The 140646-nt window shown below is 56.7% G+C and overlaps 1 protein-coding gene across 1 annotated transcript; it reads left to right on the top strand.

Annotated features, from left to right (window-relative positions):
- The first annotated feature begins 34080 nt into the window (after positions 1–34080).
- Positions 34081–120538, top strand: RASA3 (RAS p21 protein activator 3). Its single transcript, XM_082602662.1, has 24 exons — positions 34081–34218; positions 69022–69139; positions 80756–80859; positions 89565–89659; positions 96287–96363; positions 99623–99703; positions 100030–100102; positions 100740–100816; positions 101586–101690; positions 102913–103069; positions 103365–103513; positions 104059–104173; positions 104830–104904; positions 105524–105647; positions 105977–106083; positions 106864–106941; positions 108528–108605; positions 109065–109138; positions 109941–110047; positions 110431–110513; positions 114178–114386; positions 114520–114623; positions 118186–118369; positions 120335–120538. The coding sequence occupies exons 1-24, from the start codon at positions 34164–34166 to the stop codon at positions 120408–120410; spliced, it is 2505 nt and encodes an 834-aa protein (XP_082458788.1). The 5' UTR covers positions 34081–34163; the 3' UTR covers positions 120411–120538.
- Positions 120539–140646: the final 20108 nt, after the last annotated feature.

The following is a 140646-nucleotide window of genomic DNA, read 5'->3' as shown; positions in this document are numbered from 1 at the left end:
TGCTACTGGGGGTGTGAGCCACTGAAAACCTCTGGAAAGCAGTTTGTATCAAGTGTAAAGAATAGGAAAAGCTTTTGATATTACAAACTGGTGTTTTTTAAGCAATAAATTTGGGGGAAATGAACTTATATCTCAGACTTACACAATGTACAAAAATTCCATATTTATTAAATTCTATATTAATTAAAGATTTAAAGTGAATCAAGAAAACGATGAAAGAATTAAGGGAAAATACAAGAGAATATTTTCCCAATCTTAGCTTGAGAGAGCCCTTTCTCTGTATGGCACAAGAACCAGATGCCATAAGGGAAAATAGTGACAGATTTGACGACCTAAAAATAAACTAGGTGAAATGATAAATAATAACGTGGGAAAAATATTTGTGACATTGATAATAGGAAACAGTAAATACTAACAATACATATTAAAAACTAAAATAGACACACCAGTAGGAAATTGATCAAAGGTATGAACAGACAGTTGATCCATAGAAGAAATCAGAAGGAAAAGAGTGTGAGGAAACGGATATTTCAGGTGAAGCCATTGCATGTAGACGGCAAATTGCTGGACCCTTTTCAAGGGCAGTTTGGCAGCACCGAAAAATTAAATGTGCATACCTTTGGATTGAACAATTTCACTTCTAGGAATATAAGTTGCAGAAATAATATGTGTAAAGATCCATATGGGCTAGGATGATTATCATAGTTTCATGTGGAAGAGTGAAAAACTGGAAACAACCTAAATTTCTATAGTTAGGGGGCTGATTAAATAAATTAGGGCACATCTGAAAACAAATACTTTGTAACTGCTAAAAAGGAATGGAAAAGATCTTTATATACTGACATGAAACTATTTCCATGGTATGTTATTGAATGAAATGAGCAACTTACAGAAAACTGTGTAGAATGTGATCCCATTTTTGTTTAAACAAGCGAATCTATGTAAGGAGAAAAGTCAGAGCTCACAAAAAAGTTGGTGACAGTGATCACTGCCAGGGGGTCCAGACCAAGAGAAGCCCGCCTCTTACACACTTTGTACTGTTTTATATTTTATTTTTTACAATAAACAAATATTAGTTTTATAATTAAAAATAAAGATTTGTAACGAATTGTTCAATTTTTCTTTTTTTTTTTTTTTTTTTTTTGCTGTACGCGGGCCTCTCACTGCTGTGGCCTCTCCCGTTGCGGAGCACAGGCTCCGGACACACAGGCTCCGCGGCCATGGCTCGCGGGCCCAGCCGCTCCGCGGCATGTGGGATCTTCCGGGATCGGGGCACGAACCCGTGTCCCCTGCATCGGCAGGCGGACTCTCAACCACTGCGCCACCAGGGAAGCCCCAATTTTTCAATGTAATTTGCAAACTAGGTTTTCTGAATGCCTTAGCACCTCGTTTTATTGTACTCCACAGACATTGCGTTTTTTTACAAATTGAAGGTTTGGGGCAACCCTGCATCAAGCAAGTCCATTGGCTCCATTTTTCCAACAGCATTTGCTCACTTTGTGTCTCTGTGTCACATTTTGGTAATTCTCGCAATATTTCCAACTTTGTCATTATTATCATATCTGTTAGGTGATCTCTGATGTTACTACCATGACTCACTGAAGGCTTAGGTGATGGTTAGAATTTTCTAGCAATAAGTGTTTTTTATTAAGGAATGTACTTTTTAAAGACAGGATGCTACTGCACACTTAATAGACTACAGTATAGTGGAAACATAACTTTTAGATGTGCTGGGAAACCAAGAAATTGGGTCCGTCTTGGGGTGAGTGCTGGGCACCGAGTGTTTATTCAAACTTTGATGTCTCTGCATTGTTCCCTGTGATGGACTAGATTTCAAGGGAAAACAAGTCCCCGAAACATAACGGCTATGTATACAGATTGGGGGGGGTGGGGCGTGAGTGAAGATTTTACAGCTCTTCAGTTTGATTCATCGGGACATTCATAAACAGGATAATTAATGACAAAATTAAAGTATCTTTTTTTTTCATTCGGAATTATTGTTTTTCCAGCAACAAGGACAAGATGAAGAGAGAGAGTTTAGAGTTTAAATTATCTGCCACACATGTTCAGATTATTTTCTTTGCCTTTCTGGACACAGTGTGTGACTGCTATTTCAGGATTATCATATAATTTCCCACTGAGGTTTATGCAGACTATCCTACTCAGAAAGGTTTTCACCAAATCTTTCCTCTACGACCTATAATCAATCAGCTGAGCTCATTTTTATCTCCTTATCATCTTTTTCAGTGAGGAAATAGTAGATGCATTCATGAGTTGAGTCATTGTTCTGTGTCTTCTGTTATTAGGATATGACCACTTGGCATACGCTTGCTGACAATAGAATAAAATACCCTAAAGTAGCAAAGAATCAGTAAGTCCATATGTTTGATGAATCCGATGAAGGGAATGGAAGTCTCAGACAGCTATGGGTTGGAAAGAAGAAGGAACGCGCGGTACCTCTCAGGCGGCGGGTCCGCCCCTTCCAGGGTGCCTGGTGACAGTGTCCTGGCTCTGAGCTCGATAGGCTGGCCCTGAGTTTGTGGTCCTTTCCAGAATGATTCTGTTTTCTCTCTGCACTCTACGAAGCTCTTGTTCTCCTTTCTCCCTGTTTAGACTCCAAAGAACAGCGCTGATGTTGAACCATGCAGAGGGTTAAAGCCTGTGACAGAGTCCTCAGTTCAAGAGAATGAGCCGAGTGCCGTCTGGGCAGGAAGGGCTCCCAGGGCGGGAGTGTCCCCCTCGTTCCTTTGTTTCACAAACATTTGGAAGCCCACCCCTCTCTAGGTGCCTGGTTGGGAGGTGCTGGGCTTTGGAGATGAACAAACGTAGCCCTGAACTCGGGGACCTTGTGGCCCCGCTGGGGAGGTGACGTGTAGAGGAGAATATGCAGACGGTGGTGTTGATGCACTGGGGGCCGAGGCGGGGGACACTCAGAGCCTCCTGAGGGCAGTGGGAGGAGGCGGTGACCAGGGCAAGTGATGCTGGGACAGAGCCTGAAGGCAGAGCAGTTGTCACAGGCCAGACGGAGAGGAAGGATGTTTCAGGTGGCCTGGCATGTCTGGAGAGGTGAGCAGGAGGTCAACAGAGCCAGGCCTTTGGGTACACGTAGTTCAAGGAGTTCTGACTTGTCCTGAAGGCAGTGGCGAGCCATCAATGGTTTTAAATCACACTCACACGTGCATTAGAAAGATGGCTGGAGAGAGGGCGGAGGAGGAACAAGAGTGACACTGGAGGGGGCACCGACTGGGAGCCCACTGCCGCAGTCCAGGTGACAATACGAGGGCCAGAGTCAGGCAGCTGCATCCGGATGGGGGGCTGCCCGAGAGGAGGAACCAGGAACAGCTGGCCCTGGCTGGCTGTGGGAAGGCAGAGGAGAGGGGGTGAGGGCTGCATAGGTCCTGGGACAGGGTGACTGGCTGAACACGGGGAGAGTTGCCGAAGTAGGGAGTGATAGTGGGGTGCTACCCGCACCACCGTCAGAACGTTTACTGAGTACCGTCCTAAATACTTCAGACACACCGTTCCACTGACGACAGATGCCATCCACTGCTGTATGTACCACCAGAAAGAAAACCTCTGCCAGCAAAACCATGCCGTGCTCTGTAAGACGTATTCCATCTCCAGAGCTGTTACAGAGAGAGAGAGAGAGAGAGAGAGAGAGAGAGTGTGTGTGTGTGTAGGGGGCACGAGTGTGTCTTAGAATCTATGAAATGTGATGATCTCACTCAACCCTTAGAGGCAGGCAGTATCATTATCCCTGCTGAGGTGGAAGACGTGTCCAGAGTCGCAGAGCGACTTGGTGGTGGAGCTGCAGCACATGCCCCAGTGGGTCTGAGTCGTGTGGAACGTCGAGATGGAGTCACCTGTTCAGCTGAAGTTGTGGGTGTGAAAGGATGGGCAGCTTGGAGTGGCACTGACGTGGAGGCAGAAAGGGCACCGCTGCGTGGGGAGGTTAGGGAGACTGGAGGGCACATCCGGGCAGACGAAGATGATGAGGCAGAAAGGAGCTGTAAGATGGGAGAAAGAGTTGGAGCTGGCAGGGAGAGGGCACTGGTGTCAAATTGACATGTTTGTAGGTGGAAAACAATGAAAAATCAGCAATTTCATTCAACACACACAGAGTAGAGCTGAAAAGAGTCTGCATGAAAATTCGTGCGTAAAGACGTCCGTTTCCGCATCACTTATGACAGTGGAAAGTCTCAATTAATCTAGTGGCCTAATAAGAAGGAACTGATTGAGCAAATAAATGATGCCATTGTATTAGAACATGGGACAAGCCCACTAACTAATGTTCAAGAAAACACTTTACAGGCTACAGGTTATAAAAGGATTGAGCACTTCTGAAAAGAGCCGCCTTCATTACAATAATCATGGTCACTACATTAAAGGACTCTGATGGAGCCAGTGAGCACAGTCTGGGGTGTGTAGGGTGCAGGGCACAGAGGTTATTTACCTTGGAAAGAGGGGCTTTTAGGATTCGCGACTGTCTCTAAGCATTTGCAGGGCGATTTTAAAGACCGTGGCGGCCTGCCGGTCTCCACGTCCACAGAGAACTCTGCTTTGGGTAAAAACTCGGGGTTCTTAGAAGGCAGCAGCGGCGCCCTGGCTGGGAGTGTAACGAGCAGAAGCAGGATGCAGGACACGGGAGTACATGACCTTCTGCGCTCTTCCCAGATCCTGGGCCCAGGCGTCTGCCAGCAGAAAAATGAAACCCTATCCTGGAAAACCTCCTGGAAATGGAACTTTTGAGAACCGCCTGGCACAGGCCCTGGGGCACGGCCACTCCGCCAGGAAGCTGTGCTCCCCCACTTTCTAGCTGCCGCCCCGCCGCGTTCTGTGGCCGCTGGGCCTCAGTTTCCTCATCTGTAAATCAGGAACGCAGTAGCCTCTCCGTCTCTGGGTCACTGTGAGGATTAAAGAGTGCCGGCTTTAACAGGCTCATAGGGGCCCGTGTGGACTGGCAGCCCCTAGCCACAAGAGCTATTGCTCGGGTCCCGGTTGTGCTGTAGGTGGGGAACCAGCCCAGGTCTGGGTGAAACCTCGATTCACAGGCGGTCTGCAGTTCTCTCTGGAGAGGGCAGAGGCGCCTGGCTCTGGCTCGTGGGCAGAACCTGCTCGCCCTGCGCCCAGGCTCCAGGTCCACCCGGCTCTGGTGCCGCCTGTGGATGGGGGCCCCTGATCTCCTGTGCACGCAGGCGTCTCTGCCACAGGTCTGCAGCCCAGTCCTCATGCTGCAGGACCCCCTCCGCAGCAGCAGACGGTTGTCCCTGTCGATGACGGGCAGCCGGCCCTCCTCCAGCTGTGCAGACCCACGGGAGCTGTGCCTGGGCCACCCTGTGCACAGGTCTATCTGGAGGATCCCTTCAGCCCCACCCTTCCTGGGGTTTAGGCTGCGTCCTCACGCGCCAGCCAGCGCTGCCGCAGCAGCTTCCTGTGTGACGCCGTGGGCTCCTGTGTCTCTGAACTGGGACCCATTAGGATGGGGCCAAACTTCACATGCTCGGAGTGGAAGTAACAGTGAGGATGATGTGAGTCTTCGTGAAATTAGGTCATCCTCAAAAACTCTGGGCTGTGTCAGTGAAGTATAAAGGAAATCACTTTATATATATATATATATTTTTTTTTTTCTTTTTTTTTTTTTGCGGTACGCGGGCCTCTCACTGTTGTGGCCTCTCCCGTTGCGGAGCACAGGCTCCGGACGCGCAGGCCCAGCGGCCATGGCTCACGGGCCCAGCCGCTCCGCGGCATGTGGGATCCTCCCGGACCGGGGCACGAACCCGTGTCCCCTGCATCGGCAGGCGGACTCTCAACCACTGCGCCACCAGGGAAGCCCTCACTTTATATTTTAAGAGATAGATTTTATACTGTCCAGAAGAAGAGATTTGAGGCCAGAGGAATCAAAAGTCCTCTTGCTCTAGAGTTTAAATTGATTGATCTGTTGGTTTGCTTCTCTTTTGTCCTGCCCAGTTAGGCTGGCACCTGGCAGGCACATAAAGAGCACACGGCATTTTGCTTCTGGAGGCATGACCGTCAGTATTACCATGTGATTCTTACTCTCCTCAGATGGCTTAAACTTCAAGAAATAAATATTCTGAGGTGGGCACAAAATGGTCTGGTTTAAAGGAACGACGCTAATTAATTACTCTAGATCTGCACTGAATAAATTGCCACGCCTCCTGTTCCTGGGTTCCTGCCAGGTCAGCAGGGAGACTAGAGAAGATTTCTGGTGCAGTTACCACCCCTCCTTTCCAGATGAGACAGGCTTAATTGGTTGCTTAGAGGCATTTTATTTTTGATACGTGACTTGTTTCTTCCTTACGAGAAACCTGCCTTTTTCCTTTTCCTGGGTTTTAAGCTGACATCTTCGGTGTCATGTTAGTTAGCCGTTACAGTAACTGGAGTAGAACTGAAGGTTACCTCGAGCTTCCCGAGTTTCAGGCACAGGTGTCCACCGGCGGCCGGGCCTCCTGCACCTGTGCCGAGCAGGCGGTGTGGCCCAGGCACACTCTTACCAGGCAATTCACCTAGCTTTGATCGGGCAGCTCCTTGGCTGCAGGCACTGGGAACGTGTATAGATCGTCATTCATGGCACCAGAGATTTCAAGTTGGCCTGGGCAGAAAGTGCTGAATGAGGCTCAGGACTTGATTCAGAGCCCGAGCATCCCCTGGAGGCAACCAGGCAGCCCTCGGAAATGAGCGTACATGGTCATTTTCAAGTAGGTGCATGTGGAGGGAGATCTCATAAAGCATAACTGCCAGCTGACTTTCTGCTCTGCACTCTGTTGCCAAAGGGCTTTGAGACAGTGAATTATGTCCCTGAATCCATCTGACTCTAATTTCTGAGCCTCTGGCAGTATTTTCAGAATGAGCACCTTAGCCATCGATTAAGTGCAAAATGATCCATGCAGAGTTTCCTATCAGAAAATGTACAAATAAGGGAAGAATTTATATTGTAAAATGTGACGGACTAAATGCACAAGGGCTGTACATATTATTACTTCCAATAAGAAGGAACCCCCATATTCTAGACACTTGCTCACAAATCACCAGATGCTGATCTGGAAGCAGCAGCTCCCCCAGCTGCGTCTGTCCAACGTGACGGCTGAGCACCAGGCACCTGGGACCCAAACCCACAGAGCTGAGTGGTGAAGGAACAGGCACGTGCGCAGAGAGCCAGGAGCTGGCCGGAGGGTTTGGCTACCATGCTCAGGAACCAGCATTTGTGTCCTGAAGTAAGGGGGCCCCTGGAGAGCAGAGGCAAGGGAGAGGTCCTCTGCCGCTGCGTGCGGAGGGGGACAAGGCCTCACGCAGGCGCGGTCACCCAGGGCCGTGGGGACCAGGGGAGGTGAGACAGGCTCGGGGCGCGAGCCTGCTGGGGTGGGGGGAGGGGGAGGGGAGGGGTGGAGACGGCCCCAGGCTTACGTTAAGGAAACATCAATAGCAATTTCTGTTTTATTATTTATTGTTCTATCTTTGGCATGAATGGGTGTTGAGGTTCCGGGGCTGAGGCCTTGCTGAGACGCGGGGCTGGGGGAGGGGTCTGAACCTGCAGGTGCTGTGGGCACAGCACTCCTATAAGCTGCACCAAAGTCCCTTCCATCCCCAGGGGTTCTTGGCCAAGCAGGGAGGAGGTCCTCTGAAGAGCCGACCCCACGCTGATATGGAAGCAGAACCGGGGAGACATCAGGGGGTGAACCCTTCCCCACCGACGGCTCTCTGCCGAGTGCGCACGACGTGCTCTGGGTGACAGGACCAGACCACCGTCCTCCCAGCCTGGGGGACACAAACAAGAGAACCGAGCGAACGCTTTCCATCCACTACGCAGTGACGCGAAGCAGGAGAACAAGACGCAGAGTGAGAGGCCGTGTGCCGGTCCTTGTTCTCAGGGAGCCAGCGGGGAAGGTTCCAGAACCGGAGGTCGCAGGGAGGGCGGTGAGCCCAGGACGTGGCCAAGAGGCCCCACGGGGCTCCCATGGGGACACGGGTGCAGGGCCGCGTGAGGGGGCCCTGGGCCAGCCTTGCACCCAGGCGCACAGCACCCCGGGAGGAGCAGGAATCTTGGGTTCACTCCTGGGGGGCCCCTCCAGATCATCCCAGGGCACCCCGGTTCCCAGAACGGCCGCTTCTTCAGAGCATTTCTCAGCCTTGACAGCCAGCCAGCACCCTGCACTTGGATGGCTCTGCGAGGTCTCGGGGGCAGAAGACCGCCGGGCTGCTCGGGACCACAGAGCCACCTTCTCGAACGAGCTCCAAGTTTGCATCAGGTAAGTGGAAAGAATAACATGTGTCCCAACAGAGACAAAAGTCAGCTCGTCGTCCCCACTGGGGTGTGCTGTTTGGATAAGGGAAAGGGTCCCTGGGATCTCTTTGCCTTTTGGGTCATTTAGGAAAAGTTAAGTACTTTATAAACGTGCCACGTTTGAGAACGGATGGTCCTAAAACATAGCATTTGAAAACCAACCGTAGTCTGTTTAATGGAATTTTTATTGTATGGCAACATATGTGACCAATCTTTTAAGGAAATGTCATTTCAACTATTCCATCTCTGAAAAGAAAATTCGCCTTTGGCTTCCAGGGGAGCCCTGGCATCCGGGGTCCTGCTCTGCGCACCTGCTCCCTACTTTTCTCCTGAGATCCAGGTAGGCTTTCTCCCATGTGCCCTAAAGGCAGCCCCTGCCATGGGGAAGAGTCAGCCGGGGGGCTCTGGGCATCTCCCACAGCAGAGAGGAGCCCCCGGCCGTGCAGCCCTGGAGGGACTGTGTTTGCTGGGTCACATGACCATCATCATGGCTTCCAAGCTCGGGGGGAGGGCAAGAGAGCAGAGGGTGGCCTGTGCACTTGGCAGGAGCAGCTGAATGTCCTTCCCTCCAGTAGGCATTTTCTCAGAGATGCCATTTTGAGGAGCACCCCTCACCACCGCACACTCACGAATAAGGTAAAGAATTTCTCCCCCAGCTAACCGCTCCCCACCCCATCTTTTCCTCCTCTCCTCCCCCACATTATCCTCCCCTTCCTTAGCCCCTCCCTCTTCTGTCTTTGAATTTGATAATAATTTGGACAACTCCAAATATTTTTATTTGCAGCTTAGGTGGCAGATCTTCATCAAATTTTTTTGTTTGTTTTTATTTTTGGCTGCGTTGGGTCTTCGTTGCTGTGCACAGGCTTTTTCTAGTTGCGGTGAGCGGGGGCTACTCCTTGTTGCGGTGCGCGGGCTTCTCACTGCGGTGGCTTCTCTTGTTGCGGAGCACGGGCTCTAGACGCGCAGGTTTCAGTAGTTGTGGCTCGCGGGCTTAGCTACTCTGCGGCATGTGGGATCTTCCCGCACCAGGGAGCGAACCCATGTCCCCTGCATTGGCAGGCGGATTCTTAACCACTGCGCCACTAGGGAAGCCCCTTCGTTAAACTTTTTGGCAATGGACTTGAAGATTAGCCATAGAAAGCTTTAGCCGTTTTAGGCCATTCCTCTCTCCCTGGCTTTTTTCTGGTCGGGATGGGTTTTCCGTGAGACAAATGAAGTAAAGTGATGATAGCATATCTGTTGAGTCATTCATCTTTGTCAAAATCATGTGCATCATTTTGGAGATGACATGATTAGAGGAATTGGTTAATGACAAAGTAGCAGTATCGTTTTCAGAATTCTGGTCTTCATTACATTACAGAATCCATTACAAAAACTTTGCAGTGTGGAATTCGTGAATGGGAGCTCACTGTTCAGCTATGTGTAAGTAAAGTGTTGAAAAGGGGCATTTTATGAGGAATCGAGTTCTGCATATTAACACGACTCAGTGGCTGTCAGTCTGAGAGGGAATTAGCCAAGCTTAAGTTGAATCAGACTTGGGAAAAGCAAGATGAAAATAAAATCTGAATATGACTCTCCCGTGTCCTGCTCCAGGCACCTGAGCTACAACGTACTTAGCTGGTTCTAATGATCTTCGAAATTTTGGTAGAAGAATTTGCAGGTTGGTAAAAGTGTTGATAGGCTGAAAGTTAAAAAGTTATCTGAGTAGAATAAATTATTAAAAGAACTAATTTATTTTAGTTCAGGATTGTTCACAAGTATTAACTTTAGAAAACTATGCACATACAGTAGAAGATAGATGTAAGAATTACTGCCTAAAAAATACAGTCGGCACTTTAAGACGTAGGCTTCATTAAGATTTCTTAGCCTATAAAACCTGCACGTCACAGTCAGAGGAATTCTGTTAAAATAGTTAATTGTCTTTACCCAGTTATAGTCATTGATCAAGCCCAATATCTGCCATTAATGATGATGGAAAATGGGACTGATGTTGGTCACTGAGTCCCCAGCTGGGAATCTGAGACTTTTTGTTCAACCACGGGTCTGGGTCCACATAACTCTTGTCCTTCATTTCCTGAAGCCCGTTGGCCTCACAGGCTGAGAGATTTTTGACAACCTCAGCGTCCTGCCAGGTGCCTGGGGGTGGAGGCCACTCTGTCCAGTTTGCTCGAGGTCATGTGGACAGCCTGGGGATTGAGGACAAAGCAGAAACTGGACAGGGTAAAGGATGTTTGAGGGCTTTTGAATACGTGGTTTTGCTGCACACCACAGCAAATACTGGATGCGCCCGTCCAGCTGTGTGCTGACCGTCCACCTGGGCTTGCTCTCGACTGACCAGCAACTCGATTCACGTTTGCTGTTTGATTTGACTTGAAGGCGGGACCCAGGGCAGAGGACCTGGAAAAGGTAGATGTGCCCCCATGAACCAGAAAGGTCACCATCAAGCTACCTGGCCTGGCTCCCATGTGCCTGCCCACCCAGGCTCGAGCTAAGGTTTAGTTTTCAACAAGATCAGACAGAAAAGTCAGTTAGCCAGGAGCTCCTTGGGGTTTGTCCTGAGGAAAGACTCTGAAACACTGACAAGGATTTACACACATCAAAGAATTACTCATAAAAGTGGAAGAAGGCCTGGAGTTTAATTAGTAGCAAGAGACCATGTTAGCTTCCACTGATGTTCTTTTTCTGTCCAAGACCCAATCCGTGATACCACTTTGCATTTTGTGAACTTTTAAGCAGAGAATTGTTTTTATATGGTCCTAGGTTTGAACGTTTAATATTATACAGTTTCTACTTATGCTCTGCTGAAAATAAACACCAAAGCCTGATTTCAATTTGATTTTTCATATGACACCTGTGTGTTCGGCTCAGTCTTAATCAGTGTTTTGGCCCAATATTGACCTGAAAATTGAGTTTATTAATAATGCCTTGAAATGTTACCAAGTGATGCCATGACTGCGTGAAGCCCTTGCACGTGATTGGTTATGATGTGTACACGGGTCAAGCATTTGTGACATAATAAGTGCTCATTAAGTCCTTAACAGTCATAATTCTTTGCTTGGGTCCTATGACTATAACTGGTTTTTCTGTTCCTTTACCTCCCACAGGGGCAGTGAGAGTGACACAGAGCAACGGGCTTCATTCTTATTTCACAGGACAGACTAGTTTAAGGACAATCTCAAATTGCCTCAGACTCATTCACTTTTGGAGGGAAACTGGCCCACAGATGTTTGTTCTCAGAAATGATGAGGTGCCCCCAGTGGCCACTGATGAGTGCGGGTCACTGGGAGGCCGTGGTGAAGACACCGGGCTCCTACATCCAGTAAGGGGTTGCCTGTCCTCCCAGCACCGAGAACACCTGAAAACATGGATAGCGTCTTAAATGCACCAAGGAGCTGACTTAGGGGTCAGGAGTTTCGAGGCTACAGTCAAAGAAACCAGAGTCCTGAGACACGGGGAGCTCTTTCTGGGGGCACTCACGGTCCCCAAAATTGGGGTCTCTGCAAGTGAGAGACATGAGGAGCCCAATAGGAGACCACGGCTGCACCTTTGGGAAAAGGTGAATCAGAAACAATCTCCAGGACTTCCCTGGTGGCACAGTGGTTAAGAATCCGCCTGCCAGTGCAGGGGACACGGGTTCAATCCCTGGTCCAGGAAGATCCCACATGCCACAGAGCAACTAAGCCCGTGCGCCACAACTACTGAGCCTGCAAGCCACAACTACTGAAGCCCCGCGCCCTAGAGCCCATGCTTCGCAACAAGAGAAGCCACCACAATGAGAAGCCCGCGCACCGCAACAAAGAGTAGCCCCCGCTCGCCACAATTAGAGAAACCCCGTGCGCAACAACAAAGACCCAATGCAGCCAAAGAAGAAAAAAAGAAAGAAATAATCTCCAAAAGCAGCTGCCAGGTTCCTGCAGAGCAGGCCAGTGAGGGGGAGACCCTGCAGCCCAGCTCGAGTGCCTGGCAGCCAAACACCCTCACCTGGGGCACTGGCTGAAACAGCCCTGGACGGAGACATCCCAAGATGCCGAGAAAAAGCCATGGCCTCCCTCCAAGGCCCCGAACTTTCCCAGTGTCTCCAGGGCACGACCGTCTTACAAAGTGAAGCAATGTGAGTAGAACCAGCAGAAACCTCAGAACCAACTCCCAGAGATGACAGCTACCGAAATCATGAGACGATTATAGGACAACGGCACTTACTGCGTTTTAAGGGGAAAAAAGCCGAAATTGGAAATATCTGCAGGATACAGGAAACCACAAAACTTTTCAATACAGGAGGACCATTTACAAAATTTGCACAATTTGACCATATGCTGAGCTATAAAAATATCTCCACAAGTTTCAAAGGACCACGATCATACAGATAACATTAAAGTGAGATTGAGCTAAGAATTAGCGACAGAGATAGCTAGGAATCGCGTGTATTTGGATGAGCTCTAAGGTCAGGAACAGGGATGTTCCTGTGACCTTCGTGTGCTTTTAGGATAAACTGGATGTATTTGTTGGGTGTTTTGAAACCAAGGAATTTTAGTTGCCAGTAATTAGTGATGTTGGGCTTATTTGTAGCCTCAGTTATGCAACCACTTCTCAAGAATGTTAGTCCCAGAAAGATTCACTTAGGTCTGTTAACCCCACTCTGAAGATGGTCTTAGGGAGTTAATCCAGAAAAAAAGAAAAGCTAATATATACACAGACGACGAACTTCAGTGTCTCTAATTTTACTGCTAGCGGAGTGATGCGCCTGCAGTGTCCTCTGTGGGGGAAGGTCACCTGTGCACATCACATGATGGGATATAGTGCAGCCGTACTACTATGATTACAAAGATTGTAAACCCACTAAAGCAGACAGAAAATTGTTCCTCTTCCAGCGCATAGGAGTCAGGAGTGCTCACAGAGCCCAGAGGACGTCCTGGAAAGGTTGATTTGTTATAGGTGGGAATGAAGCGAGTCTTGATATTTAAAATGGATCTATCATATCGGTGTGAGTATTTAAAACACCTACTTGGGGTGCAGAGTGGGCCCTGATGACACCATCTGCAGCCCACCCAGCTCCCTAACCCCTGCTGTCGTCCACTGAGCCTGGAGAGTTCCAACCGCGGCCCCCCCCACCCACGACAGAGCCTCTGGCGAAGCACACAGAATCCCCGGGGCCTCCCATCTGAACAGGGCCTCCCTGGGGTCTCCTGTTTGCTGGTCATGCAGCCTCCCACTGCTTTCAGGGCGTTTGGCTGCCCCGGGCCCTGTAGCGGGGAGCCCACATATGGAGGAAGAACCAAACATGGAGAAGTTTTCAGGCCACAGAGCATTCCCGGGAAGAGTGTCTGGGAGGATTTGAGGGGCACCCTCCCTTCTGTACCTTCCTCCCTCTTCCAAGCCAGGCTGAGTGAGAGTGGATTTGAATTTTCAGGCAACTGAGAAACCAGGCAAAGAAGTGACGCTGTGAACGGCTCCCAGTGGGCTCCTCCAAGGCCAGGCCGGGTGCCCGGGTCTGCACCAGCACCCAGTCCTGCAGGGCCTCTACCCCGGTTCACTTTTCCATCTGGCTCGAGAAGACAGTGAGGCCTTCCGGGCTTTTGTGCAGCTAGATAATTTTGTCACCAGTTATGGGTCCCACGGTGTGGCCTTTGGCAAAGCCCTGCCTCTGCAGGGCAGGGATGCGGATGCCGGCGGGACCTGCAGAGTCAGCAGAGCATCTGGTCCCCGGAGGACCCATAGGACCACCTGCCGGGAGGCCCCGGGAGAGCCCTTGACCCACCGGCGGCCGCAGACACTGTCTCAGTAGCCCTGAAGTTCGGGCTCTGCAGGGGCACAGGCTGAACAGGACGTGGGTGTTCTGGGCCCAAGGGCTGCGTCCAGGGGACCCTCCAGATGCTCGTAAGCTCTTCGGGAACCCAGGGAAGGAGCGGGCCCCAGGTCTCAATCCCGCTGTCCCTTGCTGCCATTTTAATGTGGATGCCACTGTACGATAAGAAACCATTTCCTCCCTCATGGAAACAAGGAGACAAGGAAGCAGTTCACCAGTGGTCTTGGCAGCACATGGAGGAAAAGGAGAAAATTCACCTGGAGAGAAAACTGCACCCCCTCCACTGAGAAGAAAAAGGAGATGTGAGAAGAGCGCCGCTCACCCACGCTGTAACGAAGGGCCTCGGCCTCCGTGGGGGAAAGCAGTTCTGGGGGCACTTGCTGCCCCGTCCACATCTCTGTGCGGCCACCGCTGGGGGGGCGGCTGGCTTGGCACACTATCAGGGGACCGGGGGGAGGCCGCACCTCAGTGCAGCTGGCGAAGCCGGTTTAAGCAGTTATGTGTACGGTCTCCCTCCTTTCACACTCTCCCCTATGGTCATCATCTCATTAACAGTGAGTGGGTGAGTTCTTAAAGCTTGTTTCTTCCAGGACAAAATTGAGTTTAAATGCCAGAAAAGTGTCTTCTTGTCCTCTTGTCCTTGGGCCAGAGGCACTCTTGAGCTACTTCATTTTTAAAAATGGAAGTGATTTCTGTCAAAATGGCACCAGATCCACTTTGCAGTAATAACAAGTGTTCCAACCTTACACAGTAGGCCCGGCTCCAGTGGAGATAGAGCTGGGCCCAGGGGCTCTGACTCTTGGTCCAGTGATGTTTCCCTCTGCCTAGACCTCGGTGTCTGTCGTGTCTTGGTGAAATAAGCCAGATGTTTCACTGGTGATAACTTACCTTCTTCTACAGGCATCACAGTAGCTATCTTGGTGTCAAGGACATACAAGTTAGAAGGTCTGACCAGGTCTTTCGTTGAAGATGAGCTGTTGCTTTCCTTGAGGCCATGATGTGCAGGCGAAGTGTTTTCACTCTGCAGTGTCACTGACAGTGGCCTGGAAAGGGGAGGGTAGGGGCTGGGCTGTGGTTTCCCCCGCTCCTTCCCCTGGTTCACCAGCTGCCACAAGCTGTTTCCTCTGCTGTGTGAGCTTCCAGGGCCCTTTCAATCAGGTCCCTGACCTTGAGTCTCCATGGAGACCACACCAATTAAAATTTCCAAAATCTGACTTGCTCACTGCCAAACCCAAAGATTCCTGTCCCACCCCTGACCTCACCTTGCTTCTCTCCCACGTGCTTCTGTACCACTGGTCCCTCTGCAGGAAAAATGCAAGTTTACCCTGAAGCTAAAGAAGCTGAAGTCCAGAGCCTACACTGCACCCCCAAGACCCCAACCCCAAGGCCTTGGGAAGAGGCTAGTCATTTTCTCTTTGTAACTTTAACCCCTTTTCTTTTGGTAGACAAGCCCCCCCTCCCAATGTCAAATCATATCGGCTTCAGGATCTGCCCCAACCTTTTCCTTCTCTGCAAAATGCTTCCTGTTCCCGTGTTCTCTGCTGGGTAGACGTCTCCTGAGGTGGCCCCTGAGCCACCAGAGGGTGTGAGGCTGAGAGGGCAGGACCCCGAGAGCCTTCCAAACCCAAGCAGAGCAACTCTTCCTGAACACACTTAAATATGTTGGTTCTGTGCTTTTGTTGGAAGAAAATGTCCTGAAACTCATAGGAACTATGAAAAACTAAGTAATCCACAGCTGGAATATTAAGTGTTAAAGCTAATAACTAGTATGTGTGACATGTGATATTTTGCCCATAAACAAGGAATAGTAATTTGCTGTGATGTCTAATTTTAAAAGATGTCAGTGAATTGGGCAATGAATCAGCACAATTCTTGCCAATTCAGTGGAGCTGCTGAGGTGAAACATGCAGGTAAGTAGAAGACACAGTCAGTAGATACTGTTTTCCCCTCTCTGTCCTCGAGTATAGGGATTTGGCCTATTAGTGAAGCCAGAAGATTTTTACCCAGGCCACCCTAACAGAGATGGCACAGGGAGGGTGGACGGGGCCTGCGACATCCTGCAGGGCGTCCCGGAGAGCGTGACGGATCTTCTGGGAGCTCCACACAGACCACTTCACAACGGCGTGGGCAGAGCCCTTGCACGTACCCCACAGGTATGTTAGGCCCCCCTCTCTGAGCCTGGCCTTTACTAGAAAACCGATTCACCCAAAAGGTCGACAATGCAACAGTGACAGAGCAGCGTCTGAGGACCACAAGTGTCCAAGCGCTTCAGCACAAGCGGAACCATAATGACCAGACAACAGGACAAAGGAAAGACGAGCAAGGGTCCTATTGTGTTGAAGACGAATCAGCAACAGAGGTGATTTTAAGAAGATGATAACCTGCTGCCGAGTGCTGTTTTCAGGGAAAGACTAGAGACAGTAACTACCCCGTCTCAGCACTTCTCGAGCTCCTGGAAGGGTGACAGGTCAGTTTCGTTCCACATCGGGGGTTGTGAAGTAGCAGGACGCCCCCAGACACCTGGGCCTCCCCTCCCCCGCCCCCAGGCCTCACCAGCGGGGAAGGAGACACACAGCAGGGAGGAGCAGCAAGGAGGCGGCCGGCTGGGAGGGCGGGAGGGCCGCGAGGCAGGGAGGGGCCGTGGAGGCTGCTCTCACCCATGGGAGGGGCCCTGGGCCCGAGGTGTGGGCGTCACCGGGCGTGGTTTTGTGCACAAGCTCCCCGCGCGCCTGCCCCCTGACCCCCAGCCTCTCCGCTCGCCCGTGGGGCAGACACCAGAGGGCCCTCCTTCAAAGACCTGGGTTGGGCTGCAGCTTCTAGCCGTGTCTGTGGCCCCCGAGTGAAGGCTTCCTTATTCCGGTTTGGGTTGGGATATGTTGGGGGTGGGGGAGGGGGGTGGCCCGCCTACTGCCCAGCTGACTCCTTGCCCATCTAACCAAATAAAGCAGCAAAACCCATCTGTGGACACAACCCCAGCTAACGTCTCCACTCTGAGGACCCAGGGGAACCCACAGCTGCACTTCAGGAGCAGCCTGATTCTTAGCCTAGAGCCTTCCAGAAGAAAGTCAGCACAGAGGAGAGACATGAATCTCCACAGAGACGCTGACCTTGGAGCAGACAGCTAAGTAGAAAACAAAAGAGAATTAAAAGTCGAATTATTGTCCTCAGAAACGTTCCAGAAAATATTGCATGTCCATAACGTAAGAACAGGATGCTGTTTTCGAACAGGCAGAGAACAGGAAAGAAATTAAAAAATGACTGCTGGACTTAAATCCAGGGAAGAGCTGGCGGCCAGGATGGAGCTCAAATGTGGAGAGATGGGGAAACACGCAAGGAGAGTAAGGGCCATCGATGATCAGCCTGGGAGTGATATGTCAGACTACTAGGGTGTCAGAGAGAAAAAAGAAGGGTGAGTACTCACTAGTACGTAACAGAGAAAACTTCCCAAGCAGGAAGAAGCCGTGGCTAAGGAGACTGACCCCACGGAGGCTGAGGACGTCAGGAGCAGGACGGGCTATCCAGGCCCGGCCCGAGGGGATCTGGGGATACCGGACCCGTCAACGCCAGTTCACAGGACACGAGCAATCAAGCCGCACAGGGTGAAACGGCAGAGGGGAGATGATGTCCACCCCCTCTTCTGGGACCAAAAATACACACAGAAAAGGAGAAGAAGAAACACATTCCACCTCCAGTGAAACAAGGAGCCAGCCGAGAGCCTGAACTACGCGGACCGGAGAGACGCGAGGGGCAGGAGACTGCAGGCCACGAAGCTTCGGAGTCATCGCCAGGCCCCCAGCGAGGAACAGAGCATGGGCGTCAGGCTCGCGGCGCGAAAAAGAAGCGGTTAGAGCCGCCAGAGCAGGCCTCGCGCCTCGCGCCTGCCAGCGGGCTGGGGGATCACCTGGGCCCAGCCCTGGTCTGGGGGGAGTGGTGCCAGCTGGACGGGCCCCACCCCCAATGGAGCCCCCTGTAAATAGCTGATCCAGGGAGGACTTGCTACGCAAAGGTGAGTCATCATCAGAAAGGAACCAGCACAGGACCTGTGCAAAGACACGGTGAGAATAAAACACACAAAATAAAGGGAAAAGAGCAAGCAAAACACAGCAGAAGGAGCAGAAAAAATGGCCATGAAGCGGGTGAAAACTGAGCAGACCCCCCTTCAGGAACAAAAAGATTGCCCTTCCAAATGAGAACACGCAGCAAATGAAAGGCACAGAGTGAATTTTCTTAAGGAGAATTAATTATAACCAGAAACTATAACAAGAAACATGATGACAAAACTAAGACTAACCATGTCCTTGATATCAACAAATGTCCTTCATTGAGCTCAGCTCGCCTTTTAGAAGAGGACCATCCGGTCGGATCACAAAGCAGGAAGCTTCCTAAAGCAGAGGGAGTCAGAGGGTTTGCAATGAGAGGACGGGCAGAGACGTGCCAGGCAAGTGATCCTGAGAAAAACATCAGAACGGGGCTGCATATTGTTTTAACTAGACAAGGTAAAGAATCGAAGATAGCCACAAAAAGTATCCAAGGAGAAAGAATCATGGTGGTGGGTAGTGCTAGTCCATAAATAGACCAATTAACAAATTAGAAAAACCAGAAATACACTCAAGTTTATACAAGAATCTACTGGTAAAAATGGCATTTCAAATAATCAGGGAAAGGATTAGTCCTCATGTGGTCCTGAGACAACTAAATAGCCATCTGAAAAATTAACTTCAATCCACACCAAAATAAATTCTAGATAAATCAAAATTTAACTGGAGAAAATGAAAGCATGAAAGTAGAAAATGAAAATATGAATGACTTTTAAAATAATATGAGAGGGGAATTTCTTTCTGAAGTATGATAAAGATTAATAAAAATAATTTTTAAAATAAAATAAAAATATCAATAAATTTTATTACATAAAAATAAAATATATCTTCAACAAAACACAAGCCAAAGACAAAAATGGCAACCTATAAGCATAAACAAAAGGTTAACTGCTTTAACAAATGAGGATACCAACAAATCAATACAAAAGACCACAGACCCAATAGAAAAGTGAGCAATAACCATGAACAGACATTTCACAGCAAAAGAAATGCATTGGCCTTAAAACTGTGAAAAGATTCATGACCCCAAGAAACAAAAACAAACGTTACAAGGAGTGTGGGGTGGGGTCTGCTGTGGTCCTGTTTGGGCATGTGGCTGAGTGCATCTGTGCCCCCGTTCTTCAAAGCATTTTTACACCTCTTCAGAGCCAGCTGTGCCTTCTTTGGAGTATCCTTATATATGGCAAATCTTTGTCATTGAAGGTAAATGTGAATTTTCTTTTTCAACACAGACCACAGTCATTTGGAATCATGATTTTAAATGAAGCGAGTGATGAGGACAGGGCAGTAGCGCTTCCCAGAGCTGAAGGTGCCTCCCAGGTGTTACGGGAGATGCTGTGGCAGCTACGGCTCTGGGCTGTGCCACTGGACGGGTCCAACCGCAGCCTGCGGCTTACTCACAAGAGCACCTGGGACAGTCCCTTCGTGCCCCCAGGCCCCGGTTTCCTCCCCTGCAAGATGGGGTAACAGTGGTTTGGAGTCACGGGGTGACTACAGGGTGGCCGCTGTCTCAGTTTGCCCAGGCTGAGGGGTGGCCTTGGACACTAGATGGGGGCTGTGCTGGGGGACTGTCTGATCGGCCCCAAGGAACTAGAACTGGACGTGCCTCTCAGCACGGATTTGGAGGGCACTCTGCTGGTGAGCCTCTCCTTTCTCACAAGTTGCTTTGAAAGACAATTCAGAAGCCATCAAGTTTTTGCTAAGAGATTGTGGCAAACTGCTTAAGGGTTTGTGTCTGAGCACAGGTGGTCCCTTTCCATGTTGCTTCTCGGCTTGGCCAGGTGACTTGGTTCGACTGATGGGACACAAGCAGATGCTTGAAACGTGCATGGATCTTGGGGTTTGCCACTTGTGCTGTGGGGAACCCCTTGGTACCGAGTTAGCAAGCCCACTTTGCTGGCCTGAGCACGAGTGACCAAATGGTGGGGCTGGCCCTGCACTGGTGAGTGAAGCCCTCCTAGGCCACCAGCCTGACCACCAGGAGAACTGCCCACCAACCCCAGAACAAGAGAGCGATGCCACTTTAAGCCACAAGGTGTGTGGCGGTTGTTTTATAACCGGCAGAGAGATGTTGTTAAAAAAGTTAGTGGTTGAAGCTAAAGCTGCTTAGTGCATAAAATGAAGATGTGGAAATGAGTCTACGCATGGACATTGGAAAGAACATAACACTTTATAAAGTGCAGAGCTGAGACCTAAAGAAGTGAAGTATATAAAATACGTCTTTAGTTTAGATGCACAATGGTCTCTGAAAGGTTTTTTACCCCTGTTTGAATGGTTACCTCTTTCAAAGTTCCTCTTTGTAAGACAAAATTTCTTGTAAACAAATCCAGATTAGGTGTTGGGGCTTGTTCTATCTTCCTGGTGCATTTATATCTCAGGAGAATGTCTGCCATGAACACAACAGCGTTCTGGACCATTCACTGGTACTGGAGGTAGAACTCCATCACTGGGGTGGGTGCTTAGGTCAGGGTCCCAAGGTGCCATCCCAGCTTTGCCCCAGGATGCTCCAGTTTTAAAACTGAAGTCCCATGTCCTGAGAGCCCCCTTTGTCCCTGGCAGACTGGGACTGCTGGTCATACCTTTCCAGAAACAACAGTGAAGAATCCTTTGGGATCTGACAGAAATGCCAATTCTGGGCCTGCCTTGGACCTGCTGAGTCAGAACCTCAGGCCGTGCTGATGCAGCTAAGGGTTGTGCGCTGGCTCCAGGAGGGGCTGGGGTCCAAGCTCGTCTGGCAGGGGCCCAGGGAGGGCTGGAGTTTAACAGAAGCACCTCAGGAACCCAGTGGCTGGGCAAGCCGGCAGACCTGTGGTCTGACCACCAGCTCTCAGCCATAACCTGCCAAGCCTCAGGAAGCTGGGTTTTCCCAGCTGGCTCCAGGCCACCTTCCAGGCTTCCTTTTCACGTGGGGGACATTGTCAATGTTTCCAGCAGGTGGCACGTGCTAATCACCCTGTCAGAAATCTGAGTAAACCCAGTGATTGACTTGGTTGCTGAAACATCAGGTGTCTCTATTTGCAAAGCATGCGCAGTCAGTCATGCCATCGGCAGTGATGAAGAGAAACGTATAATTGGCATAATTAGCACTGCAGCACGGTCGTGTGTAATTACAAAGAACACTCTCTTCGGCTCTGGTCAGACTGAAACTGGTAAGCACAGATTTCTGAGGAAAAAGGATAAAGGATGATATTCTGAAATTCAGCCGGTTTACTCAACCACATTTTAGCTTTTACTCTGCTTTGTAGGTGATGTGCCAATGTTGCCCAGTCCTGGTAAAAATCTATGGGGTGCCTTCACCAGGACACAGAAGAAAGTAAGATGGTTTAGTGATGAGTGTGGCCAAAATGCAATGTCTTTTATATTTCTTAAGGAGGAAATTTGAGACAAAGTAAAGAGAGTAGCTCTATAAATTTTTGTAGTATTCCCATTACTTCACAGTTGGCTTAAAATAACAAACACATAGTGTAGGTTATTTCTGTTACCTGAGAAATCGCCCCACATCACAGCGACCTCCGGTGAGTGACCTCCACGAGTGTGACTGCCTACCGTCTTGGCGTTGGAATCTCCTGCAGTGGCAGCCGAGGACGTGATCAGGGGGCTGCTCTGAGCAGGACGTGAGCTGCGAGCAGCAGAGCCGATGCGACGCGATACCTGAGCTCCCAGCCCTGCCACGGCCGGTGCAGGAAACTTGGCAGGTCCCAGTAGCCCGTCGGGGCCACAGTGGAGACGTAGCTGAGAACCGCAGGGACACGTGTGCACAGAACCTCGGCTGCCCTCATCACTGGCCAGATTTTGGGAGAAAAGTTAGCTTTGAGATCAGCAGTGACGTGGGCCTCTCTGAGTTTTGAATAGAGAGTCTTGTAACTTAACCAGGGATTAAGCATTTCAGCACAGTGTTGAGTAGGTAAATATGGCTGGTGATCCTTGACGCTCTGGGTTGAGCTGGGCTTTGCTAACTAGCTCTGAAAGTCTCAAACAGAAATCAAGCCGTTAAGGGCATTGTGAACGTGGTTGGGAGTTTTTAAAAAATCTGTTAGTACAGGGCTTCCCTGGTGGCGCAGTGCTTGAGAGTCCGCCTGCCGATGCAGGGGACATGGGTTCGTGCCCCGGTCCGGGAGGATCCCACATGCCGTGGAGCGGCTGGGCCCGTGAGCCATGGCCGCTGAGCCTGAGCGTCCGGAGCCTGTGCTCCGCAACAGGAGAGGCCACAACAGTGAGAGGCCCGTGTACCGAAAAAAAAAAAAAAAAAAAAAAATCTGTTAGTACAAAAGCCTTTGAATATCTAAGTCCATCTTAGGAGAGTCTCATACTGGTAATTACACAATGATGCCTATCTATATATAGTTTAGATGTTGGCATTTAGTTTAGAGCACACACACACACAAAAGAAAACAAAGATGAAACAGAAGTACAAGATCCTCTCCAAAAAGAACCAAATACAGCCCTTTTGAATAAGAATTTCAAAATACCATGCAACCATCTTTTTTGTATTTCTGGTTATTTTATGGGGAGACTGAGACACAGATGAAGCTAACATACGCCAGCAGCTGAGGATAGAGCCAGGAATGGCATGTCAATGCCAGATTCTCATATTGAGCTGGAGCAGTTGTTTCTGCTTACTTTTCTCAGTTTTGGCTTAACCCCACTTAAGAGTTAAAGAAATTAAATCTGTATGTGTTTCCGGCTCTGGGACTTCTCAGTTGCTTTTTTAAACTCAGCATTGAGGGCTAGAAAGGAATTTGGGGAAATCCGCCAGTGAGGTGCTCTGGTTTGCTTAGCGGTCCAGAGATCGTGCTGGGGGTTTCCCATCTCGACACCTGATGGGACCCACCAAACCTTAACTCCTGGCTCCTTGGGGGTCAGACAGCTGCTAAATCAGAAAACATCCTCAATTACAGCAACAGAGATGATGATGCCACACATCTTAATTCTCATTTTGATCCACCGTTTAAATTCTCTTTGGGCCGAGTACCACACGTGTGGATGGAGGTCACACCGGGGTGCAGGCCACGCACACAGTGGGAGACCTGCTCGCAGGCTTCTGGGGCCACGGAGGCTAGGGCAGCAATGCTTCTTGTCTCCCTGGCAGGAAGCCCTCCTCCAGGGAGCAGGAAGGAAGTGACTGGAGGGCCGTGAGTCACCGACTCTGGCTGAGAATCCTCCGGTGAGGGCATGCGAAACGTTCAGGCCCTGATTAGCTCTGTAGGCCGGACAGCCGCGAGCATCCCTGAGTTTCAGCCCCTCCCGTCTTCAGAGGTACACTCACCACGGTTCAGAGACTGAATGCCTGACATAAACATATGGGGGCAGATTAACTGACGCCTGGGGATGCGGCCTGGCCCTGTTACCCCTGGGACATCACCTTTAAAATAAATACGCGGGTCTCAGGAGGGGCCTCGGTGTCACTATGGTAGACTTTTTTTTTTTTTTAGGTAAGAAGTAGATTTATTTAGAGAGAAACACACTCCACAGACAGAGTGTGGGCCATCTCAGAAGGTGAGAGCGGCCTGTGGTAGACTTTTAAAAGTAAATTTCTATTTCACTGGCTTAGAAATTTGGGATGAATTAGAGCATGGCCACTGTGACCCAGCTTGCACAGGGATAAACATCTTTTCCTTGCCTCGCAGCAAGAAAGCGACCCTCAGGAACCTGACAGCTGCTGCCGCTCTGTGCAGACCCCAGGCCGGCAGCCTCCGTCGAGTCTCAGGCCCTGTGTGATCATGCACTGCTCTGGCGACCGACCTCCGGCTCTTCCGTCCAGCAGACTCATACATTTACGTTCTGAGTCCCGTCCACTGTGTGAGCCGGAATTACAAAGACAATTCAACTGGGAGCCATGAGGCTTCCTGCTACCCTGGCCCCCAAACCTGGCACCTCAGCCTGAAGGCCCCGTCTATCCCGGGGCTCCTCCAGGGGCCTCTCCCTCTTTCTGCTTCAGGAAGCTGCTCTACATGATGGGGGTGGGCAGGGACAGTGAAGGCGGGACCTTTGGGGACCTTTGGGTGGTTGGGGTCCAGGGTCATGATCTCGTCAGGGGCACACGGCGTTTGCTGCTTTCTTTGTCCAGAGGAAAAGAGGCCCCGCTAACTGCATCTGTTCTTAATTAAAGCTGAAAAGGGCGGGGGGAGAGTCGTGGTGGGAGAGTGAAATCGTGGCCTCACTCACCTCATCCCCTTCCAACGCGCAGAGCCCAGTTTCGCCGTCCATGCCAGGGAAACCCTCAGGCCGCAGTGCGCGCTCCACTGGCATGGTGCAGGGGTCCGGCTGTCCAGGACCTTGTGAAAATACAGGCGCTCAGGGACAGGACTGCTGGAGATGGGAGGGGGCACGCGTGGGCTCTCAGGTTTCCCGTAGCACACTGCTCGTACAGCAACCGGCAGCGGACACGCAGAGGAGTGCTCTGGGCGCTGGAGTTGGACGGAGTGCGTAAGCAACACACAGCCACGTGCAGCTCCTGCCATGTGCCGTCCTGAGGGGCGGCTTGGAGGACGACCCTCCGGAAGGCTGGGCATCCTCACTCGTCACTGGCCTCTCCCCACGCCTCCTCCGCCAGGTGGCTTGACAGGGACAGTGAGGACGCCCCCCGAGTCAGCAGGACGGCAGGAAGCCAGGGCCCACACCTCCCCGAAGCTGGTGCCCGGTCTCCACAGCAGGATTGTGGGCGTGACAGCACTGCACCCCCAGCTCAAACACCAGCTAGTCGTGGGCGCCGGGCCCTCCCACACCCCTGTCAGTCCCTTCACATAAAACAGAGCTGGGCAGGCGAGGGTAGCTGCCTGGAATAGGGCGTTTCAAACGGTGGGTCATGGCCAGCGACGGGCAGGTAAGAGCTCAACAGCTGCCGGGGAGCGGGGAGAGGGGTGCGTGCAGGGCTTGTCCGTTTCCATGGCATCAACCCTCCGCCGGAAGAGACAAAAAGGGCCCATCATATGCGGTGTCTCCACCGTGTAACAGCCAGTGAGGACTTCAAGAGCAGGGCTTTGTACAGTTTTATGAACTTAGAAAGCTTATATAATGTAATTTACAATGATGGTTCTGTTTAACAACAGCCGGCAGAAGTCCCGAAGACGCAGCGCTTGACCTCGTGAGCCGCTGCCTCCAGGCCACCCGTGGCTCACGGACTCACTGAGGGTCCTGAAAGCAGTTTCAAGATGACGTAAACCAGACGAGGTTAAGTGAAGCTGGGATAGAATATGAACTTTTAGAGCAGATTATATCCAGTCAGGATGTCAAGCGCCTGTGTGTGTCAGGTCGTGACCTAAAGTGTATTTACTTTTGTGGGTCTTTTAACAAGAAGTGTGAGCAGTTCTGGAATCGGGACTCCAGCTGCCTTTCTGTCCAGCTTCAGAGTGACCGTCAGGAGGGTCGCGCCCATGACCTGCTGTCTGAGGGAGATGCCCCGAGAGCTTGAGGAGACGGACTCTGCAAAAGGACACCCTGGAGGGGAAAGAAGGCAGCAGAGCCGGGTTTGTCCTCCGGCCCCTGAGCCGCTGGCGCCAGTCGCTGTCCTAGGTGTGGACGGGGACCCACACATCACCGTCTCATGACACCAAGGGCAAGGTGAGCGGTCGTGCAGGGACCCCTCCCGGGGCGCTGGGTCTCAGACTCCCCGCCGGAGGGGACCTGGGTCCTGCGGGGCCGCAGCAGGAGCACAGGAGGGAACAGTGAGCGCTCGTCTACCACCGTCTTGTCCTTTTCAAAAAAATTATTTGTTATTTTGAGGTCATTGTAGGTTCACGTGCAAGTATAAGGCGTAGGACAGAGATCCCACATCGCCGTCCCCAAGGCCTCGTGTGGTGACGTCTTGCGTGACCGTGGTGACTGCACAGATCTCAGCGGGAGCTGGGAGAGATACAGCCCGCTGCCCGCTTGGGGTGCACCAGGGCACAAGCACACGCGCATGTGTGTGTGTAGATCTGTGTGATTCTGTCACACGGGCATACGCGTGTGGCCACCACCACTGTCAGGGCACAGAATGCGTCCACCCCACAGGGTCCCTCCTGCTGCCTTGTTAGGTCCGCAGCCGTCGCCTCCCCCTTCCCTGGGCCCTGACCCCCACTGTCCCTTCCCCGTCTCTGCAGTTTGTCATTCTAAGAAAGTTGTGTAGGGAGTTCCTGGTGGCCTAGTGGTTAGGATTCCAGACTCTCACTGCCAGGGCCAAGGTTCAATCCCCGGTCGGGGAACTGAGATCCCGCAAGCCTCGCGGCCAAAGAAAAGAAGAAAGAAAAGAAGTTGTGTAAGTGGCATCACGCGTGAGCGCGGCAGGCTCTCCTCCACCTCGAGGTCGCCGGGGTTACTGCGTCAGTCATCTATTCCTTTCTGTTGCAGAGCAGAGTCGGCTTCGGCTCCTACCTGTGGAAGGGTGGGTGGAGGTTGCCTCTGGTTTGCAGCGTCAGTGAACAGTGTGGTTTTGTGAGCGTCCTGTCTTTTGAAGGAGACTTTCTTCCTCCAGGCGGAGGGTCTGGGGAGAGGGTAAAGCCTCCCTCTGCACTGGTTACAGGCTCATCGGGGGCGGGCGGGGGGGTGCTGACTCCTGGGAGGAGGTGGAGGCCTGGAGGGACCTGCGGGGACCGCATCCCAAGGTCCCAGGGCAGAGCCACCGTCTGCCCACCCCCCAGCATCTCCCAGGCCCAGCGCCGGTGCTGCAGGACAGCCAGTGTCTCCTGGGCGCTGGTGGGGAGGGGCGAGGGGAAAGCATCCCGCCCTAACCCTGGGGCTGATGCAACTGCCAAGCAGGCCTGGGTGCTGCACCCCGCACAGCAGCACACGGGCCCCACGGCAGCCGGGTGGGTGGGCACTGCTGCTGGCCCATTTCACAGACCAAGAAACTTAGGGACAATCAGCGGGGAAGAGTTCTGTTCACCTCAAACCATCTGGAAGGAAGAGAGGTAATTTAACTGGGGTGTCGTGGGCTACGTCTGTAGTAAAAGCAGGGTCAGCCCGTCACTTTCACACTCAAAGTTGATTGCCACGTGTTCACACCCCCAGGTGCTGTGCTTGTGCAGTCTGGCCAGCTGCCACCGTCCACTCCCTCCTGTGCCACCCGTGGCCCTGAAGCTGGGAGTGATGGCCACACAGCTCCTGTGAAGGGGTGAGGGGCAGTCCCGGCCGCGCCGTCCCGAGGCAGCTCCCCCATCCCCAGAGTCGGTACAACCTCAGAAATGGGCTTTCCCACCATCACAAAGCAATTATACTCCAATAAAGACGTTAAAAAAAAAAAAAAAAAAAAAAGACAGACATGGGCTTTCCATTCTTGCTCAGTGCTGCCACTGTGTTCATAGCTTTGAGACCACGTCAGCTTCTGGGGTTGTCTCCTCTGCTTATTTCCCCGCACCATTCCAGGTGGAACTACCTGCAGGCCGTGGGGTGGACAGTGACTTCCTGCTCTTCCCACGGGATCTCGCGGCTTCTGGACATGTGCCCCGTGCTCAGGAAATGAATCGCTAAACAAGAGTACATACTCATTCAAACACCTTGTACGGCCACTGTACAAGATTGTCTATAAATATTAATAAAACCTTGAAGCAAATACAATATAATGGTGGGCACACAGGTATCATTTTGCTCTTTTCCAGTTTCTTTACTATTACGTTGCATCTCCCAACCTAATGTTTCACAAAAGCAGCAGCTCCTACTGGCCATTGATAAAATCTCTGTTGCGTGGTTGTAACAACCTGCCAAGCAGTTTGCCACCATGGCTGCCTTTGTCGCTGGGTCTCTGGAGCCTGCCTCCCTGGACAGGAAGTGTCTGTGGTCAGAGCTCCTGGGTTTTCTCCTTTGCAGCTTGTGTTGTGATCCTGTTGTGAGGAGTGAGTGGCAGCAAAGCCCCGTCTCCCGTGGTGTGGTCAGTTACCTCCTCCGCTCCTTTTAGCTTCTGGGATCCTTTGATGGAGATTGTAGAAGAAAAAACGCACACCATCCGTCCATAGCTAAGAAGGCAAGACTTGGAGCCTAGTTAATTGCTGATTTCAGGGGTGTCTTCAAGGAGCTGCTTGATATTTGGCTAATTATGGTCAAAAATAACAAGTTAAACTTTACTATGATAAAAACGTAGATATTTTGAGCAATTGTTCTTCATAATAAGCGATCAAGGCATTATACAAGTGTCTTCAACAGGTAAGTCCATTAGGTACCTGGGGTTATATTTTACTATTAACTCAAACTGACGGGTATACTGATATTGATCAATGCCATCCCACACCAGCTGTCAGGGTTTCTGTTAGTGAGGCTGGGCCAGGCATGGGCTGGGCCAGTGATCCCTACATCTCGTTGGCTTTACACAACAGGAGCCATTTCTCACGTTTGTTCATCAAGACGGTTCCAGGGCAGCTGCCTCTCCACAGGGACTCAGGGGTCCACTTAGCTCTGAATTTTTTTTTGTTGTTGTTGTTTTTTGCGGTACGCGGGCCTCTCACTGCTGTGGCCTCTCCCGTTGCGGAGCACAGGCTCCGGAACCGCAGGCTCAGCGGCCAAGGCTCACGGGCCCAGTCGCTCCGCGGCATGTGGGATCCTCCCGGACCGGGGCACGAACCCGCGTCCCCTGCATCGGCAGGCGGACTCTCAACCACTGCGCCACCAGGGAAGCCCTAGCTCTGAATTTTAAAGCGATGCCTCCCAGCTGCCATCGATGGAGAAGAGAGAGACGAAGCTACACGGTGGCTTTTCCCGGCTTCCAACCAGATGCGCTCGCTTCCTAGGCACCCGGTCCCTCGGCGAGCTGCCAGGAGCGAGGCGGCATGGCCCCTGCTCCCCCCGCCCCCCGGCCGGTCCCAGGAGGAGCTGCCGGTGCTGGCAGTGGCTCTGGCGCCGCCTCCTTGTAGGCGGGCCCCCTTTCCACCAGCAGCACAGAACACCTGGGCTTCGAGCATCCAATGGGAACTTCAGCGCAGGCGTCTCCCCTCTATGGCTTTTCTCCCCATTGTGGCCCAAACGACAAATATTGGAGAAAGATTATTTGAGGGTGTTATTACTCCTTTCTCTGGATTCTCCAAATGCTTTCTCTCCTAGACTATCAGGTCACCAGAGCCACATCCCTTGACTCCTAAGGGCCTGAGTAAACTGTCAGAGAATTAGGACTGAACATTACGTTCCCAACATTTCCATGTGACAGTAGGAGAAACCACTACCTTCTTTCCACGAATATCAGTTGGACTTTTACTATGTGCCAGGCAGTGCTGTGAGCAGAGCAGCAAAGTTCAGTCCTCTGAGATGGAAAAATCCTTCCCGGACTTGTTGAATATCTGCATGAAAAAAGTTATCTAAAAACTTCCTCCTATTGCTTAGTTGGCCAAAATATTGTCCTTTCTGAAAAAATGGATACACTTCTTTTTATTAGGTAATATATAACATATACGGAAATATGGAAACATGTTTCCATATTTCCCCTTTCACCTTGACTATCAGGAAACTCAGAGCTGAGCTCTACATTCATTGCAGTAGCTGTTTTCACTGCAGATGTTTGATACAATAATTTCTTCCTTCAAAAAATGTTTACGGCGTCCCTGGTGGCTCAGTGGTTGGGAGTCCGCCTGCCGTTGCAGGGGACGCAGGTTCGTGCCCCGGTCCGGGAAGATCCCACATGCCACAGAGCGGCTGAGCCCGTGAGCCATGGCTGCTGAGCCTCTGCGTCCAGATCCTGTGCTCCACAACGGGAGAGGCCACAGCAGTGAGAGGCCTGCATACCGCAAAAAAAAAAAATGTTTAAATTCATTGTACACCGGTCATTTATTTTATGTCACTTCAAATCCTTTGAAAGTAGACTGAGCAGATATGAATAATAAATTATCTAATAATGCTGTTTTAGCCAATACATAAATATCCACTGGTTGATAGATTGATGCCTCTCAATAAATATTTTTTGGGGGGGTTGCAGAAGAGGATTCTATCAAAGAGAGAATAAGACAACAGCGAGTTATAAACAAGAGTGTATAGATGCTTTCTATGAGTCATCACCTTTTCCTTTAATCCCTCAGTGTCTTCCTGTCTCTCATGATCACAACTCTAAGGCAACAGATTCTAATTTAGAAAAGAAGGATCAATCCCTCTGGGCAGAACACAGGTTTAAGAAGGCACGGTGCCCGCACAGGTCTACGGAGGTGAGTCTTCTTAGGGAAGGAATAGAGGAAGGGTGCTGTGTGGGTCTCCGTGTTGCGTGGAGGGAAAGCAAGGTGCTCACCGACATCTGGCCCCACTGATGTGCGGCCCCGCATCCTCATAAACTTATTTCCTACCTTCTGAGCACACGTGTCTTATCAAACCCTCTGATGAGCTGCCAACCTCTTGCTCATTTGGTCTGATTAAAATGATGTCATGGATACGGCAAACCAAACTGATGCTCTGCAGACTGTCCAGACTGTCTAGGTCTCTTTGGGCTGTATTATAACAGAGGGCAGGAAAGCGGAAGGATGAGGTGAGATTCCAAGTGTGGGCTAGAGTCTATGCCATGTGATGTAAACGGCTTCTGATTCTCCTCCTTATTCGGGATGGAGAAGAGGGCATTTCCCAGTTCCATGGCCACATACCACGGATCAGAAGCCATGCTGATGTGGCCTGGAAGTGGCACCACCTCTGGCATGGCAGCTGTAATGGGGGCTACTGTGTGGTTGAGTTTTTGGTGGTTCAGTGTCATCCTCCAGAACCTATCCGGCATCAGACATGGGACTGGTGAATTATATGATCCTTTAGGTCTTTAAGGGAGGTCTTGATCTCCATGTTTCCTCCAGGATGTGTCATTGCTTTTGAGGCTTCCCTGCTGGTATGCCTGTTAACCCACATACCAAGGAACCAAGGTGGGTGTTTTGACAACTGTCACATGCATCCCTACCGGTCCCTTACCTGTGGTGAGAGGAGAAATGATCACTTGGGGGCTCCCTGTGAGCCGCTCCTAGCAGAGTTCCATGTGTTTCTTGGACCTCACAAGTTTTGCTTTAACAGGGGCATGACGACCCCTCGACTCAGACCTCAGCCCAGCAGCCCTTCAGACATCTAGGTGTTTCCCTTTCCATGTGGAATTACATGAGTAAATGGCCACAGGCCCCTCTGGGGACATCCCAGGGGAATCCTCACTGTCCACATGTGCAGCCAGGTCCTCTCCTCCAGTCAGCAGGCTCCAGGGCTGAGAACTGGCTCATGCCTGGAAACTGGGTAAAGGGTTGTGACGTTTTATTGAAGCAACTTTCTTCAGCACCCCCGAGCCCTGTCTACGATTTCCTTTGGCAGCGTAAACTGAGTTACACTGCTGCTGGCCGGCTCTCCGTCCTGCTCCTGACATTGTGTTCGACTGACCATCACTACAGCCTCTTCAGGTCAGGGCACCGGGGCTGCCACTGCAGTCTTGCTCACAATAACTGCCCCTGCCTGGCTTCTGATGTTAAATGTCACCTTCTGGCCTCTGTCATGTCACCACCCCATCATCCTCACTGCTCTTAGGGGGCCCAATGCTCCCTGTGACAGCGTCTCCACCCCCAGCCCAGTCCTGCATGTCCAGCCGTGGTTGAGCTCTCTCTGGCACATTCCTCATCCTAGGCACTGACTAGGTTTCCTGGCCTCATGGAGCTTATTTACACTCTCCCCTGCCATCTCTCTGAGCACTGGGATGCCTTCCTTGGCTGTCTGCCATGACCACAGGCCATTTCCACTTCACTTAGTGTGGGATGCTGCTTTTTACAAGCTTTCAAAGGCCATACTAGGGGACTGGGGTCCTGGCCAGCGTGCCAAGTCCTGCATCATGGTTGAATGATGCCGTACCAGTGAACTCTAACCTGGTCTCCCTTGCGTGCTGCCTCTCCCGGGTCCAGCATTCTCTGGCTCTGCTTCTGCCGTTGCTCACCCAGCCCCCACTGGCATGTTTCCCGGGTCTCTTTGCAGACCCAGCGCTTTCCTGGCTGGGTGATGCTGCTGTGCTTCCCTGGCTGGGAGTGGAGCTGGACACAGAGCACTGGTACCGTCCCGCAATCATCTCCAAGCACAGGGGAAGGAGGACACCTCTTCAGGTCCAGAAGATTTACGGAAAGCTAGGATTCAAGGTTTTGAGTGCATTAATTCAGATGATGTTCCCCCAAGCCTCAGGGTTACAGCAACCTTCCTTGGTTGAGCCTGCAGGCAGCCCCGGAGCACCACTACCTTCATGATTAAGTTCTCGCTCTGATCTGCACCTTTTTTGGTTCTCTGGTGTAGAAGATGAGGCTGTCTTTATATGGTAGCAAGAAAACCTTTTTGTCGGCACTTTTCTTTAAATGGGTGATCTTTTCACTGCCTTGCCCTCAGCAAGAACCACCTGATTCCAAAGTCGAGGTGATTCCTGCTTCCCAACCTCCCCATGCCTGAGACGCTGCCCCCCACTGTGTGCCCCCCACTGTGTGCCCCCCACGCTCAGCACTGCTGCATCCACCAGCAGGTGTCCTGCTCTCAAACCCCGTCACAGAGGCTGCTCCTAGAACACTCCTGGCCCCAGCCATCTTATGCCGGGTTCCTCTGGAAACAGACTCCGAAGCAGAAGTCTGTGTGCAGGCCTTTATTGGCAGTGTTCTCAGAAGGGAAGTCCTGTGAGGGTGTGAGGGAAGGTGGGCTGGACAGAGAAGCAGCTTGACAACAAGGCTGCTGCTACCGGGGCTCCGGCCGATCCTCTGGGAAGCTCGGGAGCTGGGGGTGCTTTTCAGTTACATTGATGGAGGCAAAGCCTTGGTCATGCAGAGGGATGACAGCACTCGCTACAGAAGCCGCCTGACGTCCAGGCTTAGAGACGGCAGCTCTAACTGGCTGCTTCCCTAACCTCCCTGTTAAACCTGAGTAAACGCTTCCTGTGAAGGTCTTGAGAAGATAAACTCAAGCAGATGACTGAGGACCTGGAAGGAGGCGCAGGTAGTCTGGGTAAAGAAAGGTCATTAATCTTTTTTAACATGTACCTAAGCTTTTTTTTTTTTTTTTTTTTTTTAGGAAGTGAGGTAAAGCAATAAAAAGAACAGGGCTTTCTCTTTATTAAGCTTGTAGTCTGGTCTACACATGGGGGTGTGTGTGTCTGTGTCTGTGTGTTTGTGTGTGTGTGTGAGAGAGAGAGAGAGAGAGAGAGTGAGGTGTTGGGCGCTATAAAGCCGGAGGAGTAGGAAGTGGACAGGAAATCAGGAGACACAGAAAATGAGCTGAGGTTGGTGGTCTGCTGGTCAGCAAGGGCAGACAAGAGTGCACTTGGCCTGTGTGAGAAGCTAGGAGCCAGGGTGGCCCGAGAGATGCCCGGGGACAGCAGAGGGGCAGGAGGGCAGCGGGAGGGACTGGGCAGCTCTGGAGCCTGATCGGGATCTCACCCGGACTGCGCACTCCCCCAGACCCCAGGTGGCCGGCAGCCCCTACTCTGAGGGGGCTGAGCTGGGCCAGGGAATTCTTTTCCTTTGATACCTGTAGGTCTGAGTTTCTTAAAACCCTGTGCATGTGTTCCCCCCCCCAAAGCCTCCGGCCAGTTTCCACCGCTCCCGCCTGGTCCCCCCACCACCAACCCTAGCCCGGTCGCCCCCCAGCAAATCTCGCCCGGTGGCCCCCGCCGCCCGACCAGGTACCCCCGCACTCCCGGCCGGATCCTCCCTGCGGGGCGAGACGTCCCCTCCGGGTCCCTTCGATGCCTCCTCGGAGGCCGACCCCGCCCCTCTGCGGGCCTTGGGATGTGGGCGGAGCCGTCTTGCTCCCGCCTCCTAGCCCTCAGCCAATGGGCAGTTGGGGACGCGCTGTTGGCGGAACCATAACGCTCCCGCCCCTCTGCGGGCCTTGGGCAAGCGGGAACTGGGCAGGGCCGTGGGCGGAGCCTCACCGCCCCCACCCGCGTCCTCGGCCAATGAGCGGGCGCGTGGGCGGAGCCGGAGGTGGAGGTGCCGCGGACGCGCGGGCACTGGGTAGGGCGCAGAGCTCCGGGACTGCGCCGCCGCTCGGGCTCTGCTTCTCTGCGGGGCTCGGCGCGCGAATTCCGGGCAGACCCAGCATGGCGGTGGAAGAAGAGGGGCTCCGGGTCTTCCAGAGCGTGAAGATCAAGATCGGTGAGCTCCCGAGGGCTGGCGGGGGCGGCGGGGTCTTCGAGGGGGCTCGCGGCGGGCGCCCCCAGGCCCCCGACCCCTTCCCTGGGGGCCAAGGCCCTGACGCCTCCTGGCCATGTGCGCTCCCCGGTTGCGGCCCCTCCCCACCACCCCGGAGGCCGCGGGCCTCGGCCCCCTCCCCATCACAGGGAGATGATGGGCCGCGGCTCCCTCGCCATCTCCAGGAGATGCCCGGCCGCTGCCCTCTCCCCACCTCCTCCAAGGACGGACTGGGCCGAGCGGGGCCGGCGGCTCAGGGGGGCGCAGCTCCTTGCGCTGCCTCCACGCCACTAGCGGCCCCAGGTCCCCGGAGGTGGGGTCGCCTGCACCAGAGGGAGGTGCGGTGCCGGACTTGGGTCGGGTTCCCGCTGGGAGTGTGTATCTGCGTGTGCATGAGCGCGCGCGCGGGTGCTCTCCGGATGAGTGCATTTCAGGTGCCAAAAACACCAACCCCGGGGTTCCGAGCCTCGCTGAGTGCGGCACCCAGACCCTTCCTTCGCTGGGGAAGTGGAAGCTCTTTCAGGTTCCCCCAGGGGCGAGGGGCCGAGCGGGCGGCTGAATGGAGCCTGGGTGTGCACGCGACTGTGTAGGTGGATGTGTGGGCATGTGTGTGTTCCTGCGTGTTTGTGTGTGTGTGTGTCTGCCTGTGACTCTGTGGAACGCTCTGGCCCAGGGCTCCCTCCGGGCAGGTCGCCACAAGAGCCACCCCTCCCCCTTCCATTGAGAACTGGCTGCGGGAGCTTCTGGCCACCAGGGCCTGCCATTCAGGTCGTGTCCCCGGAGCAGTCTGCCTTTCTCACTGGACCCAAGAGCTGGGGGAGGGAAGTGCAGATTCTGGAGTGGGCTGGAAGGCTATATCTGGACTTCCTGGGTTTATCTGGAGAGACTTGCTTTTTCCCAGTTCTGTTTTAACTTGGGAGGGTGATGTGCAAGTTTCTTCCCCCCAAAACAAGATCGGTTCCTGGAGTGACTGTTGCACATTAATGCCATAAATGTGCCAGCTGAGAGGACAGCTCCCATTGGAGAGGGCTTCTGAGACCCTGGTGTGTTGCCCGTCCTCGGGGCCCTTGTTGCCCACTGAATGCCTGGGTCCTCCACATTCCCATGTGAAAAAGGGGCTCCGGGAACCAAGCCAGGCGCCCAGTGACTGCTGGAGCGTCAGTTGCTGGTGACATTCGATGCTGCTTAGGAATTCCAGCTACCCCAGATCCGCGTGTTGTTTCCTGTGTGCTTTATTTTGGTTTATGGATCATCGCTGAGACGCTGTTGATATCTGGCTCAGAGGCACTGCAGATGGGATGTGGTCGCACCTCCGCCTTGAGGAGCCTGCCTGGAGAGGGTTTCTCCTGTTTACTTGGTTGGGCTCTGCTGTCGCTTCCTGCTGAGAGGTTCAACACGGCACTCCACCTGAAGCGTGGCAGGGAAAGTGCCTCTCAGTGCCAGGGTCCAGTGAGCATGAGGGGCATGCCAACCCAGAGGCCTTGAGGTGCTTCCTTAATTAGGGTACAGGAAGGGGTGGGGCAAGGCTGTGAGGGCTGTGCCAGGCTTCTGGGTGCAGCAGGCAGGAAGGGGTCTGGGGACTTTGGGGTTCAGGCCCCGCACGGCCATCCTGGACTCGACTCAGAAGGGTTCTGGAACCGTGGTCTGTTAAGCAGAGGGGATTGATTTCTTTCGAGAATGGCACCGAGGAGATCTGCTGGCCTGGCAGGGCGCCCTCACGGGAGGTTCTGGACCTCACACACAGGGGCCATGTGTGGAAGGAAGGAGTTTGAAGATGCTGCTCGGTTAGGCTTTCCCTCTTTTGTGCTTCAGTTGAAACAAGTGAGAGAAATGCCCAGCTCAGCTGAGGATTAGTGCAGCGACTGAACATCTGCCGGTCTAACTCCGTGTGGGCACGGGGTATTATTAGAACCTTTGGACCCCCGCCCCCATATCTGGGGGCTGTAGCAGAGACAATGAGCAGAAACGTCTGTGCACAGTGGTCCAACTCCCTGGACGCGGCTCCGGCTCTCAGAAGCCCCTGTCTTCTCCCCACTCCAAGGGTCTTCACCTGCAGCTCGGGGCTGCAGGAGGGAGACATCTGTGTCCCACCCTCGTTGCTGGGGCTTGCAGGGAACGAGGGCCTGTGCACAGCACAGGCATTGGAGCAAAGAGGTGTCCTGGGCTGTGCTGCCGACTTAGAGCCGGGGCCGGCCCCAGAGGTGAGCTGTGGGGACTGGCCTGGGGCTTAGTCTTGTCCCACTGTGAGTAGACAGGGCCTGGTGGGCGGTGCCCCGAGCTCTCCTTTTCTTTCCTTAGTCCTCTGCTGTGGCCAGTCTTGACTCTGACTTGCCTGAGTGCCCCAGCCGTGAAGGTACAATGACGAGGAAGGACACCAGAGATGACCGGGAGGAGGGGCGGCTGCGCAGGAATCACAGGCATGCTCGTCTCCTTGTTCCCAGAGACCCTGGCCGGCTGGCCATTCATGCCGAGCCCTGTCTCCGGGCCGGCTGGCTGCGTGCCCGTGTCTGCTGGTGGCCTGCTGGCCTGCCGGCTGGAAGACCCAGGGCAGGCGCCCCCCCGCCCCCCTTTCACGGCCTCACTTTTCCATCTGCGAAATGCCGGCAGGCATTGTCTGTGGCATCCGGTGGGAGCCCCTCATCCCAGAAGGAGACAGAGAGAAACTCTCCCTCCAGTTACAGCATCAGCAGCATCACCGTCCCTGTGGCTGAGGGGACGGGCGGGACATTCTGGGGGCGAAGAGTTTTTAGTGGGGGCCTTGGCCGTTTAGTCCTTGGAAAGTCTGGAACGTGTGCCGGTAGTACGTGGTCATTGAGAGGCTAGCGCTGGGGAACATGAGAAGAATCTCTTCCTTTTTTCCCTCTTCCCCTTTCTTTTCCCTTCCACCTTTTGCAAATGAGAAAGTGCCAAATAAAAGTAGGGTATTTTCATTGTAACTATTTCAAGTCCTTGTCCTGAAGAACTTGTGTCTTTCCCCACTTAAATCTCGCAGTTATTTTGGACCGTTCTTCTGCACACTTGAAAATCTTACCCGCGGTCTATCTTTGGTAACAGCAGTATCTCATGTCACGTAAGACTGAACACACTTCCTGTGAGGCTGCTTGAGGAAGTGTGCTCCTCTGGCTTTCCATGAGTCAGGGCTTCAGCCCTGGAAGGGAAGCAACGTGAAGGTTTGTAGGCGGCGACGGGTGAAGGCTCCCGGCGAGAGCGCCTCTGCCCGGCAGGCTCCTTTGGACTCGGCACTCCTTTAGGCCTTGCAACATAGCTTTACTTTACGGTGATATTTCCCTTTTCCATGATAGTTACTCCTTGTTTTTAAAAGTGTCATCTTGATAAATGTGTCCAGTTAAGAGCAATGTCCAAAGGTATTCCTCTCAAGCTAAAAAAAGAGAAAATCCTGGCCTTGCCCTTGAGGGTGAGAAAAGTCCTCTTGGGCTGTGAGTGGGTCTCGTCGTTGTCAGGTTTGAGGGCAGCTTGCGGATGCGTGGCGAGTCCCACGTGAGGCCACAGGGCAGACCTTCCTTCTTGGACCCAGAGCAGCGGCCCCCCTGTTCTCCCCGGGCTGAGAGCACCCACTCCTGTTCCTTCTCATTCAGATTTGAACCCGTCACCAAGAAGGGCCAGGGCAAGCGACGTGCCCCCATTCAGCCAGATGTGGCCCCGCAGCAGCTGGCTGTAGGCTCGCCCGCCCCCCAAACGTCACCCCCCCAGAAGCAGGAGCCTCCTCAGGTCGGGGAAGCGGGGAGCAGGGAGGGCCCCTGGGTGGCCTGGAGAAGAAGCCCCAGACCACAGGGGTTGGGAGCTCAGGGTTCTAGGGCCGTGCTGCCGAGAGTGTGATTTTTTAACGCAATGTCCAAGGTGGGAAGCAGTGGCGCGCTGGTCCCGGGGTCTGTAAGGCTCAGGCGGGGCGGTCCAGCTTGTAAGTGGCAGCGGTTGTCAGCAGCCGGGCGTCACAGGCTCCGTTAGAGGACACGTTCTGTGCGCACGATGGCCAACGTCCGCGCGAGGCTGCGCGTGGGACGTGGAGCGGGGAGCTGCGCCGGCCACGCACGGTTCTTGGCATCAGGGGCTGCGTGTTCTCTGGAGCTCTCTGATGCTAAAATTAGCCTGGATACTCTGTTAACCTGGGAGCGCAGCTCGCGGGCTATTTTTGGCCCCTGAGGACCGGTGTGCAGACTGGCGCTGCCCGCGGGGTCGCGGGGTCGGCCGCCTGGCCGCAGCCCGCGGGTCTGGGCTCCTCCGGGCAGCGCAGTGGCGTGTGCTGACGTGTGAGGTGGGAAGGGTGCAGACTTCAGGGTCTGGCGTGCGCCTTCTCTCATTGCACCTAAGCTCTCACAAGCCCGCAGGGAGTCACCTGCCCAGGGTCTTGGCCTGCAGGGCGCGGGAGCTCACCTCGCATGCTGCCTCCTGCCCGATAACGCGCCTGGACAGGAGGGGCCACCGGTGCCCCTGAGGGGAGGGCCCGGGCCACTGGCGCCTGTGGGAGGACCGGGGTGTGCGCACACGGCCCCTAGTGCAGGTGCTGGGAGGAAGCTGGAGGGGACAGAACGCGTGAAGGTGTGACTGAACAGGGCACTAGACCCAGAGCTGAGCCCTCGAGCGGGGCCACCTGCAGCCCACGTAGCCCCGGGCACGCAGGGAAAAGGGTCTGCAGGTGGTGGGGCCCTGTGGACGGGCCATGGGGCTGCAAAACACCATTTGGCAGAAAACATCTGGATTTGTTTCTCTGAAGCTAACGAGGCACTTGCGTGTGTCAACACTCACACCTTCCGGAGAGTATTTGGGAAATCAGGACATCGGAGCATCACGCTTTAGAAACAACCACAGTGGGAGCAGCTAAGCCCGAGAAGTGAGGTTTGCAAGTCACACTGGAAGGTGGAGGCTGCAGGTGCCCCAGCTGCTTCCGAGCGAGGAGGGTCCATGCTGGGCCCAGGCGGCCCAGGAGGGGAGGCTGGGACCTGAGACTGAGTCCCGGCCACCTTTCTCGCTAACTCTGCAACTCAGGCACATCTGAGCCCACTCTGCCTTCAGTTTCTTCCTGTGTCACAGGGGAGAGTAAGGCCCTTTCTGTGCAGCTCAGCGAGCTTGTGTGAACACAGACACTCGCATCGCTCCGGTCCTGATGGCAAGGTGTTACTGCTGGTACAGTTTGAAGCTACTTGTTCTCTTAATCTTGTAACGGGTTAGAGATCCAGCTCAGCAAGTCAGGAGAAGGTGGTGAAGCAGGGGTGGGGAGGGCTCGCTGGTTGTCTGTCCCCTGCACCCAGGGTCAGCATGGGGGTCTGTGTTCCAGCTGTGCTCAGTCGGTGGGACGTTCAGATAGCAAAATGGGGAGACAGAGTATTGATAAATGCCAGTGGAAGGGGCAGTTACGTGACGGAGCTTCCACAGCCTGGAATATTGTGCAGCTTTCAGAGAAATAAGTTGGAGCCCGGCCCGGCCATGTGACATGCAGGAAGCCCGTGGGGTGTGACTGGAAAGAAAGCAGCATGCAGAGCGTGTCTCCGAAGGTCCCAGAGAAGAGCAAGGCAACCGATACGGGTGTGCAGGTGTGGAAGCGAGACCCACACACGTCTGTCACTTGGCCCCCCAGGGCTTGGGAGTGTGCAGGTGGTTTTGTAGGAAGAGGGAGTAAAAGGTCTGTTTGAAAAAGCAAGAATATTACTGTTATGTATACAGATAGGTAAATAAAAAGTTTAAAAGTCACAACCACTTAAAAAATGGAATGAACAATGTTCTGTAGAGGACACTGAGGCCCAGAAAGATAAACTAATTTCCTAGATGACACAAGGCTCACTCAGTGCAGGAAAAGCGTGGGGCTGCCAGCAGGTCCAAGAGCGAGTGAGTGACGGGCTGAGGGCTGGCCCGGGAGGGGACCTCGAATGGACCCAGACACGCGGGCGGCGCGGGCTGCAGCCCTGTGTTCAGGAAACCCTGACCCGGATGAGAGGGAAGTTAAAGTCCCACCATCCACACAAATGACCCTGTGCTTTTCTTTAAGTGTGAGGCAACTTCCAGAATTAACAGTGAACACATTCAAATTGCGGCGTAAATGCACGTTTCGTGATCCTCCTTAGAAATAAGCGGACGAGTGTCTCCCGACTGCGCGTCCCAGCTCACTCCGTGGGCCGGGACCCACGTGTCGCTTCCACACGACGGCTCTTGGGTCAGACTCAGAGCTGCTCGTTATCGGAAGCTTCTTTGCCGGAAGTGATGGGTCAACAAGTGGACCGTGGGACCACGGGTTGTGACCCTCGTCCTCCGAGTGTCTGCAAGCTCGGATTGTGTTTCTGCACGCGGGGCAAATCCCTGGCCAGCCCGGTCTGTCCTGAGATTTGGCCTTGCTCGTTTGCGTTTTCAAATAAGCCTGCAGCCTGTGGCAGGGCCAGTCAGCATCCGGGCGAGGGCCCTGTTGGTGTGGCCGCGTGTCTACGCCCGAGACCTGCCGTGGAGGCCTGGGGGAGGCTGGGCCGCCGCCACTCAGGGTTTGAGCCGAGCGCTGTGCCCTGCACTCCTAAGTCAGACCAGTGCCTGTTTCCCTCTTCGCACAGTTTCTCTTCCTGTTGTCTGAATAATTTCCAAAGTGTAAAGAAGTGTTCTGTCTCGGCCCCCATTGCCAATGGGATAAAATCCAAAGGCAGGCAAAGTCGGCGCATCTCTCTTGGACTCAGGGTGACTCAGAGCCTGGAGCCTCGGTTGGCGGCCGTGCTTCCTCAGCCAGGCTGCCCCGTTCGTGCTCCGGACACAGCCTCGCTCTCGGCTTGGAGGCCATGAGTGCCATTGCGGCCTGCGGCAGCGCCAGGACCGGGCCTGGTCGCCGGCCTCTCCCGGGACTGGCTCCTCCTTCGGCCACCCCCCAGGGCTGACGGGAGCCCAGGAGTGGGCCTGGGCTTCTGGGTTTTGGGGACATTTAACTGAGTGGGGGGCTGATAACTAGCCTGCCTTTCTCTGGAGCTTTGATTTGGACTCGACCATGGGTCCCGTCGGGTGTGATCCGTGTGTGGAGTCAGGGCTTGTCTCTCCTTCCTGTGACGCCCCTTGGCCCTCCCAGGAGCCCCCATGGCCAAGCCCCCCGTGGTTGAGGGCAGCTACGCGTGCCCCTGGATCTTCTCTGTAGCTTTGTCTGGTGTGGTTTTTCCTCTGAGGAAAAAGTTGTCGTTTTCCTTTTTTGCTCTGTGGGACTGGTCTGATTTTGTGCACTCTGTGCGTTTCCACGATGCCGGATCCGTTGTTGCCCGCGGAGCCCTGGACACGCCGGGGGGCAGCAGGTGCCCCTGCAGGACGTGGTCCTGTCAGAGTCTGGCAACGACTCTGTGCCTTGTGCAGGCACGTGTCTTAAATGCCCCCCCCCAGGCTCAGAGAAGCCAGGTCACTTTCCCAAAGTCACACAGCAGGAGAGGTTGTGACTGTTGTCCTGTAATGAACTTGAAATTATCAAGGCCCAGGCACTCCTCCTGTGGTCAGTGAGGAACAGCCTTCTTGGGTGTGTTATCAAGTCACTTCCTCAGTAGGCAGCTCACTTCCCACCAAGGCCTCTCCTTCCCTGAGAATCTTTGAACGAGCATTTATGGGAGATTCTCAGGAGAGTGACACCGGCGCCTGAACCTGTGGTCCTGAGAGGCCAGGACACCCGGGGCTCAGGGCCTGCTGACCACCTCCCAGCTGAGTGTCTTGAGCTGCTGGACACCTGAGCAATTTCCCCTGAGACCGTGCTTTACACAGGGGCCAGCCTCCGAGTGGGCAGACTGCAGGCTGCCCTGGGGGCGGGAGCAGCCCTGTTTCTTCCGCCGTCTGGCTTCTGACCATCTCTTCCTCCTGCTGGGGTGGGACCCAGGCCCAGAGTTTGCCTTATGCAGGAAAAGCCCCCCGGCCAGGCAGGCAACAGCGGGGAGGGGTGAAGTGGGCCAGTTAAACTCCAGCCGGAGGTGGTTCAGCCCCAGGCCCGGAGCCTCTGGGCCTCTGCTTGTTTGGACCCAGCTGACTGGGGACTTCCCAGAGCCGGGCTCAGATGGTGGTACAGAGCTGTTTGCAGAGATCCTGGAACCCGAGCTGGTTCCAGAAATCCCATCGGTGTGCAGACTCCAGGGGACCTGGCCAAGCTGCCTTGTTGTAGAGGTCTGCAATGGGCTGCTGTGCCGAGGCTGCTTTTCCCATGGCCTTCGGGGTGAGGGCGGGCTGGGGAATTCCAGATTGTTCTGGGCTGCGGCTTGGCGAGCTCACCCTTCTCAGGGGGCCCTGCTGGCCTGTCCTGGGGCTGACTGCCACAAGCAGTTTGTAGCTTAGGATCTGACGACCGGGTGTTTTATCTACTTTGTAGGGGTGAGTTTCAAGGGCAGAAGACACCGTGTATGCGATGTTCCCGTGGAAGGCACACCCCACCCGTGTGTGGTGTGTCCAGGACCTTCTGGAGGAGCGAGGTGTCCCCAGGCTCCCCTGAGACAGGCCTGCACCCCATAAAGCAGAGCGTTCAGTTGAAGGAGGGGTGGTTCGCCGTGACCTTCTCACGGGGGCCCCTCACGGAGGCCCCTCACGTCCTAGTACGGGTGTGCGCGCACACGCACACACACGCCCCCGGCCTGTCTGGGGCAGAGGTGCGTGGTGTCGTGTCACCGCGCGGTGATGGCGGGGGAGGCCCGGGAGGCCCGCAGCGGCTCCTGCTGGCTCTTTCCCGTTGGCGGGACCCGTGGTGCCAGGGCACCGGCCTCGTCTGCGCAGCAAGGCGTGTGGAGTCTAGAAGAGGTTCCTGTTTCTCAGGCGTTCTTGCTGTCCTTTCTCCTGCCCGACATGGTGGAGGCTGCAGAGTCACGGGGCCCATGTGGGCCCGGCCCCGGGGATCTGGGGGTGTATGTTTGGCGGCACCTGCCGTCCGAGAGCCCTGAGGGCGTCATGGCCGGGTCCCCACCCCGCTCTGGGGCCTCGCTGCTGGGACGCCTGCCTTTCCGCTCTCTGTGACTCGAGCGTCTTTTCTGCACTTTTTGATTCTTTAATATTTTGTATGTGCATCAGACACCTTTCACATTTTAGGCCCACAAGCCGGGTTTTTCCTGTAGCTTCTTTTCCTGTTCATTTCTGGCCCGTTCTGTCTCCTGGCTGTGCTCAGGTGGGAGCCCCCAGGCTTTGAGAAGCTCTGAGGACCCCGGGCCGGGCTGGGCTGCCTGGGAGAGTATGCTGGGATCAAGCGAGAGGACGTTAAGGTGAACAGGGAAGCACTGCAAATGGGGGTGCGTGAGCCATAGAGGGTGCGGGGCTGCCAAGGGGCCTCCTCGCCCCCCGAGGTGTGAGGTTCTTGTTTCCTGCCCGGCTGTACGGGCGAGAGAGCCCAGCTCCCTGGAAGTGGGCGCCCTGCCTGGTGGGACCCGAGCCAGGTGGGCTGCAGATGCCCCATGGCCCCCTGGCTCTCCTGGCCGTGCTCCCGGAGACCTTGTAGCTCCTGGGTGATGCTTCTTGGGGCGCTGGGAGGGGAAGGGCAGAGGACCCTGTGCTTCCTGAGCCCCAGCTGGCCCCGTCCATCTGGAGTCCGTGGCGTTCCTTTCTCTGTTCATCATTTCCTGCTCCACTGAGCTCCGCCTCCGTATTTGGAGAAAGGATTTCTCAGCGTTTGGACCCAAGGATGTGTTTGTGCACATCCTGACCGGAAGGAAGGGTCTCGGGGACAGAAAACCCCTGGTCGCTACGGTTTTGCTCCGTCTCTTGACTTTCTGTTTGTTGGTTTTGCGGAGGGTGTTCTGGCCTTCTCTTCCAGGGCCTTTCCCTCTCTGCCTGTGTCCTTCCCGGACGGGCAGGCTGTCCAGTCAGGAGGGCAGAGCCTGGGTCCTGAATGAGACGCTTCCACCTCTTTTTCACCCGCACAGGATTCACTATAGTTAGTAGCAATTTAGTTCTGATTGTTACTAGACCTCCTCCTGCCTCTCCCCAGCCTAGCCTGCTTCCCTATCAGTATATGTGCGAGGACCCACCAGTTTGGTGAATAACATAAGAGTGCTGGGTTTTCTTAAGCAGGAATTTCTGTGGCCGGAAGGAGCTGGCTGGGGGGGCAGTGGGTGTTGGCCCCCAGCACACAGATCTCTTCAGCCCTTCACGTGCAAGAGGCCAGTCCAGGTTTACTGTCACCGGGGCCTGGAAGTGGTGGAGGCACCCTTTTCGGACAGAATATTTCAGAACAGTGTGGGAGGGTTCTGTGCATATGACCTGGGACGTGTTGGGGGCGTGTACAGACGTGCTGATTTTGTGCATCAGGGCACGTGGAGGCCAGTGTAAGGGCCACCCTGAAGCAGCAGCAGGAACTCTGAGCCTGACCTAACGTGTGAATCACAAAGACTGGTTGGGAAAAGCTAGTTTCCAAAAGCTCTCCTCCTTGCAAAAAGTGCTCAGGGGTCGTCTAGGGGGGTATTCCTCATCCCATGGGCTGACCTTTAGGTGAAGTCGGCCCGGGGGCGGGGTGGGGGGTGACTTTTGCCTCCCTGGTTGTCCCACGGCAGTTGGACGCCACCTGCAGGTGCTGCACATGGGCCCGTGGGGCCATAAATTGGGCATTTCACAGGATGCACGGGAAACGTTGGCCTTGCCTTCCAAGCCTCTACAGATCAAAGGATAAATAAGACAAACCCATCAACATAGTCACGCTTTTATGGGAATAATAATAACTGGGATTTTCAGGTCTTGGGGAGGTGCTAAGGAAGACTGGAAGGGGTCTCCCTGCTCTCTTCCTGTTCTCCCAGGAACGGGGGCCTATGTGTGCACACGTGTGCACAAACATACATGCACACGCGTGCAGACGTGCGCACGCACACACTCTGCACACAATGTGTTTTCCAAACCTGGAGAATTCTTAGAAGTAATAGAAACTGTACGTGCAGAATTAATTTCTAAATGTATAAAGTGACCCCCACTGAAGAGGGCAGCACTTACTTTTATCATTAAAACTAAACTAAACATTAACTTGTCGTTTTCTACTCTAAGGCTTAGTCTGTCCGAAGGTGTACCTGCCTCCTGGTTAACAGCTCTGGGGAGGGGACGCCTCTACAGCGGCCCCTTGATGGTCACTGCTTCCCACTCTTAGTAGCAGACGACAGTAGTCTGTCTTGTTATGAAGGCGTCTTGGGGTCCTTGAAACGTGCCGTCTTCCTTGGAAGGCAGAGGCCGGGAGGGCGGCGGACAGGACACTGTACGTCTGTTTTAGTGTGTCTGAATTTCTGGGTCGCAAACCACCTTAGGTAAAGTAGGGCCCTGAGCAGGGCAGGCCTGCTCGGGGGACCCAGCCGCCCCCTTGGGCCCGGCTTTTGGGCTGTGCCCCAGCTCGCGGTTTGGTCCTCTGTCTTTTCCTTTCCAGGGATTTTGTAACCTGTGGGGTCCCTGTAGAGAGGGTGCAGAGCAGGGCACAGGAGAGAAGCACCACTGAGAACACGAGTTGCAGGTGAAGTGAGGGAGCAGCAGGTCGCCTTCTGCAAGGTCCCCCGGGCCCCGGGGTCTCCTGGCTCCGGGGTCTCCTGGCCCCGGGGTCTCCTGGCTCCGGGGTCTCCTGGCTCCGGGGAGCCTGCTGGGCTCTGCCCCTGAGGAGCAGAGTGGAAACCAGCAAGACGGCCCGTGGGTTCTCTAAGATGCGCTTGTTCCTGGGTGACCAGTGAGCGTGGTTCCTGCCTTGAGAGCAGACGTCCTGCGGCGGGGGACAGTCTCCCCATCGGGCTCCGAGAGACCCGTCCTGAGCTCCCGGCCGCTGCGGAAAGCGTCTCCACTTTCCTCCAGTGCCCCGGTTCTAGCCAGGGAACCGCCCCCCGGGGACAGGTGGCCCTGCTCGGGGACTTGTTGTTTGTCACGCTGGGGGTGGGGGAGTGTGGGCCTAGTGGGCGGAACCCCCACCCCCCTGCAGCTCAGCACCTGAGTGTGCACGGGGCGTGCCCGGGGGAGGGGGCTGTGTGAAAACCGCGCCTGTGTCCTGTGTGCTCTCTGCCTCTCCTCAGGAGCGTGCGGGCGGGGAGCAGCCAGATCCCATGCTCGCCTGGGGGAGAGACGCCTGCGGTGTGGACCCGCCACACTGCCCAAAGGTTTAGGGTGTGGATGGGGCCGGCAGGACCCTGGGGCAGCGGCACTGTGGCCAGTCCGCTGGCGACACTCCCGCTCTGCAGCTTGGGGCAAGTCACTTAACCTCTCTGTGCCTTAGTTCTCGTGTCTGTAAACTCATAGCTCCTTCGCAGGGCTGTTAGAGGGTTAGGGTGACTGTCACCCTCCTGCCCGCTGCCTCACTTCACGCTGGAGGGGAGTGAGGCTCAGAAGGGTCTGGACCTGTTCGAGTCGCCGGGTTGCGTCCGTGAGCCAAAGCTGTTTTCATGAGCGGTGGAAGCAGGGCCGGGCCGCCGACTCCTGGGGAGGATGTGGCTGTGGGCGGAAGGGCTGGGCTGGGAGGGCGTGGGCTTGTGTGGCCGCCCCTGGGGTCTGGCGGCACCCTCCCCAGCCGTGTGGTCTGAGCTGCGTTACCCGACCCCCCGAGGGGACCCCGGGATGGCACCAGCTCCGCCGCGGGCTACTTCCGAGCCCGTGCGTTCTCTTCCGAGCGTCGATGCTTCTCTGGGCAGCCGCCGATGACTTAAAGGTGAAGTGTTAACCAAGAAGCGTAATCTCGCCTTCGAGCGTGGTGTTGCGGGAGCAGGGACCTGCAGCAGCGTCATCAGGGGCTGTGCTCCCTGAGAGAGGCAGGGAGGGGGGAGCGGCAGGGACTTCTGGCTTCCGGGCTAGCACAGAGCACTTAGCCTGGCTAAAAAGCTCACACAGGGCTGCACGCGTCTGGGAAGAAATGGGAAGAGCAGTCCCCCTTTAGATACTGTGGACGTCAGGTGACAGTTGCTTATTCACCATGTTTTGAATTCTGTAACTGTTTTCTGGATCATTCTGTGGTTTTATCTCTATGGCACAATGCTTTTATGACAGGAAGTGGGTATTAATGAATCAGTTAACTATTTTGTAAATCTAGGATGCTGTCTTGTGATGTCTTTGTAGCCCCCAAACACAGGGGCTGTGGGCGGGACTTGCACAGTTGGGTAGGGACAGCTGCTCTGACCCCTCATGTGCTAACCTTGCCCGGGAAATGCTTGGGGAAACTGCTCAGCCTCTCACAGTGGGACAAGGGTGTAAATATTTACCCACCTCTGTGGGCTGGGGATGCTTCACTGTCGCCGTGCCCCCCTGCAGCAGTGACCTCTCCATGGGCCGGGGGTGCTCTCTGCACGCAGACATTAGCCAGGGTGGGTGGTGGGGGGAGAGTCTAGCTCCCGTGTCCCCTGCTCAGGTGACGTGGATCATTTCACCAGTGATTTAGAGAGTCTGCTTCTCCCCACACATGGAAATGAGGCCGCTGAGAAACCCACACCAAACAAGTTTGGAGGGTGTGTTTAACCCACTCTCAGCCTCGTCCAGAAAACTTGTCCCAATTTTATTAATGGATAAGAGTGAACAAAGGTTCGGGACTTCCCTGGTGGTCCAGTGGTAAAGAATCCGCCTTCCAATGCAGGGGACGCGGGTTCGATCTCTGGTCAGAGAACTAAGATCCCACATGTCGCAGGGCAACTAGGCCCGCGAGCCACAACTACTGAGCTCCCGCGCCTCGACTAGAGAGCCTTCGTGCCGCAGACTACAGAGCCCATGCGCTCCGGAACCCGAGCGCCCCAGCTACAGGCCCACACGCTGCAGTGAAGAGCCCGTATGGCACAACGAAAGATCCCGCATGCCTCAACGAAGATCCTGCGTGCCGCAACTAAGACCCAACACAGCCAAAAAAAAAAAAAAAAGAGTAAACAAAGGTTAGTGAAGAAGGAAGAAAAACACGTTGCTTTTATAAGTAAAATCATATATATAAAAATGTTCCACTCATTTTGGCCCATGCAGTGTAAAGACCAGCCAAGAATAAGGCATTTTTTTAAAGGTAGGATGAGGTGCTGGCCCATTTTGCAGCATTGAGCAGTTTTGTGGCTGGTCCCTGAGGGCCCCAGAGCAGGGATGCGCCCACTTCCACGCCCCTCCGCAGGTTAACTGTCCTCCTCACCCCCTCACAAGTGCGAGGCCGAGATGACCCAGAGTCCTTTCTGAGATAGACCTGGACGCAAGTCTAATAAAGGAAACCCCAGGAAGTACAGGATACACATTAGCACGTGACAAGGGGAAGTTCATTTTTCAGCTCTGCAGATAAACTGCGGTTTGGCCTCCTCACATCGCAGCAAAGGGCAGGGGCGCCGGGGCCCTCCGTGTAAACTGGGGTAAATTAAGGAACCGTGTGCAAGCGAACAAGTCTCAGTCCTGAAGTTCGGATAACAAAGGCTACCAGTCTGGTTTTCTCACTCGCACATTTCTCTCTTTCTTAGAAGTTTGCTGAAAGCAATGGTGGTTATTCCCCATGGGGTGACGGGGATCCGCAGAGCCTTTCAGATATGTTTCTTTGATGTTCCTTTTGTTTGTTCGGAGGTTTCAGGAACGCCCCAAGCCACAGCTGCTGGTTAGGGTGTGGTGTGCAGGGGGTGGGGCCTGTCCCGGGAGAGACCCTCTCGGGACCAGAGGCCTGACGATGAATAAGCTCGATGAGGAGGCTGCCAGGCCCACCTGGACGTGGGAGAGGACGGGACCCTCCCCCTCGTGAGTTTCTCCCCTTCGACCCGCTGTGGACCCACGGAGGGCTCTCTCTGGGGGGTCCTCTGAGGCGGGGCCTGGGGGTCTTGCTTAAGGGTCCCACGCGGAGGGGGTCCGAGGGCCCAGGTCCAAGGTCTGCTCCCTTACAGCTGAGCTGGGCACCCGCGTGCGTCCTGCGTTGTCATCCTGCACTGTCATCGGCAAGGCTGCGCTTGGCCCTGGGCCCGGCTTTCCCGGGGGAAATCCTCCCTGCCCTGCGGCCAGGTTCCGGCTCCCACGGGGGCCAGTGGCTTTGGCAGCTCCGGAAGGACGCCCCCCCGCCTCCCCACCCACCGCGCGTCTGCAGGAGAGGGTGGGACCCCACGATCTGATCTGCTTTTGGCTTCTGCTGTTTCCACTACAATCCACCCCCTCCCCCGTGCTGTGGAATTGGACGGAGGGCGGCAGCGGGACAGGTTTAGGGTGGCTGCGTTCTGTGCTGAGTCACCGCTGCTGTGCCTGGTGACCCCGGCCACAGCTCGGGGCTTGACAGCCCCCAGAAGCGCCGGTTTTGCTCAGATAGCATCAGGCAGGCCCCGGTCGCCGGCCGTGCACGGAGACTCCACACACTCTGCTCTTACTTCTGAGCTGCTTTGAACAGCTCCTGTGGCTAGAGACTCTTCTGGAAGGAGATTGTCACGAATGTACTTGGAACACCGAGGCTTTTCATGGTGCTGTTGAGAGGCTGGCCCTGCCTGCGAGCGTGGGGTGTGGGACCTGGGGCTTCTTTCCTGGAGCCGCCAGCCCCCTGGAATTTTCACTCAGCTCGTTTGTGGCATCAACAGTGTTCTGTTCTGTAGTTTTACCTGGTTCACCTGGAGCAGCCCTGAGTGGTGGCGGGGCTGGTCCCACGTCCTCTGGGCTGCCACGCCGGCAGCTTTCATGCCCCAGTCGGGGTCTCAGCGCCATCCCGCATGCTGACCAGTCTCCACGGGCCCCAGACAGGCATGAACCAGGGCTCAGCTTCTCAGTTTCCAGAGCAGTGTGTCCCTGTGCAGCGAGGTGCATGCGGGCTGATGACCAAGTGTGTGGATGCATCCCCGGACCCATAGGAGATGCCCATGGGGCCGGGACCTACCTCTTTGTCCCCCTGACGCCCACGGGCAGTCAGGCAGCTGTCCCCAGGCTGCCCTAGAGAGCTCTAGGACAACAGCAGTGCTGGGTCCCCCCCAGGACCTGCTTCTGTTGGCTGGGCCAGGCGCCGGACACTTTCAGAGCCCGGGGCTGGAGACGGAGGAGGAGGAGGAGGGCAGCGACGGCTGAGGGGCGGGGGGGCTCCTGCTGCGCCGCCCTCCCCTCCCCCCTCGCGTTTCCCTCTCGGGGTCTTGGCTGCCCGCTCCCCACGCTCGTCCCCTGAGGACTGAAGCAAGCACCCTCTGGATGCCGTCTGTGTGTGTGTGTGTGTGTTCAGAAGTAAGCATCTTCCCTGAAGAAGGTGTGGGGAACATAGAAAAGCAAAGTGAGAACGTGAACAGCTGTAATTGCACGGCGGGTGCCTCGGGCCTGGGTCACTCCAGCCCGTCAGCCAGCAGCCGCGAAGCGGGGCACGTTTGCGCTCCGCGTGCGCACATCTGTGTGGGTTCCCTGTCGGCCCGTTTCAAAGCTGAGAGACCCCCGAATCAAAGGGCGCCCCCGCGCCCGGGGCCGGCTGCAGCCTCTGCTCTGGGAGCTGGAGCGGAGAGGGACCTGCGGATGGCGGTTAGAGGCTGAGGGCCTTTGTTTCACCCGCGTGGGTGCATGACCCTGGTGCCCGGTGAGTGGCGCAGGTTTAGAGGCGGCCTCAGCTTGGGAGAACGTGACTCGGCCTCTCAGCCTGTGCTGCGCAGTGGCCGGCCCTGCGTCTGGAGCTGTTGGTGGTTGGGAGTCATGACGAGACGCGGGTGTACTTGGGCCGAGGTCTGGAGGGACGTGGAGAGAGAGGCGGCCGGGAACGGGCCCCGAGGGCCTGGCTGGGCTTCTGGGTTGGTGGGAAGAGCCCTGTGACAAAGCAGAACTGTGAAGGGGACCAAGAGCAAGGTGCCCAGCGCTGCAGAGTGCCTGCTGGCTACCTGAAGCTTTTCTCTAGGCAAGATCGCTGCACCAGAGGTTTGGACTGAAACAGGCAGCTGAACGTCGTGCGGCCGTGGGGAGCCTCTCGGAGCCCAGGAGCCTGGCCGGCCTGCGTGGCCTGTGGTCAGACCCGAGGGCCTGACAGCTCCTCAGAAGAGTCTCCCTGGGAAACGCCTGGGATTCTGACCCCATTGAAGGTTGTAGGCACCGCGTCCCCGCGTCTGGATCTGGATCTGCCCTGACCGTCCACACAGCCTGAGCCTCCTTCCTGCAGCTCTGAAGTGAGTGGTCACCCGTCTGCTCGCGTCTGCTCCTGTAATCTGGGCGCCTCTCTGTGATGAACTGGACCTTCACGGTGATAACTGTGGGACCGGAGTTCTGTGGAAGGACTGTGACCTACACGGGACGCTTGGCTCGGCTCAGAAACACGCAAGCTGAAGTGCTGGCGGTGTGATTGGGGGCCGTGACACCCCCCCCGTGAACCCGGCCTCCAGTGTGAGGCTGTGGACCCGGCGGGTCCAGACACGCAGCAGGGGCCTCTCCTTGCTGGTATGGCACCAAGAGAGCCAAGCAAGGCGATGACAGTGGCAGCCCCTGTGTTGTGGTAGGAGCGGGAAGACGAGGGCTCGGATGGTCCCGGGGGAGCGCCTGCCCTGGGAGAGTGCCAGGAACCGGGCGTCTCGCAGGCGGTATGTCCCCTTTTTACCGACAGGGACACAGGCCGCTGCTGACCTCAGGCGCCAGCAGGGAGGCCGCTGGTTCGGAGCGTTGTGCTGGCTCTGTCCTGGAGAGCACAGCCGCGCCGTGAGCCCTGAGCCCGGAGGCTTGGAGCTTCCTGGGAGGATGGGGGGACGCCCGCGTTGGGAACGGGGCATGAGGGGCAGGACCGCAGACCTTCGAGGGGCGGGTAACGGGGGTGGGAAGTGGCACCGCTGGGCCGCGCTTGAGGGAGGTGGGGACAAAACGTTACATCTGCCATCACCAGCCAGGGGAACAGAAAACGCGGGAAAAACACCCAGGGCGCTCGGTGTGTGCGAGGGCCGTAGGCTTCTGCTTTTCTTCCCTCCTTTTTTCTGGGTTTCAGAGGTCCTGGGCCGCTGTCCCACTGTTGTGACAACACTCACAGTGGTGGCTGCTTCCTGTGTTGCTGATGCGGGGAGCATTCCCTCTGCCCTCGGGCCTCCACCGTCCCCGACGCCCCGCCCTGCCCTTTGGCCTTGTCCCCATCTCCCTGCCTGACCTCCGCCCTCTCCCGTCCTCTCGCCCCCGGTCCCCTGACACGGCCATCGGGGCTGCTCCTCCGTCACTGCCCTGGGGAGGGGCCGCCAGACGGCCTCTGCAGCTGGAGGCACTTTTCATTTCTTAGAAGTGGTGGTGGCGTCAGGACTGGACGCTTCTATGAGTGCAGTTGATTTTCATTCATGGAAAATGGCGAATTGGCCCTTGGTTGATTAACGATCGGGCAGGCTAGGCCAGGCCAGCCAAGGGCTCAGATTCTGGGAGCTGAAATAGAAGTGCTCTGGGGAGGGCGAGTGTCCCCAGGTGAGGTGCTGGGGCCCAGACGGCACACGGCCGACAGGGCACGCGGCCGGAGAAGTTTCTGTAGAGTTTTGTGTTTTGCTCAGGCACCGTAGACTGTTAAGCGGGAAGTGGATGGTTACATTCAGATTAGAATAAATTAAAGAGTAAGTGTGGAGCGTTCAGTGTTGGTTTATTAGCTGGTGTATAAGTTAGCGTGTGGAAATGTGATTATCACTTGGAGGATGACAAGTGACGGGGTTGTCAGCTTGCGTATATGTCACCTTTTAGTAGACAGACATGGCCGACTCTTTAAAACGTTAGGTAGATATTCTTAGATTCCTAATAGACAAAATATCACAGAGGATACCGAAGCAGATCAGAACGTATATGGGCACCTAATCCACAATGAAGACGCATTTTAGTTCCCTGGAGAATGTGGGAGTTGCCTTCTTTGGCATGCGGCTTGAAAAAGGTTACATCCTAACTCACACCATATAAAACAAATGCCGAATGGATTAAAGGTTACAAAGTGAAAAACTAAAGCAAGATATCAGAAACATTTTGGAGAATATTGTGAATAACCTCTGGAATGTGGGAGAACTTCTAAGCAGTCAGTAAACTAAAAAGATAGACCGATCTGATTATATAAGAATAAAGATTTATGTCTAAGTGATGACCTCACAGCGGCTGAGCGCTCATGCCCGGGACAGGCCGGCCAGGAGGTGGGGGACAGGCGAGCGGGGCCCAGGCCACGTGCTCGCAGACACTTTCCCCTGGTGGCTCGGCCTCGCCCTCAGCCCTGCCTGCACACGGTAGCGGGGTGGACACTCCGTGTTGGTGCCACGTCCTGAGGACGGCCGGGTCGTCCCTGGATCCATGGGTGGAAGCAGACCTGTCTCGTGGTAAAGAGAAAACTGCTCTCGCCGAGCCGTGATCAGTGATCCTGTTTCAGTGACCAAGTCAAGGCTCTCCACCCACCCCCGACATTTCCTCCCTGTGGGGCCGTGAGGGTGCAGCGCCGGGTCTGGAAGTGAACCAGCAGGGCTGGTGCAGCTCAGGGCTGCGGGGCCGGCGGAGGGAGGCTGGTGACGAACCTTTTCTGTAGGTGCTTATGCAGCGTTACCGGTTACAATGAATATGTATTTCTTTTGTCGTAAAAAGTGTTCAAAAAGAGGCCGAAAAAAGAGTTTCTCTATAAAACTCAGTTTCAAGCACAGAGCCTGTGCCTGTCCTTCGGTGGCCGTGGACTGTGTGCCCCCCGTGTGCCCTGAGACGGGACAGGTGACTTCCTGGCATGTGTCACAGTTTGGACCCAGCTGGTTCAGGACTTAAGCAGAAAACACTTAATAAGATTAAGTGATTAATTTACCATCTGCCAGGGACTCAGCCTCTGGAGCTGGAAGCTCTCGGCCTCAGTGGGGTTTGTGAGTGAATTTCTAATTTAGAGTTAATAAAGGGGGCATTTGTTCACAAAGCCCTGAATTATACTCTGTCATTTTACATTTAAACTTACTTATCAGAAATGGCTGTTATCATTACACATAATAAATTGACTCTGTCAGTGTTTAATGTAAAAGGAAGGAATAGCTGGCAAAAGAGAGATTAGACCTAAAATTTATATTTAAAATAAATCTCAGATGCTGTTAAATTTATAAGCATTTCTATTCAAACATAGTGCATGCTCTATAGAAATTTTAGAAAACCTAGTTCTTAAGTTTTCAGGGTTGAGAAAAAGGTGACTCATTTCCCCGCTGAAACCTTTGCCACTGTTAACATGTTGGTTCTTCTGTTCAATTATTTCCTCTCCATTTTTGTTTTTCATATGGAGATATATTGTGTGTGCACATATACTTATTAGTTATTAAATACACACATATAGGGCTTCCCTGGTGGCGCAGTGGTTGAGAGTCCGCCTGCCGATGCAGGGGACACGGGTTCGTGCCCCGGTCTGGGAAGCTCCCACATGCCGCGGAGCGGCTGGGCCCGTGAGCCATGGCCGCTGAGCCTGCGCGTCCGGAGCCTGTGCTCCGCAACGGGAGAGGCCACAGCAGTGAGAGGCCCGCGTACCGCAAAAACAAAAACAAAACAAAACAAAAAAACACATATATACGTGTGTATTACGTATGCCCCTTAAATTTTCCCTTCAAACATGTCTGTGTGTTACTGGAAGTTCTTTGTAAACTCCGCTCTGGTTGCTGTGTCGCAGCCCCCTTCCCTCCTGCGCTCCCCGCCCTCGCCTCTCCTGCGCTCTGGACGCCGGGGGTCCTGCCGTCGGCTCTGGAGGCCGGGCCCAGGCCGTTGGAATCGCCTGTTTTTGGACATTTAACTGTTCCCTTTCTTTTGGCCAACATAAATATTGTTATAATAAACATCGATCCTTCATAAATCTTTGTTTTATGGATTATTTCATTAGGACAGCGGTCCCCAACCTTTTTGGCACTAGGGACCGGTTTTGCGGAAGACAGTTTTTCCACAGACGGAGGTGAGGGTGGTGGTTCAGGCGGTCACGCGAGCAGTGGGGGACGGCAGATGCTTGCCCGCTGCTCACCTCCAGCTGTGCAGCCCGGTTCCTAACAGGCCGCGGACCAGTTCCTAACAGGCCGCGGACCAGTACCGGTCTGTGGCCCGGGGGTTGGGGACCCCTGCCTCAGGAAACCTAGATGTAGATGTATTCATGGCTTTTAAAACATGGTTTTGAAAGTTCGAGAAGAAACGGCAGCTGTGGGGATGGTAGCCAGGCGTCGGGGGAGGCCGTGGAGCTGCAGGCACAGGGCCTCTGCAGTGAGGCGTGGGTGCCGTGTCCCCACCTCAGGCCGGTGAAGATGCAGAGGTGGATTTCTGCTTTTTCAGCTGTGGCCCTTGATGTGACAGTGGCTTTGGGGGAGATGGGTGGCCAGTGGGGGGCAGTTCCCACGCAGGGGCCGCGGTGGCGGGGCTGCTCTGCCCTCGCCCTGGGCGCCCTCCGCGGAGCCCGCGCTGCTGGCCAGAACCAGGCGTAAGGAGCTTGGGCGCCGGCGTCGGAGGGCCGGCACCCGCTCGCTGCGCCCCGAGCTTCCGCTGCTCTTGTGAACGGACCTGCCCCTCGTGGTCCACACAGCTCGGGGAGCAGGCCTGTCAGGCGGCAGGGGGCCCTCTGCCCGGCCCCAGGACCACCCATTGCCTCCTCTCTGCGCACTGTGGGCGGGGCCTCGGGCGGCGGGAAGCCTCAGGGTGGGAGAAGGTGGGCCACCCGTGTACGCCCCGTGTGAGCCGCAGGTTTGCCACGGCTGTGACTCAGGAGCGAAGGGGCAAACACGCCACCGTCTCTCTGACGTGGAACCTGATCTCGCTCTTGGCCGCTCTTTCCAGTAATGAATGAGGAAGGAAAAACCAAAGTGTTAATTTTGCCGTTTTCTTCTGTCCTAAAGTTGCCACGAAGACTCATATCCAGAGGCCAGCGTGGGCTTTAGGCTTGCGGTTCTCTGCAGGGACAGCAGATTAGAGACCGTCTTTGCAGCGGGTTCACTGAAGCGGGATGATGCTCACCACGGTCACCCATGCCCGACGGCCAGGTCTGAGTGGCACTCCTGGGGGCTCACGGCCTGTGCTTGCAGACCCCTGGGCCCGGCTTCCAGTGTGGCTGCACCTGGCAGTTGGCCACCTCGTGGCAGGAGCCCCCCAGGCCCGGGTCCATGAGCCATGAGCCGGGGCTCCCTTTGGGGCGCTGAAGTCTGGGGTGCTGGGCACAGACCCAGCGTGCCTGGGATCCTGAGGTTCTGTGTTTGTTGGCGTCTCCGAGCCTCTCAGACCCTCGTGGTTTGATGGGGCCGGGATTGCCCTGAGGGGCTCCCGAGTGGCGGACCGCAGTCCGCTTGGTGCCAGGCGACTGGCGCACTTGCCGAGATCTGAGGCCTGGGGTCCTGCCGCGTCTAAGCTGGTCAGCCTGCCTCTCCTCCTGCCGGACCCCGCACAGTGTGGGCACCGCCGAGCTGGTGAGCTCAGAGGGGCCCGGCCCTGGCCGCTCACTGCTCTGGGCCGGGCCGTCTACCCCTCGAGAAACTGGAGCCGTGCACACCTTCTGGGGCAGCCAGTCCGCGGACTGACCCTCTGCTGTTTGCTTGTTCTACGTGGCCTCTGGTCACTCACCGAGACTCTGCCCTCAGACCCGGAAGGGATGACAGTGGGGCTCCCTTGGGGGTGGGTCCCTGTCTCAGGCCTCCAGGGCGAGGCCTGTGCACTGCGTGGAGCCCCGCAGGTGAGGGGTGAGGCGAGCGTGAGCATCTCTGGCTTGCTTTGGTCCCCACTCAGGCCAGCGCCCGTCTGTTCCCTGAGACCTGGCGAGTCTGCAGCGGGAATGGTTGGGCAGGAGCCCGACCCTGGAGGCCCACATCCTGGCGTGGAGGTCCCCCCGCTGGCCGGTCAGGGGTGGTGGCCGCGGGGAGAAGGGCCGCAGCGATGCCGCGCCCACGTGGCCGCCGGGATCAGGACCATTCTGGATCGCACTTTTGCAGCATCTCGTGCCCGGGTGGGTCCTGGGCTCTTCTTCAAGGTGGTCCTCCACCAGCCGGAGAGCAGGCTGTTGCCACAGATGGTAGAGTCGAGTCGGGAAGCCTGGGGCACGGCAGTTGTTGCCGGGAGGACGCTGTGCACACAGCCCTCGGGCTCGGGCGAAGGCAGACTCGGCCTGTGTCCTCTGACCGAGATGCGCCCGCAGTGTGGGGAGCAGCCCAGACGCCCCCTGGTTCGAATCCGCCGGGTGCCTCCGGGCCTCAGTTCCCCATGGAGTGGGTGTTGGGGGCTGTGCCTGGCAAGGCCCAGCTGTCGAGCCCTTTGCTGCTGCAGGTCCTGATGGCCCCTCCCTCCCCCTCCACACAACAGGAGGTGTGTCTAGCGGCTGAGGCGGTAAACTTGATGGTGTTTCGTGCCTCCTTAGGTTGACAGTGGTGTTGAAAATGACTTTGGAGCTTTAAACAGCTCTTGAGATGCGGAGCCCGGGGGCGGGGGTGGGGGCTGCTGTGGGGCTGGGTCTGTAGCATATTCAGGCCCCGAGGGTGGGGAGTGCAGAGCAGCCTCCGGCCGAGGCCTGAGTCACCCGGGACACGTGGTCCTGGTGTGCAGGGTGGGCCTGAGATCCTTCCTGCCGGGAGACACTCCTGCATATGAATCACGGCTGAGACAGCCCTTTAGAAATAGTTTTGAAGCTTTTATTACTTCATTCTCAGAACCCCTGGCAGGGTCCCGCCTCCCCCCACCCCACCCGCGTGCCTTCCAGCTGCCTCTCTCCTGGGCCCCAGGCTCAAGGAAGCCTGTGTTCCGGGATGTTCCCGGGGTGTCACGCCTTCTCTGACTCCAGCCAGCCTCCACTGTGCCTGCTCTTCCCGCGTCCCCTTGTCACCCCCAGGGGCGGTCACCCCAGCCTCCACCTTCCAGACTCCTGCCCACCTCTCTGTCTCCAGGGGCCTGCCCCTCGGACCCTCGGGCGCTTGCTCTCAGCAACGGTGCCCCTTCGCCCTCCGGGCGCCCTCACCTGCCCCTGACTTCCTCTGCATGGTGGTGCGTGTGGTCGGCCGCATGGTTGCTGCTCCGCTGAGAGAAGGCGGGTGACGAGCCAAGGTCGTCCTCCCCTCTGGGCGGGTCCCCGTTAGCACCCAGCACTTTCCTTGTTCCCACGTTTGCCAGGAACCGCCTGGATTTGGCTCCATTTTTATGAGGTACAGAGTGGGCAAAACGGATGATGCTGTGGAATTCTGAGAGGCTGTGGATGGGGAGGGGCCTGAGGATGTGCTGAGCGCCGGAAATGTTCCCCATCTTACCCGGCCGTGCATGTAGGGAAACTCGTGGAGCTCTGTTTACTGAGTGTGCGTTGTACCCCAACAAAAAGGTACAAATGACAAACAACAACATCAAATGTACACTCCAAAAGAGGTATTTATTTATTCCCGCCCTTTCTCTCTCCAGAAAAGGGTCTGGGGAGGTGCGTGGCCGTGAGTGACACACGTTCACACTGAACCACCCCCGCCCTGTCCACACTCGTAACCAGCTTTTCTTGGTTTTGCTTGAAATGTGGTAAAATGCACATCACGTAGAATTCAGCAGTCTAGCCATTCCTAAGTGTACAGTTCAGGGGCATTTAGTACGTTTACATGTTGTGCCACTACGGGCTCTAGTTCTAGAGCTTTTGAGTCGCCTCTAAGGACACGTCTCATCCCGACCCCCTGGCAACACGGAGGACGCACCGTGTGTTATCAGCATGAGCAGAGTTGTTGTGAACATTCACGTACATGTGTGTTGTTTTGCTTTTCAAAAAATAAATTTATTTATTTTTGGCTGCGTTGGGTCTTCATTGCTGTGCACAGGCTTTCTCTAGTTGCGGTGAGCGGGCTTCTCATTGCGGTGGCTTCTCTTGTTTTGGAGCACGGGTTCTAAGCATGTGGGCTTCAGTAGTTGTGGCTTGTGGACTCAGTAGTTGTGGCTCACGGGCTCTAGAGCACAGGCTCAGTAGCCGTGGCGCACGGGCTTAGTTGCTCTGTGGCATGTGGGATCTTCCCGGACCAAGGCTCGAACCCGTGTCCTCTGTGTTGGCAGGCGGATTCTTAACCACTGCGCCACCAGGGAAGTCTCCAAGTATTTGTTTCAGCACCTGTTTTCACTTCTTTCCAGTGGAATTGCTGGGCTGGTTGGTGACTCTGTGTTTAAGTTTTTCTTCCCACCGTGGCTGCACCGCTTTGTGTCTTCTTCCTCAAGTTCAAGACAGGACTCTTTCAGAGAAAGGTGTGGGAAAAAGAAAAGCAGAAATAGTACCAAAATATACAGGGTGGGGTCGTATGTGGATTGTTTCTGAAAAATGAACCTAGATCTTTCCTCTGCCAATGGAGTGGGGGTCTTTGGAGGCCAGGCGTCTTCCTTTGCTCATTGAGACCAGCAGGGCTCATGGCTGCACTGCACTTGGCGACTTTCCCCAAATTCATATTTTCCAGATTGTCTTTTCTCCTTGAATTCAAAATAACACTAATGCAAGCTATGAGGAATGTTTTCCTGTCAGAATCCAGAAACCTGGACTGTAGCGGTGCCAGGCAGCCCTTAACCCGAGGTGAGGGTCCTTGGCCTTCACCAGGGGACCCGCTGGAGGGCGGGCGGACCCCCTGCCGCGTCGGGCCGTGCAGGGGGGTCTCAGCCCCTCCAGTCCGTGCGCCACAGGATATTGTAGGGCTAGTCAGGAGGGTGGACCTAGACACAGCTGGAAAATCAGAATTTGACAGCCAAGGAGGTCTCAGCTCCCTAACCCCTGCTTTCACAGCCTCCGTCAGAGCTGGGGGTGCTAACCCTTGTCAGGGCTGGTTTGGGGGCCCTCGTCCTTCGGAGGACAGAGAAGAGGGACAGGAGAGGCTGGGAGTGGCTTCAACTCCCGAATAAATGGAATGGAATCAGGTCCTTCAAAAAAAAAGAGCCCTTCTTAACAAACGGAGGGCAAAGCACACACAGCATTTTTACCTCTCAGACTGGCAAAGACGCATGATTTCGACGACTCAGTTCTAGCAGGGATCTGGGAAGAGCGTTTTCAAACGCGGCGGTGGCTCGTGAATCGCTGCTCCGGACGAGGGCTGTTCGGCAGCGCGCTGCGTGTGTGTGACAAGTACAAACCGCCCTTCAGCCGGACAGTCTGATTCTGGGCGCTTGTTGCTGCTGCCCTCTCGGTCCCGGGAAGGGGCCTGTCACTCAGTGGGAGGCTGAGCAGACCCCTCCTGCGGCAGAGGGGGCTCTGCCCGGTCCTTACGCCAGGCGGGCGCTCACGCGGCCCGGTGGGCGCTGCTGCCTGGGGGCCGTGCTGGCTCCTGTGTACCCCGAATCTCCAGCAGGAGCAGGACTCCGCACGTTGCAGCCTGTGGAGGAGGCTGAGGCTGGGACTGAAATGCGGACCATTCAGTGCGCTGGAGCTGCTCCCACAGCTGGGACGGGGCCCTGCAGGCTTGAGGGGAAGGCAGCTTGAACCCCGAACGGACACTTGGTCCGTTGGGCGGAACGAAGTTGCCAGGGCCTGGGAGTTGGGTGTCGGGTGTGAGGGGTGATAGTTGCACAACCCTGTGAATGTGCTAAAAGCATTGAATTGTGCACTTTAAGTGGGTGAACTTCATGGTCCACCGATCCTATTGTGATAAATCTGTTAAAAAACAAAGATCGAAACATGCACGTACACACCTGTACATGCCAGGCACGTGCAGGATGGCTGTCGCAGCCAACGGCTGGCTGCGGGCATGGCTGTCTGGCCATGCCCACTGCCACGCGTCAGCCTGGGTGTCCCCACCTTTCCTGGCTCTCCTCTGGGTCCCTTCCTCACCCCTCACGTCTGGGTCTCGTAGCGCGGAAACGTCCCAAGGGCTGTGTTCTGTTCTGTGTCGTCTGTGCTCACGGGCACCTCCGGATCGCTGCCCACATGTGCAGGGACCCTAGGGGTGGCCTCCCTGCCCTTGCGGAGCTCGTATCCAGGGGTCCTCACTCTTCCCGAAGTTTCCACGATATCCTCACCTTAGTTTGTTTCATTAAAAAGAAAACTCTAGTAATGGCCCTGCCATCTCTGTTTCCTTTTTCTCCTTCACCCTCTCAGCTACCTTGAAACTCTCACCTCCCCCTTTACTGAACCTGTTAGAAATTCCTGTGCAGTTAGTAAAGGCAGAGCACAGAGGAGCAGTGGATGGGGGGGCCGTGCAGCCGAGCAGGGGGGGAGGGGGTCTGGACTTGGGGTGAAGCTCCCACAGGCTTCAGCTGCTGTTTTAGTCATCGTGATGTCACACACAATGATGTTCTTGATCCCTGTTTATTTCTTAGGTGTTTTCCAGAAGCTTCTGCATTGATCTTAGTAACCAGCTAACCCACATCTTCTCGTGTGAAAATCAATCGGGAGATGTGCAGTTTACACGTGTATTCAAATGTGTCCACAGCGGCTCTCGGGAGGACCCCGGCTTCTTTACACTCTGCTCCTGTTCTCGAGGGGCTCACAGCCGAGAGGAGAGATGGGAGGGAATTCCCACCCGGGCGAGGCGCGGGTGCCCGGGGCTCGGCTGGGGAGGGTCCCGAGGCTGGTCGCAGGCCGGGGGCGAGAGCAGAGGCACAGCTGCTTGGGGTACCCGGCACACGGGGCAGTGGCTACCGGCACATGTGTCAGATGCTGTGTCTCAGTCGTGGGGCCTTTGACCGAGCTGTTGATTCAGTGAGCGTGTATGTCACGGAGCACATATGTCCTGCCCCCAGAGGGAGCCCTGGAGGGGGGTGCTGTGTGCCCCCAAGTGCCTGCTGGGGCGCCTGCTGCCCCGTTTCCACTGTCCCCGAGGCCCCTCAGGTGTGTCCCCAGGGTTAGGGTGGCAGAGTAAGTGCCGCTTGCTCTTTTCTGGCCTTAGCAGCCCTTAGAAATGCAGCATTAGGTGAAAAAGTATGTCCTCAACAGAGGCACAAATGTTCAGGTTCCAAGAAATCAGAAATACCCATTCACCACAGCATTCTGAAATGAAAGGAAACGAGTGGTTTCTCTTTCCCTGGACTTAATTTTACAGCTTTTATTTCGGGATTGAGTTATCGTCCAAGAACACTATTTTCATTTCTAGCTTAATTGGAAAAGCACAAGAGAATAGCACTTGCTTTTTTTTCCCGATGGGAAAAGACCAGCCTCTAAGTAAAAGCAAAATTAGCTAATATTTTTTGTGTTTTTAGGTGCTGAATAGGTTGAATTCAATTCAGATGGAGGATCTAGATAATTCTGGGGCTGTGCTGTTGTCCACAAAGTCCGTCTGGACGTGGAGAAGCGGATGATCTTCCACCTGCTGTTCCTCGTGCCGCAGGCGTTCTTTCTTGTCCAGGAGCCTAAACTGCACTTTTCTTTAGATTCTAAGGCCTTCCCAGTTCAAGCAGAGAAGTGCGTAGGGTGCTCCGCGCCCCCTTGCCTTAGGGGGTCTGCCGGGCTCTGCATGAAGGAGCACTGAGGGCGGGGGGACAGCCCAGGGTGGAGGAGACGCCCACCCGCCCCCTGCAGCCCCGGCATTTTCCGCCGGCTCAGAAGCTGGGGGGCTCCCACGGGTGTCGGGGCACCGGGCCGAGCAGCCCGGCAGGTGGTGCCAGCCCTGCATTTTATGATTTCAGGGGTCCCACAGATCTGTGCCCCAGAGGACCCCCACAAGCCCTGCAGGGCCGTCCATCCAGCCAGAAATTCCCGTCCCTCAAGGTGACCTGTGCTTGGGCCATGGGGAGAGACGGAAGCTTCCAGGGGCGGGTGGAGGCCTCAGGCGGGAGGAGACCCACGTGTAGCTGGGGGCTCTTGTCGGTACTTCTCTCCACAACTCTTTTGGGTGGCGACAAGATAGAATCTGACAGTCACGGCACATGAGGAGGGCGGACAGGTGCCCCTGGGAGGGGCTGCCCGACCCGGCCAGGGACTGTTAAAACAGGGACGTGGCCCAGAACCACTGGATCTTCTGAGTTTTCTAATAGAGTGGGAGTCCTGGATTAGAAAAATGTGAAATCACCAGTTTTAAATGGCGTCAACTAATTCAGAATTGAAAAATCACCGTTGCCTTCACCGCCAGCCCCCAGCTGAGACCTGAGGGTCAGCTCCCAGCCCGGAAGGCCCTTGGTCATTGCTGTGCGGTCCAGCCCCCCGCCGCACTCGCCCAGCTGTCGGCGGTGCTGCCGGAGCCCGGGTGTCCCCCGGCTGCACGGCTGCCGCACTTCATTATTATTCTCATTAGAGTCGGAGGTACTTTGAGTCAGAGTCAGAAGGCAGCAGGGGCGCAGGGCAGGGTCTCCTCACCAGGAGGGACGGGATCTCTCCAGGGTGTCTCCTGGGCTCTCCGCTGCCGGGTTAGTCCACCTTCAAGCCCTCACCGTGTGCAGGGAGGGGCCCGGTGAAGAGCTGCTTTGCCTGGAGCCCCGTGAGCGTCCGACAGCTGTGCTATATCACATCTCACAACGCTGGGGCCAGGGGTTTGGGCTGGACGTGAGGCCTGGATGGAGCCATGGTGGGCAGCTGGTGGGCGGGCTGCCCCGCAGGCACGAGATGCGTCCGTCACCCGTGTGGGGCGCTGGGAAGTTAGACTGGCCCGGGTTGTCCAGGCAGCTGCATTGTCCCCACAGCGGTGGCCTCCGGGGCCTGGCCTGTGGCTCAGGGCTCAGAGGGTGTCCAGTGGCCAGGGTGGAGGCACATGGCTCTGACATCTCCCAGGAAGCTGGGCAGTCACTGCTGGTCAGTCAGGGCCCTGAGGCCAGCCCAGACCAAAGGGAGGGACGCAGGAGTCCCCCTCGGAGGAGCAGAATAGGAGCTGTGACTGTCCCCACGTCGTGTCTCTGGCGAGTGTCTTCAGAAGCTGCCGTGCGTGGTCATTTCATCACAGACTTTCTCCTTTAATCCCCGGGACAAACATTTCAGGGATGCTCATCATCTGCCCGGCGCTGCTGGGGTGCTGGATGCAGAGAGGAAGCGAGACCAGGCGTGGCCGGGGGGTCCACAGCGAGGAGGGGGTGACCAGAGGCTCCCCTGGGGTCCCTCCGACCCGCAGTCCCTGGGCCTGAGGGGCGACCCTGTCGTGTCTGTGTGCGGAATGGGGCCTCACCGGGCTCTTCCTGGGACTCCTGGCCGCCCAGCGTCCTCGGCCCCCGTCAGCGTCCCCTCCTGTGCCAAGCGATTCTCACAGGTCGTCACTCGAGTCCCCACCTGCTGAGGACAGAAAAGAAGCAACCCATGAACATGTTTCTGCATCTTTTGTAAAATTTTCTCGGAAGACACGCCCATCCCTCTTTTCATGGCGTTTCCTCCTGGAGAGCTGGTGTCTTTCTTTCTTTCTTTCTTTCTTTCTTTCTTTCTTTCTTTTCGGCTGTGTTTGGTCTTCGTTTCTGTGCGAGGGCTTTCTCTAGTTGTGGCAAGTGGGGGCCACTCTTCATCGCGGTGCGCGGGCCTCTCACTATCGCGGCCTCTCCTGTTGCGGAGCACAGGCTCCAGACGTGCAGGCTCAGTAATTGTGGCTCACGGGCCCAGTTGCTCCGCGGCACGTGGGATCCTCCCAGACCAGGGCTCGAACCCGTGTCCCCTGCATCGGCAGGCGGACTCTCAACCACTGCGCCACCAGGGAAGCCCCTGGTGTGTTTCATTTTTAGGTAAATTGTGAGAAGTGTGTGTCCTGCCATATTTCCATTGTTCTTTAGCTTCCGGGAAACTCGGAACCACTCACCGTGGGGTTGGATAGGTGTAACTTTCCTCCCTCTTACCATATGTTAAACATTTAATTTCCATTTTAACAGCTTTTTTTTTTTTTTTTGTGGTACGCGGGCCTCTCACTGCTGTGGCCTCTCCCGTTGCGGAGCAACGGATGCGCAGGCTCAGCGGCCATGGCTCATGGGCCCAGCGGCTCCGTGGCATGTGGGATCTTCCTGGACCGGGGCACGAACCCGTGTCCCCTGCATCGGCAGGCGGACTCTCAACCACTGCGCCACCAGGGAAGCCCTAACAGCCTTATTTTAAACTTGTCTTTCATGTTGTCGCCTATCCTTTTTTGAAATTGGAGGAAACCTGCAATGCATGTTAGTAAATCCTCCTGTGTCCTGGTCATGCCCCTCCCCGGGCGCAGACATCAGCCGAGCCCTGCGGGTCCAGCAGCTCAGCCTGGAGCTCTCCTGACTTGTAAGTCAGCATGCAGTAGAGGAGGCTGTTGGTAACTTGATTATAAAATCCAATGTCATCAGGTTTTACGGACTTTTATTCTATTTAATATCAAGTGCTAAAGTAAAATAGCAAGGCAGTCAAAAATATATTCATGGAAATAGAATGTTTCAATCATGAAACTGATCTTTTGAGACCAATAGGCTTTTATGTAGGTATAATGAGCTGTTGTTGGCTGCCAGAATTGGTAGACCCGTTAGGTGTTTAGAATGACCAGAAAGCCCATGTAAAGACGGGAGCACCGGGGGTTGTAATTCCTCCACGTGTCCTGCCTCTGTGCACAGAGGCCCTGGGCCAGGGAGGGTCGCTTTTACAGGACTAGTGCAGTGGTCTCTAGTACCTGTTTAGGTGTCATTTGCAGAGGTTGGCCTGTAGTTGAGGTGAAAACCAACACACTGAGCAGGAAAGAGAGCGAAGTTCCAACACTCCATGGATGTGGCAGACTTGAGCCCCCGGCTCACGGCTGGGAGTCTCTCTTGGGGTGGCTGAGGACACTCTTCTCGAGGGCAGCAGACAAGACAGAGCCCCTTGGAGGTGAGCTGGCTGACATGAGGTGCCCAGGCTGGTTAGACCTCCAACACCGTCTTGGGGTGCAGACAGCGTTGTTGCCCCGTAAGGGCAGTAGGCTTTCTCGTCAGGGCAGAACCTAGCGGTGCCACGAAGACCACCCACAGCCCTGCGGGAGGCGTGGACATCCACACCTGGCTCTTCCCTCCACCGGGTCAGGTTGGAGACCCAGCTGCCTGTGGGTCTGGGGCTCTCTGGCTGTGATCACCCCGAGTGTGACGCCTGTAATCAGAAACAGGTTTGCTGTTTCAGTGCCGTTTCATTACCGATTTTTAAGTGCTCCCTTTTACTTCTGTTAGTAAATTCAGGGTTCAGAGATGGTACTGGGCGCCAATTTGCTGTCTCTATCAAATCCACCAGCAGACAGTTCTGGTGGGTGAACAGTGTGCGCTTTTGAGACGTGGGTAACAGGAGGGAGGCGTCTGAAAATGTGACTTGGCTCGTAGACTGAAACCAGAGCTTACTTTCCTTTTTCCTTGCAGGCGTTTATCCATCCAGTCATTCAACAAATGTATACGAGGCATGGCTTTACCTTCTTAGGTAAATGTCTCCACACACTGGGAAAAGGGTCACGGCTCTCTTCTCCTTTGAGGGAGACCAAAGGCCCCTAATCTGCATCCAGGGAGGGGAGCGGCCTCCGGCCTTTGGCACAAGTAACGCGCATGGAAGAGACGTCATCTGCTCTGAGTGTGGCTGGGACATGCCCCGCCCGGCCCCCTGGGCCACGGTGGGGTCCCCAGCTGGAGGACCCTGGGCAGACCACGCGGCCAGGACCGGGTGCCGGCCCGCTCCCAACCCTCCTGGCCTGAGCCGCTCGTTAATGTTGGCTCAGCTCGGCCTGCCGGTGCTCTGGTGCCGCCATCGTCGTAGCAACCGGGATGTTTCTGTAACCGGTGGGGTTGGGCAGGGCCAGGGGTGGGAGGCGGGGAGCCAGGCCATGTTCACAGCCGCACAAGGTAGTTTGGCATCTCGCAGCTGTTAACCCGATTGCTCAGGGCAGGCGCGTCCTTGAAGAGAAGTGTCAGCTGCCGCTGCTTGTGTTCTGAGGTTCTTCCGGGAATAAACAGAAGAAAAATCCCAGTTCTGTATTTTCCACCAATGGCCATCTCCAATAAGACTTTCAAAGAAAAGGGCTTTTTCTACTTTTAAAAAACACAGGAACTTGCAGCTAAATATCTCATTTGTTGCCCCAAAAGTTCCAGCAGGAAATAGGGTCACATTCTAGAGGTGTCAGCTGGAAAGTCAGCAGAGCCGGGCTGTTTGAGGGGGAAGATTTGTGAACGTAAATCAGTTTGGAAAGCGGGCGGGAAGCCACTGGGCCCCTTCGGATGTGGGTCGTCACGCCCCCTGCATGCACCTGTGTGTGCACACGTGGCTGCTCACGTCTGCCAGGAGCCATCGGAAAGTCTGTCTTTGGACACTTAACAGCGGGCTCGAAGCCGGGCAGGGATCACGCGCCTCTTCTCAGATGGTCTGTGGGTCTGTGCCTGACTCTTTGTGGACTGGCGCTTCCCGGAGGCTTCTGTGAGGATAATCGCAGCCCTAGGAAAACATTCATTTGTTATTTCTTTTTCTTCACCATCTGAGAGTCACTGACGATTCCCTGATGATTCCCAAAAGAAAAATTCCTAGAACCTTTTGAGTTAGAGGAGGCTGGGAGACGTGTGCTGTCTTGCTTTTACGGTTGGGGAAGCCGAGGCCCAGAGGAGAGGCCTGGTGTCCCGGCCGCGTGTGCGGCAGATCCGCCTGTGCAGAGTGCAGCTGGGGCTGCTAGGAAGCCTCAAAACACTCGATTTATTGGCCCAGAAAACATTCACCCAGTTACTGAGCCACTTCTGTTCATTGCTGCTCTCCTCCGTCCCGAGCAAAAAGGTTAATCAGAAGTTTGAGAGCAAGACTCCGCACCGGTCAAGCTCACCTCCACCCTTGGGAGGTCACAGCAGGAAGTTGCCAACTGCGTGTTTCCCGGAGAGCGGCGTCAAGTGTGTTTGTGGGGTGTGGGCGTGGCTCCTCTGGGTGCTGAGCCCTGAGGTTTTGGTTTGCTTTCTGTTGTTGTTGCTTTTCCTTCAGTTTTAACCAGAGGAGGTAGTGCGGCCCTGGGTGGTACTAGCAGGTGTCGGCCGTGCCTGGGCTGCGTTGGTGGGTGCTGGGTGCTCAGCCCCGGCCCCCTTCCTGGCCCTGGGTCTGGCGCCTGCACACGCCCAGCCGGGGGGGGTTCCTTCCAGGGAGGGGCTTCTCCCCCCTGGTTGCAAGCCCCTCTGCTCCTGGTCAGTCCACAAGCAAAGGGGCTGCTTGGACTTGCAGCCCAAGCTCACTCCCAGCTTCTGGCAGAGGGTCCAGCAGCTGCGGCTTCGCTAATGGTCTTCGGGGAGACCCAAGATCAAAGGCGACATGGCGTCCAAGATTCCACGGGGCCGTGGGCAGCTCCCGCCTCTTCTCCAGCGTATTTCAGGGAGGCATGGCCCGTGGCTGGTCCCCCCACCCCAGACTTCTCCTCACCGGCTTCTACACAGCTGGAGTTCGTAGCTTACTCATCAGTAAAAAAAGAGTCCTTCTCCTTAATTATTGCCCCAACTTTGACCTAGTACTATCAAATTAAATTCAAAATAAAAAGCGACCCGGGGGATGAATAGATAAGCAAAACGTTAGCCTTGGCAAAGAAGCGAATCCTGTCTCGGGCCGTGATGTGGATGAGCCTTGAGGACGTTGCGCTCAGTGACACAAGCCAGACCCAGAAGGACAGGCAGTGTGTGGTTCCACTTCTGTGAGGTCCCTGGGCAGAAGGTGGGCGGCAGGGGCTGGGGGTGGCGGGGAAGCGGGGCTCGTTGTTTAACGGGTGCAGTTTCAACTTTACGAGGTGAAGGAGTTCCGTAGATTGATTGTGCAACAGTGTGAATAGAGTTCACTGCGGTGCTGCTGAGCTATATGTGTGAAGGTGCATGAGAGGATACATTTTAATTTCTATGTATCTTACCATCATTTAAACATGAAAAATATTAAAGGGACTAATTGGGTAAAACGAAACAATCCTTAATTCCTAGGCCAATGGATCACTACTTTTATAGGAATCCATTGCTCTAGAGGTTAATGTATATGTTACCTTGCACTGTAACAGAACAGATGGTTTTCTCATCAACACTTTGGTGGCAAGAAAACCGAGACCTCATGAAGAGCTAATGAACATACAGAAGTGGGCAGGTGCCTTGCTGTGAGATAAATCCATCATTGGGAAAGGTGTCTGTGGTTAACAAGGAGACTAAATAATTCCATGCTAAACTGATGATAGGTTTACGTTTGCTTTTTAGGTGAAGCCAAAAATCTTCCCACTTACCCGGGGCCAAACAAAATGCGAGATTGTTACTGCACCGTGAACCTAGACCAGGAGGAGGTTTTCAGGACCCAAATCGTGGAGAAATCACTCTGGTAATGTCTGCTGCCGCTTTATTTGATGCTGACAGTTGCTTCTGTGTGGAGGGTGTCCTCACTCGATCCTTCTCCTCTCTCTCGGCCTGAGAGAGGAACGGGCTCCCGGGGCAGTTACGGACTCGTGGCCCCTAAATGCCCGTAATGACCTGGGCAGAGCGGGAGGGAGAGAGCACATAGACTTCTTTGTCAGCTGAGCGGTGGGCGAGGACTTTCTAAGTCCAGGTGAGCTGGGCAGTATGTAGTGCAACAGAAGAGTACAGATCGAGGATTTCAGAGCAGAAATATTCGGGAAGCTTGCTTTGACCATCTTCCTTTTTCTAAAGAGGCTCAAGACGGGGGTGGAGGTAACTGTTCACAGAGATCAGAGACCTAGAAAGCATTGTTGCTAGATTTGAGCAAGAGAGGGGTCAGGTGAGAGAGGGCAGCATTTAAGCCTTAAGACTGAGAGGTTTGCAGCCTAAGAAACACGTCCGTGCCCCTCAACCCCAGCTTGTGTAGGAACCGTTCGGAGAGCCTGTTAAAGCCCGGGTGTCGCCCCAGGCGGGTGGGGTAGGGCGGCGATTTGCATTTCCCACCAGCTCCTGGCCTGCTGGCCTCGGACCCCGCCCTGGGGTAGGAAGTGGTGGCACCTGTGGTCACAGCATGTCTCCGGGAGAGGGAGTGGGTAGGTGAGGGGGGCCTCTGCCGCCCTGGCAGGCGGGCGGGGACGGTGGCGTGAGTCTGGGGGAAGCACAGTAAAGCCGGGTGGAGTCCCAACCAGAGTAAGTGGTTCTGGAGCCCGTGCTGACAGTGGGCCCACCCTCGGGCTTAGAACTGTGGGTTGTATGGGTCCATCCAAAGAGCTATCTTGGGCTTGAGAACATTTTTAGCAGATGAATTATATCCTTGCATATTGATGCTTCTAAGTGGGAACAAGCAGCACATTCTGATGACTGAATGAATTTAACTTTTAGAAACTGTTGAGATCTCCTGCCCCACAAACATGGAGACACTTCCCTTCTCCGTCTGCCCCGTTGTCGCCCAGGCCGGCAGGGCTGCTCCTGAGGCCCTGTGTTATTTGAATGCACCCTCTGGATTCTCTGAAGTAATTTGTTGAAGGAGAAGGAGAAGACTGAGGAGTTTGTCAGGAGTCGCGTGTGGCTTTGGTGCTGATGTTGAAGGTGCTACCGTCGCCCTCAGGGCTATTTCCGTGAGCTCCCCAGGAGAAGAGTCCACATTAGAGGGTTGTAAACCTGGAGAACCAGCGTCTGTGTCTGCAGAGCTGGGCTCCCTGCAGACCTGCTGGGTGAGGGTCTCTGGGAAGGGAATTTGGGAACCTCTGCTTTAGTTGAGGCCTAGAAATAGGGACCATTCCTGAAAATATTTCTTACAAGCTTAGAAATAGAAATCATAGTTTCTGGTTTTGATGGCACAAGAAAATGTGCTTTTGGAGCAGAAAAGGGAGGCTGAGAGCCAAATAAAAATAGTGGTGTAGTAATATTGTCTCTTCTGGGAAGTCAGCTACCTGTGATACAGCCAGAACGGGGGGCAGCCCCCAGACATTGTCACCAGAAGCCAGTTAACTCTAGTGAGTATGCCGAGGTGATTCTCCCAGCTCATCAGAGCGTCTAACCCTTCACAGACCATTCCTGCTTTCCTCAGACAGTTTTAATAAGCTTAGTTTTTGAAAGGTTAATTTATGCATTAGCTCAATTAATATTTATTGAGTGCTTATCTAATATGCCAGATAAGTCAGGGAGTGCTGTAAGCAGAAAGTTAAAGCTGACAGTAAATAAAGAGACAAACCTACACAAAATAATTCCAAGAGGTTAAAAAAAATGAGACAAGAAACAAATGGGACCTAATTAAACTTAAAAGCTTTGCACAGCAAAGGAAACCATAAACAAAGTGAAAAGACAACCTATGGAATGGGGGAAAGTATTTATAAACGATACTACTGACAAAGGATTAATTTCCAAAATATACAAACAGCTCATACTTAATAACAAAAAATCAAACAACCCAATAAAAAAATGGGCAGAAAACCTAAATAGACATTTCTCCAAAGAAGATGTACAAATGGCCAACAAACACATGAAAAGATGTTCAACATCGCTAATTATTAGAGAAATGCAAATCAAAACCTCACTGTAATGAGGTACCACCTTACACAGGTCAGAATGGCCATCATTAAAAAGTCTACAAATAATAAATGCTGTAGAGGGTGTGGAGAAAATGGAACCCTCCTACGTAGTTGGTGGGAGTGTAAATTGGTGCAGCCACTATGGAGAACAGTATGGAGCTTTCTTTAAAAACTAAAAACAGAGCTACTATATGATCCAGGAGTCCCATTCCTGGGTGTATATCCAGAGAAAACCATAATTCGTACAGGTGCACGCGCCCCAAAGCTCATAGCAGCACTATTGACAATAGCCAAGACATGGAAGCAACCTAGATGTCCATGGACAGATGAGTGGATAAAGAAGATGTGGTACATACATATATATAATGGAATATTACTTAGCCATAAAAAAGATGAAATGGTGCCATTTGCAGCAACACGGGTGGACCTAGAGATGATCATACTAAATGAAGTAAGTCAGACAGAGAAAGACAAATATATGATCTCACTTATATGTGGAATCTAAAAAAATGATACAAATGAACTTATTTACAAAACAGAAACAGACTCAGACATAGAAAACAAACATGGTTACCAAAGGGCATAGCGGGGGAGGGGAGAGGGATAAATTAGGAGTTTGGGATTAACCATACACAATACTATATATAAAATAGATAAACACCAAAGACCTACTGTATAGCACAGGGAACTATATTCAATATCTTGCAAGAACCTATAATGGAAAAGAATCTGAAAAAGAACATATATATATATATATATATATATATATATATATATATATATATTTTTTTTTTTTGAATATATATTCCTGGATCACTTTGCTGTACACCTGAAACTAATACACATTGTAAATTAACTATACTTTAATTTTAAAAATGATTTAAAAATATGGGTGTATGCGACCATTTAGTTTTGAGGCAAAACCCCTATTTATACTGGTGAGGGGCAAGCTGGTAGCCCCAGACCTTGACTCTACAGTGTAAGGGCAAAAGCAAATAACCTGCTCCATAAAAGAAGTTCGCAAGGAAAATTGTGCCTCCACTTGGTGCTGAGTACTTGAAATCACAAGCTGGCCCTTGTGAGTGTGTAGCCTGAATCCACACCACATCTGTGGTTCAAAAACCACAATCCACGCACGTACATTAATGCAGTCTTGGGTTAGTAGTTTGTAACGCCTGCTGAGGCAATGACAGGGCAGTCGAAAGCAAATCCACTCCTCTCCTTCAATCTAGGTCTCAGGATTCTCCAGTAAAACGTTTCAGGGAGCTTGAGCTCAGAGGAGAAAATGCACAAAGAACACAGAAATAAAGCGTCATGTGCATTTTCCAAGAGAAACAACAGATAGCAGAATCAGGCCTGCAGTGTTTGCAGAATGTCAGCTAACAAAGTTTAATGAGCTTAAAAGTAATGAGACAAGATTGAAAACATGAGCAGGATAAGGAACGATGAAGAATGCCTGCACCAATTTGAAAAAGAATGAAACAGAATTTCTAAAAATGCAGATCACAAGAATTTAGATGAAAAACTCAGTGAATGAATTAAATAGTTGATTAGACATAGCTGAAAGGAAAATTGGTAAAGTGGAAGGTACATTTGAAATATACCCCAGAGGGACTTCCCTGGTGGTCCAGTGGTTAGGACTTTGCCTTCCAATGCAGGAGGTGCAGGTTCAATCCCTGGTCAGGGAGTTAAGATCCCACATGCCTCGTGGCCATAAAACCAAAAGATAAAACAGAAGCAGTACTGTAACAAATTCAATAAAGATTTTTAAAATGGTCCACATCAAAAAAATCTTAAAAAAAAAAAAAAAAAAAAAGAAATCTACCCCAGAGACAAAGGAATGGACAGTGTGAGAGAGGTTTAGAGACACAGAAGGTGGAGGGACGTCTGCATACGTCCTGTGGGGATTCCTAAGGCCAGAGACCTCGGGTGGAGGTCACAGGGGGTGGTGTCTTAATGCAGCTCAGTTCTTGAGGGGCTGAATCTGGGGCCAGAGCCCAGCAGCACAAGACCCAGACCTAGATGGCAGCTGTGAGGGTGGAGGGAAGGGGCATGCCTGGGTGACAAGGAGGGCATTGCGCCCTGGACAGGCCACCGGCACCAGCAGCCATCAGGGTTCAGTGTTGCCCGCACAGGGCAGCTGCACGCCTTGCTGTGTTATGGCCCTAACTCCCGGATCGTCCTCCAGGCTCAGCATCACCTGTGAGGGTTGATCATTTGTTTGGCAAAGTTGCTGTAGGAAACAAAGCGCCTACGTCTGATCTCTGGACCTGAGAGAGCCGGCAGGACCTGGTGCCCCTTCTGGGGCTCGTAGTCAGAGGGGCCTCGGTGGCCGCAGAGGATCAGTGCCACCCAGCGTGGTCTGTGCTCCCTCAGGCTGGAGTGCAGATGGAGCTTGAGGGCGACAGGGAGGACACACACCCCCTTCCCTCCTTTCTCCAGGGGAAGGGGGTCCGGGAATCGGGCTGCAGCCTGGCTCTGTGGGTGTCCCCACGCCCTGGGTCTGCAGAACGCCGCTCACCCATGAGCAGGTGTCACCGTCCCTGCCTTCCTTTCCTGTGTGTCTGGCGTGGGACAGTGGGCACTGATAGGGGACTGCTGTTGCAGATTTACTGGGGAGACCCCTGGGTCGGACACTTCGGGGAGAAGGAGGCTGTTCCGGCCCCGCCCCTCCGCCAGGACGGTGATTCGGGGAAAGTTCTGTCCTGAGAACAGTATCTTCCTGATGGTGCAAGTGGACGGTGTTCACATTTAACTTTTCACAGCTATAATTTTTAATCATTTAAATGGCAAGTCATCATTTCTTTACCATTTATTTAAACGGCAAGGCTCTATGAAACTGGGTTGTCAGGGTCCGGGCAGGTTAGCTGCCTGCCTGGGGCCACAGTGCATCTGCGGAGGGCATCCTGGGGTCCTCGGGAGGGCAAAGCAGAGCTGAAGGCTGCCTGTGGAGAAAACCACCGTCCTATCCAGTAAAAGGAGCACGTTCGTGCTACAGTTAAAAATAAGAACTCTTAGGAGCTGGGTTGGTCCAATTGTTTGCAGGCGTATCCCATGAAGTGCCAGTTTTTCCTTTTGTCCATGTAAGTGATTATTTTGAGGAGGACATTGCCCGCCTCTCCCCACGACAGGCAGGATGGGGCTCCTACTCGGACCCTCACTTTCCCCAAGGGCAACTCTGTTGAGGCTGTGCTGAGCCTCCTGCCTGGACCGCGCCCCTCCCATATCCAGCCCAGAAGCCCCTCCCTCCCGCCCCTGAGGGCCTCTGGACCGGACGGCCCCGACCCCGCGACTGTGCCTCCTTGCCTCTCGCAGAGTTTGGTTGTGTCTGTCAAGCGATAAAGGCAAGTTAGAAAGTTGTGTTCACGGTAATATTCCTTTTTCTTTAAAAAACTGGCATAGCTCTAAAAATGGTCTGGTATGTGAGGACTTAAATGCCAATGTGGTTATTTTTTCTGGGTAGTGGGATTATGGGCAGTACTTTTGTTCTTTTGTTGGTAGGTTTTGGTTTTTTTTTTTTACATAACATTAGAAGTTCGTAAAATAACCGCTTTCTAGAGCACAGTGAGGAAGGAGCTAGCTCATCACCACGCTTATCTATTTGGGTGTCATTACAGAATCTCTAATCCCGTCATTGTCGCCAAGAATTTTCCGGAATGAAAGGCTGTTCCCCCGCGGGTGGGCGCGGACTTCCTTCCGGGTTGGAATCAGAAGGGAGCATGTGGGTCAGTGGCTTGAGAGGGTCTCTCTGTTCCTCCGAGAGATGCAAATTGCTCAGAAAATAGAGCTTTGTGTGGTGGCCTCCACGGTCTTCGGGTCTTTGTCTCCGGGAGGGAGAAGTTGTTTGGGGTTAGGGTGTGACGGCACAAGAGGGAGCCTGTGGTTTGGGAAGAAAGACGTCATCTTCTCAGATGTTCTTAATGAAAACCAAGTTGTTGACTAGAAAACACCGACTTTGAGATTATGAGACTGTACAAAGAGCATCATCTCTCCTTACGTTTCTTTTCTTTCTAATTTCTCAAGTTAAAGCAAAAAAATATGTCTTTTTGACATAAATGCAGGTCTCAGGCCCAGACGTTCCACACCACCCTTCCACCACCCCCAGTCCTGGGGAGCTCCAGGCGGGAACCCTTCCCCTCGGTCCTGGGGAGCTCCAGGCGGGGACCCTTCCACCACCCCCGGTCCTGGGGAGCTCCAGGCGGGGACCCTTCCCCTCGGTCCTGGGGAGCTCCAGGCGGGGACCCTTCCCCTCGGTCCTGGGGAGCTCCAGGCGGGGACCCTTCCACCACCCCCGGTCCTGGGGAGCTCCAGGCGGGGACCCTTCCTCTCAGTCCTGGGGAGCTCCAGGCGGGGACCCTTCCTCTCAGTCCTGGGGAGCTCCAGGCGGGGACCCTTCCTCTTGGTCCTGGGGAGCTCCAGGCAGGGACCCTTCCCCCCGATCCTGGGGAGATGTCTGGTCCAGGGTGGGCCTTTAGCTCGGAGCATCCCCCTGACATCGGGCTCCAGTCCTCACTGAGCCCCTGAATCTCAGGATGTGGGGCTTCTCACAGGGCTTCCCAGATGCCCAGCTGACCGCCATGCCCAGGCCTACGTAAGGCTGGGGCCCTGCAGGGAGAGACCACCCTGCAGGGAGAGACCATGGGCCTGCCCTGTCCACCCTCCCTGAGTAGACAGTCAGTCCCCGTGGAGCTGTGGGCTGGCAAGTTTGGGTGTCGGGATGCTGTGGTTAATGGGTTCCTCTGGGGTCCCCAAAAGCTCCCCAGGCTGCCAGCCCTCTCACGCCCCCAGGCTTCACCCTGACACCCTACTTCCCTTGAGGCCTTTCTGAAGGTTCTGGAGTCCGGGGGCTTCAGTTACCTTAAGAAGCGTGGCCAGGCCTTAAAAGGACAGTCCGGGTGTGAGTTGTTGGTGAGGACACGTGATTTCTGGGGGGGTGGGGGTGGGGGGAGGGGAGGGGCTGCACGTGGGAGTCCCGTGTGGGGTGCACCCCATGTGAGCAGATGGGGAAACTGAGTCTGGAAGAAGTGAGGAACCTGCCAAGGCCACGTGGCCGTCCACCGTGGGCTGCAGGTCACCCATGAGGGCCGGGCTCTGGCACAGACATCGGCTGGGGTCCTGTGCTTCTGGAAGAGCGTGTTGCTGGCCCTGTAGGCGGGCGCCCTGGGTGCCCTTGTGCCCTGTGATCCAGCCTTGTCCTGCGGGCCAAGACTGGCCCAGGTGGGGTCCAGGCAGGGTGCTTCTTCCCCAGCATTTGGAGGAAAACTGTGATCTGACCTCCAAGGCTCCTTCCCCGGGAGGGTCAGCTGCATCCCTCCGTTCACATCTGCATGAAGCTGGGGGGGGCAGGCCCTCGTTTCTCCATCCGTCCTTCGCGTGAACGGAGCGGCTTTCTGTCCTGGGAGCCGCCCCTCCCTGTGTTCAGGCCGTGACCCACGACTTAGGGGGAGGCTTCAGCAGCAGATGCTGAGCACCCGGCCTCCCAGTGAGATGCAGTAGCTTATTGGAAGCCTCAGAGACAAGCTCTCAGGTGCCGAGGGCCTCGCTGCTTTAAAATCGCCATTTGGAGGAAGTGAGAGAGGAACCAGACAGGGTTTCTCCTGCTTCTGGGAGCCATGGGCGGTTCGCGCCTGGGGTGCAGGCCCTCCCAGTGCTGGGGTCCCGCGAGCACCAGCCCGTGCGGGGTGCAGGCTGCACGAGTCCCCTCCCTTCCCGACTCTTCTGTGGACGTCTGAATACAGTATTTGGTTTCATGAATTTTAATCCAGGTTTTAGTGAATGGTTTAACCACCTGCACATTTATTAGCCGAACGCAGAGCTGTTCAGAGCCGGCCGGCACCCTTTTCGGAGAACGGGCCCTGCCTGCCTGGCTTCCAGCTCTCTCTGGGCCTCGGCGTGGGCCCCGGGTCCCCGCTTCTGGGCACCTGGACTCCGCCAGGGCTGCCCTGTGGTGCATCCAGGGCTTGCGGGGAGGCTCCCCTCTGTCCCCGTGGCTCCCACGCTCCCCTCCCCCAGATGCTGGGAAACAGATGCTGGCGTTTGCAACATAGGACACAGCACACAGCACGAAACCGGGGAGAACCTCGCGTCTGGCCCTGGTGGGGGCAGGGCAGTACCAGCCGGGCTCTGTGGGGGCCAGGGAAGGACTCTGCGGTCCTGCAGGGGGTGCCCTGCCGGGACCTCTCGTCTGCACATCTGGGCTCACGGAGCAGGAGGCCAACAGCTTCCCCTGTCGGAGGCTTTTTCTCTTTCACAATTCTGTGAAACTGCATTTAAACTTCTCCCTGTAATTAGCGAGGAAAGCGCTCTGGCCGGCCTCAGAGGCCAGAGGCCACGTTTTAATCCCCTTGTCAGATAGTGGTAGTTAAGGCCGTCCAGTCCTTCGCGTGGCATTTTCCCTTTATCTGGACAAGCCTGCAACTGTGCAGGGCATGAACCCTGCCTCTGTTGCTGCTGAGCTGTGCGCAGAGATGCCCAGGCAAAGGCGCCAGCTGGGGGAGCTAGGATTGTGCAGCCCCTCTGAGTCCCCCAGAAAGGAGAGTCTGGGTTGCAGGCATGTGGGGGGATCTCACCCCGCTCCCCACCATCCACAGCTTCCTTTTCTTTCGGAAATATGCTTCCAACTCTGTCCCCTTAAAGAAACACTGCAGGCTTTCCCGTCGACCAAGAAGGGGGTGGCCCGGCCGCGTGCGGGCACCAGGGGGCGCCTGTCCCACCCCCAGGACGTCTGCCTTGCTCCCTCATGCCCCTGTGGGCCCTGCTGATGCCAGCGCCGTCCTGAGAGATGCCACGATTGGGCTGAGGAGGCCTTTGTGCAGGGACCCCCTGGGCTTCTGGTGGGGACAGCCGGGTCGCCTGCCTGTCCCTGTTCATGGACGACAAACATTCTCCTTGTATGTTGGGCGTCAGGTACTTGTCTTTACTTTGCAACATAAATTTAAAAGTTCTCAGTGGATTAGTATCCTGAACTTGAAAAGAATGTGAAAAGATGGTCATTTGACAGAAAATGAGCCAAAGACATTTCAACACAAAACGAAACAAAAAGTGCTTCAGACACACTTGACAGATATTCAGCCTCACCAATAATGTAAACTTTTCAAATGAAAGCAGTGGTTTTGGTCACCAGCTTAGCAGAGTTTGTAAACATTGATGGAGACCTTCCTGGAAGGTCCGTGGTCCCAGAGCCCAGGATGGAGGACGCCCTCCCACCAAGCAGGCCACCTCGGGGACTGTCCTGAGGACACCAGGGCTAGGGACACTCCCGGTGGTGGACGTGGGGAAGGACTTGCTGTCTGCGTGTTGGAAGGTGTGAGTCCTGCGGTTGTGGTCACTCAGACCTCAGGTGCTGTTTGGCCTTTACTTACTTGGGAAGTGGTCCATGGCCTCATGCTAAAGGAACAAGCTGACTGTATATCAGGTTGAATAATGTAACCCCACGTTTATTTAAAAACATGTGTCTTTATTTTTATTCTATATCCATATAACTTTAGAGAAAAAAAAGCTTAAGCATGATATACCCTAGAATGTTAATTCCGTTACTCACTTGCTGACATCTTGATGTATTTTTAAAATTTTTTGTTTTTGAAAAATAGCTTCATTGAGATATAATTCACATACCATATAATTTACCCATTTAAAATGTGCAGTTCTGTGGTTTTTATTATATTCAGAGTTGTGTGGCCATCACCACAACCAATTTTAGAACATTTCCATCTCCCTAAAGAGAAACCCATTCCCTTTACCTGCTCCCCAGCCCCTGGCAACCGGGAATCCACTTTGTCTCCGCAGATGAGCCTGTTCTGGTCATTTCACGTAGAGGGAGCAGCACCCTGTGTGGCCTCTTGTGTTGGCTTCTCTCGTTGAGCATCAGCGTCAGAGCTGAAGGTGCCTGCGGGTCAGGGGCCCCGTTCGGTGCGTCCGTCCTCTGTTGATGGATGCTTGGGTTGTTTCTGCTGTAACTTTGCACGTACCAGTTTTTGTGTGGATGTGTTTTCATTGCTCCCGGACATACCCCTGGGGGTGGGCTGTTGGGCTATAATGGTTACTCCGGGTTTACCGTTTTGGAAAAGTGATGGCCCCATTTTACATTCCTACAAGCAGTTCAGTTTCTGCATGTCCTCACTGAGGGGAGTGCATTCCGGGTGCAGGACCGCCCTGTCCCGGGGCTCCTGTGCCTCCAGGGCTTGGGGTGAGATTTGTGTCCCCCACTTGTAACCGGTTGGCGTCACGGCTCTGTGTCAGGAGGTGGCAGGTGTGGGACTGAAGGTGCTACCCTGTGACCCACCCCTGAAGAGGGTCCTCTGAGTAGGGCCTGGGCAGTGTGTTTTCTAGAAACCTCTCCAGGTGATCCTGATTTGCAGCTGAGAGTGGGGACAGTCCCCCAAGATAAAGCCGGGATGGGGACCAGGCCGTGGGCAGGGGCACTGGAGTCAGGACTCGCATGTGTGGCCGTCTCGGGGGCAGCCCTGGAAACACCTGCCGTACGCGTGCGCCTTATCGCGCGGCCTCGGCTGCAGCTCTGACTCCTGGGGATGTGCCTTCGGGGCTCTGGCCCGCAGGACATGGAGGGGGGAGAGCAGCTGGCTTCCCTGCACGCCTGGACCTCAGGCCAGCGTGGTCCCCCTTCCTGCTCTGGACCTGAGCTGGTCAGTAAAACAAGCGAAACCTGTGCGGTGCTTCTGACAGCAGCACCACAGGTGGGCTCGTCCCCCTCCCGAGCGGAGGCTCTGATGCAGCTCCTGCGCACAGGTCCTTCCATGTCTGTCACCTGCCCTCGCCTCCCCCCACCAACCTCCCTCGGCCCGCCGGGACCACCAGCTCCCAATTTCGTGTCCCCCATGTGAGGTCACAGGTGCATGCCTGAGGCAGGCGCTTGGAAGCCGGCCCCCCCCAGGACTGATCCTACACCCAGGACGGATCCCCCCAGGACTGGCCCCCCTCAGGACTGATCACCCCCCAGGACTGATCCCCCCAGGACGGATTCCCCCCTCAGGACTGGTTCCCCACAGGACTGATCCTCCCCCGGGACTGACCCCCCAGGACTGACCCCCCTCAGGACTGATCACCCCCCAGGACGGATTCCCCCCTCAGGACTGATTCCCCACAGGACTGATCCTCCCCCAGGACTGACCCCCCAGGACTGATCCTCCCCCAGGACTGACCCCCCAGGACTGATCCTCCCCCAGGACTGATCCCCCCAGGACTGATTGCCCCCCAGGATGGATTCCCTCCTCAGGACTGACCCCCCCTCAGGACTGATCACCCCCCAGGATGGATTCCCTCCTCAGGACTGATTCCCCACAGGACTGATCCTCCTCCAGGACTGATCCTCCCCCAGGACTGACCCCCCAGGACTGACCCCCCAGGACTGATCCTCCCCCAGGACTGACCCCCCAGGACTGATCCTCCCCCAGGACTGACCCCCCAGGACTGACCCCCAGGGCAGGGGACGCGGCCTCGTAGAATCTAACGGTGCCCCTTCTGTCTGTGTCCAGCCCCTTCTACGGAGAGGACTTCTACTGCGAGATTCCGCGGAGTTTCCGTCACCTGTCCTTTTACATTTTCGATAGAGACGTTTTCCGGAGAGATTCAATTATAGGTAGGTACCGACCGACCAGGTGTTTTCTTCATTTTCTCTGCCTCTTCTGAACGGGGCTTATTCTCGCAGAATTGGGGCATCTCCCGGGCACCCCGTCTGAGCCGGTGAGCCATGCCAGCATCTCACCTGCCCTTGCTGGCCGTCCCGGAGCTGCCCTGTCACTGTGTTCTGGGGCGACACACCACGAGCTCACGCGGGGACACGGGGACACGCGGCAAAGGCAAACCATCCTTCAAGGCGAGAGTGGCGTCCCCCCAAACGACTCCCGGAGCCTTCTCCAACCATCCCACCACCCCAGGCCTTGCCCATCCCCGAACCCAGCACCCGTGTATGGTGGACTGGGATGGTATTGGGGTGCCCTCGAGGTATTGGGGGTGCACTCAAAAGTATTAGGGGCTCTCAGAGACACTGGGATGCTGTCAGAGGTACTGGGGGTCTCAGAGGTATTGAGGGCCCCAGAGGCACCAGCGTCCTGGAGAGAGTGGGGCCCACCTTGAATGTGGGGCAGCCCAGAGCCGCCCGTTTGGGGGGTGCACCTCTGTCCCAGGAAAACCCTATCAGTTCCCCATGGCACCAGAATTAGACCCGAGCTGCCCAATGTGGGCTCAGTTGTGGCCATGGGACCCCAGCTGCTCGTCGCTGGCCTGGCTGCTCCTGGCAGGAGGCGTCTCGGTGCTTCGCTCCTGGACAGAGCAGTTGAATCTGTGGGGCCCCTGACACCGCAGCCTCCCGCCCGCTCCTGGGGCGTCTGACCAGCTCCACTCACTGTCCACAAGTGACTGGTCAGGGGTGTTTGCACCCAGGCCAGCAGCCCTCAAAAAAAAGTCTGAAGGCAGCTCTGGAGCTGAGGTCCTTTGAAGAAGCATCTGGCAGTGTTTCCAGCACATGGATCAGAGCTTCCCACACTCGTCAAAATGCAGATGCTGGTTATTGGGTCTGGGGCAGGGCCCAGAGTCTGCATTTCCAACAAATAGCATGCTTGGAAACTGCTGTGTTTTACGTAGAAATCACCAGAGTTTGTTCAGGAAGTACACGGCCTAGATGACACAGCAGCTCAGATAATTCACCCTTGACTTCATTTAAGAGGGAGCTGTGATAGGGCCTCTCAGCAGACCTTTAACTCTGAAGCGAGAAGGATATCGTGTTTGCGGGGGCACTTCCATGCTGCTCGTCCTGCAGGCCTGCTCCCTTCGCCCTCAGGATGGCGCCCAAACCTTAGCTTGGCATCATGCTCTGGGGATTCCTCCTCCAGCCCAGACATAGGCTCTGGCCCTCCCGGCCCCTCTCCCGGTGCCTCGCAGCCTGACGCCCACCTCAGGCCCTTCTCCGATGCCCACGTGGCTGCCGCTGTCAGCCCGAGACCCAGGTCAGCTGGAGGCTGCTCCTTGGTGTGCGTCATTCTCACCGTCGCCTGTGGGAGCATTTCTTTTGTGTCCACTGGACCGTACTTCCTGTGGCCTGGGGCTCTCGGAGCAGGGCCCGGGGGTGTCTCGGTCTAGCGCCTGCTGGATGCACCAAGGTTTGTTCAAGAAGGAAAGGAGAGGGCCAGAGTGGTGGGTTGGAAGCTTACATGTTACCTGATGGAGCTCACCTGGGCGACCGGTGAGACCCACAGGGAGATGCAGCGCTGGCAGGGTAGCTGGCTCAGATTATACCAGAATGAAGAGGAATTTGACTAATCCTTGGAGGTACATGGGAGCTTTTTTGAATGGTAATCCTAAGGAAAAAGAAATTTTAAAATATCTTTGCACATTTTAATCAGAGAACCTGATCTAGTTGGTTTTGGGGTTATTTCCCCTTATAAAAATCAAATAAGATGTTTATCGATCATTCTGTTTAAGGCACCCACTATTTTTAAAGAGAACCAGCAAAACCATGGTTGAGCAATTCCTGGTGGCTTTAAAATTGGGATGTGTCAGGGTGCAACCAGATTTAGATGTTTTCAACATTGTTCTCACAGCCGTAAAAATAAGAGGCTGTCTGGATCTCCAGGGATAATTTGAAGCTATGACTAGCAATTATGTTGTTACCAGGATGAGAAACCAAGTTCTAGGGTATAAATTTGTGTCATGGAAACGAGCATAGTGTCACCGGCTTCTCACGTCTGCCATGTGATCTGATGGCACGGCACCAGGTTCTCTGGGTGCAGCAGCGCGTGGGCCCCCCCGCGGACCGAGTCCAGGGGTGGGGTTTGTCTCAGGGAGGGTGTGGAGATGCAGTGTGGGGTGGTTGAGGCAGTGCTGGGTCAGGGCCACCAACTCCACTTCCAGTGCGGGGCGTGGGCTGGTGGGGCTCTGGGGGCCTGGAGCCAGGCCTCCCCCTCTGCCCTACTCCGGCTGTGGGCCTGCTCATCCCACCATCTCCCCGCTTTGTCCCTCCAGCCCCGCTGGCAGGGGCTTCCTGCAGTTTCTGTATTAAAGGGTGGGGGGGTGTGAAGTGAGACCTTGATCCTTTTGTTTATAAGCCGGGGTTATCAAGGTATAATTTGCACACTGCGCCCACTGCAGGGAAGTGCCACCGTTTTCCACTCGTCATTCGACGGAGGTGGGGTCGTGTCCTGCTTTTAGTGATTGTGAATAAAGCTGCCATAAACATTCTTGCCTAGGTCTCTGTGTTGGCAAATGTTTTTATTTCTCTTAGAAAATACCTAAGAGTGAGATTGCTGGGACGTACCGTAGGTTTTAAAGGACAGCAGAATTTGCCATCCCAAATAGGCCACTGTGGCATAACGATTTGTTTGAGCTGGAAGGCAGTTGGGAAGAAGCAGACACAAGGAAATCTCTCTACCCTAAAAGCAGAACATAAATTCATCCAAATCTGAGACGACCCTAGACCCTTGTCAGCCCAGAGGCTACACCAAAGAACCCACACAAAGAGCCTTCTGGACCGTTGGTTCCCACATACATTTACCTTCCTTGAAACTCAGAGTCCTTTCCTTGGTCTTGTCACTTCTCTGAAAACTGGTGGTGGTTGTTTTAGGTTAAGATGCTAGGAGTTCCAGCCACCCCCTTGAGATACTCATCACGGAGTTTCCCCCAGGTATATCTGAGATACACATGTTAATAAACTTCTGTTTGTTTTTCTCTTGTTAATCTTTCTTTTGTTACAGTTCTCTTTGTCCTGAGAACCTAAAAGAGTAGAAGGAAAAAGATTTTTCCTCCCCTGCAGTGTATGTTTACCTTTATTAGAAACTGACAAACTCCTTTCCTGAGTGCACCATTTGAATTCTCTCCGGCACTTGTATCATCAACTTTTATTTTTGATTCATTTTTGCCCTTCTAATATGTGCGTAGTATCTTATTGTAGCTTTTACTTTTAATTTACTTTTAATGATGTAGGGCATTTTTTCATGTGTTTATTTACCATCTGTATCTCTTTGGTAAATCATTCAAATCTTTTGCCCTTTTAATTGGATTTTCTTACTGAGTTTTTAAAGTTTTTTAAATATATTCTGGATACAAGTCCTTTATCAGATGTATGTTTTGCAAATATTTTCTTCTAGCTTGTGGCTCGTCTTTTCATTTTCTTATGAGTGTCTTTTGAAGAGCAGAAGTTTTTAATTTTGATGACGTCCAATTCATCAAACATTTTTTTCTTTTATAGTTTGTATTTTTGATGTCATGTCTAAGAAATCTTTCCCTACCACAGGGTTGTGAAGATTTTCTTCTATTTTTTCTTCTAGAAAGCTTTTGGTTTTAGCTCTCATGTTGCGATCCATTTCAAGTGAATTTTACACATGACAGGCTTCCTTTTTCTCCTTACAGATGTCCAGTTGAATTACCTTAGCACCTTTTGGAAGTCAACTAACTTTATATGCATGGGTCTATTTATGGCTTCTGTGTTCTGTTCCACTGACCTGTATTCCTTTCCTCACACCGACACCAAACTGTCTTAATTCCTGTATCTTCACAGCAAGTCTTAAGTCAGTCGTGTGAGCTCACCAACTTTATTCTTTTCCAAACTTGTTTTGCTATTCTAGGTCCTTTGAATTGTCATTTACATTTTCAGTCATCTTCTCAATTTCCAAAATGACTGAGATTATACTGATCTATAGATTAATTTGGGGAGAATTAGCATCTTAACAAAACTGAGTCTTCAGACCCTCCAGCATGGCATGTCTCTCCACGTACTTGGGTCTTTAATTTCTCTCATCAGGGTTTTGTGATGTGTTTTCAGCACACACACACACGTGTGTGTATGTGTGTGTGTATACATATAATATATCCCTATATTCTATGATTTTGATAGAGTAGACAAAGATTTCTGGGATAGTACACCAAAAACTCAAGCCGTAAAAGCATCATTTTGTGGATGTGCTGTTGGCATCTTTTCGATTTCAATTTCCATTGTCATTGCTTGTGTGTACAAATACAATTGATTTCATGTATTGACCTTTATTCTAAACACACCTACTCTGCCAGCTTTTCTTGTAGCTTTTCCTATAGATTCTGTGAATAAAGACTTATTTCTTCCCTTCAAGTCTACAGGCCCTTGTTTCTCTCTCTTGCCTCTGTGCGCTTGCTGGGCACCAGGGTGAACAGGAGCGATGAGAAAGACATCTCTGCCCCCTGCCAGGCCCGGGCGGCGGGGGCCATCCGGCTGTCCCTCCTTAGTCACCACCCTGCAGGTGTCACCCCTGGCTGCCCACCTTCCTGCACCCTCTGACCTACCGTACCTGGTTCCCCACGTCACATGCTGCCTCTTGAACTACCTGATGTGCTTCTCTCTTCTGAACAGACCCTGGCAGGTACAGCACCCACCAGAGGAAGTAATACACGGGGCTTTTAGTGGTGGAAAGGCTGCCACACCACCTGTGTCCTTGTCAGAGGGTGAGGCCCAGGGGGCATAGTGACCTGATGTCGCTCAGATCGATCGGGACAGCTGTGGATTATGACACATCAGGCTCGTTTAAGTGGGCGTTGTGGTCTGCAGGTCAGGTGCTCCCCAGGACAGCCTGTGGGAACACCTACCTCTCACGTGTAAAGAGTGCATGTTCATGTGTTCTTGATGTGGTCGGTCTCTAGAAGGACAGACTGGCAGCTGGTGACAGAGGTAATCCTGAGGTGGGACCCGTGTAGCAGGGGAGAGAGAAAGTTATTCTTGGCTGTATTTTATATCCTTTCTAATGTTTCAGACTTTGTTCCATGTTCTGGTATTACCCATTTAAAACTAAGTACTTCCGAAAATAAAGAGTAATGAGGTTGTGTACGTTGTAGGGGTCATATGAGCCTTACGTATGTGCCTCCTCCCTCTTCCAGTCAAAGCTCATAAAAACATTGCATTTACTGAAAATTTCACACTTCAGATGTAACCCTCCTATCCAGCTGAACTAATCGTGGAGTCTGCAAATTTCTTTATCCCTTTTTAGTGGAATATTATTGCCCAATTTAGTTCCAAGAAATGTTTGTTTCTTGTGGCTTTATTCCTGCAACGCTCAACATTATATTCCCATCGGTGAAAGGGGTGGAGTTTTGCAGGAGCCAAGCAGAGAGAAAGCCGGGGGCTCTGCCTGGTGACAGGTGGTTAGAGGCGGCGGGACCCCCGTCAGGACCTCGGAGGGTGCCCCCAAGACCAGGAGTGGTGGGAGGGGAGGGGCCTGGGATGGGCCAGAGTTAGGGTGGGGTTAGTCCTTGTGACTTGATGCTGGCTGGAGCGAGGCCTGTGTGGCCTGTAGCTCCAGTTCTCTGAATCCCTGTGGAACACCCTCTTTCTGCAGCCTGTGCGCTCTGTGTCTTCTGCCCTCCACCGACAGACTCTGCATGCCGTGGCCTCAGTGCCCTGTGAGGCCTGTGGCTGGGCAGGACTTGGCTGCAGATGGGTCTGCGTGGCCAGAGCTGAGCCAGCAAGGTCGATGTGGGCAGTGGTGTTGACCCTCGGAGCCAGCTGTGCTGCGTCCACCTTGCAAGTGGACAGAGGGCTGGCCCTGAACCGCCGAGCCTGGCCTTTCCCAAGGCTGTGTGACGGTGGGAGGTGAGTGGAGGGCCGAGGTGAGCGTGCTGAGGTGCTGCGGGGACAGTGGGCAGGGAGACGGGGCTGCTGCAGGTGACGGTGGGGAGTAAACAGACCCGACTCCGCCACGCTCAGCCGCGGCACTCGGGCCGGCGCGTCCCTGCTTCATTTCCAGCTTCCCGTCTGTGCCCGGTGGGTGCGCCCGTTAGGTCTGGACACCAGGCGTGAAGACTGCAGGGCGAGACCCTTCTCTCACCCACCTGGGTTCCCCGGCTGGACCCCTACAAAACTAGATGGAAGATGGGCTAACAAGAGAGAAGCAAGCATTTTCTAACGCCTTCCAAGCGCACGTCTCGGGAGGAACCTCAGCGTCGAGTAGCTGGGAGCTGGCAACACGTGGGCCCGCAGTGCATCTTAGCAAAGGGACAGCACGTTCAGAGGAGGCACAAGCCAGAGGAGGGGGGTGCGGGCTCCTGGGGCGCCGAGCGCTGGAAGGAACCGTGGAGGCTGCCTGGCGGGGTGTGTGCACGGGCCTCTGGGCCGACGCCCCCTCCTCACGGCCGAGCCGCCCTCGCCTCTCGCTCTGAGACGCGCCGCGTGTACGTTGGGTGACATTCTGAGCTCCCCCAGGAGCCACGTGCAGAGTGTCCTTTCCCTTAAGCCTACCAACCAGCAGGTGGCTGGGCCCCAGCGAGGCCTCGTGTGAGCCTCTGAGAGCAGAGCAGAGGCTGCCCTGTGGGCCCCAGGGGAGGCCGGAGAGGAGGTGACATCGCAGGGGGGCCTCATGGGATGCGGGCGTTTGGGGAGAAGAAGTGGTAGGAGAAGCACGGAGGGCAGAGCCACAGCGACGAGGCCCAAAGCCTGTGGGCGGGACGTCTGCCACGTCTGTGACCAGCACCTCCTGCCTCGCGCCGGGGTTGCTGCAGGGCGACGTGAGGGGAGAGTGCGAGGGGCTGGCGGGCAGCATGTGTGGGCAACCAGAGGATCAGCTGGGGCGTCCGGCCCCGCTGTGAGGCCGCCGGGTGCTTCTGCTCAGAAGCACAAGTCTTTGAAGAAACAGGAAACGGAGGGCAGTCCCTTTGCGGAGAGGACTCTGTGTCCTGGGTGAGGGCAGGGTGGGCCAGCCAGCTCGGGGCTCTGCAGGGTGGCCACAGGGGCCTGGGGAGCGTCCCAAGTAGCAGATGACGTGGGGTGAAATGGCGCCAGGGGCCCAAAACGTGTCCTTTGGTAACTGGACTGCGATCCTGAGTTAGGCAGTGTGTCCTGGGCTGTTCGCCAGAAACAACTGAACTGAAAAAATGTTGACTTTTATGTTGTCCTTTATCGTTCCTATTTCCATGTGTGATTTACAGTGTACGTGTGTACTGCATGCATATACATGTGTACTCAGGGATGCTCATGTGGGCAAGCATCCAACTCCCCTATCCTGGTAGACAGCGTGGTCCCCGTGCCCGAGGCCACGGGATGTGGGGACAGGAGGACAGCCCAGTGCCCGGTGCCCTCTGTCCTCCCAAGCTGTGGGGTGTGTGCTTGCTAGCTGCCACGTACGTCTTTCGAATAAATAAGGTGAATGAACAATGCATGACGGTGGTAGATGGATATTTAAATACCATAAATCTGCGTCAGGTAATGTACATCACACACGTATATTTACGTGTGTATTTTCGTTGAAATTCTAGCTCCTAAGTACCAAGCCTATGTCAGGAATGTAAAACTGTTGAGAGCAGACGTCCTTAAACTTTGGGACCCACAGAAGTTCTCTGGGGACCTCGTGAAAACGAAGATTGCAGGGCCCCACCCCAGAGATTGTTTTCTCACGCAGGATTGGGCTGGGAAACTTGCATTTAGGAAACTCTCCAGCTGTTTTGATGCAGGTGGCCTGTGATTACACTTTGAGAGACACTGATTCATAGACCCAGGCGGGCGATAACCCGGCTCATTCCACGGGCCCGACAGGAACACGTGTGCACACGTGCTACATAAGCTAGATGTGCACACACACGCACACACGTGTGCACACTCTGTAAGCCAACTGTGGACGTTGCCTGTGAGCTAGATGTGCACACACGTGACTTCTAAGCCACAGCTCACACGGGCAGACACGCACTTCCAGGGACTCTGCAGCAAAGCCCTCCCGGCAGACGCCGTCCTGCCGTGCTCTGCAGCTCGGGCATCGGGGCAGGGGATGGCCGGGACGCGGGTGGCCGGGGCGTGGATGGCCGGGGCGCGGATGGCCGGGGCGTGGATGGCCGGGGCGCGGATGGCCGGGACGCGGATGGCCGGGGCGCGGATGGCCGGGGCGCGGATGGCCGGGGCGTGGATGGCCGGGACGCGGATGGCCGGGGCGTGGATGGCCGGGGCGTGGATGGCCGGGGTGCCTGCTGCCCCACCCCATCCCACACGCCGCCCTCCGGGCCCTGAGCAGTGCACCTGGCGTAGCCGCTCCCCGATCTGTAAGATCTGCGCCGGGTGCCCCCATCTCCCGCAGCCTGGGTGGAGGGGGAGAGGCTCCCGTCCGCGCCCAGGCTGTGGACACCGTGGAAGTGACCTCGAGACGGGCTGTGCTCAGGGTGGACGTGGCACCTCCGAGATGCAGAGTGGCATCTGTTGCTCTAACTGCGTCGTCTCTTGCCCGATGATCTGTTCTGTATTTCCCATTTGGAGTGACTGGCAGAGGTAGTGGAGACCGCTCCCAGCCCTGCTGGGTGGGAAGGTTGGTGCCCTCGTGACCGGTCTCCTCTGCATTGATCTTCCAGGGAAGGTGGCCATCCGGAAGGAAGACCTGCAGAAGTACCACAACCGGGACACGTGGTTCCAGCTGCAGCACGTGGACGCCGACTCCGAGGTGCAGGTGAGGCCTCGCGGGGCCCACGGGACATGGGGGCCTTGGCGGAGGAGGCCTGATTGTGGTTAGAGACAGAGACGCTGGACTCTGGCCTTCAGAGGGACAAGGCTCAGCAAGCTGTCCCCTGCACACGTCCTCCTGGGCTTGTGCATTTGGTTTGTTCCATTGGTTACTGTCGGACTTAGTCGTGCAGCTTAAAAAATGTAACGTGCGAAAGAATGCAACGCATACCTGAAGGTAAAGAGAGAATAGGTGAGAAAACGTAAGGCTGTGGGCATTGCCCATTGGAAGTGCCCGTGTGTGTTCCGGGCTCCCTGCCCTCAGCAAGGCGGGGCTGGACCTGAAGGGAGTGACCGGAGTGATGAAGTCCCTGTGACCTGAGCATCCCTGGGGCTCGCCCAGCGCCCTGGCGATGTGTTAACTGGGACTGACCCCTTGACCAGTGCAAGGTGCCCCCACCCCGGGACTGGGGGTTTCTCCCCCAGCTGGGCCGCTCCCCATGCCCAGGGTCCAGGAGATGCCCGTCATGGGGGCCGCCTGCATCTTCTCTTCTCTGGTGACCCTGGCATGAGTTTCTGGTCAAGCCCGTCCCCGAGCCCAGGCCATGCCTGAATTCCGGGGCCAGCACCGAGCTGGGCCTGCTCTGAGCTCAGCAGAGTGCGTGGCTCTGATGCTCTCTGAGCCTCGGTTTCCTCTCCTGTAAAGCAGGGTTTTGTGAACAGCAGGGTCAAACAGCAGGTGTCACGGACAAAATCCCCAAGTGGGCACCTCGCGAGGCCTTCCCCGGGCTCCCGGCCCAGCGTCAGCACACCTCCTCATGGACCTGGGGCCTTGGCCGAGCTTGGAACTGCACACCGGTGGCTCAGGGTGTCCACTGCCGAGGCCCCTGGTGGCCGCCGGGGCCGATGCTCAAACTTTGACAAAGAGGCAGCCAGAGGGACGCCTTGAGAAGCCTAGCCCAAGGGACATTGTGAGGGTGCTTCACGCTCAGTTAATTCCGACTGAGGGGCCCACGCGTGCTGTGGAAATTGGGGGCCCTGTGACTGCTCAGAACTAGTCACGGAACCCCAAGTCCAGGAGGACAGCGGCCACTGCTGCTCAGGTGACCAGGAAATCACCTCCTTAGGAAGAAGTTTCCGGACCCCTGTGCCGTGTGTGCTTTACACCTGGGCCCCGCCTGCCTCCGTCACTGTCGTTCTTCAGAGATTCCGCCTGTGGCCGCGATGAGCCCGCTGTTTAGTCCCCAGATTTAAGTTCTGTTTTGTTGGCAAGTGTAGCTTTTCCTTTTTCTTGCCTTTTCAAAAAAACCAACTTTTAATTTTGAAATGGTTACAGAGTCACAGGAAGCCACAGGAAGTACTGCACAGGGAGTAAGGGTTAGCAAGCTGTGTGTTCTCCTGTTGACACTCAAAGACTGAAAATAGGAAGCAGGGCCACGTCCCTTCCCGGGCCCCGCACAGTGACATCCGCATAACTGGTACAGGGTCCCCGACCCCATTCAGGTCTCACCAGCCCCGCGTGTGCCTGCATGTCCCTGTGGGTGCGTCTCACGCGTGTGGCTGTGTAACCACCACTGTCCAGATCCAGAGCCGCTGGGTCACCGCAGCCTTGGGAACATGACGCGTGTGTCCACCTGCAGCCTGAGGACGCCCAGGCCATTCCCTGATGGTCCCCGTGACGTGGGTCCCGACCCACTGGTGATTCCACGGAAGCGGGACTGTGGGCGGTGGCGGCCGCTGAGTTCCAGGCACTGAGCAAGTGCTCTCCAGAGGGGACCCGTCAGGTGCCACGGGCAGCAGCCTTTAAAGGGTCAGTTACGCAACTTCCCTGCAGCCACGGAGGTCAGGGGACACATACGATTTCTCTAACTATCTGCTCAGCGATTCACAAAGGCAGCAGAAAGGGAGTGTCGCAAAGCCGGGGCCCACGAGAGACCAGCAAGTCATGGAATTGGGGGAAGAAGAGGAGTGGAGGAACGCCTGGCTTCCCTCTGGAACTGACGTTTGTGAAGGTCTCTGCTCAATCGCTTTATTAAAAAGAGCCCGTCGCTTCTCCTCCTTCTCTGTCCCCGGCTGGGCACCTTCTGGATGAGGCAGTCGGCAGGGACGGCCCTACCTGTGGTCCGCGCCGGGCAGCGGTGGCCAGGGTGCATGCTCACGTCCGCGAGGGCCCCTGCTGATCCTCCAAGGACACCGGCAGCCGCAAGCTCTGTATTGAGCGGCTTCTGTGAAACTTGTTCTTGGAGCACGTGTTCCGAAAAGGCAGAGGCAGGAGGGCCGCCCCAGCAGAGCCGCAGCCCCCCAGCCCGTGGCCTCTTCTTGCACCTGTAGCGACAGGGCAGTAACCTTGGCCTCATAGTGGACGCCCTGGGAACGTCCTCTGTGTGTCTGCCGTCCTGTCTGAGGATTTCCCCAACAATCAGCGCCTGCAGCCATACACCTGCAAGGACCTGAGAGTCTAAGGCTCGGGAGCGTCCGAAGGAGAGGAGGGGGTGGCCTTCGCCTCCCCTCGAGGACGTGGTCTTCGCCTCCCCTCGAGGACATGGCCTTCGCCTCCCCTCGAGGACGTGGCCTTCGCCTCCCCTCGAGGACGTGGCTGCTTCTCTTGGTCGCCCTCGTGTCCCTGCCCCCTCCCGATGCTCTCAGCTCGGCGGGGCTACAGGTCCAGCACTCAGTCGCCTGCGCCTGGGTTTGCTCTGCGCTGACCTCCGCCAGGCCTTGCAGGCCCTGTGCAGAATGAGGACAGGGCAGTGATGGCTCATGTGCTGCTGGGCCCCTGCCTGCGGCCACGGGCCCTGCAGATCAGGGACCGATGCCTTCCTGAGAAAATTGCACAGGAACCACCGGTGCTTTTCTCTCTTAATTAATAAACTTTATTTTTTGAGCAGTTTTGTCTTTGCAGAAAAGTTGAGGGGAGTGTATGAAGAACCCCATGTACTCCTCCCCCAAGCATTGCTAGCGTCCTGGGTGCATTTGCTATGGCTGACGCCTTATATTCGCTGAAACCCCCGGCTTACAGTGGGGTTCACCTTGGGCTCTGGGCCCCCCTGGCTGACAGGCGGGTGACGTCTTGGATCCCCTGTCGGAACCACTGCTGGTTTTCTGCAGCCAGGAGTGACGGCTCTGCTTTCATTTCTGTTTTTCCTTAGCGGGGCTAGAACTTTACCAATTTTATTGATCTTTTCAAAAAAACAGCTTTGGTTTGTTTATTTTCTGTATTGATTTCCAGTTTTCATTTTCGTTGATTTCTGCTCTAATTTTTATTATTTCTTTTCTGCTCACTTTGGATTTAATTTGCTCTTCTTTTTCTAGTTTCCTAAGGTTAGAAACTTACGTTATTGATTTTTGCCTTTCGTCTTTTCCAGTATCTGCATTCACTGCTTTAAATTTCCCTCTAAGCATTGCTTTTGCTGCATTTCACAAATTTTGATGTTTGATTTCATTTTCACTTGTGAAAAGAAATGAATTCAAAGTATTTTTCAGTTTCTCCTGAAACTTCTTCTTTGGCCTGCTTGTTATTTGGAAGTGTGTTCTTTAACCTCCACGCGTTTGGGGATTTTCTAGCTATCTTTCTGTCACTGAGCTCTAGTTTAATTTCCACTGTGGTCTGAGAGCAGCTGTGATGTGATTTTTACTTTCCTAGACTTGCTGACGTGTTGAAGGCCAGGTTGGTCTCTCCCAGTGGATGTTCCGTGGGGGTGGGTGATGCTGCTCAGTCCCAGCTGCTTTTTTAAACGACTTCTTCTCATTATTCTCCTTAAATGAGACTGGGAACGACTATGAAACCAGCATTCTCAATGCTCTGTCCGAAGCTTTCTCTTCTCACACACCAACATAAATGCGAGGACGCCGGCCAAGTCTCAGTACGTCCTGCCTGGGCTAATTGTTAACGAGCACCATTCAGCTGGACCCCCTCCGGGGTTCCGGCCCCTGTGGTAGGCGTGGCCACCTCTGCCCTCAGCCTGGCAGGTGGGCCTGTGACTGCCTCCCTGGGGAGAGGGCTCCCCCTGGGGCCAAAACAAGCGGAGGGGACAGTTTTGTGTGTAGCTGTGCATCCATGGAAGGTCGCGTGCCCTGCAGGGGCCGAGCCTGGGAAACCACACTCCCTGCCTGCCCTGTGCAGGGTGTGGCCCGCGCCACCCTGGGGCGTTGGTGTTTGCGGTGGGACTGTTTATGCAGTGAGGATGGGTGTGAACTTCTGAGCTGCAGGTCCTGGGTTGTTCTGCAGGGGTTTCTCTCCGAGATGTGTGTGTTTGTGTTTTATTTGCCTCATACCACCCTCCCCCAAACCCCCCGAAATGTAACAGCACGAATCAGCTGACAACATCTGCCGCCTCCTGGAGGACGTGCTGCCCCAGGAGAGGAGCGAGCGGTCACAGTCCACGTCCATCCTCCACTGGGGAGCAGAGGCCTGGACGGCCGGCGGCTCCCCAGCCCAGCGCCCAGCGCCCGGTGCCCGAGGCTGGGGCCCCGCTTCTCGGAAGCCAGTCGTGCATCGCTGGGGACGTGTCGGTCCGGGGGGTCATGGTCCACCGTCTGCCTCAGAGCGGGCGCCCGTGCACCTGGGGTGCGACGAAGGACACCAGGCTGACCGGGCCACCAGTGACAGCTGAGCTTCTGCTGGGCTGGTTTCCAGGCCATCAGTCTATGCGTGCTTGTTTCACTGTAAGGACGGCAGTTCCTGCTCCGGGGACAGTGATGAGGATCGGGTGGCTCAGGATGAGCCACTGGCCTTTGGGGACTTTGTTTTTTCCACCCGCACAGGGAGGCCGCGCCCCGCCCCCCGCCACTCCCGCCCCAGTTACCGGCCCCAAGGATTCACTGTCGGACCAGCCTGCCGCGCGCCAGGGTTGTGGTGCGCAGTGGACCCTGTGTCCGCGCCTGGCGGGTGAAGGGCGCTCGGGCGGACGCCCCGAGCCACTGTGGGAAGAGCCGCTGCTCTAGGCAAGTGCATCCCCGCGAGGGGCGGGCCCTGTCAGAGCCTCCGCAGATAACAGATGTGACTCCGGGTCGGGATGCTGGTGTCACCCGGGCCGCGCGGCTGTGATGCCTGCGGGCTGGTCCCACCTCGTGGGACTTGTCGCGGGTTGCCTGCCCGCAGGTGAGGACAAGGCCGGGAAGGCCGGCACCCAGCCCTGCCCGCGGCTGGGCGGCCTGGATGCGTCTGCGGCCATGAGCACCGCCCGCGGCCTGGGCTCCCCACAGGGAGGCATCCGTGTCATCGGGAGCCCGTGTCAGTGTCGTGGGTGAGGTGTCTGGTGCGTGAGGCCGCCCCATCCCCCATGCTGCGGCCCGGGGCACCTGCTCGCTTCCAGGCTCGTGATCCCGGAGCTGGTTTGCTCTGAGTGGGAGACGCTATCATGGGGAGCTCGTGTCACCTACCAGTGCGGGGCCCGAGAGGTGTGTAGGAAAGAGGGCCTGGGGTGATGGAGGTATCGCCCTTGACCCTTCTCATGTCCAGACCCTGGTTTCTTGTTTATTTTCTCTTGTCTGGCGGGCGGGGTTCTAGCTGGGGGTGCTCCCCGCGCCCCCCATCCTCAGGCTGCGTGTCCGGGTCCAGCCTCTCCCTTTCTCATAATCGGTGCTGCTGGCATTTTGTCAAAACACTTCTCTGGTGGCTCAGGTCAAGCTTAGAAGCAGCAGGTGGGAAGGTCTGGCCGCTGTTGGAGCGGGCTTCCCTGGGGCAGAAGAGGAACAGCAAGCATCCCGGGCCCAGGAGCCGCTGGCCAGGTCAGCACACGCCCCATGCAGACGGCCCGGGCCGGAGCGCTGGATGCTCCCGCGTGGGGTCGGGGTCCTGCGCTGCAGTGACTGTCGGGGCTGTGACGGGAGCGTGTGGGGCCGAGCGCCCCTCATCGATCCCCCAGCTGGTGAGCAATCCCCACCGCGTCCTGGGTTCTCCTGAGACGTGGCGGCCCTCACAGGCTCTCCCCAGGCTGCAGGGTCCAGGGGTTTCAGTCAGAAACGACCTTGGAGACAATGGATGCAGTTCACTCCGTGTCTAAGGAAAGTCAGTTTAATTTAACCGAACGCTCGCTCACGGAAACACGAGCATCATGCCTCCTCCCGTTGGACTTTTCAGGAGCCCGTCTCCCCGCTTCTCTTCGTGGCCCTGATGATGCCCTGGCCGTGTCCGCCCCGCCCACTCGCCGTCCTCAGCCGGCGCCCTTTGCACGGGCCGACGGGTGGAAGCACAGCCTCGGCCGCTCCGCCCCTCCTCCGAGAGCGCGCGTGAGCGTCCGCTTCCTTCCTAAAGAGCAGGGCTGAGGGTCCTGGCCTCCGACCCTGCCTGTCGCAGACACAGAAGCACCGAGACGCCCGGGCAGAGCTGCCCACGCCTGCCTGGGGCCTGCGGCGCATGAGTGGACACGGCCCAGCCCAGAGTGGACAGTCAGGCCCATTGGGGACACTGCCGCCTCCAGGACCTTTTCCTTTTCTTTCTTCTGAAACAGTGCCCGCTGTCAGCGTCGTGCCCGATGGGCTGCAAGCTTCTTTAACCCTCTGGGATCTGAGCCGGGTGGCTGGACGCGCGTGGATGCCACGCAGGGTCATGTGTCACCAGTCTGTGATCGGAGCCCAAGAGCTCCCGCTGCTTGTGGCCCCCCCTGTGACCCCCTGTCATTGTCACTTTCAGGGCAAGGTCCACCTGGAGCTGAGGCTGAGTGAGGTCATCACCGACTCGGGTGTCGTCTGCCACAAGCTGGCCACGCGGTAAGTCACGGGACGGCCGCCACGGCCTGTCTGCCCAGGACTAAGTCTCACCCCCAGGGAGCGCGGTGGCTCATGTTTTTTAAACAAATGACTCAGGATTCCCAGACTTGGGCATTCCCCAGATGACTTTCTTAACATCCTTGCTCACCCTGGAGGTGACGCATTCGGCTTTTGCAAGTAACCAGTTACTCAGGGCGACGTTTAGGCAAAGAGGCTGGGGTTGTGGAGACAGTGAGGTGGGGGCGGAGCTGGGGCCCGACCTCAGACCTCGACCCGAAATCGGAGCTCCTCCTACCCTGTATGCTTGATGAGTGTGCAGTGTGAGTGTGTGCAGGTGTGAGTGTGAGAGTGTAGGTGTGTACGTGTGAGTGTGCACATGTGTGTATGGGATCGGCTTAGACAAATGCCTGGGGTGTGAATATACCTTTTGCAGTGAAATAGGCTCTGGTTGGATGTGATGCAAGCAGCCGTGACCCCCAGGTTATACAGCTGAGCCATGGCCCTCAGGTTGTACAGCAGAGCCGTGACCCCCAAGTTATACAGCTGAGCCGTGACCCCCAGGTTGTACAGCTGAGCTGTGACCCCCAGGCTGTACAGCTGAGCCGTGACCCCCAGGTTATGCAGCTGGTGAAGTGACATCTGAGGGAGGAGGGTGCAATGTGCCCATGACACCTGTTTTCCTGTTGTGCGTCTTGCATCCAGGTGTCAGCGTGTCGGTTTTTCTTTTTCTCCGGGATGTGTAACTGCCGTTGGGGCCAGGCAGCGTGTTGGTTAGCGCCTTCCTCACGGTGGTCTGTGAGGGGCGGCAGTGACACTGACGGGTGGCTGCTGCCCTGCACCTGGCAGCGCTTCTCCAAGACACCAGCCGTGGGAAGAACTGCTCCCCCTGTCTGAGCTGCTGCCGGGAAAACCGTTATCTCTGCGGATCCAAAATGCACCACTATCCCAACCTTCCTGTTCAACAACTGAATGTGATCAAAACGCGTTTGCCTTGAACTCTGGGCTTTGGCAGAGGGAGGGGGCGAGTGAGCCCCTTCTCGTGCTTCCAGCCCCAGAGGCAGCAACCCCCCGACTGAGGGAGGGTCGGGCTTGTCCTGAGACCCCCTCCCACCCGCCCGCCCCACGGGTCGCCCTGTGTGTTCCTCGCATGCGTCACCCACCCGCTGTCCCTGCGGCTGCCGGGACCTCAAGCCCCCGGGGGCTTCTCAGGGTGTCAGCCCCTGGCACAAGCTCTTGGCTGGCTCAGGGTTCTGTGCCTGTCCCTGGAAATGTACCTGAAGATACTTGTTTAGTGACGAGTTAGTTCACAGAGGGAGGAGGATGACCCAAGACCAGGTTAGTAGCAGGGAGAGAAGTGCAGAAATTCCAGAAGAAGAGTGAAAGGAGAAAGAGTTGAAAAGATTCACTAAAGTCCCTGAGGGCCAGCCTGTCTAGCGGGGCGGAACACAGTGGTGGAGAAATGGAGAGAGAAGGGGCCACACGCTCCAGGGAGCAGGAACGGAGGAGACGGGCCCTCGCCCCGCGAGAAGAGGTCCCATAACGCGTCAGGACCACCAGGCTCCCGAGAGGCGCAGCAGCCACCCAGGCCACCCGGCGTGGAGGAGTGAGCGGGGAGGCAGGGCGCCCAGAGCCACGGCGTCGAGCACGGGGTTAGGGCTCTGCTTCCGGCCAGGCTCCCACCACGAAGGACTGAGGAGCTGACGCCGTGCGAGCCAGCCGTGCAGGCGGAGGGCGATCGGCCCCCAAGTGGGGAAACAGACAAGGTCGCCGCAGGCCAGCTTTCGTCCTGGAGGTGCGTCGGCAACATGGCCAGCAAGGTGTCCCCAGCAGAGCCCAAGGCGGGTGAGGCGACAGATGGGAGCTGGGGCGTCAAGGCCACCGTGGGCACGTTCTGCAGGGTAGGGGACCTCGTGGCACTCCCCAGACCTGCGCCAACGGACAAGGTGGAGTCCCTCAGGGCCGGGCAGGCGAGGGGGCAAAGGGGCGATGGGGCCATAGAGCTGGGGGTCATTCGAGTTTCCACCAAGCCCAGTGGAGAGCCTGCACTCACTCCGACCCTCAGCATGGACTCCAGGGGCCACACCGGGCAGTGGGGCCGCGCTGTCCCCGAACAAGGCTGCTGGCACCTCCCGGACAGAGCCGCAGACGAGAATTGCTCTCCAGACAAGAGACCCCAACCACTGACAGCACGGATGAGCCCAGAATCCGGGCACCAGCGACGTGAAGTTCACAGTGCCCAGCGTCCCGCCAGAAGCAGGAGCAGGAACTGTCCAGCGACAGCCAGGGTGACAGGCGCAGGAATGACCAGGGCGGTCCAGAGCCCAAAGGGGGCCAGGCGCCGGGGCGGTCGGCAGAGTGAAGCCCGAGACGGGGTCTCCCGGCCCGAGAGGTGCGTTGCAGGCAACGCCCGGCCTAGGGCTCTAAGCCCCTGGGGTGCCGGGCCCTCAGGTCCCCACCGATAACACGGACTTCACCACAGTTCCTACCTGGCAGGCCGGGCCGGGCGGATCTCTCTCGAGCTCCTAGGAAGGGAGGGCGGGGGCTTCGCTCAGGGAAATCTCCACTGTGGACAAAGAACGTCAGCTGCCGTATCAGTAGACAAAGGGTATTGCGGCCCCTGCAGCTGCCCCCACGGCGCCCCTGAGGGGACTCCAGGTGGGAAAGCACAGGACGCTGGCCCCAGAGAGCTGAGGTGCAGATCAAAGGGACGATTCCAGTGAGCCCCGACTCCCGTGCCTCACCACACATAGAGAAGCGCTACGTTCCTTAACTGGAGATGTCTGGTTTTCTTTCATGAACAGTAATCTTTTGATGTTCCAACTACCTGGTCTTTGTTGCAGAAACTCCTGCATATCCTGGCTCCCCCCTGACCTCTTCAGAGGGGTCCCTCCGAGCCTTCTGAGAGGCTGCGGCCCCGGCTCGAGTCCTCAGAAAGTCCACCCAATAAAACAATTCTCAATAGTATTTGTTGTGCGTTTTTTTGCAGTCGACACCAGCAGCCTGTCCTCCGCAGCCGGGCTGCTTTTCCCTTTTCCCTGGATGCACGCGCACCTTCTCCTGCCTCCAGATGTCTTATGACTGCTGACCAGCGCGTCCATCTCTGTCTGTTAGACGGGAGCCCCTGGGAAGCACTTTGCAGGGACTCGGAGCTCTTGGCCTGAGAGCTGTTGAGACAGCTGCCCTCCCGGACCCCCGGGTGGCCTTGACAGATGGCCCGCTGGCCCCGGGTCCCCTCCTGACTTCCCACTTCTTTCCTCAGCATCCTCGAGTGCCAGGGCCTCCCCATCGTGAACGGGCAGTGTGACCCCTACGCCACGGTGACCCTGGCAGGACCATGCAGGCAAGTACAGCCTCGGCTGGGAGGGGGGCGAGGTCGGATTCCCCGCTCGGGAAAGCAGGTGAGCCAGACAAGGGTACATGCAATTTTCACTCCCTTTTGTTTCCTTTATTGCACGAGAGTTGCTCTGTAAAAAAGAGAGCCTTTCTGATCTTCACGTTGGGTATCTTTGGCTCAGTAAAGGGCCCCGATTTGCATACCGTCTGGGGTTGGAGACAGACACGCCCGTAGGCCACGGTGACGTGCGTGCTGCGTGGCCCAGCCTCAGCCAAGAGATTTGGCATCAACAGTGTTTGTTTTCCATCCTGATCTTCCCCCCTCGATTACAGGTCAGAAGCAAAGAAGACAAAAGTGAAAAAGAAGACCAACAACCCCCAGTTTGACGAAGTGTTTTACTTTGAGGTTGGTGTTTCAGTGACACAAATGCAGTTGAAAAGCACACCCCAGGGTCTTTGGCAGAAAGATCCTCAGCCGCTTACTTCTGAGAGTTCTGGGGTGCTGTCCCCCCACGTGAAGACCCCGTCCTGCCCTGCAGCTCGAATTCCTAGGACCTGTCCTTCCTTCCCTGGGCAGAAAGGCTGTTTGTTGCTTCCAGCATGACCTGGTTTTGAGTTGAATGCTGACAAATTAATACTTGCCAAATTATCAAGACATTGATTTTTTTTGGTTGTTTGGTTTGGTTGGTTTGGGGTTTCCTGGTTTTTGCCTGCCCCACCCAGTCTTCCCTGAGCAGTGGAGGGAGGCTTGTGTCACCAGAAGTAGTGAGGGTCTTGAGGCAGAAGAGGAAATGCATTCAGATGACAGCCCCCGGCTGCCCCTCAGAACGTGAACCACCAGCAGGACGGCGGCTGGGGGGCCGAGGCCGGAGCAGAACCGCCAGCCGCTGGCTCCGCGGCCTCGGCCCCGGGGACGCGCAGGTGGCCGTTCTTCCCCCACAAGGGCCACAGCACAGATGAGCACAAGGGGGCCTTGCTCCCAGTGCAGGGAGAGTGGGCAGCTAGGGGCAGCAGAGGCCTGACGGTCTCCCTCCGTTCCCCAGGTGACCAGGCCCTGCAGCTACAACCGCAAGTCCCACTTTGACTTCGAGGACGAGGACGTGGACAAGCTGGAAATCCGGTGAGCGGGAGGCGCTCGGGGTCGAGTTGCTGGCTCGGCGGGGTGGCCTGATTTCCTCTCTCCTGCTTGCTTTTTGCTTTGTCTTTAAACATTGGGGAATGGATAGAAAGGAACTTCAGTTTTCTGGATTATTTTAACATGAGGCTGTTGGGTGATGGCGAAAGGGCAAAGGTGGTGTGTGTTCGCTTTGCAGTATCTTCCGCCAGGCTGAAGGGCGAAGGCTTCGAGCCCCTCTGCGTGTGCAAGGCCCGGCCTGGCCGCGGTCCCGCTGCTGCGGGGCCCCCGCTGTGCCAGGTCGCAGCGTCCGCTGGGGGACGCGCCAGCCCTCCTGCTACGCCGGCCGCAGCACCTCCCCCGTGTCAGGGGGCAGATCATAAGCCTGGGGCTGGGGTGACCGCATTAGGTCCAATGCGCCCCGCTCACGAGAACCGTGGGGATTCTCCAGATTTGACATCACTTAAAATCTGCTTTCCTGTGGGTCAGGGTTTCCCGAGGCGCCTGAGGTTCGGAAGCTCAGAGGGGCCAGAATCGGGTCCCTCCTGCGAGCCCGGCCTCGAGCAGTGACAGGCAATGGGGGTGAGGCTCCTGGCAGCCGGGCTTGTCCCTCCAAGGGCCTGAACTGCCCAACCTCATGCTCCAGCCGTGCTCAGTGTGGCCTTCAGGCCCCGTCCCGTCCTGCCCCGGGTTCTCTGGGGAGAGCTCGGGGGCGCAGGGACCCCGCCCCGCCTTGCCGCCCGGTAAAAGGTCCCGCACAACTGCTGTTTTCCAGGGTGGACCTCTGGAACGCCAGCAACCTGAAGTTTGGGGACGAGTTTCTGGGGGAGCTGAGGGTCCCGCTGAAGGTGCTGCGGCAGTCCAGCCCCCACGAGGCCTGGTGAGGGCACCTGGGGCCCCGCAGCGGCCTCCGCACGGAAGGAGGCCGTGCCAGCTGTGCCCCACCACACTCAAAACCCTCGCGTGTCCCGGAGACCACCGTCCTGCGCCCCATCTCCCTCTCTCATCTCCAGGGCACCTGGTTCCCTTTCACCAGGGCTTCCAGGTCACATCACATGACAGGGAGCAGATGCCAGTCTCGGCCGCTCCGGCCCCAGACTGGCTTCACTCCCCACGTCCCCGCAACAGACGCTTGGGCGGGGGCAGGTGCACGCACCCCACGCCACACACCAGAGCCCTGCATGCCTGCAGACCTGGGTGGGTAAAATTTGGGTTGTGCCCTGGGGAAACTGGAATTCCTGATTCAGTGCCCCAGGCGACCCTGCTCAGCCAGCAGCCCGGCCTCGTGACGGGGCTGTGACGGGCGGCCCCCGGTGGCCAGTGCCTCAGCCCAGGGCACGCCGCCCGGCACGTGCGCTCAGAGCAGCCGGGTGCCTGCAAGGCCGCCGGCTGGGCCGGGAGAGGTAGAGTGTCTGTCAGGAGGACCGCTGGGTGCCCGTGTGCCCGGGGCCACCTGCCCTGCAGCACAAGCCCACCCCCCAGCGTGCACTTATGAGGATGATTCCACCCGGGCTCTGCTCAGGGCTGGCCGCTGTCGGGTGTCAGTCTTCAGGGGTAAATTGTTTTACTGCAGTTTCCTAAACTGCTCGTGACCCCTTCCCCGTCCTACCTGTTCCTCCCGCCCTCCCGCTTCCCCACCCCAGCGTCTGAGTCTGTGGCTCTGTTTGATCAGCACCAAGTACACAGTGTGGGGGATGCCCATGCGGATGCTGCGGGGGTGTCAGATGGGGGACGCCCCAGGTGCCCGGACCCTGCGGGAGGTATCAGGTGGGGGACCCCCCAGGTACAGGGACCCTGCGGGGGTTTCAGGTGGGGGACCCCCCAGGTGCCCGGACTCTGCGGGGGTGTCAGGTGGCGGACCCCACAGGTGCCCGGACTCTGCAGGGGTGTCAGGTGGTGGACCCCACAGGTGCCCGGACTCTGCGGGAGTGTCAGGTGGGGGCCACTGAGGCAGAGGGACCTAAGCGCGGTGTCCTGCAGCATCTCCCGAGTCCCCTTGCCTCAGACCCTGACACAGCCTGTGACGGGAGGACCACCCAGGCGGGGTCCCTGGGGGAGCTGCTGCGTCAGACGGCCTTGTTTGTCCGTGTGTCCTGCACCAGGTACTTCCTTCAGCCCCGGGACAACGGCAGCAAGAGCCTGAAGCCGGAAGACCTGGGGTCCCTGCGTTTGAACGTGGTTTACACGGAAGACCACGTCTTCTCCTCCGACTACTACAGCCCCCTGCGGGACCTGCTTCTGCGGTCGGCGGACGTGGAGGTACCTGCGTGGCTCGCACACCGTAGCCCCCACCTTGGGCCTGCCGTGTATTCGGGACCATCTGGGTCTCCCTCTGCTGGGGATGGGAGCCCTCACGCCCCCCGCAGCGAGAGCCACAGGACCCGGCGTGGCCCACGCCTGGCGCTCTGTCTTGACTGTGACCCCAGGGTCATGGCCCTCTGCTCACCGGCCCCGGTGCTGTGTGTGGTTGTGGGGGGAGGCGCAGACCCGCCGGGCGCACGCACAGCAGGGGGCTGGGCCCGGGGCTCACCTCTTTCATGCCCTGTCCCCCCAGCCCGTCTCGGCGTCCGCGGCCCACATCCTGGGCGAGGTCTGCAGGGAGAAGCAGGAGGCGGCCGTCCCGCTGGTGCGGCTCTTCCTGCACTACGGCCGGGTGGTGCCCTTCATCAGTGCCATCGCCAGCGCCGAGGTCCGGAGGACCCAGTGAGTGCCGAGCGCGCCCCGCGACCCTCCGGGGGTCCGGCCTGGTGAGGGGCTGGACGGGGGTCCGGGCGGCCAGAGGAAGCCACACGGGCCAGGGTTCCTTCAGAGACACACTTGCTCTTTTAAAAATGCGCCTTTTCTCCTGGGAACTGGGAGGCACGTGGCACGGAGCGGTGAGCGGGGCACCGGGTGCCTCGGGGGCGGCTCCGTTCCTGAGGCTGGGCCGCGGGCCTTCCGGGGAGGTGGGTTCTGCTGGGAGTGGCCCCCTGGGACCGTTGGCTCAGAAGGATCCAGCGCGCACCCCGCCGGAGGTGTCATGAGGTTGGGCTTTGCCTCCCGTGCTGACCCCAGGCCCTGAGGAACAGAGGAGGCCCTCGAAGCGCAGGGTGGGGGGCGCACGGCTGCCGCGCCCCACGGACCCGGCGGTGGCCGCGGAGGGTTTGTTACACGGCAGGCAGGCCCAGGGCTCAGGCCCCCACTGCGAGGCGTCGGTCAGGTGGCCTCCCTGCCCCCTGGATGCCTCCCTATCCGACGCTGTTTTCCAGGGATCCCAATACCATCTTCCGAGGAAACTCGCTGACGTCCAAGTGCATTGACGAGACGATGAAGCTGGCGGGGATGCACTACCTGCACGTCACCCTGAAGCCCACCATAGAGGAGGTGAGGGGGAGCTGCTGGTGGGCCAGAGAGTCCCGAGGGAAGAGCAGGTGACACAGAGCCTGTAGCCCCGGGCCCCGCCTAAGCCCAGAACTGTGGCTTCCACGTCAGCTTCTCCCCGGCTTCCCAAGGGGACCTTCTGAGCATCCCAGAATCTTCCTTTTCTCAAATTAGAAAAATACTTAAGCAAGTCCATCATTCCACTAAGACAGAAAGACACACAAGAGAAAAACTGGTTCTTCCGAGGACGCCTCCTTCCCCAAATCCGCGAGGCCAGAGAGACAGCCCTGCTGCTGTTCCCCCCCACCCCAAACCCCTGCCCCGGGTCAGACACCCTGGGAGGAGTGACCCTCCATCTCTTACTGACCCCTTCCTGGGAGGGGGTGTTTCCCCCAGAACAGTTTCACCAAAAAACAGGTCCTTGCGGTGCTTTGAGGGAATTGAGAATAGATTCTGGTTTGATCTGTGAGCCAGACCCTGAGAGCACTTTGAGGTAAAACGTTAATAAACTGGTGAAGCCTCATCCCGTGTCAGCCGCCGCGCCGCAGTCTCGAGAAGGACCGCCCCTCCTGGACCAGGCCCGCCTCGCCCGCCGTGACCCCGCCCACCTGGGCTCCGGGCTCGGCTCACGCACTGCGTGTCCTCAACGCTCTCCGCAGATTTGCCAGAGTCACAAGTCCTGTGAGATCGACCCCGTGAGGCTGAAGGACGGTGAGAGCCTGGAGAGCAACACGGTGAGGCCCGGCTCGCCCTCCAGCGCCTTGGACGCTGCGACCCCCGGGATGGTGGGCGGTGGCAGGCGCCTGAGCTGCAGCGGCCTCAGGGGACCACCCCCCCCCCCGCACCAGCCACCACCTCCCCTGCTCTGTGCCTGGCCTGCGCCTCCCCCCACCCATAACCGGGAGGCTCCCATGGGTTGGGGGCGTCTCCCTCAGCTCAGCAAACACGGGTCCCCAACCTGGGCCACCTCTGGCTGCTCCTGGAGCTCCGCCCCAATTTTTAAAACAGCCAAGTCCCCGTTTTCATCTTTCCGTGTGGTTTCTTCACGTGAATCATGCCAAGTCTTTGCCTCTAAAGAGCAGAGACCGGTCCTGGCATTCGGGAGGTCACATCGCTGCGGGCGCTGCCTCTAGGCTGTCGGTCGATGTGGGGGACACAGCGTGCTCCCTCCACCCGCATCCCTGGTTGGTTGCACGGGTCACTGTGATTGCAGCGCGCTGCTCCTGACCCGCGACAGGAAGTCTGTCTTTGCTGCTCTGGGGCCCCAGCCCCGCCCTCGCCCCTCCTGGCGGCCGTGGGGCACGGCAGCCCAGGGGAGTCCGTTGCAGACGGCACTGAGCCCCACCTTTGCAGGAGAACCTGCGGCAGTACGTGGACCGCGTCTTCAGCGTCATCACCAAGTCGGGGGTGAGCTGCCCCACCGTCATGTGTGATATCTTCTTCTCCCTGCGAGAAGCGGCCGCCAAGCGCTTCCAAGGTGAGTGCTTGTGGCACTCACACCATGGGGACACCCACACCCCTCTCTGGACGAGGCCTCCAGGCAGAGAATGGACGTTCAGGGCCCTATAACGAGGGTTCTGACCCCGTAGCCAGTGGGCAGGGTCAGGCACGAGCGTGGGGGCTGCACGGCGGGCAGAGCCCCCCGCTCCTGTCTGCACTCGCCCCTGTGTGAGTTGGGCCCCAGCCCCACCCGGAGGCCACAGCCGAGCTTTGTCCCAGTGGTTCCCAGTTTCTTCCTGGCCCCCGGTTATTCCCTGCGGCTCCAGAAGCCCCGGTGAGTCGGCTGTCTCTGTGTCCTGGCCACAGATGACCTGGACGTGAGGTACACGGCCGTGAGCAGCTTCATCTTCCTGAGGTTCTTCGCTCCAGCCATCCTGTCCCCCAACCTCTTCCAGCTCACGCCCCACCACACAGTAAGTGAGCACCTGTCCTGTAAGCTAGTCAACCAGACCTCCTGACCATCCGGCCCCCTGGACCAGCAGGTGGCCCGGGTAGTTCCCGCGAGCCGAGCCGGGGAGATGCAGAGGTAGCCCCAGGTGGTGACTGGGTCGTGAACGTGCCACATGCCCTTACGTCTTTGTCTCAGGAAGGTTTCAAGACGTTTTAATCAAAGTTGTGTTGTTAAAACCGCTGGATGGTGTGACCAGGGCTTCCTCTGGGGGCTTTTGTTTTGACGTTACCCCCTGCCCACATGGAGCGTGGATACTCAGTCATCATTCAGGCCACGTGGTCAGCAGATGGTTTTTGAGCTCCCACCGTGAGCAAGGCCCGAGGCCCGAGCCCTTGCAGAGAGCGTGCCAGGGGGCCACAGTGCTAGGCGGAAAGCCCAGGGTGATGGGCCCATTCCTGGTTTTGCTGGTTTTAAATTAAGCCTGCGAACCGTGTGGAGGGTGAGAGGCCCCCAAGCTGGGTCCCCGGGAGACTCAGCCCCAGAGTCGCTGAGGGGATCCGATCCTTTGCTGGAAACGTGGGGTCTGGGGTCAGGGGTGGCCTGAGAGCCTGCATTTCAGCCTGCATTTCAGGGTTGGAGGGTCCACAGGGACCTCCGAATCCAGCGTTGGCGAGTTCATCTGCTCACTCACGGACGGCGCTCGCTCTGGGCAGCTTTTAGGGGTGTCGTTCGTTTTGTCGGCGGCAGTTCTGGGCTCATTCACGACTCATCTGTGAGACCGTCCCCTTCCCGTCTCTGGCAGGACCCGCAGACGTCGAGGACGCTGACGCTTGTCTCGAAGACCATTCAGACTCTCGGCAGCCTGTCCAAGTCCAAGTCTGTGAGTCGCTGACTTGAGTTCTCTTTTCAACACGAAGGAAGAAGGAGTAGTAGGACAGGAGCAGGCGCTGCCCAGAGTCTCCCCGCGAGGGGCCATGAGGGCGCCCTGTGGGGGCACAGCCCGGCCGCACTGGGTGGAGGTGTCCCCTGTGGGCGGTGACCGTCCCCTGTGGGTGGTGACCATCCCCTGTGGGCAGAGATGTCCCCTGTGGGTGATGGCCGTCCCCTGTGGGCAGTGACCGTCCTGTGGGCAGAGATTTCCCCTGTGGGTGATGACCGTCCCCCGTGGGCAGAGATGTCCCCTGTGGGTGATGACCATCCCCTGTGGGCAGTGACCGTCCCGTGGGCAGAGATTTCCCCTGTGGGTGATGACCGTCCCCTGTGGGTGATGACCATCCCCTGTGGGCGATGACCGTCCCAGTGGGCAGTGAATGTCCTCTGTGGGTGGAGATGTCCCCTGTGGGCAGTGACTGTCCCTGTGGGCAGTGACCATCCCCTGTGGGTGGAGACATCCCCTGTGGGCGGTGATGTCCCCTGAGGTCAGTGACCATCCCCTGTGCGTCCCCCGTGGGCAGCTAACACTCCCGCTGCCATGTATGGATCTGCAAACCATGTCCCCTTGGCTGTAGGGACTGCCTAGCCCTGCCACACAGCTGGGCGTCCTCGGCCTGAGCACCTTAAGGAAGTCGGGGTGCTGCCTGGTGACTGAGGGCTCGTCTACATGGAGCCAGCAATAGCCCCCTCTTTCCCTGGGTCTGAGCTCGTTTTACCCCTTTTGGTGACAAATCTGCGTCTCCCCTTCATGGGGGCTTCCTGGAGACTGATGATGTGCCAGAGCCCCGAGCGTCCACCCCATGACAGCAGCAGCGGTGTGGGCTCCGGGTACCCCGCACACAGGCAGTGACGTGGCCTGTTCCTCAGGGACGGGCCTGTCAGGCTCTGTCTGGAAAGGGTTGAGCCATGACCTACAGGATCACCCCAGTCCTCCCCATTCTGTTCTTTGTGGGGCGGAGTGACCCAGGCTCTCAGCACTGCAGACAAGCAGCCCCCTGCAGGGCAAACGCTTGGCTTTCTCTGAATCCGAGGGACACGAAGCCGTGCGCCCATGCTCTCCTGCATCCGTCAGCCCCAGCGTTTGTCGGCTGGAAGCCCAGATAAACAGGCACCTGCTGGGCTGAGGTCTGCACAGACTCGCTCGTTTTCACACCCAGGGTAGCAAAGTGCCCTCATGCGGACACAGGTCCCCCCGGGTCCCTCTTGCTGTTGCCCCAGCTCCTGGAGGTGAGGACCCCTCCCGTCCCAGCAACCGCGTCTGGGAGCCACGCGCCCGCGAAAGGTGTTGAGTCATGCACGACAAAGATCTCACCAAGGACCCCGTGTGGTTTGCTTTTTGAACACGGTTTGAGTGGAATCCACCCTGCAGAGTTTGGCAAGCCCCTCCCTGCGGCTGGGGTCGGGGTACTCGGCGCCCCGGACAGCATCCACCCCTGTGTGTTTTGCTGTTCAGCGCCCGTGGCCGCACTCTAGATCTTTCGGGTTCGGGCCAGGAGACCTTAGGCCTTCATTAAGTGACCTGTTTCATTTTAGGCCAGTTTTAAGGAATCCTACATGGCTGCATTCTATGAATTTTTCAACGAGCAGAAGTACGCTGATGCAGTGAAAAATGTAAGTATCGGCAGCGATTAACGCAGACTCACGGAAGCAGAGGCAGCTGACTCGGTGGGAGGGATCCAGACGGTCGTGGGTGGTTGAGCTGAGCGGGGGTGCCCCGTAGGGGCAAAACCCGGGGAGCGGCCAGGGAGGGGAGCCGGGATGGCTTCCAGCTCCACGAGGGGAGCAGGTGGACCTCCAGGTGTTACCTGAGGCCTGGCAGCCTCTCAGGAGCAGTAACAGCTGTGGGTGCGGCCAGCCCTTCCCGGGAGGGGCCGGGGGTTCAGCTAGGGCTGGAAGTGTCTCAGTCTCAGCAGAGACAAGACCCCATGGTCCTCTCAGAGGGACCCCCGCCCGACAACTTGCTTCTCAGAGTCTCCTCTCTCCTCTGGTTCCAGAAGGAGATGCAGGGCACCCAGGCGCTGTTCCTACGAAGGTTCGCCTTTTAACCATCCGGTTTCTTTCCCACTTCAGTTCTTAGATTTGATCTCGTCCTCCGGGAGAAGAGACCCCAAGAGTGTGCAGCAGCCCATCCTGCTTAAGGAAGGGTAGGGCTGGCGGGAGAGAGGCAGGGTGGGGCTCCCAGGCTGGCTCGGCGCCAAGCGGGCATCCCTGCCCGCGGGGCCGGAGGGCGTCCAGACCCGTCTGGGGCCTTGGTCCGTCTGGGGGAGATGCCCCAGGGCTGCGCCATGGCGAGTTTTCACTCCTGTGCCTGTTTTCTGCTGAGGCTGTGAGTGGAGGGATGCCCATGTGGGAGCAGAGTTTGAAGGCGGAGGAGACTGAACGGCCCCCAAATAGTCAGAGGCTTCTGCCTGGGTGGCTCCCTCACCTGGGTCCAAGGCCCCTCTGCCCTCCGTCAACCCCTCGCTCAGAAGTGTCCCTCGTTGGGCTCAGAATACAGGACGTGGCAGAGAGCAGCTACCTCTCACCTCCTGTCTTTGCTTGCAGAGCACACCTGTGGGGCTGGGAGCCTGCCGCCGGCACTTTCTTTGGGAGCATCTCTTGTCCGTGTTTTCAGGGTGGGAGGTGAGGGGGGTGCCCTTTGTTGGAGCTTAGATAGACCCACGGTCATCACCAACTCGTAACTTGAAGTTGACACCAGCACAGGAGCCAAACTTTTCAAAAGTAGAGACCTTTGCCTTTTGATTTTTAAATCCTGTCACTTGGAAATAAAATTATAAGATACTGAAATCCCACAGTCTGCTTCGAGTATCACAGGTACGGCAGTGGCGACCTGTTGTGATTCTGCAGGCTTTGATTTTGTGACTTGGGCTGCCGGAGCTGGTGGGCAGGGGGGCCATGCGCCCAGCCCTAAGCTGCTCACCCACCAGCCTGTGCCGTTCACGACAGGTTCATGATTAAGAGGGCACAGGGGCGAAAACGCTTTGGGATGAAGAATTTTAAGAAAAGATGGTTTCGCCTGACAAACCATGAATTTACCTACCAGAAAAGCAAAGGTAACAAGAATAGTTCGCTTTTTATTCGTTCTCACGTATTGCATCCCGAGAGACCAGAGCCTTGCCTCGGCCCCTGTGGCGGCACCGGTCGCTTTTCTGGGGCGGGCGGGTCCTTACCCGGGAAGGGGGCACCGAGAGGGTGGCCTGGGCATCGTGGGGAGCAGTGTCGGCACCTCCGGGGTGGGTGTGGGGAGCAGGGTCTCGGGGTGGACGCTCTTGTCCTGTGTGGGTGGCTATGATCTAGATCACAGTATGTTCCCATGGAAACGGGTTGGCTTCTCAGGACCCGGGTCCTGTTGGGGGTGAGCGCGTGAGGCCGGCGTCCCCTGCCTTCGAGGGGAGACCGGCCCCTCCTGGCGGCTCACAGGCACACTCTGCCACAGGGGACCCGCCTCTCTACAGCATCCCCATCGAGAACATCCTGGCCGTGGAGCCGCTGGAAGAGGAGTCCTTCAAGATGAAGAACGTGAGTCCTACCACCCCATCCCCACTCGACCTCGCTGCCGCCCCGCGTCCTGCACCTGCTCCCAGACCCCTGTGAGCCGGCAGCCACAGGTGCTGCCACGGGGCAGAGAGCCCGACCCTGCCTGCTGGGTCGGCAGGACCCGCGGGGCTTCTCTAAGACTTTTGATTTAGATTGAGTCTTGCATCTATAAGCCCCAAATACGGAGCAAGGGCTGCAGCCCCTCACCGCGAGCGGTTGGTCGTTTGCACTTGTCCTGTTTGCTGAGTTGAGTCCCCGGCCTCCTCCCACCTCTCTCCGTGTAGATGTGCATATGTCTTCTGAACCATGTGTATCTTCAGTGTATTTCTTAAAAACAAGGACATCCTTTATATAACTCTGTGCAGCTGCCAGAATCAGGACACCCAACCCGCACGCAGCGTTACTACTGAGCCACCATCCAGCTGTCCAGGGACATTCTCTAAGCCGTTGTTTGTCCCAGGCCAACACCTGGTACTTGGTTCTCTGCTGTCTCCTTAATCTGGGACATTCCTCCGCCTTTCTCTGTGTTTTGTGGCCTCGGCATTTTTGAAGCAGAAAGGCCAGTGTTTGGAGACGGCCCTTGGTTTGGGTGTGTCAGGGGGTCAGTGTGGCAGCTTCACGTGATGCATTTTGTAGGGACTCCCTCGGATGTGGCACAAGCGCTGGTGACTTGTGTCAGGGACCCGTGGCCCGGGGTCTGTCAGGGACATGTGGCCCAGGGTGAGTCAGGGACATGTGGCCTGGGGTCTGTCGGGGACATGTGACCCAGGGTGAGTCAGGGACATGTGGCCCGGGGTCGGCCGGGGGCCCATGGCCGGGGGTCGGTCGGGGACATGTGGCCCCACTGGATGCATCAGCTCTGCCCCGTCTTTCTCGGCCACACGCTTTTTGCCTCTCTTGTCCCTTCGCTGCATCTTTTCGCTTCCTCCTGCCGAGAGCCTTTCTCTCTCCCTGGTGTTTTTTGGGCTGTGAGGCCCTGCAGGGCCCCGTTTCATTCAGGGAGGAGCCCCTCATTGGTGAGACCACGTGGGTGCTCACGTGGCCCGGATCTGGCCGTGGGAATGGCACGGTTTTTGCTGCCCTTGTAGCTCCCCCCTCCAGGCACACGCCGTCCACGCAGTCGGGCCCCACGGAGGTGTCCGCGTCTGCAGGAGCCCACGCGTGGCCTGACCGGCAGGAATGAGCAGCTGCCAATCGGCTTGGTCATTTCAAAGTCAGACTTTGGGCGGAGGCTCTGGGGGACCCTCCCATCAGGTCCACCACTGCTGACCGTCCAGATGCTTGCAGACAGCTTGGGGAACCCCTGCTTTGCGTTCACTTCCCGACACTGTGGGCACCATGGTGGAGGGGGGCTGGGGGGACGGTGCCTGAGTTCTCGTCGCCGAGCACCTCCGAACACTGCTGCCCACCCCCCGCCATCACCGCCGTGTCCCCTCCTGTCCCTTGCGAGGGGGAGCATGGGGTTCCCACCGGGTGGCAGGACGACTCTGCTCTCCAAGGGGTGGTCTCGTGGGGAAGTCCCCTGCAGCCTCGCGTGGCCACTGGGGGGCGATGGCCTTGCGTCCCACCTCCCCAGGCCGCCAGCCCGGAGCCGATCTGAGGGCTTTTCTGGGTTGTCTGTTTTCATTAGAAAATCTGCGCGCTTAGGTCTTGTTTCTCCCAAGTCTGTTCCCATTTCTCTTTCTCTGTTCCTAATTTTCCAAATATTTTTTATATTTTTCAGTTTCGTTAGATGTATTTTGTATAAGTCGCGTGCAGTCTTTTCTGAAGGAAGGTGGGGCTGTACATAATAACTAAGAGTTAAAACTTCAAATCCTCCAGATTATTCCCGAGTCTTCCAGCTTTAAAGAGACACAACCTGTGACTGGGGCCAAGGGTGACTGGCGGCATGCGCTCCACACCCAGGGTCCGTGGGCGGAGCCATGGGTCTGAGGCCGGCCCCACGGCCTCAGAGGGTTAGGACGCTCGCTGGACGGATGGTTGGAGACAGCAGCTGCGCTCGCCCCGCGCTGGCTCCCAACCTGCGCTGGCTCCCGACCTTGGCTCCTGGTCCCGCCCCAGGACAATTTGAGGCCACGTTTTGGGCCGGCAGATGGCCCTGTGGCAGGTGTGGGTGGGTTTCCGGACCTGAGGGAGGTTAGCACCCTCGTCCTGCCCCCTTGGTGGGCCGCGTCCTGCCGCATGTGTCTGCACGGCACCTCCCACCCCTTCCCCGGATGGGGCTGGGGACGCTGTGCTCTCAGCCGGTGGCGTTCCCGACGACCACAGAGGGACAGAGTGTGGAAAATACCCTAGAAGCCGCCGTGAGCTGCTCCGTCCCGTCAGGGTTACAGCGCTTCCCTCATTTCAGGATCCTTTTCTCATCGGCCTGTGTTTTCGCGCTGCCTTCCCCAGAGGCGGCTTCCACGCACTAACTGCCAGGCCAACGTCCTCTTGCATTTGTGAGACGTCTTCGAAGGCCTGTGCTGTGCCAGGCCCTGGGGGAGGGGCCAGCCTGTGAGGACGATCAGAGCAGAGTGCTCCCTCCAGGGCCTCCCCTCGTCGGGGATCACAGCCACGTACAAATCGTGCAGTCTGAGGCCTTTGTGACGGTGCATGTGTGGGTAGGGTGGGGCTGGGGGGAGCCTTGGCTATTCACTCAGGAACTTGGACCCAGACCCCTCCCAGAATCCTTCGAATCCTGTTCCTCCTCCCGGGCACACCGCCCCACCTTGCAAAAGGCCACCGTGGACTTGGACGTCCCGACTCCTGGCCTCCCACATGCCCTCTGACAAGTCCAGCCTGACAGCCTCCCAGGGCTCAGGGCTGCGGGCCTGCGTCTGCTGGGAGCACCTGACCCCCAGGGCCTTTGCACCTACTGTCCCCTGCTGCCTGCTTTACCTCCCTGCTTTCCCCACTGAGCTTAATTAACTCTGGGTCGCCCGTCTGATCGCAACTGGAGGATCGTTTATCTCGAGGGCTCTCTCCTGACCCTCCCTTTGGCCTCCTCCCTCACACAGCCCCTGTGCTTTGTGTTCACTCTTGTCTTTCTTGCTGGCTGGGAGCTCACGAGAGCAGAAACTATGTCTGGGCCACTGTGTCCCCAGAACCTAGGACAGTGCCTGGTACTGAGGAATGTTTGTTGAGTGAATAATAAACAGGAAAGGCAGTGGAGGCTCCGAGAAGCCTCACGGGGGAAGTAACATCTGCCTGGAAGGAGGAGGAGGGGTCCCTGGAGTGGTCAGGCTGGGGGGGGTACATTTCAGATGGACAACAGCACATGCAAAGGCCCCGAGGCAAGTCTGGGGATGTGGACGGGAGAGTGGGCAGGGTATGCTATGGCGTCTTGTACAAAGCCCATCCCGCCCAAAGAAGGAGGAGGCCCAGAGGAGCCAACGCGTCTGTGTGACAGCCACGTCCCACTTCAGGTGTCCTGGGGGAGGCAGGTGGTACAGTGCCTTTGCTTTTCCAGGGGGACCCCAAGACCCCCAAAAGGCAGTGCCCTGGCCCGGGTGACCAGGGCTGGCCCAGCCGAGCCACGCAGCCTCCTGTGTCCCCCCTTTGCTCCCACTCGGCCCCAGGCTGGTTGGCGTGGACAAGAGTGGCCCTCGCAGTTCAGGCAGGAGGCCCTGCCACGGGGCCCCCTGAGCCCGCTCTTGCCCCTCAGATGTTCCAGGTCATCCAGCCCGAGCGGGCACTGTACATCCAGGCCAACAACTGCGTGGAGGCCAAGGCCTGGATCGACATCCTCACCAAGGTGAGCCAGTGCAACCAGAAGCGCCTGGCTGTCTACCACCCGTCCGCCTACCTGAACGGCCACTGGCTGTGCTGCAGGGCCTCCTCAGACACGGCCGCCGGCTGCTCCCCCTGCACCAGGTAGGCTGTGACTGGCACCCCAGCCCCGGGCGGGGATAAGTGCGGGGCTGGGTCCCCCGTCTTTAGTGACCTTTAGATAACCAGCGCCACAACTGACCCCTCCCCCCCTCCGCCTCTCGCGGTGTCTGGGCAGCGGCCTCCCAGCAAACATCCAGCTGGACATCGACGGGGACCGAGAGACTGAGCGCATCTACTCTCTCTTCAGCTCGTACATGAGCAAACTCGAGAAGATGCAAGGTGAGGCGGGGCGGACGGGGGTGAGCCCTGGGGGCCGCCAAGGGCTGCGCGCGGTGTCGTCATTTATAGCGCTGATGGGGAAAACGTTTCTGCGGGTTGAGTGGCTATCTGGGGGGCAGCTACTTTGATAACAGGTTCCATGGGTCATTTTAAGATGGCAGTTAGCTTGCAACCTCTGAGCTGCCAGATTCTTGAGAAGATCCTATGTCTTAATAACCTCCCACGCCTCCAAACAAGGAGTTTCATTCTTCTGTGTTTTCCGGAGGGACGTGTGCACGTGTGTGTGTGTGGACCCGTGTGTGAGTGCGCGTGTCTGTGCCTGCCCAGCAGCTCCAGGCGTATCTGTGCAACTTTGTTTTCCTGCATTTCGTTGCTCTCCATGCCCTGCAGAATGAAGCAGTGTAGGTGGGGCAAGTCAGGAGACCAGGGGGCCGCTTGGGCTGTAGCAGGAGAGGCAGATGCAAGACGAGCTGGGGGGCGGTGAGCTGCTTGACCCTGCACTGGGGCTGGCGCCTCTCAGAGCTGCTGTTAGAGATTCTGTGCTGGGCCCTGTAGCCCCCTCAGAAGGTGCCTGGAAACAAGCCTGTTGGACTCTTTTCCTTTTCGTCTCCTGGTCAGTTGTGGGCCACAGCCTGGAGGGCACTTTAGCCATGCCTTGGTGAGCATGCAGCTGCCCGCCCATGTTCTCCAGACCCCCCACCTCCCTCTCTGCCCCAGCACCACGCGGCAGACCCCTGTGCCTTTGCCCCTGATGCGCCCCTCGTCTGGCTAACACCGTGTGTCCTGTGGGGGCCCCTCCTGAGCTTATCCTGCCCCCGCGCGGACAGCCTGTGCTGATCTCTGTCATTACGATGATACCCTCTCAGATCTGTTCACCAGCGACACACATGACCTTGAGAGGAGAGGCTGGTGTCATTCATCCCGGTGCCTGGCACACAGGAGGGACTCAGTACCTGTTTGCTGGATGTGTGGATGGATGGGTGGATGGGTGGGTGGATGGACAGTCAAATGGAAAGGGGTCTTGAACACCCAGCCTCCCTCCCAGGATAGCAGTGATCTTGACAAGGGTTCACGGAAGGTCAGCAGGATTGGAGACCTTACCACTCAGTTCATGGAGGCACCAAAGCACTGAGTCACTTTCCACAGTCTTCAGGCCTCTGCCTGGAACCTCAGGGCTTTCTTGAGGCGGATACTGTGCTGTCAGGGGCTCTCATCTCCTTGAGACCCTCGTTTATGTCGGCCAAACTGCCCTGAGCACTCAGCCCGTGGGCTGACGACATACCAAGCCTCTCCTCCGGGCACAGCAGCCTTTCCGTGCTTGGAGACGGCTGTGTTCCGGTCGCCTCTGAGTCTGTCCCCCCACCTGCCTCACGGCAGGGACACCCACTCAGTGTCCCCCTGAAGTTTAGTGCCCAGTGCTTCAGGTGGCGCAGGGCCAGTGCAGGGCTGGGCGGGATCGTGTGCTGAAGGGCTGCCGTGGGGCCTGGGCTGCTGGACCGAGATCACGTGGCCAAGGTCCTGGTGATGGCGGCCGGCCACCCCGTCTGTGCCCTGGAAGGCAGCCTGCGCCCACACCTTCCCACAGGCATGATCAGGGGGCCTGGGAAGGTCTCGGGGTGACTTTCACAGACACGGAGCCGTGCTGCACGCGTGACCGTTAAAAAATCAGCATGAAGCCTTTTCACCCTCCCCCTGCGGCTCAGCCAGCACCTCGGTGCAGCTCATCAGCTAAGGGCCACCGTCTGCCCTTAGCAGGGACCAAGACGCACTTTTAGTCTTGCCCTTCCCATGTCACGGCACGGACATTGGGCTCACTGTCAGGGCCTCTGTGTCCTGTGTCACCCGGCCATTGGGTGTCCTCCCGACTTTGATATCTGCCCCCCAGTGTCGCCGGCAGGGGCCACGCTCGCTGTCCTCCAGTCCTTGGGACGCGGCTTGTCGGTCAGCAAGTCCGCCTTTGGACTGTCCCGCGTCTGCCCTGTGCTCTTCCTCGTTCCCAGGGCTGTTTTAGAAACGTGTACCTGCCGCCAGCTGGCACCAGCACGCGCTCCAGCGTTGCCCAGGCTTGGTTTGGGGAACCCCGTTAACGAGGAGCAGAGGGTGAGCTTGCCGCCCGGCCCCGTGGATGCTCCGGGTCTGTTTTGGGTCCAGGCACGAACCTTGTGTCTGACGTTGGGCCCAAAATTAAAACCTGCTCCCCAGCCTGGTCCTGGGACCTCCTCCCGGGCCTGTCCCGGCTCCCGCCCCCGCGGCCACACTCCTTGGCGCCCTAGCATGGGATTCCCCACGACGCACAGGCCTCAGGGCATCCGCTGCAAGACCAACTGGGCACACGGCCCCCTCCTCTGAGAAACGGCAGCGACGGGCCCCACCCGCCAGGCTGGCCCAGGGGCCGCGTGGAACAACCCCTGTGAAGCGGTTCACGCAGCCCCTGAGCTGAGGCAGCCGGGCGTCCCTGCCTGTGTCCCGACCCCGCCACTGCCCGTCCCCCCGCATGAGATCGCGGTCCTTTGGTGATTCCCGTCCTGCTCCTCAGCTGCCCTGTTTCCCAGAAGGGTTCACTGAGGCTCGGGAGCTTGAAGGACTCGCTCAAGGCCAAGCAGTTACAGCCAGAGGGGATTTGGGGAGGACATGCAGGCAGCCGGGCTCCAGGGGCGTCACCAGTGTGGCTCACCCTCGCCCTGGGTGCTCCCGCCCCGGTCTCTGTGCCTTTATCCCTCGCGTGTGGAGCCCTTATCTTTCTCACGTCATGTTCCCATTTCCTTGAAATTTTGAATCTTCCCAGGTTCCCTTTGCACAGACTTGTGATTTTTCAGTAAGAATTACGAGGTTTCCCTTGAGTTGGAAGTGAAGGCAGTAAAGCTTTCTGTGACGGTGACTCAGCACACGTCACAGGCCGTGCTGAAGGGGCCGATGCCAGCTCACCTGGGCCGGGCACCTGGTCTCTCTGTGGCCCTGGAGTGCAGGACTCAGCTCGGGTGTTTGTAGGCAGGTGAGGGGCCCGAAGGCCACAGCGTGGTCTTCAGCAGGAGTGAGGTGGTCGGATGAGAAAGGTATCTGTTGAGCAGGTGGGGCGATGGAGGCCCTCAGAAGCTGCTAGCACAGACTGGCCGACAGGTGACGGCTGAGAGGATGGCTTCTTGTCCACCCTGCGCCCTGCAGGTCCCTGCCGTGGCGTGTCCTCGTAAATGTGGGGTAGAGCCCGGCACACCTTTCTAGGGTGGGGCTTCTCGAACGCATCTCCCCAGACTGACCCTGGGTGACCCCACCGGTCCTTGAACCAGCCTGGCTCAGGCTCCAGGAGCAGCCGTCTGGGATCCTGGGCCAGGCTGCACAGAGCCCGGTCACCCTGGAGAGGGGTTGGGCCCTGGTGCTCAGCCTTGAACCCTCGGGGCTGCGGTTCCGGCGCTGCAGGCTTCTCCGGGGTTCAGGGTTGGCCCCACTCTTAGCGGCTCCTGTTTCGTGTGCGTTTGCGTGAGCGGTCGGCCCTTCCCCGTGTGCTCGGAGGGCAGCCTGTCCGCTCGCCCCAAACTGACCTCGGCCCCTGCCCCCGACGCTGCAGAGGCCTGTGGGAGCAGGTCTGTGTACGATGGCCCAGAGCGGGAGGAGTACTCCACGTTCGTCATCGACGACCCCCAGGAGACCTACAAGACGCTGAAGCAGGTCATCGCCGGGGTCGGGGCCCTGGAGCTGGAGCACGCCCAGCACAGAAGGGACAAGTTCAAGAGGACCAAGTACGGGAGCCAGTGAGTCCGGGGTCTTGGAGGCATGGGGAGCCGGGGAGGGGCCGCCTCGGGCCGCCTGCCTGTGGGGCGCGGCGGGCCCCCTGTCTGGCTTCACCCCCAGCGCCCTCTGCACCGGGTCCCCGGAGGCGCCTCCTGCCCCCGCCTCGCGACCCATGTGCTTCTGAAATTAAGCTTCCATCGTGGGCCAGCGGCCCTGCCCCTGGGAAGCACCTTTTGCCTCTCCGGGCTGGCTCTGGACCCCGGCACCCCCCCGCCACCGCATCCTGGGAGGGAGGGGTCGGCCGCAGAGGGGCAGGCGCAGCCGGGCCACCCGCGCTCTGTGCCAGGGGCTGCAGCTCCAGCTCTGGGCAGGCAACCAGGCGGCGCCCTCCTCCTGCTCGAAGCGTGTGGGTGACGAGAGCCTATGAGCACTTGGAGCCCATGGACCCGTGGCAGAGCCCGCCCCAACACCTGAGGCAGGAGCCCTGCGTGGGCCCAGCCCCCTCCCTGCTGGCTGCTTCCTTCCAGGGAAGACGTGGCTTGGGTCTGGGAAGGGAAGGGGGGCTCTGGGAGAGACCCTGACTCTGGCCAGGCTGCGAGGGTGCCCAGCACCTCTGGGGACGCTGACCATGCCTGCTGCCGGCTCCACAGACGTTCACATCACATTCTAGACCCCTTAACACCCTCTGTCAGATCCCACGTCGACCGTCTAAAAATGCCTTTTCTTAAACACGGCAGAGCCCGTGACTCACGGCTGCGCCAGCATCTGTCAGCTAACAGGGCACAGCGCCACGTGCTCACTGCAGGAGGCCATGGTCTCCCCACGCATGAACACATGTGCCCTGCATGTTGAGACCGGGGTCATGGGCTGTGCTTCCGCAGGCAGTTTTGGGCTAACTTCTTCCTTTGCTGGTCCATACTTCTCATATTTATTACGATGAACACGCATCACAAGCAAAGGTAGGAAAAGGTGATGACAACAACATACACATGAAAGGATGCTCAGCATCACTAATCATTAAAGAAACGTAAATCAAAACTACAGTGAGATATCACCTCACACTGGCCAGAATGGCCATCATCAAAAAATCTACAAACAATACATGCTGGAGAGGGTGTGGAGAAAAGGGAACCCTCCTGCACTGTTGGTGGGAATGTAAATTGATACAGCCACTATGGAGAACAGTATGGAGGTGCCTTAAAAAACTAAAAATAGAGCTACCATATGACCCAGCAATCCCACTACTGGGCATATACCCTGAGAAAACCATAATTCAAAAAGAGTCATGTACCGCAGTGTTCATTGCAGCTCTATTTACGATAGCCAGGACATGGAAGAAACCTAAGTGTCCATCGACAGATGAATGGGTAAAGAAGATGTGGCACATATATACATTGGAATATTACTCAGCCATAAAAAGAAACAAAACTGAGTTATTTGTAGTGAGGTGGATGGACCTAGAGTCTTTCATACAGAGTGAAGTAAGTCAGAAAGAGAAAAACAATACTGTATGCTAACACATATACATGGAATCTAAAAAAAAAAAACCAAAAAACGGTTCTAAAGAACCTAGGGGCAGGAGAGGAATAAAGACGCAGACGTGGAGAATGGACTTGAGGACACGGGGAGGGGAAAGGGTAAGCTGGGACGAAGTGAGAGAGTGGCATGGACATATACACACTCCCAAATGTAACATCGATAGCTAGTGGGAAGCAGCCGCATAGCACAGGGAGATCAGCTCGGTGCTTTGTGACCACCTAGAGGGGTGGGATAGGGACGGTGGGAGGGAGGGAGACACAAGAGGGATGGGCTATGGGGATATATGTATACATACAGCTGATTCACTTTGTTGTACAGCAGCAACTAATACACCATTGTAAAGCAGTTCTACCCCAATAAAAATAAAAAAACAGGCAATGGCAGTTCAGAGGCGCACCAGCCACAGGGCAGCGCACGCTCACGTTGCTCTCCCTACACCCCCGCAGGGAGCACCCCATCGGAGACAAGAGCTTCCAAAGCTACATCAGGCAGCAGTCTGAGACCCCCGCCCATTCCATGTGAAGCCCGCGGGACCCCCTGTCCCAGGATGGTGCCCTGCACTGCGCCGGGTGAGCCCATGTCCAGGAAGGAGAGAACACCAGACCAGAGGGCAGCTCCTCAGCTTGCAAGCCGACAGGGGTCGAGCTTGTGAACTTCTGAGGCTCCCGGGCCATTTCTGGGTGGCTGTGCACTTGATCACGCCAGTAGCAGGCAACCTGAGCTGGCATTTCGGGAACAGGGTGCCAGCGACACCGCGGCCTGCAGAGCGTGTGCCCTGTGCTGCGTGCACGTTTGTCTCCACTGGTCTGTGGCGCCCGCACCGTGGAGCCTTCCGGCACTAACGTTCTGCTTCAACTCAGCGGGGATGTTGTGAGCGTTATTCTTTTCCTATGAGCCAGCCGTGGGCGGCCACCAGCACAAGGCCTCCTGGTTTCAGCTTTTGACGTTTGTATCGGTCCTGGCCAGAGGGTCGGAACCGCACGGAGATCCCAGTTTGAGGATGCCCTCGCTCTCTGGGGACATGGGGTCCTTTTGCAGAGAGATTTCCTAGGGGTCCCAGCCTTCATTCCCGAGGTGGGAGCCCCCCTGCCTGCTGCTGATACGCATCCACGCAGCCGCCACATCAAGCAAAGTTGTGTTGTTTGCTGTCAGTGGGGCTAAAAGTAGAATCCACGTTTGCCACCCTGGTGGGAGTTTGGGGAAGGTTGTAAAAATAGAAATGTGCATTATTTTCAAGCTGTTTTTCTTAATGTTTTTAAAGGACTGTTTTTAACTAGCTCTTTGATATAAAGTAACTCAGAACATCCAGGCCTGTATGTGCCTCCATAGGACAGAAAAGGGAGTGGTTGTGTCTCATGGCAGCCAAGTAAAGGTCCCCGAGAGAAAACAGGGAGGGAGGCAGGGAGAAACCTGGGCCCGCACTGGGAGGCTCGGGAGTGGACACCGGGCCAGGGGCAGTGCTCGCTGTCTCTGAGGCCCTGGGGGCTGCCAGGGCTGCTGTGCTTTGGGGGTTGGGGGTCCTGACAAGCTTCTGCTGACTCCCCCGAAAGCCTCGGCTGCAGCCTGGCTTTGGAAAGGCCCTTTTAGACCCATAGGACCAGGTGCCACGTGCCCGTCTGTTCAGACTCGAGATCTAGATGGCAGATAGTAACATTGCCTGTTGTCACAAAAATGGTGGAGGAAAATGTTGCAAAAAAAAAAAGCTCCATATACGCAGCTATTAGGCTGCTCCAAACTGCAGTTTTTAATATGGATTTGTAATTTAATGTTTCTGTTTATAAGATACTAATGATTTGTGATGTATTTTACTGGCCAATTAAAACAGACCTTTTATTCTTTCTGAGACTGGCTTGGTTTCACATGAGCATCCACTGATACTGCACACGTGGAGATGGGGGGGTGTGGTGGAGTGGGGCAAGAGGGAGCTGGACGACATACCTGTGATAACAGGTGAGGTCCCCCTGATGACTGGTGGGGTCCCCCAGATGACAGGTGAGGTGCCTTGACAACAAATGTGGTCCCTCTGATGATAGAGGGTGTCCCCCTGATGATAGGACAGGTCCCCCTTACAACAAGTGTGATCCCCCTGATGACAGGCGAGGTCCCCTTAGCAACAGGTGTGGTTCCCCCTAGCGACAGGTGTGATCACCCTGACGACAGATGTGGTACCCATGGTGACAGGTGAGGTCCCCCTAGCGACAGGTGTGATCACCCTGACGATAGGTGAGGTCCTTTTCACGACATGTGGGATCCACCTGACAACAGATTTGGTCCCCTGACAACAGGTAAGATTCCCCTGACAATAGGTGAGGTCCCTCTAATGACAGGTGAGGTCCCTCTGATGACAGGTGTGATCCCCCTGATGACAGGTGTGGTCCCCCTGATGACAGGTGAGGTCCCTTTGACACCTGATGAGATCCCCTTGACAACAGGTGTGGTCCCCCGACAGGTGAGGTCCCTTTGATGACAGGTGAGGTCCCTCTGGTGACAGGTGAGGTCCAGTTGTGGGGGTTTGGGTTGTGCTGGAAACCACAATGCTTCTGGGATGGAAAGGTGTGGAGTGCGGCCCTGTGAGGGCCATGGGGACCTCAGGGTGGACAGAGATGGCGTCAAGCTCAAGGAGGGTGGGAAAGGCAGGGTCCCTCATGTCTCCGAGCACTCAGCAGCGGGGTGTGTGCTCGAGGGCCAGTCACAGATCAGTGTCCCGAGGGAGGGGGAACAGGAGGCTGGTGGCCTGAGGGGAGACAGAGGGAGCTCAGTGCTGTTGAGCAGATATGGCTGCACCCCTTCGAAAGGCGGAGGGGAGGAGCTGGATGCACAATATGGGGGACCCGCCCCCCCCCGGGGAAAAATGCCTCTTCTCATCTCCTTTCTCCTGTCTTTTCTCCATTTGGTTTCCACTCAGTTGTCTTTTTAAGTCTAGCGCTGGTCGGTCGCCTGGTATGAGAGAGTCGTGGGGGGAGGGTGGTGGGATCTGGCTCTGGGGAAGCCGGGTCAGGCCTTCAGGGGTGCCGCAGCCCTGAACCGAGGACAGTGGTGATGAGCCTCCTTCCCAGGTGCACGTGGACTTGGGGAGGAAAGTGCTGTCCTGCTGCTCTCCAGCTCCTCCTGTCTGCTCTGGGTGGGGGCCAAGAGGTTCAGACGCCCCAAACACGAGCGTCCACGGCAGGGCCGCAGGGCAGCTCCCAGGGGCCTGGGCAACTCAGATTCACACGCAGGCCCAGGCCCAGCGGAGAGAGTTGGGGCTGGTGGGGGCAGGTAACGAGCTCTGCCCACGTTGGGGTATGTGGGAGGACTGAAAAGAGAAAACCTGGGAGAATGAGAACCCAAAGCCCCACTCCTAGGATCCCAATCTTTTGCGCCCCAATCTGTGCCCACTGACTTTCTCCAGACCACCTGTTACCTCAAGAGAGAGCTGGTTCAGCTGCCTGCCGTCCTGGCTTCATCTGTCTCCCCCCCGAGACAGCCTCTGAGCAGCATCCACGGCGGCACCTGAACCGGCCCCTGGCTGGCGGAGCCGAGGCCTCCTGGGAGCTAAGATGCTGGGAGCTTGTTTAGGGAACGGAAAAAGGGAGTCAGTCACTTTTACTTCGTTCTGCACATTTATGACACCCTTGTGCTGTCGGCTGGGTGCCCAGGAAACACCTGCTATGATTTGTCCCCCGTGGTCCCAGATGAGAAGAAAAACTTGTGTTGAATAGATTATCAGCAACTTTCTGTTAGGCTGTGTTATAGGCTGAACTGTGACACCCCAAAATTCATGTGTGAAGTCCTGGTCCCCAGGACCTCAGAAAGTGACTGCCTTTGGAGATGGGCCTTTAAAGAGGTGATTAAGGTTACATGAGGTCACTAGGGTGGCCCTGATCCAGTCTGACTGGTGTCCTTTTAAGAAGAGGAGGTCAGGACACAGACACGCACAGAGAACGACCCCGTGAGGACACAGGGAGGAGACGGGCATCTACACCCTGAGGAGAGAAGCCTCAGGAGGCCAGCCCTGTCCACGCCTGGACTTCAGACCTCCGGGCTCCTGACCCAGAAAGCAAATGTCTACTATGGAAGCCGCCCGAGCGAGCCTTTGGTCACGGCAGTGTCAGCAAACAGCTCGACTGAAAACGCAGAGGAGGGTTTCCTCGGCACAGTTCAGAGGTACCTGTCCGCAGACGGCTGCCCTCCGAAGCTGCGTTTGCGTGAATCTCCCCTCGTCTGGAGGGGGGAGGACGCAGGACGCCACCCAGGGCCCAGGCCGCCAAGTGGAGTCCCCGCCGTGACCTCCGAGTCCTTCGTCCCTGCTAGGAATCAAGAGATTCACCTGAAGGCTCAGCAGACCCGACACCAGAAGCGCCTGCAGAGCCGCATGAAGGCCCCCGGCCACCTGGCCCTTTGCCGTCTCTGCTGAGAGGCAGGCGGCCCTAGGAGGAGGCCCCTCTGACCTAGGGCCAGTGCTCCGCCTCTGCAGTGATGTCACAGGGGCCACCTAGCAACGGGGCCCGGGCACACAAGGGCAGCTCCCCGTGGAGGGGTGGAAGCCATACGCTCCGTCTGAGGGCTGCGTGAGAGCCGGTCCTCCTTCTTTCCCGTGGCCGCACACAGGAGGCACCGGCTGGGCCCCGGGGCCCCTCCCTCGGCCGTGAGCCCCGGACACCTCAAGGCGGCCAGCAGGATGGCTGAGCTCCAGAGGAGCCAGAGTGTGGGCTGCCTGCACCAGAAGGGGGACCCCCCAAGCTGCATCAAGACGCTGTGCAAGGAGCTAGGTAGGGCCACGGGCGGGACGGGGCAGACCGCTCTCCCTGGGCCAGCGAGGGCCACACACCCACCCCCGCCCTGGACCCACTGCCCCTGCCTAAGATCCTAAAGGCCAGGGTGGGACGTGTCGGGCACTGGGGTCTGAGGGGCAGAGCCAGCCTGGGACTGTGTGGAGACATCCTGGGGGCCAGCCGGAGGGCCAGTCTGGGGCTGCAGGGGGGCAGCTGGAAGCTCTGTCGAGGGCAGGAGGAGGGGGTGAGGACAGAGACCTGGGCCCCGTGGCCTGCGAAGGCTCTGGGGACGTTGGGAAGACCGTTGGCACGTGAGGGCCAGCATGGGAAGTGTCTCAGGTTTATGAGGAGGCCCTGGGGTGAGCCCCAGTCCCGCTGCCAGAGCAGGGCCCTCACGGCCAGGGGCAGCAGTGAACCCACGGGCTGGGGGCCGCCCGTCTGCTCGTCACTAGTGTGGCCTTTACATTGTAAAGTGTGAGCATTTATACCCTGTGTCAGCCACGTGTCCCACTCCGGCATGTTTCTAACCCTGCGAGCGGGCCATGGCGTGGCCGAAGTGGGGACGGGTGCCCGAAACGCCCTGGTCCTTACGTGGACCTGCCCCTGGAAGGTCAGCTACCCCAGGGCAGTGGGCCCGAGTTGGCGGAAAGACGGGGTGACTGCCAGTCGCCGGCAGGATCCCAGCAGTTGTAGTTCACACCAGCAAGTGCCCTTTGCTGAGACTGTCGTGTAGGAAGTAAGTCTAAATGACTCTGTTAGGAAACAGAGCTCAGTAAGCGGGAAATGCGGTTTGCTTGTTCAAGCCCTAGGAGCGATTTCAAGAGGTCATTGTATAAACATATTTGTTCTTCTCTCAGCTTAAAAATCCAAAGCTGTGTTATCTCTGGAGGAGGGGGGGAAGGGGGAGCCAGCGGCCACAGCATAGGGGCCGCTGCATCTCCACTACCTCCGACCGATAAAAGTCCGAGCACAGGGCTTCCCTGGTGGCGCAGTGGTTGGGAGTCCGCCTGCCGATGCAGGGGACACGGGTTCGTGCCCCGGTCCGGGAAGCTCCCACATGCCGCGGAGCGACTGGGCCCGTGAGCCATGGCCGCTGAGCCTGCGCGTCCGGAGCCTGTGCTCCACAACGGGAGAGGCCACAACAGTGAGAGGCCCGCGTACCGCAAAATAAATAAATAAATAAATAAAAACGGACACACTTGCACACATTCACAGACATGCACAAGCACACACGTGTGCACACACGGGCTAGGGGCTGCTGAAGATTTTCCGGAAGAAGTCCACCGTAGATCCCTGCCAGAAAACCACTGAGCCGAATCATTCGGGCCCTTCCATCTGAGGTCGATGCAGTGCCTTTTCCGCTGAGAGCTGCGAAGTTCTGAAATACTCTCTGAAGACCCAAGGTCGCCCCACCCTTGGCCTTCAGGGCTTTGTTTCTAGGTGGCCAGGGCCGGCCTGGGGATGGCAGCACAGCCGTAGGTCAGCAGACGTCCCGGAGCCCGTGTGCGAACTGTGGATTGAGGAGGATGCACAGCACCTAGTTCTCACCCACAGGGAACTCAGACCAGAGACAAGGAACGTGCGCGGACGACCCAGCCCAGGGCCGGTGCCGAGTGCCAGGGAGGGTGGGCGTGACGGAAAGCTGCCTCCAAGGAAGGTCGCTTAACACTGGGCAGGGGGCCCAGGTCCCCATGAAGGATGGCGCTGGAGGATGGCAGGGGTCGGGGGACACGGTCCAGGGGAGGGACAGCATGCAAGACAGCGAGGACCAGCGACAAAGCAGGAACAGAAAGCAGGGCACCTGCCGGAGCCAGGCCCTCACCCCCTCTGTCCGGCAGGTATCCCCGGCCCCGAGGCCTGTGAGTTGAAAGGATCCCGAGTAGCTGATCTGGCCACCAAATTCTGTAGGAAGTCCTCCGGGACAGCGGCTTGCAGAGGCATCCTGCTGTGTCTCCTGTCAAAAACATTATTTAAAGCTTGGAGTCTCCCTGGGGCGGTGTTTCCATCGGGGCCAGGAGTCCAGGCTGTGTGTCAGGCTGGGGGGTGGAAACCAGGCCACTCTGGGGAGTCTGGAGCAGCTACGGGGACCGTCATCTCAGGCATCTTGGGCTCAGAGGTGACTGCACAGAAACGGGACCTGGAGCGTCTGCGACCTTGAGACCCCTCCCTCGGGGGCTTTCTCTTAGGTCCCAAAGCGGGTAGGAAACCCCCTTGAGGTCTGCGACCTCCGAGAAGCAGAAGCCTGCGTTTCACCAGGAAACCCCAGTGTCTTGCTCAGAGCTCACAGCTCACGAGGCTCACGCTGTCTTGCTGCGGTCACCAAAATGCAGCTTCCCCGTAATTGTTTACTGACAACCGCTCCATGCATGAGGCCGGGGCTGGATCCTGTACCCCTTTCTCCTCACCGGACAGAGACCTTTCCCAGCCAGAGGACTCCCACCGCCAGCAACGCCCCTCAGAGGAGCCAGGAGCAGCGTCCTGGAGGGGATGGTGTGGCTCAGATCTCACCTCCAGGGCTGGGTCGCCCCCTCCACTGGCCGCAGGCTGAGGCCCCCCACCCCCCCGGCCCTCAGCTCCTGCTGCTTCCAACCTGCTGCCACCAGGAGGACGCAAGGGGTCCCTGTGCCTGGCACAGTGACAGTAGAGGCAACACCAAGGCCTCCCGCCGCGTGCCACAGAGCGGGCAGAGGCCCTGCGGGGACCCTGTGGGGGGCAGGGGGCCTTCGACGCCCTGCACCGGCCTGCAGAGGGCTGATGTGAAGAGTCGGGGCGGGCAGCCTCCTGGGCCGGGGATGCGCGAGAACGCCGGTCAGAACTGGGGCGGCAGTGCCCACACCCCGCAGGTGGCCCGTCAGCATCCTCGCAGGCTGACGACAGACCCGCTGCTTCCTCCTCAGAGCCTGAAGATCAGGGGAAGGACGTCAGAAGCGACATGGAAGATGCCCGCTGGTGAGTGGCCTTGGTCCAGCGGAGGCAGCTGTGCAGAGATGTGGGGAGGACACGGCAGGCCGGGGTGGGAGTGGGCGCCAGGTTAAAGACCTGGTGGGTGGGGGGTGCTCGAGGGAGGCCAGGGTGTCCGGAGAAGACCTCGAGGCTCAGACAGGAGGGTCGGGGGCCGGTGACCCAGGGGGCTCGCAGGGCCTCAAGCAGCCCCCCACCGGCATCCCCCCAGCCCAGCATCTTGGGGCCGGCGCCTATCGCTGCAGACCTTCCCCCTCGGATCCCCGGGCAGGAGGCATCTCACCCGAGAGCCTGCCGGGGCTGCCGGCGTCCCTTGTGTTGGGGCAGGTCGGGGTGACGGCTCCTCAGGGAGGTCAGCTCAGCAGCCCTGCCGCGTCCTTCTCCGCTCTGCCCACCCCTCTACCTGGGTCTGCCTCGCCCACTGCCCACCAGCCCCGCCCTGCTGACCCAGGGGCGCCAGTGCCCAGGAGGGAGGAAGGTGTCGTCTCCAAAGCCCTGCTTGCACCCGCTGCAGCCAGGCGAGCCCGGAGGAGCAGCACCAGGACGCCGCTGGGCAGGTGCAGGGGCATTGGAAGGAGGCGGAGCCTGAGGCCAGTGGCCAGGAGGAGCCGGGCGGCAGGGAGGGCGCAGACAAGCGCGCCCTGGAGGCCAAGGTCAGGAGTGGTCCTTTAATGTGCACGCGCTGCCGGCCCTGCGCGTGGGAGTCCTGCCTCAGTTTATCTGTTTGGTGTCTTCTTACAGGAAGGAGAGCCAGAGTCCGTACAGCTGGGTGCCCTTCTGGAAACAGAGGCAAGAGCTTTTCACTTCAGTAACGGAGTCAGAAGGGGAGGCCTGTCAGGCACAGTCCTGCCAAGGACGCGTGGGTTGGACCAGGCCCCGCCTGAGCTGCCTCAGTGCCCTGTCTGTGCTCCTGGCTGGCGCCGGGGCACCTTAACCCCGGCTTGCCAAACAGCACAGCTGCTGAGGAAGCGGGGACCCCGACAGGAGGTGACCCTCAGCTTGCCCTTGTCAGGGAGCCCCAGCTCCGGCCCATCGCAGCCCAGGGGCAGCGCTGCTCACAGGACCCTGTCCGAGAGAGGCTTTCCTTCCCCTTCCCGATCCGCATGCGGTGGGGGGGGGGAGGGGAGCTGGGCTTGGCCTGCGTCCAGGGCCCCTGGGATCCCCTCCACTCCCCAAAACACTTCTCCCAGTGTTGACTAAACTGCTACCACTGGGCTAAGCCAAGGTGCCTGGTCAGAGACCTGGGGGCCGCTGCACCTGAGCCCCCCAGGCCTTCCCAGCTCACTGTGTGTCTCTGCAGCTCGGGCACTGCCCAGGTGAGCAGGCCTGCAGTGGACCTGGAGGGTCCACCCAGCTCTGGGCATCACCGGCCCTGATTCTCAGGGGGCAAAGCTGGGGGAGACCCTCTGAGTTCTCAGGGACCTGATGGGAGGTGAGCAGGGAGGGTTGGGAGGCCACATCCCTCCTCTCCCTCTGCCAGAGGGCACCTTACCAACCACACTGTCAGCAGGTCCCACCACACACGGCCAGTGTCTGGTGGGCTCAGTGTAACGCCCAGACCCTGGGCACCACCTCAGGAATCTGTGTGCCTCCCTGGCTCACCCAAGCCCACCATCCACGCCTCTTTGGTTTCTATCCACAGAAATCATCTGTGTTTGTGGAGGTTGATCTGGGAGACCAAGCAGAGGAGGTAAAAAAACCCCAAAGTTCACAAAGCCAAACCACCCACCGGGAAACGCCTTGCTTGGAGCCATGCGGCATTCCCAGAAGCTTGCCCCGGGCATGGGTGTGCTGGAGGCTGAGGCAGAGATGGGGCCCCGGGGTTTGGAGACTGGCCAGGGGACCAGAGAGCACCTTGCTTCTTTCTCATTTTCCCTCACGCCAACCGGCACACATTCCTGCACCTCCATAGATACCAGGGCCTGGGTCATCCCTCGAGGTACCCAGGGGCCCTGAGAGCCTCTTGTGAGATTGTGCTGGGGTGGTGAAAGGGCACAAGCTGAGGAGCTGGGAGACCCAGCCTCCACAGCTCTCCAGGGAATGCTCAAACAAGTCACCATACCTCTCCATGCCTCAGTTTTCTCATCTGCAAAATGGGGATCTTAGTAGCACCCACAGCCCAGCATTGTTTTGTGACACCCTCAGAACACTGCCTGGTACCCAGAAAGGCCCAGCATTAGATACCATCTTCACCATCTACACCACCACCGCCATCATCACTATCTTCATCACCATCATCAAAACCGCCACCCCGATCATCATCATCATCGCCATCAGCACCACTATCTCCATAACCTTCATCACTATCGCCATCAGCTGCACCACCACAGTCATCATCACTATCATCACCACCTTCACCACGTCTTCACCATCATCACCACCATCATCATCACATCATCACCACCATCATCACATCATCACATCATCACATCACTACCATCATCATCACCATCATCACCACCTTCATCACTTCTTCACCAGCATCATCACATCATCATATCACCACCATCACCACCATCATCATCACATCATCACATCTTCACCATCATCACCACCATCACCATCATCATCACCATCATCACATCACATCACTACCATCATCATCACCATCATCACCACCATCATCACATCACCACCATCATCACCATCATCACATCACCACCATCATCACCATCATCATCACGTCTTCACCATCATCACCACCATCATCATCACATCATCACGTCTTCACCATCATCACCACCATCACCACCATCATCATCACATCATCACATCTTCACCATCATCACATCTTCACCATCATCACCACCATCATCACATCTTCACCATCATCATCACATCACATCAGTACCATCATCATCACATCATCACATCTTCACCATCATCACCACCATCACCATCATCATCACCATCATCACATCACATCACTACCATCATCATCACCATCATCACCACCATCATCACATCACCACCATCATCACCATCATCACATCACCACCATCATCACCATCATCACATCACCACCATCATCACCATCATCATCACGTCTTCACCATCATCACCACCATCATCATCACATCATCACGTCTTCACCATCATCACCACCATCACCACCATCATCATCACATCATCACATCTTCACCATCATCACATCTTCACCATCATCACCACCATCATCACATCTTCACCATCATCATCACATCACATCAGTACCATCATCATCACCATCATCACGTCTTCACCATCTTCACCACCATCATCTTCACCATCATCACGTCTTCACCATCTTCACCACCATCATCTTCACCATCATCACGTCTTCACCATCATCACCACCTTCATCACTTCTTCACCATCATCACCACCTTCATCACTTCTTCACCACCATCACCATCATCACGTCTTCACCATCATCACATCTTCACCATCATCACCACCATCACCACCATCATCATCACATCACATCACTACCATCATCATCACCATCATCACGTCTTCACCATCATCATCACCACTGTCTCCACCTACACCACCATCACCGTCATCATCACCATTGTCACCATCGCCACTGTCACATCATCATCATCATCATCACCATTTTCTGTAAAAGGAAGTGGTTAACCCCATGGCCTGATTGGGCCTTTCCAACACATATATTCTCCATTTCTCTGCTACAGTGAGCAGCCATCTCTTTGGAAGTTTTTTGAAATTCTCTCCTGGCAAATGTAAGCCCCTACCTGGGGGTTGCTTTTTTCCAGATTGCACCATCTAAATCTGCCCTCAGAACATGCTGTACGATGAAGAGAGCTGTTTATTGACCACCTCCACACACAAGGCTACCACGGGGCACCACAGGCTTCAAGGACTTAAGAAGAATCAGTTAGGGGCAGAGCTGGGACTTAGGGCCCAGGCCTTCTGACCTACAGTCCAGGGGTCATGGTAGCTCACATCAAGGGCACAGTTCCTTGGTCAGGGTCCCCTAGTTAGAAATTTCCACTTGACGGTGCCCCGTCTCGTGGGAGGATACTCAGTGCAGTCTCCACACCCCATCTTGCCCTTGGGCAGGATCAGCAGGTCCGGCCTCGGCCCCTGTCATGACCCCCTCGCCTGTCCCCTCAACTAGTGCCACCACATCCCACAGGTGATCACATGTGCCACGAAAGAAGAGGAGTGGTTCCAGATGGACATGGGGGATTTTTCAGAGGACGAGTGAGTGAGGGGGTCACACTCGAGGAGGTGGGAGTCTTTTCCTCCATCAGGATTTCTGGTGCGCAGGGCGAGCCCCGGGCTTTCGATTCCTCCTGGGCACACGCAGAGACCCAGGCGTTTACTGCAGCTGGAGGGGTGAGGCAGGATCCCCGTGAGTCCCACCTCACCCCTAGCTAGACCCCTCTCCCCACCCTGTCAGCCAACAGAAGGGCCAGAGTAGGAGGGAGGGACAGGTGGGAAGAAGAAGAGGAGGTGAGAGTGGGAGGGTCTCCTCTCCGTGCAGCTCGGGGCTTTGGCTGCGGAGGTCGCAGCCCTTGGTCCCGCAGGCAGTGGGGGGACCCGTCCCACGTGGCTGCAGGCTCAGCAGGGCAGAGGGACCTGGGGGCTGGGGCGGGAGACGTTTGTCCTGGCCGCCTCCACCCTGTGGGTAGAGATTGTGAGGCTGTGAGCCACCTGGGAGCAGGTGAGACGCTCGCCCAGGGCCGTGGGTCTATGGTATTTTAAACAATACAGAGAAACACAAACGAGAAAATAGCCATTTATCCACTTTCCCCCACTCTGAATTAACAACCACATTAATGTCTTGGCTAATTTGCTTGCACGGTTTTTAAAAGAAAAGTTTCTCTATTTACTTTGTAAAACCGATACGCGGTCATTTAAAATAAATGAAACAACGTGAGAGAGCACAACACAGAGGAAATCTTTTAAATCTGCAAGTGCCACCTCTCGGAAACAGGGGGGACTTCATGGGAGCACATGGCCCCAAAGGAAGATCCGGAGCAGAGGCCGGACATCGGGAGAACAGGGCCTTCTTCGGGCCATTTTCCTGGGTTGCCAGCTGTGAATGTTTATAGCATTACAGCCCTTTGCTTATTTGGCAGTTGCTGTTACTGCCTTTCCCCAGGTTGTGTGTTTTGGGGGAGAGCGTTCCTGTTAGGAAGTGTCCCCCCACGTCTCTCCTGATCTCTGCTCACACAGCCGGCCGTGTGGCTTTCACCAAGATGTCAGGACTGCCCGGCACGCTGCCAAATCTGTGCTTGGGGAATTCCCTGGTGGTCCAGCTGTTAGGTATCCGCGCTTTCACTGCCAAGGGCTCAGGTTCAATACCTGGTTGGGGAACTAAGATCCTGCAAGCTGTGTGGCATGGCCCAAAATAAATTTTTTTTTAATTTAAAAATTAAAAAAAAAATTAAACCAAATCTATGCTTGACATGGGAAGGTCTTTCCTAAGCAGACGTCTGTTTTTCTCATCAATTCTTGATGGACGTGGTGATGGATTCGGCCACACCGGACACAGCCTGGCAGCTCCTTTTCTGCCCCAGGCCAGGCGGGCCCAGGCCCACCCTCTCGGCCTCTTAAGAGTCCGGCTCCCCACCCCCTGTGCTCAGTTGCCCCAGAGAACCTGCAGACAGGCCGTGCCCAGGAACCAAGCCTCAGCTGCTGGAGGCTGCTTGGCCAGCAGGACAGGGTCTGCTCCACAGGGGCCTGGCCTGGACATTTGCCGGGCGGGGCCACCTGTCTGCCCTGCTCACCTGCAGCCTCAGTTTCCCTCAGAGCTAAGCCGCCTCTATCCAGCCAGCCCCCTAGGGCACCCAGGCACTAGCAGCCCACTAGCCGCCCGCTGGGGGGCTTTGGCAGTGAGCCGTGGAGGTCCCTGCGAAGGGAAGGGGGCCACCTCGTCCCAGAGCCTCGGTTGGAAGTGGAACCCCCAGAGCCCATGCACAGGGACAGGCACGGGCTGCGATGCTCGGGAAACGCTGGGCTGGGCACCGTCCACCTGCAACGCCTCTTCGCAGCCGGGCAGGGGAGGGAGGGCGGCTCGGCTCCGCTGACCTTCAAGGTCTGCTGTGCTCAAGGGGTCGCTCCTGGGCTGGAGACACGAGGGTGGGGGTGGGAGGGCAAAGTCTGGCTCTGCACCGGCCGGGAACACCCCTGGCCTTGGCAGGATGGGGCGGGGGCAGCTGTCTCCCCCACCCACCCCGCCCCTCTCCGTCTCCAGGATCGGGACCAGCTGGCTGTGCTGCATTTTGTACTCCACCAGGAAGAAGGTGGAGAAGGTAGTTCACGCTCAGAGATGGGCTGGGGCCGAAGAGGGTGCCTGGAGGGGCAGGAAGTAGAAAGGGGGCGGGGGCCAGGCCGCCTGGTGGGTCCCACCCTAGCCCCGCCCCCTCTGGCCAGGGGTCTAACCGAGGTCTCCACTTGTCTCCTAGGGTCGGCGACGCCGGGAGGGGCGAGGGACAAAGCCAGCAGCCCTGAGAGACGCCACGGAGACCTGGTGCCGTGACCACCCAATGTGTGACGTCCCCACCATCACGAAGTGATGACGCCACCTTTAAAAAGGGCTCAGTAAAGCGCAAACAGAAAACGTTGTCCCTCTCCAGGGGCCCCGTCCCTTCTTTCCACGCACCCTGTCCCGTGAAATGTAAGTTGGGGGGGAGATGCAGTCCAAGGATGGACGGCACAGGTGGCCACACCTCCCAGGTCAGTGGTCGTGCAGCCCTGCACTCAGCCTCAACGAGGGCTGCCACCAGGGCACGGAGGGACCCCAGGCATTGGTCCCCAAGCACCGTGGGCGGGCGTCCTTGCAGCTGGGACTGGGAGCCCCAAGGGCTACGTGGAGGAGATGAAGCCGCAGGGAGGTGCTGCTTGCGGGAGTGGGGAGGGGCGTCAGGGGTCAGGGAGCCGCACCAGGGAGACCCGAGGCTTCGAGGCTCCTCTGTTCAACCAGCTGAGGCTCAGCAGCCTGTCCCAGGCCATTCCTGTGTTTCAGCCCAAGACTAAGGACACGGTGGCCCACGGGTCCCCAGCAGCAGGCACACTTGCGCGTTCTCACCAGGCACACCCTCCTGAGCAAGTGCCCCCTGTCCCTGCCCGCGGGGTGGCAGCTCCTGGCTCCGGCACCTGGCCCCTGAGTAGGGCACCAAGAGGAGCTTCTGGAGAGTCCGCCGGAGGAGGCTGTCTGGGCTGTGGTCATTTTACTGGTCCCTCTGCTCCCGGGGCTCAGCCACAACAGGCCCCCGGCCGGCCCTCACCCTTCGTCTGTCCGCGTCCACCTCTGGCCGCCGCGGACAGCTGGCCTCGGTCAGAGCCACGTGCCACCTGTCTGGCCATGGAGGGCCCCCGGGGGGACAGGGCGGCCTCACACGTGTGCACAACCCGGCTGGCTTGGCAGAGACCTTTCACCTCCCGTGTCGGCTGAGGTGCCTGTGGGGAGCCGGTCCGGGCGGCGCTGTGGGAACCTGCAGGGCCGGCCGCAGGTGTGGACGTGGCGGCTCCTGTCTCCTGCCCACGGGCCAAGCTCCAGCCCGGCAGGTGGACGCGGCCCTGGGGGCCTCCGCTCTGGCGCCCCCAGGCCCGCCGAGGCCCATAGAGCGGGTGCTACCCGTGGAGCCCGACCACAGCCCTGAGTTGCCCACCTCTGCATCCTGCCAGGGAGCACGCCAGTCCCGGGGTGACGAGGGCGTGACGTGGGCCTTGCGGATTTAAAAAGAGCCACGACCTGGAGGGAAGCTGTATGATCTAGCTCGCCGCTGGCGACTCAGTGCGCTCACGTCACACCAGGAGGGAAGCCGGAGTCTCCCGCCTGAGGCGCCCTGGTGGCCGTTGGAGCTGCTTCTGCCCATCGTGGTGCTTGGAGCTCGGCATGGGGCCAGCCTGGCCTCTGTGGCCTGCAAGCAGAAGGCGGGTGTTTACGTTTCGGGAGGGTTGCCCGCAGCCTCCCCCTGCTTGGAGGCCCCAGTCCTCAGGGTCCCCTGACTCAGCCTGCAGGGGCGCCTATGCAAGCTCACCAGAGGCTGGGCCCCCTGTCGCCTGACCCAGCTTCCTCCTCCGTCCCCGCTGGCCCCCCAGCTACTCAGACACCAGTGAATGAGAGGCTGCAGGGGCCCCCCCAACCCGGGGCAGGGACGGCCCCGACGCCCCTGGTGGACGCCAGCCGCACGCTGGCACCCGTCCTGTCTGGGCCCCAGAGCACCACGCCAGTGCCTCCTGCTTGCTTCTCCCAATATTAGTATTCTCCCCCAAATCACATATGCGTTTTCACTGTGGGAAATGTTGGAACCAGAAAAAAGCATTTAGCCTGTCATCTCGTCAGATTATCTTCAGATTATCACTGTTAGAATTTCCATCTATTTCTCTTGTTTCCTCTCTCTCTTGATGTGTACCCAGAGCTATATATGGAGATGGGTAAATAAAGCTTTTTTACAAAATTGGCATCACACTGCACCAGTTTTTTGTTTGTTTGTTTGTTTTACAAGTTTTCCTTACGTCATAAGCCCTTTCCCCAATATCATCGTAAATGTTTGCTGACAGCCTACCACGTGCCAGGCACCGTACCAAGTGCTGGGGACATGGCTACGGTTGAACGAACGAACCCTGGCCTCGCGGAGCTTCCATTCCAAGGGGGAAGCGAGAGTGGGCGTCCAGTGCGTCTTGCTTTATCTGCAGGCAGCCCCACAAAAATGAGCTCCATCATCTGTTAAGTGATGCTGCAGGGCCACACCTCCCAGGGCACGGGGCACACCTGCTTATGAGCACGCAGAGTAGTGTGAGACGTGGATGGCGGGCTGGGCGAGGAAGGGGCTCGGGGAGCGTGCGGCGAGCAGCGGTGACCACGTGACACCTCGAGACGTTTGGCGTGTCTCGCTTCACTGACTCTACAAGGTGGGCCCTATTATCGTCCCGATTTGGCGGCAGGAAGGCCGGGTGTTTTGTGTGGGGAAGGGTCCCTAGCATGGCTCCTCCCACCGGCTGCTGCCCTCAGAGGCCGCCGTGCCCACGCGCCAACCGACGTATGCTGTTGCTGCTGCTGCCGTTGATTCCTAGTCTTTTCCTGCTGCTCCAAGGACTTGGACGTGAAAGGGAGGCGTCCCCGCCCTCCCTGATCCCGCCTAGAACGGCAGCCGCGCTTGCCCCGCACGCCCCCTGGTGGCGGGATGACGCCCTCACAGCCTCTCTGTTTTTCAGTGGGGAAGTCATCCTCCCAGACCTTTCACCAGGAGGCGGCCGTGGCCTGATGCTTCGTCACCGTTAGAGATGTTAACTCTAGTCTACTCACTGAAGAAGCAGCCAGAATGTGAATGCGGTGGTGGCCGTCTGTTGTCGGGCACAGTGAGGCCTGACCCAGGCCCCGTGTGCACGGCTGCCGCGCCCTCCGGTCCAAGGCATGTAGCTTACACGCAGCCCGGCGGTCAAGTGTCCTGGCCACTGGCCCTCCCCTCACCATGACCTCGCGACCCATGACCCCACGAGCTCTGTAGGACAGACAGACCTGCACCTCTGTCTAGAGTCCTGAGCGCCTCCGAGGGTGGACGACACTTGGTCCATGTGGAAACCCACCCGCCAAATAGATGCTTCCCGTGATGCCCTGACATACTTCACACAGCAAAACACAAACACAAAGGTCACTCACACGGCAGCATCCTGAGGCCCCTGTGCCCAGTATCCCTCCAGTGTCCCCATGTCCCCAGGTGGCCCTGTGTCCCCAGGCTCTCATGTCCCCCAGTGTCCCCCTGTCCCCAGGTGCCCTCGTGTCCCCAGGTGCCCTCGTGTCCCCAGGTGCCCTGAGTCTCTCTGGACTCCCTGGTGTCCCTAGTGACATCCAGCATGGAGGGCCCACTTGTAGGAGGATGGAACTGAGTAAGGACGGCCTGGCCGCCGGGGGTTGGGGGGCACTTGCTAAGGCCTTTGGAGGTGAGAAGCTCACCAGAGCAACACGCAGAGGTTGTCAGGACCATCCCGGGCTGTGCAGTGGGAAAACATCCCCTCCTGTCCCATGAATTGTCCCTTCCCAGAGTGCAACCTGCCTGAGGACTCTACCAGCTGCCTGGGAGAGGGGCGGGCAGGACGCAGCCCTGAGGGCAGGAGAGGAGGAGAGCCCTGTCCTGGGCAGGGTTTGGGGGTGGGGGGACTTCTCCAGCATTTACATCAAAGAGACAGTTATGTGCGCTGGCTGCAGGAAGCCCAGCGAGGTCTGGCTAGACTCCCCCTCTGTCCCCCTCCATCTGCATGGACTTGGGATGGGTCTTCAGAGGAGTGTGATGCTCACAACACAGGACGTTTCCTCCATGGACCCGGCCCGCTGTGACAGTCTGTGGGCAAAGGTCTTTCCGGTCCTGATAAACATGACTGTGGATCAAGATCTTCTGTGCGGAGCAGGGTGTTCGGAAGCCGGGAGCACGCCCTCGGGGACAACAGCAGCACTTAGATGGATTCCACTCTGATGGAGCCTGAGACAAGCCAGGGAGTGATCCCATTCTACAGACAGGAGCACTGAGGCTCACAGAGGCAGGGATGGAGGTTCCAAGGGTGCCGGGCAGTCGTCCTGTCCCACAGGCGGGAGCCCTGGCCGGTGTCAGTGCACATCCCACCCAGGGGGCCCAGACAGCCCTGTCACCCACAAGTTTCGCCTGCTCTTGGGGTCAGTGTGAGGGGCTGCCTGGTATTCCAGCTATGACTGTACCTGGACAGGTTTTTGAGAACTTCACGCCAGTTCTCGGGAGTAAGTGGTACCCCCAGACCCCACAGCAGAGCATCCTGAGCCCGGCTGGGGCTGGTGCTGCTCTCTGGGGCGTCCAGCATCCCAAGACCTGACGCTGGTTCCTGGGAAGGGCAGGAAGAGCCGTCAGTGCTGACAGCCCAGACTTATGGAGCAGGGAGCGAGCCGGGAAAGCACAAATCATCCCCCGCCCGGGGCTCTGGGCTGTCCCTCCCCAGGCACGGAGCCAGCATGGAGCAGCGCTGCCCCCGAGGGACTGTGGTGGCGGGGAAGGACTCGGGACCCCCAGGGTAGCAGAGCCGCGGAGGACGCCCCACCCCCACCCCCACCCCCCACGCCCCGCTCATCTGCTTGACTCTGTGTTTGGGGCCTGCTCTTGTCAGCCACAGACACCCTCCGCAGGGCTGTGATGTAGAAGCTGGAGACTCAGACGCAGCCAGCGGGAGACACGGGACATCCTTGAGCCCACGTGTGTGCGGGTGCTTGGGCCGGGGAGCGCCTGGCCTCCAGCAGGTCCTTCGGGAGCCCAACCCCTGCACGCTCCTTCAAGCCCTGCCCAGGCTACTGTCAGCTACCCTCACATCTGTCCAAGCGCTCACTCGTCCTGGACTCCATCAGCTTCGGTGAAGGAACAGACCATCAAACCTGGGCTCCCTGCTTCCCGAGGAGCCATCTGCCTGGTGCCTGGTGACCGCACGGGGCAGGAATAACACCTCCTGCTTCTTGAGACGGCCGGTGGTACCCTCCTCCCTGGCCCCGTCTGGCTGCAGGCTCTGGGTTTGTTGGGGGCCCTGGGGGCTGCACCACTGACCACCACCCCTGCCCACCAGGCAGGAGCCTGTAAGCAAGCCCCGGTTGGTGCCCCGGGGTCACTGGTCCCAGCCCTACAAGCAAGCCTGCCTCTCGCCTGTCCAGAGCGAGGACACCCTCGGTGTTAGGGTTCACACAGACCCTCCTCCAAGCAAGGAACTCTGACCTCGCTTCCCACGGCTTCCTCATGTGTGTATATACTACATGTATATAGTGCACTCGTGTAGAGCCCTGGGCTGCGTCCACCCGCCTCAGGACCTCCAGCCTGTCCCACCTCCTCCCGTCACCTTTGCCTCCCCCCAGACCAGGGGCTGACCTGGCCTGGAGCGCCAACTCCAGAGAAGCCAGCTTCTCTGTTTTCACCAAAATAGTTCAAGGTGTTACAGAGGCAGCCCTGGTGTTACTGAGGTCACCAAGCAGCCAGGCGGCGAGGGGGCACTGGGTGTCTCATCTGACTAGTCCCAGGATGGCCTGCACAGCCCCAGCTGCTGACACGTGCTACCCTTCCCAGTGGCCCTCCTGCTAACGCAGTAGCTCTACTTCTGCCTCCGGTTTAAACCTCTGCCCTGACAGGACAGGACAAAGAGAACAGCTCAGACACCGGCTGTCCCTGCAGGGGTGCTCAGTTAACATGGAGCTAACTAACTCAGCTAATAACCTAGCCCAGCTTACTACACAACCAGCTGACTACCTAACCCCCTTCACTGCTTAACCCACCTTACTACTTAGCCCAACTAACTATCTAACCCAGCTGACCACATTTGTTAGCTACTACCTAACCCAGCTAACTACTTAAACCAGTTGACTACGGATCCAGCTCACTATCTGCCCAGCTAACTACCTATCCATCTGACCACTTACCCAGTTGACTACTTAGCCCAGATGACTACCTACCCATCTGACTTCCCACCCAGCTCACTACCTTTCCAGCTGACCACCTGCCCAGCTGATACCTACCCATCTACCTACCCTGCTAACTACCTAACCATCTGACTACCCACCCATCTGACTACCTGCCCACCTGACTACCTACCCATCTCACTACCTGCCCATCTGGCTACCGCCCATCTGACTACCCGCCTTCCTGACTACCCGCCCACCTGACTACCCACCCACTTGGCTACCCGCCCATCTGACTACCTGCCCATCTGACTACCTACCCACCTGACTACCTACCCATCTGACTACCTGCCCAACTGACTACCTGCCCATCTGGCTACCCACCCAGCTGACTACCCGCCTACCTGACTACCCGCCCACCTGACCACCTACCCATCTGACCACCTACCCATCTGACCACCTGCCCATCTGACTACCTGCCCATCTGGCTACCTACACATCTGACTACCTGCCCAGTTGACCACCTGCCCAGCTGACCACCTGCCCATCTGTCTACCTGCCCATCCGGCTACCTACACATCTGACTACCTGCCCAGTTGACTACCTGCCCAGTTGACTACCTGCCCAGCTGACTACCCGCCCATCTGGCTACCTGCCTATCTGACTATCTGCCCATCTGACTACCTGC

The sequence above is a fragment of the Mesoplodon mirus genome, assembly GCF_964341445.2.
Source record: "Mesoplodon mirus genome assembly, chromosome: 17".
Classification (NCBI taxonomy): Eukaryota; Metazoa; Chordata; class Mammalia; order Artiodactyla; family Ziphiidae; genus Mesoplodon; species Mesoplodon mirus.
Note: the sequence above shows the minus strand (reverse complement) of the source record. Positions and strands in the feature narration are given on the sequence as shown.

Bases quoted from the DNA above. Each gene is read 5' to 3' on its own strand.
- RASA3 (XM_082602662.1), top strand. From the start codon at position 34,164: ATGGCGGTGGAAGAAGAGGGGCTCCGGGTCTTCCAGAGCGTGAAGATC. The intron at 34,219-69,021 runs GTGAGCTCCCGA...TTTGCTTTTTAG, and splicing joins GAGCGTGAAGATCAAGATCG to GTGAAGCCAAAAATCTTCCC. The intron at 104,905-105,523 runs GTGAGGCCCGGC...CCACCTTTGCAG, and splicing joins AGAGCCTGGAGAGCAACACG to GAGAACCTGCGGCAGTACGT.